General features: G+C 47.3%; 2 protein-coding genes across 4 annotated transcripts; one reads left to right on the top strand and one right to left on the bottom strand.

Annotated features, from left to right (window-relative positions):
* Positions 1-8,982: 8,982 nt before the first annotated feature.
* On the top strand, positions 8,983-33,811 carry BTF3 (basic transcription factor 3). The gene is made up of 6 exons (XM_063963876.1): positions 8,983-9,093; positions 12,234-12,302; positions 20,576-20,689; positions 21,047-21,248; positions 32,960-33,016; positions 33,540-33,811. The coding sequence occupies exons 2-6, from the start codon at positions 12,234-12,236 to the stop codon at positions 33,584-33,586; spliced, it is 489 nt and encodes a 162-aa protein (XP_063819946.1). The 5' UTR covers positions 8,983-9,093; the 3' UTR covers positions 33,587-33,811.
* A 19,686-nt stretch (positions 33,812-53,497) lies between these two features.
* On the bottom strand, positions 53,498-138,065 carry LOC135058947 (low-density lipoprotein receptor class A domain-containing protein 1-like). 3 transcript variants are annotated; one of them, XM_063963873.1, is made up of 8 exons: positions 137,966-138,065; positions 99,995-100,068; positions 98,247-98,316; positions 96,495-96,614; positions 69,662-69,723; positions 65,496-65,639; positions 62,659-62,781; positions 53,498-54,818 (listed from the first exon to the last, which is right to left on the bottom strand). In XM_063963873.1, the coding sequence occupies exons 2-8, from the start codon at positions 100,025-100,027 to the stop codon at positions 54,435-54,437; spliced, it is 936 nt and encodes a 311-aa protein (XP_063819943.1). In that variant the 5' UTR covers positions 100,028-100,068; positions 137,966-138,065; the 3' UTR covers positions 53,498-54,434. The 3 variants fall into 3 exon arrangements, with proteins under 3 accessions (XP_063819943.1, XP_063819944.1, XP_063819945.1); XM_063963874.1 differs by having other exon boundaries at positions 99,995-100,085; positions 137,966-138,033; XM_063963875.1 differs by lacking the exon at positions 69,662-69,723 and having other exon boundaries at positions 54,593-54,818; positions 137,966-138,064.
* Positions 138,066-144,179: the final 6,114 nt, after the last annotated feature.

The raw sequence follows: 144,179 nt of genomic DNA, 5'->3' as shown, positions 1-144,179 counted from the left end.
CAGACCTGATCGCTAGGCTGCGTTTTCGCACAGCGGGTGATAAGGTCCAAACTTCGCATGCGTATGCACTGCAATGCACAGGCATGTCGCACGGGTACAAAGCGGAACGCCGCTCAGCGATGGGTTTGTGCGACGCATCCATTCGCCTGGGTGATCGCAAGGAGATTGACAGGAAGAACGCATTTGTGGGTGTTAACTGACCGTTTTCAGGGAGTGTTTGGAAAAACACAGGCGTGTCCATGCGTTTGCAGGGAGGGTTCCTGACGTCAATTCCGGTCCCAGATAGGCTGACGTGATCGCAGCGGTTGAGTAAGTCCTGGGCTGTGCAGAGACTACACAAAATCTGTTTGTACAGCTCTGCTACACATGCGTTCGCTCACTTGCACAGCTAAAATACACTCCCCCTGTAGGCGGCGACTATCTGATCGCAGCTGTGCAAAAATCGCTTGCTAGCGGTCAGGTCTGAATTAGGCCTCTTCCTCTTGCCTCTTCTTATAATGTGAAAAGTCATCAAATACGAAGATGGTATATTTGTAGCTAGCTATGATCACCTGTCGGTGAAATTATGGGTTTATTCAACTGTCCATGTCCTGTTTAAACAACATAAGGGTTGCACCTCTTTTTTTTCTTTGCATTAAGTGCTCTTTGGGGCCTAGTTTTTAAAACTGCCATCCTATCTGCCACTGCAGTGCCACTCCTAGATGGGCCAGGTGTTTGTGCCGCCCACTTGTGTCGCTTAGCTTAGTCATCCAGCGACCTCGGTGCACCTCTTTTTTTTCTTTGCATTATGTGCTCTTTGGGGGCCTCGTTTTTAAAACTGCCATCCTGTCTGCCACTCCTAGATGGGTCAGATGTTTGTGTCGCCCACTTGTGTCGCTTAGCTTAGTCATCCAGCAACCTTGGTGCAACCTTTTGGCCTAAAAACAATATTGTGAGGTGTGAGGTGTTCAGAATAGACTGGAAATGAGTGGAAATGAATGTTATTGAGGTTAATAATACCGTAGGATCAAAAATACCCCCAAATTCTGTGATTTTAGCTGTTTTATGTTTTTTTCAAAATCATCCAGATCCAAAACTAAAACCAAAATGCGAAAGGGTGGTTTTGGCAAAACCAATCCAGATCCAAAACATGAGCGGGGATCCAGATCCAAAACCAAAACCCAAAAAGTATCCACCGCACATCTCTGTATTTAAGTGGTGTGTTTTTGAATCCCTGCTAGATTTGTATTCAGCAATTTATTATTTTCATTTCTTGTATTACAGTGATATTTGCAATCAGTCCGTTCTTCTAAAGGGGAATGGGATGGATGTGTGTATTGATTAGTTCAAATTTAAGTTTTCAAGGCAAATTTTATTATTTACTAAGAACATTTTCCAATAATTTATAATATTGTGTACGAATTTGTACTGAAACTTAGCAATTACTGCTACCACTGTGCAGGTGTGCCGACAGTACTGGTTGGCCCTGGTACAAGGAGAGGATGTGGCCAAATGGAGGAGGCGGTCTGCCTCCATTAAAAAGTAATAATCATGCGTTTGATGCGTCCGCGAGCGCCACACTTGGGGCTGCCAGTGTCCAGGGCAGGGTGCAGCGGTGTCCAGGGCGTCGGGGTGCGGGATGCGATAACTTGTTCCTACACCAACGCAGGGAGAGAGAGGACAGGCTGCTGCGGCTGCCTCTCTCCCAAGCCGCACACAGCACTGAGCAGCATGTGCTGGGCTGAGGATAGCACCAACAGTCAGTTTTCTCTCTCCTGTTTGGCTTCCTGCACTGTGAAAGGGGGAGGGGGGCAGCGGGACCTGGGCCCCTCCAACAGGCACTGGTAAAGAGAACCCCCTCTGCGCCACTGTGATGCTACATCTCCCAAAAAGAGCCAGATTAATGCAGAGAACAGGGGGCAAGAGTCATCAAGGGGGCCCACGGACATGGAGGTGTTAGGACATGGAGCATAGCTCCACCCCCTGACACCCACCAAGCCCCGCCCTTGTGTTCTGATTGGCCCACAGGCCAATGAGTGAAAGAACAGGGATGACTATTGATTGTGGAAACCATCAATGTTCATCCCCTGCAGCCATCGATGGTTACTTGTCATATCGCCATTGATGGCAACCATACCGATGGTCATCCTTACCTCTCTCACTGCTCAGTCACTGCCAAATATGATGCTCAGCTGCACTGCTCTAAAGGCGCAGCCAGCAGTAGTGGGTAGAGCAGTGGCGCATTAATAGATCTGGGTCACTGCCGGGCCTCTCCACTTGACTTGTGCCCAGGTAAGTAGTAACCGCTTCCCAACTCTCCTCTCGGCACCACTGTGTACTCCACACTCACCTGTTTAAACATATAGCAGGCCACAAGAGCTGCTTCATACAGAAGGGGGTAGGCATGTCAGAGAGACATAGCCATGCTCTCTTTAGAGATGCTACATAGACACTACGAAGTATGCAGTGGCCGTGCCCCCTAATTGTCAGGACTAGGTATTTTTTTGGAGACTTAGACTACACAAATATATTGAAGAAGCACTGTGCTGTGGTTATAAACTAGATGTTTGACAGTTACCTTGTGTGCAGGATTCAACATGGCCTCCACAAATGATGACATTATTGCATGATGACATTATACCAGTGGTTCTCAAACTGTGTGCATTTACAGGGGTGCCCTGGGTTGGTGGTCCAGGACCAATTCAAATTATCTATGGTCAATGTAATAGGCAAAACCAGTGCTGGTGGCTACCAATCATAAACTATGTGGACAAACAGAAGTGAATCCTGTCCCTCACCACATAACTGACCCTAAGGATGACATATAAACACAATTGACTTAATGTTTATTTCTAAATTTCTCAATAAGGAACTTTTGGCATAGGGGTGCCGTGAATGAAATTCTGATACTCTAGGGTGCTGTGATTCAAAAAAGTTTGAGAACCACTGATATAAACACAATTTACTTTATTTAATATTTTTTGCTGAATTTCTCATTATGGAACTTTTGCTCTAGGGGTGCCATGAAAAAAAAAATCTATTACTATAGGGCCTCGTGATTGAAAATTGTTTGGGAACCATAGTACTATGGGTCTAATTTGGAGATGGATGCAGCTGATGCGTTCACATGCGCAGGCAAGGGCTGACCTCTGTTTGATGCTTTTGATATTAAATGGCAATTAAATTGTGGGGGGGGGGGTGCACCATACATGCTAGCCAGCCTTGCCCTGTGCTGTGTGGCCCTTAGCATGCGTGTATATGGTCGCAGATTTTGCTGCGGAAGCAAAATCTGTGACCTACACTGAATAGCCCCCTATACTCTTTATTATAGAACATACGGACCCCTGTCTTAAATGACCCAAGTTCTTCATCCAGCTCTGCAACCTTAATAGTATGTCCCTGCTACCTTCAGTTTGCATTCAGCTTGGCAAGGGTGATGTATATACATATATATATATATATATATATATATATATATATTTATTTTATTTATTTTTATTTTTATTTTTTTCCTGCTTACTCGTACTCTTAGAGTGCCCAGTAATATATGCACCTGGTTTCTGAAGCTTATAAAAGATAGGTCTGAAAAGAGGCCTACTGTACTTTACGCTTCCAATTCTGTGTAACCTGCAGTTCCACTTCCATGCACTCACTGAACCTTGCCTACATGAGATCGCCCCGTTACAACCAGTGGAGCATGTAGAAAAAAATTCTCAGTGGTACTGTGTGCGCGAGCCAAAAAATGGGGGTGTTATACACATATGGGGAGGCCAGATACACATCAGACACACATATGATCCCTATAGTTCCAGATACTCATATGCCCCCAATAGTGGAGTGCCAAATACACCTATGCCTCCAAAAGTGCCAGACACACATATGCCCCCAGTAGTGCAGTGCCAGACACACATATGCCCCCACAGTGCCATATATACCCTCACAGTACCAGATACAAATATGCCCCCACGGTGCCAGATACACATATGCCCCCACAGTGCCAGATATGACCCCACAGTGCCAGATACACAAATGTCCCCCCAGTGCCAGATACACGTACGTCCCCACAGTGTCAGATACAAATATGTCCCCATAGTGCCAGATATACATTTGCCCCCACAGTGCCAGAAACACATATGCCCCCACAGTGCCAGATATGCTCCCACAGTGTCAGATGCAAATATGGTCCCACAGTGCCAGATACACATATGCTCCCAGTGTCAGATGCAAATATGCCCCCACAGTGCCAGATACACATATGCCCCCACAGTGCCAGATACAAATATGCCCCCACAGTGCCAGGTACACACCCCCCCCCCCCCCCCCAGTACTGCTCACCACTACTGCTGCTGCTGCTGCTGTGTGTCCAGTCTCCAGAGGTGGCCGCATGTATCTCAAATCAGGCCTCGGTTCATGAACCAATCAAAGCTCGCTGTCCGGCAGCCAATCAGGAGCCGCCACTGCTATTTCGTGAGCTCTGATTGGCTAACGAACCGGTGCCTCATTTGAGATAGACGACGCAGCCGGAGACTGGACTGAGCACTGAGTGGCAGGAGAGTTGTGCCCTGCGCTGTCCTCCCCTCACACAGCAGCAGCTGCAAGCAAGGTGGTCTGGCCGGCGGTACTACGTACCGGCTGTCGATTTATTACCGCCCTGTACCACCATACTTGCAGCACTGGTTACAACCCAGTTACGCCTCTTCGGCTGCAGATATACATGTGAATTAAATGTTTCCAACTGTACATCACCTGTACTTACGTGCATTCAGCTCCAGACCATTAGCAGTGCGAAAACATGCAAACAGGTGTCCATTCAACTCTGCATCAACCCCTTCAGACCATCTCCCCAAGACAAACACACCCATTTTTATATACAGCTTTTATGTACATTAATGTTTTCATAAGGCTACAACCTCCACTGTATATTTTGAAAAAAAATAATATAGAGAAGAATTATAACACCTTTTAATATTACTTTTTTACATATATTTTTATAGTTCATCGCACAGTCTCACCTTATAGGAAAATAGGAACAGTGGATTCTCAGAGCTCCAATAATATACACAAACCATACGTCCCAACATGAGCCACTCCAGGAGGGACACAAGGGGCGTCATTCTGAGTTGATCGCTAAATAAAAATGTTCGCAGCGCAGCGATTTAGTGAAAAAGCGGCACTTCTGCGCATGCGTATGCGGCGCAATGCGCACGCCCGACGTACTTTCACAACAGCCGATGTAGTTTTACACAAGATCTAGCGAGGCTTTTCATTCGCAATGTCTACCGCAGAGTGATTGACATGAAGTGGGCGTTTCTGGGTGTCAACAGGGAGTGTTCGGAAAAACACAGGCCTGGCTGGGAGAACGCAGGGCGTGTTTGTGACGTGAAATCCGGAACCGAACAGTCTGAAGTGATCGCAAGCGCTGAGTAGGTCTGGAGCTACTCTGAAACTGCACAATTTTTTTGTAGCCACTCTGCGTTCCTTTCGTTCGCACTTCTGCTAAGCTAAAATACAGATGCTGCCTAGCGTTTGCACAGCTGCTAAAAACTGCTAGCGAGCGATCAACTCGGAATGACCCCCATTGCTCTCTCTCTGGACTTCTCCCTTAACCACTCAACTAATGATTTTCCCCCCAAAAAAACGATCAGAAATTGTCGGGGGGGGGCGGGGTAGGTATGAATTTTTCTCAAATATCGGAACATCGGTCAAGAAGATTGGTAACATCAGAACATCGGTAATATTGCAACGTAGCTTTTTCAGCCCAGACAGCTGCCAGCTGCTGCTTCTGGTCCCTCTGAGAGCAGCAGCGGAGGTAAGTTTCCCTTCCCTGCCGCTGCTAACACTGTTTATCTGACTGGTCGCATCCTGTGCGACCAGGTCAGATAAAACACTTGCTGGTGTGGTCGCATCTGATGCGACCATTCCAGGCAAGTGGTTAATTTATGATTGCAATCACCTGAGTTGAAATACCTTTCTTATCAAGTTAATAGTTCAATACAGGTGACCCCAATCATATATTGAGAGGGAAGTCCAGGAAGAGAGCATTTTGTCCCTCCTGGAATGGGTTATTTTTGGGAGGCATGAATAATCTAATATACAACCCGACCCCTCTCCTCCACCGGGAGCCACCTGTCTTAAGTGCCTCGGGCACCCCTATGGCTTAGTCCAGCCCTGCATGTAGCAATCACAAGGTAATAATTGGATGGTTTAAGTAACTGTCCCTAATTATTTAATACACAGTGGAAGTCGAAAATTCATGCATGCGCCAAGGAGGTGTGCTGCGGTCTCCCCTTCTCAGTGTCCACAGCAGTAAGACCCAAGACAGCAGAGGAGCCTTCGGGGACAAGCACAGAGCAACTATGCAGTACTGACAGGGAATGGAAAAATTATTTCCAGTGAACTGGGAACATCTATGGGTCAGACTTGCCTACTCTCCCGGAATGGCCGGGAGGCTCCCGAAAATCGGGTGACCCTCCCGGCCCCCCGGAAGAGCAGGCAAGTCTCCCGATTACAGGGGTCCCCGCAAGCCCGGCCGCCCACTTAGCGAGGAAAGTGGGCGGTCCGGGCAGGCGATGATGCGATTCTTGTTGAATCACGTCATCATAGCCACGCCCCCTGCTGTATAATGCCATAATAGCGGCATTACACAGCGGGGGGCGGGGCTTACACGACGTGATTCCCCGTAGTCACGCCCCCGGCCCGCCTCCGCCACGCCCCCGGTCCGCCTACGGACCGCCCCCCTCTGCACACACATCGCAGCCCGCCCCCCTGCCGAACCGACCTGGCTGCTCTCTCCCGGAGAGAGCAGCAAAAAAGTCGGTAAGTATGCTATAGGTCCTATGTCCATCCCTAGTTCTAAACTGTTGGGAGTGTTTTCCTGTTTATATTACTCTTCACAGAACATAATTTGCCTTACTTTATCCAGTGTGCTTTTACAATATATAAATAAAAGGTGACATGATGATGATGGTGATGACGATGATGATAATAATAATAATTACAGGGGTAGCTACCTAGGAGCAGGAAGTGCAGCTGTTATGGGGCCCAGAGTTGAGAAGGACACATCTTTCTTAATATAAATATATGTATTATATACATTTTTCCACATTGGGAGATACATAGAGGCACTTAAAAACGTTTGCCTTGAGGCCTACAATAGAGAATATCTAGATATGCCCCATTGTAATGTGGTATAAAATGAACAGGAGGGCATAATAATGTTATACTTCTTTCAGACCGCCAGCAATAACCCAGTTTATTGCATGTGAATGCGCAGCAACACGGGTTGCAGCACAGTCTGAAAGGGGCCAATTGAAATAACCTGGGTTGAGCGACCCGGTATTTCAACCCATGTAGCGAGCAGGGTTGAAGCCGGCTCGCAGTGCAGTGTGAATGGGTAAGCCTGGTCGATGTGATCCAGCACCCGTGTACTGAATTGGAAGAGGCGGTGCTTGGAGATAATCTCATCTCCAAGCACCACCTCGGGACGCGTCGGCGGTAAGGTCACCGGCAGTCTAAAAGGGGTCTCAGGAGGGTCGCACCAGGGAAGGACCCGTTTATAAATCCCTAGTTCGACTCTGCTTTAGTGGTCTGTACATAATATGAACTGGGGCACTGTAATGTGGCACAATGTGAAGTGGAGGCACTATAGTGTGGCATAATATGAACTGGGGGCAGCACTGTAATGTGGCATAATATGAACAAGAGACACTGTGGGGCAGACGTATTAACCTGGAGAAGGGATAAAGCAGTGATAAGCACAAGGTGATAACGTACCAGCCAGTCACTACAGATTTGAAAAATGACAGTAAGGAGCTGACTGGCTGGTGCGTTATCACCTTGCACTCATTGGCGTTTCTATAATGGGTGCAGTGTGTGTGGTGCACAAGGGCCCCTGGGTCCAGGGGGGGTCCACACCGCACCCATATATTATACTTACCCCTCCGGAGTCCCGCAACGGCGAGCCTGCTATGCGGGCACAAATCACTTGGAAAATTGTCGCCGCTGCCATTTCCGAGTGATTTGCGCATGCGCACTGGAGGTGTCCCCGGTAACAAGGTGCCGGCGCCACGTTCCCGGAGACCTGTTCATGCACAGTAGACTCTGGCATTATGCCAGAGTCTACTGCTGCCGGAGAGGAGGGGGCATGCAATGGAGCCTGGACGCGGGTCTCCTCCTCTCTTAAAACGCCAATGCTTGCACTTATCACTGCTTTATCACTTCTCCAGGCTATTACACATACCCTCCAACTGTACCTTTTTGGCCGGTACAGTACCGTTTTTTTAAGGTCTGTACCGGCCAAAAAGGGCTTTGTACCGATTTTTGACTCACTGCATCTCCATTGAAAGTATAGGAAAGGGGGCGTGGCCACGCCCCCCTTTAACCGCGGCCACGCCCCCTTTCCTTTTTTGTACCGGTTTTTACGTGTACAATGTTGGAGGGTATGTATTACATGTACCTCCATCATATAATGTAATTTGGGGTATTGTGCTGCATAATGTGTACTGGCAGCCCTACTATGTGACATAATATGAATTAGGGCACTACTATGGGTCGTAAAATTAACAACCGCAATGGAGAGGTGACTCTCTAGACACACTGGGATAGGGGCCCCTTCAAAACGTTGCTATGGAGCCCACAAAGTATTGGCTATGCCCATGATGATGATGATGATGATGATAATAATAATTTCATTCATTTATATTGTTTTTACAGGCATATAATTTGAGAACTAGAACTACTTATTTATTTGACTAGCATAGTGTAACACACTGTACTTTATTTTCTTCAGTGGAACATGGGAACATGCTATAGACACTGTTGCTAAGTGATGTGTCTCCGTGTGCAGCTATTGTCTCGTTTTAGTTCCACAAGTTTTGTTTATTGAGGCCTCCAGAAAGGTCCCAAAAAGCTCAGTGCATCAACCGTTAATATGTCGGCCTGCCCCATCCCGGCGACACATCCACTGGCGGTGGAACGCCGGTCACATGGCCGCCTCGTTGCTTCCGGCCCTCCCTCTTGGCTCCCATCTTGCTCCCCGCGTGTGTGCGCGCCCGCTCCTAGGAGGCCTTTTAACCCGCAGTGTCCCCACACGCACCCCCATACAGGCTGCAGAAGGTGAGAGGATGGCGGTGTGAATGCTGGGGCCGCTCTGGAGGCGTCTCTGTCTGACCTGGGCGCCGGGGTGGCTGATGATAGGCTGGGCATGTCAGTGAGTCTCTGGTTCTCCCATTGCTGTGGGACAGCAAGTCCCAGCATATCCTGCGGCTCCTGCCAGCCTATAAATGAGTCCATATAGGAATGCAGGGGTTTCTGGTACCACAGAAGCTGAGGGGCGGTATGTTTCCCCTTGGTAGCCTGGGTGTGTAATCTCCTGGCACAGGCTAGGGTCACATGCCCTCCTGGCATGGGGTGAGAGGCACAGCATGGAGCCCTCCGGGCATGGGGTGAGAAAGATACAGCATGGAGCCCTCCTGGCACGGGGGGAGAGGCACAGCATGGAGCCCTCCTGGCACGGGGGGAGAGGCACAGCATGGAGCCCTCCTGGCACGGGGGGAGAGGCACAGCATGGAGCCCTCCTGGCACGGGGGGAGAGGCACAGCATGGAGCCCTCCTGGCACTGGGGAGAGGCACAGCATGGAGCCCTCCTGGCATGGGGAGAGAGGCGCAGCATGGAGCCCTCCTGGCATGGGGAGAGAGGCGCAGCATGGAGCCCTCCTGGCATGGGGGGAGAGGCGCAGCATGGAGCCCTCCTGGCATGGGGGGAGAGGCGCAGCATGGAGCCCTCCTGGCATGGGGGGAGAGGCGCAGCATGGAGCCCTCCTGGCATGGGGGGAGAGGCGCAGCATGGAGCCCTCCTGGCATGGGGGGAGAGGCGCAGCATGGAGCCCTCCTGGCATGGGGAGAGATCTCCTGGCATGGGGGGAGAGGCGCAGCATGGAGCCCTCCTGGCATGGGGGGAGAGGCGCAGCATGGAGCCCTCCTGGCATGGGGAGAGAGGCGCAGCATGGAGCCCTCCTGGCATGGGGGGAGAGGCGCAGCATGGAGGCCTCCTGGCATGGGGGGAGAGGCGCAGCATGGAGGCCTCCTGGCATGGGGGGAGAGGCGCAGCATGGAGGCCTCCTGGCATATGGGGAGAAGCGCAGCATGGAGGCCTCCTGGCATGGGGGGAGAAAGATACAGCATGGAGGCCTCCTGGCTCGGGGGGAGAAAGATACAGCATGGAGGCCTCCTGGCATGGGGGGAGAAAGATACAGCATGGAGGCCTCCTGGCACGGGGGGAGAAAGATACAGCATGGAGGCCTCCTGGCACGGGGGGAGAAAGATACAGCATGGAGGCCTCTTGGTATGGAGTGAGCCCTCCTGGCATGGGGTGAGGGAGTCGCAGCGTGGCGCCCTCCTGGCATGGGGTGCGGGAGGCACAGCGTGGTGCCCTCCTGGCATGGGGTGAGGGAGGCACAGCGAGGAGGTATCCGTTCAGGGGGTTGACCGTGTTAAGGTTGACACTTATTAGGTTGACCACTAATGGCTGACATGGACAAATGGTCGATACATGAAAAGGTTGACATGGCTTTTTGAAAAAAAAAAAAAATTAGATTTTTTACTTTTTCGTACTTTACCATCCACGTGGAATACGATTGGGAACTGTAGCGAAGCGAGCCATGCAAGGGGACGTGGTACACTAATTGGGGTTCCTGGTCATGTTACGGAAAAGATGACACCAAAAACAGTCCAAAAATCAGTGTCGACCATTTGTCCACGTTGACCATGTCAATGTCAACCTTTAGTGGTCGACCTAATGAGTGTCGACCTTAACATTGTCGACCATTCATACTGGAACATAGCATGGAGCCCTCCTGACTGTCAGTCATGTCCTATGCTTGGCCTACAGATAATGTGCTTCAGTGTATTAAACTTCAACAAATGGGATCACCTGTTGTAAGTTCCGCCGTTCTTTGCTTCTCAGTGTACGGTATATTCTCTCTAGTGGGTTGTGTGTGCACATACTGACCTGTTGTACTTGGGCTAACAGAAGTTTACACATTCTGTGTACTTTGTGAATTTGCTGATTTAGTCTGAACTTGACCCATTAATGTTTGGGGAGATGTTTATCTTGCAGCTTCTGCATAATTCATAACCTGGCTTCAATATATATCTATCTCTCTTTATTGCGGCTCCTCAATTTCAATTGAAGCTGGGTTATTTTAGTCACAAATGTATATGGGGAAAAACTGGGTGTGAAAAACGTATGTTGTCATAATTGATTTAATAACAGGGAAGCCTACATGTTCATACTACTTATCTAGTATTTTGGATCTGTCTATGCATGTATCCAAAACCTGTCAAACATTACTCTCACAGTACAAAAGTAGCCTGTCTGTGTATCAGCTGTTTTGTTTGAGTTAAACATAGCCATGTGCAGGACCCCAGCTGGAATTTTGAGAAAATGTCTTTGGATCCTTGGCTTGCCAAACTCGCAGCACATTTTACTGGGAGCCACGTCTTTTGGTCTCAGAAAAATAACACTGATGCCTGGCATATGATCTTTGCACAAAGGGGGTCATTCCGCGTTGATCGCTAGCTGCATTTGTTCGCAGCGCAGCGATCAGGCTAAAAAATGTCAGTTCTGTGCATGCGGCGCAATGCACACGCGTGACATACGGGCACAACGAACGATGTAGTTTTGCACATGGTCTAGCGATGCATTTCAGTTGCACTGCTTGCCGCACAGTGATTGGCATGAAGTGGGCGTTTCTGGGTGGCAACTGACCGTTTTCAGGGAGTGTGCGGAAAAACGCAGGTGTGCCAGGAAAAATGCAGGAGTGGCTGGGCGAACGCAGGGCGTGTTTGTGACGTCAAATCAAGAACTAAAGTGATCGCAAACGCTGAGGTTTTGAGCTACTCTGTAACTACACAAAAAATTTTTGCAGGCGCTCTGCGATACAACCGTTCGCACTTCTGCTAAGCTAAAATACACTCCCAGTGGGTGGCGGCATAGCGTTTGCACGGCTGATAAAACTAGCTAGCGAGCGATCAACTCTGAATGACCCCCAAAATCCATTACTTGAATAGGTCAATTCATGTATGTGGCACAGGTGGACTAACTCCTGCAGTTACTTACAGTGGAAAAACCACGAATTGACAGCGTGCTGTAGTCGGACGCATGCATTTCCCTGTAGGTTACCATTAGTGGCCACATCGCATTGTGTAAAGTCCTTGTGATAGAGCACAGATCTACCTGCTTTCTCCCGTTTCAGATGAAAGAAACCATTATGAATCAAGAAAAGTTAGCAAAACTGCAAGCACAAGTGCGCATTGGTGGAAAGGTAAGATCTGTCTTCTTTCTGTACTCTATTTTTTAACCTGTTATTTTAATGAATAAACTACATCAGGCATGGCTGCTTTATGTTAAAAGTGCCCTCTGCATTATTTTGCTTGTGGTCTATGAAAAGGTTTGTCAGACCAGTGACTGGTATTTCAGATAGCTGCTCCTGCAATACAGATTGCAACTGTTGCATGAACACCTGTCTTGCTCAGTATCCTAGTAGCTCAACTCTGGCTCTAAGTGGACCTGCAGCATCTTGTCTACTGGGTTTATTTCTCTGTCTATCTCCGCTTCTCTGCCTCACCAGTGTATGTGAAATCAGGTTGGTATATGGCCGAAACGGACACACTGAGCCGATCACTGTTTGAGAGCTTTGTGTCATAGGCTCAACAATCAGTTGACAGTGATGTAGTGATGTTACAGCTACTGTGGAAAGAGATAAGTCATTGAGACCCAGAGGAGTGGGAGATAAATGCGACTCTAGCTGCCCTCGCAGGTGGAGGGCCAGATTAAAAGGGCTGCTTATTTAGCGCTTCTAAAGAGTCAGAATGCAGCCACCACATGCTAAAAAACCCTGCAAATTCCAACATACTGGGAATCCTTGAGTCACAGATTCTGACCCTGAAATGATTGCACTTGGCAGGTCGGGATTTATAAGTTTGCATTTGGAGATTCTCCCAATAATGTATGTGCCCCTTTGGTCTGACACTTAGGGGGGCATCCTATTAGCCCCATTCATGTTTTGGCCCAAATTAGCGGACCGATATCGTGATTTTAGACCGATGGTGAGTATCGGGAGACCCTGTTAAAAGTTTTGTTGTTTTTTTTGCAGAAAAATGTTGTGCTATTGGCTGATAACACATTGGTTCCGAGAGAAGTTCGCGGTCCTATATGTTATTGCAGGTTTGAAGGGCTGCTTATCAGGGATTATGCGCAAAGCATAATGGGCCAGATGTATTAACCTGGAGAAGGCATAAGAAAGTGATAAACCAGTGATCTGTGCAAGGTGATAAAGGCACCAGCCAATCTGCTCCAATATGTAAATTCACAGTTAGGATCGGATTGGCTGGTGTGTTTATCAACTTGCACTTATCACTGGTTTATCACTTCCTTATGCCTTCTCCAGGTTAATACATCTGCCCTAATATTTGATAAGTGCTGGAATCAGGACGCTGGCGTTCGGGCTTATAGGATAGACCCCGGCCGCACCTATTAGCAGGGGTAAATTACTGCTGCTAACAGAATATCCCCCTAAAGATACAAAGTGGTTGGTTGTTTGTCTCCATACATATTTGTTTATTTTTATTTAGTGCATACACATTATGCAGTGCTTTGCGGTCAGTCACATCAGTCTTTGACCCAGTGGAGTTTACACTATTTATTCCGTACCACATGGACACTTTTTTTTTTTTGTATTATTTTCTCTTTCATCCACCTGGGGGACGCTGCGCTGTTACTTGTGGGTTAGAGTGTGTGGATGGGAGTTTGGCACAGAACCTATCAAAACTAACTCCTCCCCCCCTCTAACCCCTCCCATCTCCAGCCTACCACCAGCTCACCTCAGTTTTTTAGTTTTGTGCCTGAGGAGTACAGGCACAGATTCCTTAGCTATAGCTTTTAGTTAGGTTTTATTTCTTTTCTTTAGATTTCTTCAATAATACTTAGTCCCTGTCCACAGGTGACAAGTATAACAGGAGTGGGGTTAGTCAGTATGCTTTTACTCACTCCTTTTTGCGCCTCTGGGGAGTCGCCATACTGCGGTCACTGGGGCTTTCTCATTCCGGGCTCAGATCCGAGGAGGCATAAACAGAGCGGGGGACACTGGCTGTCACGGTAGGACAAGATCCTAATCCCCCCCCTTCCCCTGTTCCCCTATTATGGAGGAGACTGTATTCACAGTTCTAGCGGACGGGATCACTCAAATCACTGCCGCTAGTTTTCTTTTCACTGCAGCGCTAAGGTCCCTGCGGGCAGCACTAGCGCACGGGATCTCTCAGATCGCTGCCGCTAGTGTAACAGCGCAGAGAGCGGAAGGTCCCTTCAGGGAAGGGAACGTATGACGCTCCGGTCAATGAAGGGGAGCGGTAACCGCGGCGGGATGCTGGGGGAGATGACGTCTTCCCGCATTGCACTCCCGCCATGTAGCGTCCGTCGTCCTCACTCTGTGGGGGCGGGTCCCACCTTCAGGCGCCATCTTACTGCTTGCTGCCGGAGTGGAAGCGGGGGACACTGCGCTGACGCCACAACACACAGGGACAGCATCTCACCCTGTATATCTCACAGGCGGGGAGCAGCAAAATAGCAAGTATAAGATTGTAAGAAGTATCCTGCAAGGTTTCCCACAGGCTGTCTTGACTTTTCTTTATCAGTTGTTTAGTACTCACACTGAGATTTACAGGAGGGGTACACAATTTGTCAGCAACTGTATAGGTGGGAAGCCTTTTATATAGAAATTTCCTTTATTTAATAAGTCACTAAAAAAAAAAAAATATATATAATAATGACCAGTAAGCCAGACAAACCTACTAAGGGGAAGACAGGCTCAGCTGTATATTTTGCCTGTTCTCAGTGTGGTTCAAAGATGTCAAAGGGTAGCACGGATCCTGGTTCGCTCTGCAGGACATGCTCCGTGACACCTACAGTAGAGCAGCCTAGTGTATCAGCAGATCAGTCAGTCCCTCTGTGGGCCAGCAACATGGCCGACGCTATTGCTGATTTACGTCAATCACAGTCAGGGGTGGATTCCGGTCAGTCGGCTATGGAGCCACCTTGGGCAAGGAATATGGGAAAAAGTATTGCTGACTTGGCACAGTCTATTAACAAGATGGTGTCCGCGTCCAGTTCGGCGGCCGCTAAGCGACAGCATCCGGTGGCCGCTATCACCTTCCCAGGAGAGGACTTGGATCCGGTATCCGCTCCTCTGGAGGAGGGCGAACTGGAGTCTGAGTGGGAGGATACTTCCGCCTGGGAAGAGGAGGAATTATCTACAAGTTCAGGGTCAGATTATTGATTGAGGCCATCCGTCAGACTCTTAATATTCAGGATTCGGCGGAGGCGGAGACTTCAGGTTTCTTCAAGCGTCAGAAAAGACAAGTAGTAGTCTTTCCGTCTTATACTCATTTTGAAGACATTTTGAAGGAACCTTGGCTTAGGCCAGATTCACGATTTCAGGCTCCTAAGAAATTAAAATTTTTGTATCCCTTTGCAGATGACGACACAAAATTCTGGGAGACTGCTCCGAGAGTGGATGCTCCTATTTCTCATTTGGCGAAGGCTACGGTAATTCCTTCAGCACAATCAGTGACATTAAAGGATCCAACAGATCGGAAGCTTGAAGCTATTCTTAAGTCCATTTTTGCTTTATCAGGTATTTCTCTGTGCCCAATACTTGCTAGTGCCTGGGTCCTTAAAGCCGTTGATGAATGGTTGGGCCAGGTGGTATCTGGCATACAGTCAGATGACCCATCAGAGGCTATTCAGCTGGCTGAGCAGATCTCCGAGGCGGTCACCTTCGTTGGTGAGGCCTTACTAGACTCTGTCTCACTACAGTCGCGGGTATCTGCTCAGGCGGTTACAGCAAGGCGTGCACTATGGCTTCGTTTTTAGAAAATGAGGAAATAAGAACTGGCGCTACTGTGTTTCTCCAATAATAATGAACGACTGTGGATCAATTTGAATAAAAATAACATATAATTTATTCCCTATACATCACAAATAAAAACTAAAAAACATCCTGAACATATATAGCAAATATAAAATTGAGGCATATATGGAGCTATGATATATTTATAGGTGGCTGCTTGCAGTGTCCACAAATGGATCCCGGACTAAGTGCCTTGTGCAAAGTTCTCTGGTAAGAGGAAATAAGTACAGCTGGTATTACCCTTGTTGATGGAGACTTCCAAAGGTTTTATGGAGATTATTTCAGCAAGCAAGCTGTGGCAATGAAACAACCTGGATCTCTCCCAGCTTGCTTGCTGAAATAATCTCCATAAAACCTTTGGAAGTCTCCATCAACAAGGGTAATACCAGCTGTACTTATTTCCTCTTACCAGAGAACTTTGCACAAGGCACTTAGTCCGGGATCCATTTGTGGACACTGCAAGCAGCCACCTATAAATATATCATAGCTCCATATATGCCTCAATTTTATATTTGCTATATATGTTCAGGATGTTTTTTAGTTTTTATTTGTGATGTATAGGGAATAAATTATATGTTATTTTTATTCAAATTGATCCACAGTCGTTCATTATTATTGGAGAAACACAGTAGCGCCAGTTCTTATTTCCTCATTTTCTAAAAACATTTTCAGGGACTGACAATCCCTTCTGGCAGCTGTGACAGCGCGTCTGGGTTATCTTCTTTACTATGGCTTCGTGTTTGGAACGCTGACTCTGATTCAAAACAGACATTGACAGCGGTTCCTTTTGAAGGAGAGTTCCTCTTTGGTTCAGAGATTAAAAAGATTATCTCTGATACTACAGGTGGTAAGAGTCCATTTCTTCCAGTTGCCCCTCAGAAGTCAAGAGCGACTAGGTTTCGATCCTTCCGTACTCCGAGTAGGGGCGGGTTCCAGTCCTTTCGGGCCTTTTCAAGATTCCCACGTAGAGGCGTGTACCGTGGTAGGGGCGCACAAGCACCTCGCAGAGCGGCAGTCAAACCTGCCGACAAGCCTGCAGCATGACGCAAGGAATCCCCTGGAGGGATCCTTGGTAGTGGGAGCGCGGTTACTACAGTTCAAAGAGGTGTGGCTCCTGTCGCATCCGGATCAGTGGGTGTCTGGGGTCATAACCCGAGGTTACATTTTAGATCTCGAAGAACCTGTTCCAAACCGTTTCTTCATCACTCCTTCCGCGGGATCCCTCCAGACGACAAGCAATAACTCGGGCTACTTTCACGCTCTTGAAACAAGGAGTAATTTGTTCAGTTCCCAGAACTCAACGCGGTCAAGGGTTTTACTCAAGTCTTTTTCTAGTAAACAAACCGGACGGTTCCTTTCGGCCCATTTTAAATCTAAAGTGCCTGAATCCTTACCTTTCTGTCCAGAAGTTCAAAATGGAATCGATTCGTTCAATCATCGCAGCCATGGAACCAGAGGAATATTTGGCATCTATCGACATAAAGGACGCTTAGCTCCACGTTCCAATTTGGTCGGGTCACCAATGTCTGTTGAGGTTCGCACTAGGGCCCTGGCACTTCCAGTTTCAGGCTCTTCCCTTCGGTCTTTCCACGGCCCCTTGAGTATTTACAAAAATATTGGGTCACGTGGTAGCGGTCCTCAGAGGCCAGGAGATCAATATTACTCCTTATCTAGACGATCTACTTCTAAAAGCTTCCTCGCCGGAACTTCTTCAACTACACCTACAGCGCACCACGGCCACTCTGCAATCCTTCGGATGGATTGTGAATTTCCAAAAATCTTCCCTGACTCCCTCTCAGGAGATAGTGTTTCTAGGTCTCCTGTTCGACACAAGGAGGCAGAGGGTTTTTCTACCTCCGGACAAGATTCAGGATCTCAGGTCCAGGATTCGCTCTCTCTTACAATTGCCAAGGGTGTCGGTTCTCAGATGTATGCAGGTGTTGGGCAAGATGGTAGCAGCGTTCGAGGCGGTACCATATGCCAGATTTCATGCTCGTGCCCTTCAGTCTCAGATTCTGGGCTCTTGGAATCAGACGGATCCGCATCTGGACTTGCAATTATGCCGGCTGTCGGTTCAGACTCGACAGTCTCTACTTTGGTGGCTTCACAGTCCAAATCTGACCAAAGGAGCACCGTTCACGGTATGGGATTGGATGATGGTCACCACGGACGCCAGCCTCACCGGTTGGGGGGCGGTATTTCAGTCTCAGCATCTCCAGGGGCTCTGGAGCGTTCAGGAATCAAGGCTACCAATCAACATTTTAGAGTTAAGAGCAATTCGGTATTCTCTGGTTCAGATACAGGACAGTGTCAGGGGTCACCCAGTACGCATCCAATCAGACAACGCAACAGCAGTAGCTTACATAAACAAGCAGGGAGGAACTCGCAGTTGGAGAGCCATGAAGGAAGTCACACATATTCTACAGTGGGCGGAGAAGTGGATTCCGACCATATCCGCAATTCACATTCCAGGGGTAGAAAACTGGGAAGCAGATTTCTTAAGCCGCCACACGATACATCCGGGGGAATGGGAACTTCATCAAGAAGTCTTTCTGACCCTGGTGTCTCAGTGGGGCACACCCGACATAGATCTCATGGCATCCCGCCTAAACCGAAAGTTACCTCAGTACGGCTCTTGCACTCAAGACCCTCAAGCAACGCTAATCGATGCATTGACAGCCCCGTGGCAATTTCGTCTCGGATATGTGTTTCCTCCAATTCCCTTGATACCGCGTCTTCTTCAACGCATCCGCAGAGAGGGTCTACCAGTCATTCTTGTAGCACCAGACTGGCCTCGACGTCAGTGGTACACTCTTCTTCGGAGCATGGTGGTCGGAGAACCGTTCCGTCTTCCTCTACGACCCGATCTCCTCTTACAAGGTCCTTGTCACCATCAGGGTTTAGATCGTCTGGCTTTGACGGCTTGGTTCTTGAATCCAACATTTTAAGAGCTAAAGGATTATCTCGTCCAGTGGTAAAAACAATGCTTCAGGCTAGGAAGCCTGTCACTTCTCGTATTTATCACAGGGTATGGCGTATTTACATTGCTTGGTGTGAAAGGCGTGGGTTGTCCCTGCACCTCTTCCAATTACCTCGTCTGCTCTCTTTTCTCCAGGAGGGTCTGACTAAGGGACTTCGTTTGTCTTATCTTAAGGGACAGGTTTCAGCACTGTCGGTACTTTTTCAAAAAAAATTGGCTACCATTCCGGAAGTTCAGACCTTCTTTCAGGGTGTACTCAGGACTCAACCTCCCTTTATACCTCCGGTTCCACCGTGGGATTTAAATCTGGTTCTTCAGGCTCTCCAGAAGCCTCCGTTTGAACCATTAAATTCTGTTACGTTTTCTTACTCTTAAAGTGGTTTTTCTCTTGGCCATTGCCTCCGCTAGGCGTGTTTCTGAGTTGGCAGCCCTTTCTTGCAGGCCGCCTTTGTTGGTTTTTCACGACAATCGAGTGGTTTTGCGTACAAAGCCTTCTTTTCTGCCTAAAGTGGTATCGGCTTTCCATATGAATCAGGACATTGTTCTTCCGGCGTTTGTTCCAGAATCTGCTGGAGAGGATTGCCATTTGGCCTCCTTAGATGTTGTTAGAGCCTTACGCATATATTTGTCCCGTACAGAATCTATTCGACGTACGGATACCTTACTGATTTTGTTTGCTGCGCCCAAGCGTGGCTGGCCGGCCTCTAAAAATACAGTGGCGCGCTGGGTTACATCTGCTATTAGACAGGCTTATGTTTCTTCAGCGTTACCTGTTCCTGATTCGTTGAGGGCTCATTCGACCAGAGCTGTTGGATCCTCTTGGGCTGTGCGCGGTGGAGTGTCCGTCGAGCAGTTATGTCGAGCGGCAACCTGGTCTTCCGTGCATACCTTCACAAAGTTCTACCATTTTCATACTTTTGGTTTGGAGTCTGCCTCTGTTGGGTGTCAGATTTTACGGACGGCTATGCCGTCAACGTCTCCCTCCTCTAATTAGCTTGCTTTGGGAAATCCCACAAGTAACAGCGCAGCGTCCCCCAGATGGATGAAAGAGAAATAGGGATTTTTGCTACTTACCGTAAAATCTTTCTCTGATTCCATCTGGGGGACGCTGCGATCCCTCCCGTATTTGTCTGGTTTCCTTGGTCAGGTTCTATCTCATCTCCGGCTTTGCTAAACATTAACTGAGGTGATCTGGTGGTAGGCTGGAGATGGGAGGGGTTAGAGGGGGGGAGGAGTTAGTTTTGATAGGTTCTGTGCCAAACTCCCATCCACACACTCTAACCCACAAGTAACAGCGCAGCGTCCCCCAGATGGAATCAGAGAGAGAGATTTTACGGTAAGTAGCAAAAATCCCTATTTTATTAGAAGCTAATTACCCTATCAGTACCTTGTGGAAACACTGTCTAAAAAAGGCTTTGGTCATTAATTAAACTCCTGAGCTATGAGATGTAATACTGTCCATTACGACAACCATGCTGCTCAGTACTCTTCTATAGCTTTGTATGGTTTATGTTGATGGTAATGCGCTGCTTCACTGGAGTCGGTTTACTGTATTGCATGTTTGCCATGATTTACATACCTGTGATGGGTCTTTTAAATAAGAGCTGATCCTTTGTATTTTGTAATGGAAACATTAATTTGTGTTTATTAGGGAACAGCACGCAGAAAGAGGAAGGTCGTCCACAGAACAGCTACTGCTGATGACAAGAAACTGCAGTTCTCCCTGAAAAAGCTGGGCGTGAATAACATCTCTGGCATAGAAGAGGTAAGTGCGTCTCAGATGTTACAGTCCAGCTTGCTGCAGGCAAGGGACGTCATCTCAGTCTGGTGGCATTTAAAGGGGCTGTGTCCACTCCTCTTTGGGCTGTTTAAATAGGTTCTGATCTTTCTTACATCCTTCTGTTTCGGTTTCTGGTATGTAATAAGAGTATATACTTGTGCTTACCAGACTTAAACACAAGTTAGTGAAATTCCTTGAATGTTGGTTCTCTTGCGGAAGGCCAATTGTATATAATTCTGTTACTAAGATACTGTAGAATAGGTTGAATGGTCCCTAATGCACAGAACCTGTTCTCTATCTTTGGAATAATGTGACTTAAACTCTGCATATGTTTATTTCTAGGTAAACATGTTTACAAACCAAGGAACAGTTATTCACTTTAACAACCCCAAGGTCCAGGCTTCCTTGGCTGCCAATACCTTCACTATTACAGGACACGCTGAGACCAAACAGCTCACAGAAATGTTACCCAGCATCCTCAACCAGCTTGGAGCCGACAGCCTCACCAGCTTGCGGAGACTCGCAGAGGCCCTGCCAAAACAATGTGAGTAAAACAAAGTACATGGAACCCGTTCTGCCAGACCTGAATGTTTATTCTTAAGCTCTACCATGAATTTGAGATTTGCTAGTAATTTGTTATAATTATACCCTATTCTCTTACGTCCTAGAGGATACTGGGGTCCATTTAGTACCATGGGGTATAGACGCGTCCACTAGGAGCCATGGGCACTTTAAGAATTTGATAGTGTGGGCTGGCTCCTCCCTCTATGCCCCTCCTACCAGACTCCGTTAAGAAAATGTACTCGGAGGAGCCGGTCACGCTTATGGAAGCTCCTGAAGAGTTTTCTGCATTTATTTTCTATGTTTGTTATTTTCAGGCAGGGCTGGTTGGTACCAGCCTGCCTGCTTCGTGGGACTTGGGAGGGGGGGGCCGACCCGACCTGACCTGACCTCTTGAAAGATTAATGGTCCTGTTCTCCGCTGACGGGACACTGAGCTCCTGAGGTAACTATTCGCAAGCCCCACCACGGCGAGCGTACATTCCCGCAGCACGCCGCCACCCCTAACAGAGCCAGAGGAATGAAGAGTGGTGAGTACTGAGCCGGCGTCCCGTCTAGCGTGGCGCCGGCCATTATGGCGGCATGAGGGTACGGAGACGCACGGCTTCTACACGGGCGGAATGAGTCTCCGGACACAGTACACAACTGCGTCCCCGTACACTGTACCCATACTGGCACAACAGCCTTAAAACTGTTTCTTCATTTTAAGCACCGGATTCCTCAGCCAGTATAAAAAAAAGCGGGAAGACCGCGTGCCATTGAAGGGGCGGGGCTTCACTATGAGAGGCTCCAGCAGCTCACCAGCGCCATTTTCCCTCTGCAGTGGACACAGATGCTGACAGGACAGGGATGCGCAGCTCCTCCAGTGTGACTTTAGGTTACCTCAGTGGTACCAGGGGGCAGCGACTATTAGTGTACTAAGTCCCCTATAAGGGAACTTAGTCTGCGACCCGGCTAAGCTTGGCATTAGCGATAAGGGCGCGCTGGGGGCTCCAAACAACTGTGTGTCCCTTAAGGGCTCTTTGTGGGTTAATTGTGCTTAACCTATCCTGTGTGTGTGCTGTCACATTTACATTGTTAGGCAAAGAGTGTCTCTCTTGTACCGCATAGTGTTCTTCGCCAGGGGGCTCACTCCTGGGTACTCTGGGTTCACAGACTAGCGGGGCTGAACCGGAATGGGTTCATTCTCTTAAGGGAATGATCTGAACTCTTTCTACAAAATTGCCCCACAATGAGAAAGAGACGCAATACTTAAAACAGACTGTGGATGAGTTTACGAACAGAGCTTTTTCCCCCCCAAAACAGCGTCTTGCTCCCCTCCCATTTATCCGCAAAAGCGTTCTCTGGCCCATATCCTGCAGTCTGACTCTGACAGGTCAGACATGGAGGATTGTGAGGTGGACTCAGAGGGGGGCAATGCAGCTCTGTCACAGGAAACAGAGGCTCTTATAGAGGCTATCAGAGATGTTCTGCACATTCCTGTTAAGGTGTCAAGAGGAGTGTGAGGAATCATATTTTAATGTTAAAAAAAAAAAAGTCCACAGTTACTTTTGCTGTGTCAAAGGAATTGAATACCCTGTTTGAAGAACCATGGGTCATTCCTGATAAGTTTCAGATCCCAAAAAGGTTGCACTCATACTTTCCTTTTCCTCTAGAGGATAGGAAAAAATGGGAAAATCCACCGATAGTGGACGCATCAGTCTCTAGGCTGTCAAATAAAACTTTATTGCCTGTTCCTGGTGCAGCCTCCCTGAAAGACACTGCTGAGCGTAAAATTGAGACTACACTCAAATCATTGTACACCGCTGCTTGGGTGGCCCAAAGACCCACTATTGCGTGTGCGTGTATCACTAAAGCCATTGCTAAATGGTCAGGTAACCTAATTGAGGGGTTAGATTCCTTATCTAGGGGGGATGTTGTCTTACTCCTGCAGCATATACAGGACTCTGCGAACTTTATGGTGGAAGCCATGAAGGTAATAGGCGTGCTTAACGCACGCACCACTGTGTCTGCACGCAGGGGCTTGTGGCTACGCCAGTGGACTCCAGGAAAGGCGTGGAAGGCCTACCATTCACAGGAGAGGCCTTGTTTGGCGATTAATTGGGCAAATGGATGTCCACGGCTACTGCGGATAAGTCTATGTATCTTCCTTCCGCAGACCCCTCAACCAAGAAGACTTATGTAGCTTCTAAGTTTCAGTCCTTTCGGACGGCCAAGTTCAAGGGCAACTCCAGAGGTGCTTCTACGTCCTCCAGTGGCGAAAGAGGTAAACCACGCATACCAGCAACAGCAGGTGCTAAGGAACAAAGCTCAGGCTCTGCTTCCTCAAATTCTTCAGCATGTCGGTGGACCGCAATGCATGGAAGGCTGTCCAGTGGGAGCCATACTACAATTCTTCAGTCAGATCAGGCTTGCCAGTTTCACAAGAGGCAAGTATAACTTACTTTACAGCATGCCATCCAAAAACTGGTACAGACTGAGGTCATTGTTACAGTTCCACCTCCTCTACTAAACCAGGGATTTTATTCCAACTTCTGACCACTTCTGAACCTCAAGTCTTTGATCCCATACTTACGAGTGTTCAAATTCATAGTGGAGTCCCTGAGAGCGGTGATCTCCGGTCTGGAGGAGGGGGAATTCCTAGTGTCTCTGGATATCAAAGATGCGTACCTTCATTTCTCTATCGTCCTAAGTGGATGCTGGGGTTCCTGAAAGGACCATGGGGAATAGCGGCTCCGCAGGAGACAGGGCACAAAAGTAAAGCTTTTACAGGTCAGGTGGTGTGTACTGGCTCCTCCCCCTATGACCCTCCTCCAGACTCCAGTTAGATTTTTGTGCCCGGCCGAGAAGGGTGCAATTCTAGGTGGCTCTCATAAAGAGCTGCTTAGAGAGTTTAGCTTAGGTTTTTTATTTTACAGTGATTCCTGCTGGCAACAGGATCACTGCAACGAGGGACAGAGGGGAGAAGAAGTGAACTCACCTGCGTGCAGGATGGATTGGCTTCTTGGCTACTGGACATGAAGCTCCAGAGGGACGATCACAGGTACAGCCTGGATGGTCACCGGAGCCACGCCGCCGGCCCCCTCACAGATGCTGAAGCAAGAAGAGGTCCAGAATCGGCGGCTGAAGACTCCTGCAGTCTTCTTAAGGTAGCGCACAGCACTGCAGCTGTGCGCCATTTTCCTCTCAGCACACTTCACACGGCAGTCACTGAGGGTGCAGGGCGCTGGGGGGGGAGCGCCCTGGGAGGCAAATGAAAACCTTTAAAAAGGCTAAAAATACCTCACATATAGCCCCAGAGGCTATATGGAGATATTTACCCCTGCCTAAATGTACTAAATAGCGGGAGACGAGCCCGCCGGAAAAGGGGCGGGGCCTATCTCCTCGGCACACGGCGCCATTTTCTGTCACAGCTCCGCTGGTCAGGAAGGCTCCCAGGTCTCTCCCCTGCACTGCACTACAGAAACAGGGTATAACAGAGAGGGGGGGCAAAATAAATGGCTATATATATATTAATATAAAAGCAGCTATAAGGGAGCACTTAATCATAAGGCTATCCCTGTCATATATAGCGCTTTTTGGTGTGTGCTGGCAGACTCTCCCTCTGTCTCCCCAAAGGGCTAGTGGGTCCTGTCTTCGTATAGAGCATTCCCTGTGTGTCTGCTGTGTGTCGGTACGTGTGTGTCGACATGTATGAGGACGTTATTGGTGTGGAGGCGGAGCAATTGCCAAATATGAGGATGTCACCTCCTAGGGGGTCGACACCAGAATGGATGCCTTTATTTGTGGAATTACGGGATAGCGTCAACTCGCTTAAGCAGTCGTTTGCCGACATGAGGCGGCCGGACACTCTATTAGTGCCTGTCCAGGCGCCTCAAACACCGTCAGGGGCTGTAAAACGCCCCTTGCCTCAGTCGGTCGACACAGACCCAGACACAGGCACTGATTCCGGTGGTGAAGGTGACGAATCAACCGTATTTTCCAGTAGGGCCACACGTTATATGATTTTGGCAATAAAGGAGATGTTACATTTAGCTGATACTACAGGTACCACTAAACAGGGTATTATGTGGGGTGTGAAAAAACTACCAGTAGTTTTTACCGAATCAGAAGAATTAAATGACGTGTGTGATGAAGCGTGGGGTGCCCCGATAAAAAAACTGCTAATTTCAAAGAAGTTATTGGCTTTATACCCTTTCCCGCCAGAGGTTAGGGAGCGCTGGGAAACACCTCCTAGGGTGGACAAAGCGCTAACACGCTTATCAAAACAAGTGGCGTTACCCTCTCCTGAGACGGCCGCACTTAAAGATCCATCAGATAGGAGGATGGAAAATATCCAAAAAGGTATATACACACATGCAGGTGTTATACTACGACCAGCTATTGCGACTGCCTGGATGTGCAGTGCTGGGGTAGTTTGGTCAGAGTCCCTGATCGAAAATATTGATACCCTGGACAGGGACAATATTTTACTGTCGTTAGAACAAATAAAGGATGCATTTCTTTATATGCGTGATGCACAGAGAGATATCTGCACACTGGCATCACGGGTAAGTGCTATGTCCATTTCGGCCAGAAGAGCTTTATGGACACGACAGTGGACAGGCGATGCGTAGAGGAGTTATTTGGGGTCGGTCTATCGGATTTGGTGGCCACGGCTACGGCCGGGAAATCCACCTTTCTACCTCAAGTCACTCTCCAACAGAAAAAGGCACCGACCTTTCAACCGCAGCCCTTTCGTTCCTTTAAAAATAAGAGAGCAAAGGGCTATTCATATCTGCCACGAGGCAGAGGACGAGGGAAGAGACAGCAACAGGCAGCTCCTTCCCAAGAACAGAAGCCCTCCCCGGCTTCTACAAAAGCCTCAGCATGACGCTGGGGCTTCGCAAGCGGACTCGGGGGCGGTAGGCGGTCGTCTCAAAAATTACAGCGCGCAGTGGGCTCACTCGCAGGTAAATCCCTGGATCCTGCGGATAATATCTCAGGGGTACAGGTTGAAATTAGAGACAGAGCCACCTCGCCGTTTCCTGAAGTCTGCTTTACCAACGTCCCCCTCAGAAAGGGAGACTGTTTTGGAAGCCATTCACAAGCTGTATTCTCAGCAGGTGATAGTCAAGGTACCTCTTCTACAACAAGGGAAGGGGTATTATTCCACTCTTTTTGTGGTACCGAAGCCGGATGGCTCGGTAAGGCCTATTCTAAATCTGAAGTCCTTGAACCTGTACATAAAGAAGTTCAAGTTCAAGATGGAGTCACTCAGAGCAGTGATAGCGAACCTGGAATAAGGGGACTTTATGGTATCCTTGGACATCAAGGATGCGTATCTCCACGTTCCAATTACCCCTCACACCAGGGGTACCTCAGGTTCGTTGTACAAAACTGTCACTATCAGTTTCAGACGCTGCCGTTTGGTTTGTCCACGGCACCTCGGGTCTTTACAAAGGTAATGGCCGAGATAATATTTCTTCTTCGAAGAAAAGGCGTATTAATTATCCCATACTTGGACGATCTCCTAATAAGGGCAAGGTCCAGAGAACAGCTAGAGATGGGTTTAGCACTATCTCAAGAGGTGCTAAAGCAGCACGGATGGATTCTGAATATTCCAAAATCCCAATTAATGCCGACAACTCGTCTGCTGTTCCTGGGGATGATTCTGGACACAGTTCAGAAAAAGGTTTTTCTTCCCGAAGAAAAAGCCAAGGAGTTATCTGACCTGGTCAGGAACCTCCTAAAACCAGGAAAGGTGACTGTACATCAATGCACAAGAGTCCTGGGAAAAAATGGTAGCTTCTTACGAAGCAATCCCTTTCGGCAGATTCCATGCAAAGGGAGCTGCTGGACAAATGGTCAGGGTCGCATCTTCAGATGCACCTGCGGATAACCCTGTCGCCGAGGACAAGGGTATCCCTTCTGTGGTGGTTGCAGGAGGCTCATCTATTGGAGGGCCGCAGATTCGGCATGCAGGATTGGATCCTGGTGACCACGGATGCCAGCCTGAGAGGCTGGGGAGCAGTCACACAGGGAAAAAATTTCCAGGGAGTGTGGTCGAGCCTGAAAAAGTCTCTTCACATAAGCATTCTGGAACTAAGAGCAATCTACAATGCTCTAAGCCAGGCGGAACCTCTGCTTCAAGGAAGACCGGTGTTGATCCAGTCGGACAACATCACGGCAGTCGCCCATGTAAACAGACAGGGCGGCACAAGAAGCAGGAGGGCAATGGCAGAAGCTGCCAGGATCCTTCGCTGGGCGGAGAATCACGTGATAGCACTGTCAGCAGTATTCATCCCGGGCGTGGACAACTGGGAAGCAGACTTCCTCAGCAGACACGACCTTCACCCGGGAGAGTGGGGACTTCATCCAGAAGTTTTCCACATGCTATTAAACCGTTGGGTAAAACCAATGGTGGACATGATGGCGTCTCGCCTCAACAAAACACTGGACAGGTATTGCGCCAGGTCAAGAGATCCGCAGGCAATAGCTGTGGACGCGCTGGTAACACCTTGGGTGTACCAGTCGGTATATGTGTTTCCTCCTCTGCCTCTCATACCAAAGGTATTGAGGATTATACGGCAAAGAGGAGTAAGACTAGTGGCTCCGGATTGGCCAAGAAGGACTTGGTACCCGGAACTTCAAGAGATGGTCACGGACGATCCGTGGCCTCTACTTCTGAGAAGGGACCTGCTTCAGCAGGGTCCTTGTCTTTTTCAAGACTTACCGCGGCTGCGTTTGACGGCATGGCGTTTGAATGCCAGATCCTAAAAGGAAAAGGCATTCCAGAAGAAGTCATTCCTACCTTGATAAAGGCAAGGTAGGAAGTCACCGCGAAGCTTTATCGCCGTATTGGGCGAAAATATGTTGCGTGGTGCGAGCAGCGGAGTGCTCCGATGGAGGAATTTCAACTGGGTCGTTTTCCTACATTTCCTGCAATCAGGATTGTCTTTGGGTCTCAAATTGGGATCTATTAAGGTTCAAATTTCGGCCCTATCAATATTCTTCCAAAAAGAATTGGCCTCGGTCCCTGAGGTCCAGATTTTTATCAAAGGAGTACTGCATATACAGCCTCCTGTGGTGCCTAAGGTGGCACCGTGGGATCTAAATGTAGTTTTAGATTTCCTCAAATCCAATTGGTTTGAACCACTAAAGAATGTGGATTTGAAATATCTCACATGGAAAGTGACTATGTTACTGGCCCTGGCTTCGGCCGGGAGAGTATCTGAACTGGCGGCTTTGTTTTATAAAAGCACTTATTTAATTTTCCATTCGACATAGGGCAGAGCTGCGGACGCGTCCGCATTTTCTCCCTAAGGTGGTATCAGCGTTTCACCTGAACCAGCCTATTGTAGTGCCTGCGGCTACAGACGACTTGAAGGACTCCAAGTTGTTGGACGTTGTCAGAGCCTTAAAAATATACATTTAAAGGACGGCTGGAGTCAGAAAATCTGACTCGCTGTTTATACTGTATGCACCCAACAAGTTGGGTGCACCTGCTTCTAAGCAGTCGATTGCTCGTTGGATTTGTAACAAAATTCAACTTGTACATTCTGTGGCAGGCCTGCCACAGCCTAAATCTGTTAAGGCCCATTCCGCAAGGAAGGTGGGCTCATCTTGGGCGGCTGCCCGAGGGGTCTCGGCATTACAACTCTGCCGAGCAGCTACGTGGTCAGGGGAGAACACGTTTGTAAATTTTTGCAAATTTGATACCCTGGCAAAGGAGGACCTGGAGTTCTCTCATTCGGTGCTGCAGAGTCATCCGCACTCTCCCGCCCGTTTGGGAGCTTTGGTATAATCCCCATGGTCCTTTCAGGAACCCCAGCATCCACTTAGGACGATAGAGAAAATAAGAATTTACTTACCGATAATTCTATTTCTCGGAGTCCGTAGTGGATGCTGGGCGCCCATCCCAAGTGCGGATTATCTGCAATACTTGTACATAGTTATTGTTAACTAATTCGGGTTATTGTTTAGGAAGCCATCTTTCAGAGGCTCCTCTGTTATCATACTGTTAACTGGGTTTAGATCACAAGTTGTACGGTGTGATTGGTGTGGCTGGTATGAGTCTTACCCGGGATTCAAAATCCTCCCTTATTGTGTACGCTCGTCCGGGCACAGTACCTAACTGGAGTCTGGAGGAGGGTCATAGGGGGAGGAGCCAGTACACACCACCTGACCTGTAAAAGCTTTACTTTTGTGCCCTGTCTCCTGCGGAGCCGCTATTCCCCATGGTCCTTTCAGGAACCCCAGCATCCACTACGGACTCCGAGAAATAGAATTATCGGTAAGTAAATTCTTATTATTCCGATCTGCCGCCTCATCAGGCTTATCTCCGGTTTGCACTGCAGGACTGTCACTACCAGTTCCAGGCCCTGCTATTTGGTTTCTCCACGGCACCTAGGGTGTTCAACAAGGGGATGGCAAAGATGATGTTTCTACACCGCAAACGGGGAGTGAACATAATTCCATACCTGGACGATCTCCGGATAAAGGCACCATTCAGGGAAACGTTGCGGGACCGCATTGCTCTCTCAACCAAACTCCAGGATCACGGGTGGATTCTGAACCTTCCGAAATCTCACCTGGAGCCAACACGGAGGCTCCCATTCCTGGGAATGATACTAGACACTGAGTCACAAAAGGTGTTCCTTCCATGGGAAAAGGCATTGGCAATCCAGTCGATGGTTTGGGATGTCCTGAAGCCAATCCGGATGTCTGTGCATTCTGGGGGAAAAAGGTGGCCTCTTACGAGGTACTTCAATACAGAAGGTTTCACGCAAGACCCTTCCAGCTCAATCTGTTGGACAGATGGTCCAGTTCACATCTTCACATGTACCAGAGGATTCGTCTATAGCCAAAGGCCAGGATCTCCCTTCTGTGGTGGCTACAGTCTTCTTGCCTCGGTTTGGAATTCATAACTGGATTCTGTTAACCACAGAAGCAAGCCTCAGAGGTTGGGGAGCAGTCACTCAGGGGGTGCAGTGTCAGGGAAGATGGTCAGGAAGTCATCCTTCCACTCAACATTCTGGAGGTGGCGCTAGACGCCCTGACAACTCCATGGGTTTATCAGATAGTGTACGTGTTTTCCTCCACTTCCTCTGATCCCAAGAATTCTAAAACAAATAAAAAGGGAAAAGGTTCAAGCAATACTCATTGCTGTGGACTGGCCAAGAAGTGCCTGGTACGCGGACCTTCTGGAGATGCTCCTCGAAGATCCGTGGCCTCTGCCTCTTCGTGAGGATCTTCTGCAACAGGGCCCGTTCGTCTATCAGGACTTACCGCGGCTACCTTTGACGGCATGGAAGTTGAACGGCTGATTCTAGCCAGGAGAGGGATCCCTAACAAGGTTATCCCGACTATGATCCAAGCCAGGAAGGGGGTAACGTCTAAGCATTACAATCGTATTTGGAAGAAATTACGTCTCTTGGTGTGAGAGCAGGAATTATTCTGCAGTGGAATTTCATCTGCGACGTTTCCTGCTTTTTCTGCAGGCAGGCGTGGATGTGGGCCTTCGTCTGGGCTCCATAAAAGTCTAGATGTCGGCCTTGTCCAATTGGCTTCTCTCCCTGAGGTCCAGTTGTTCTTGAAAGGTGTTCTGCACATCCAACCTCCCTTTATGCCTCCCACGGCACCTGGGGATCTCAATGTGATGCTGCAGTTCCTCCAATCAGACTGGTTTGAGCCTTTACAGGAGGTGGATGTAAGATATCTTACGTGGTAGACTGTCACACTGTTGGCCTTGGCTTCAGCAAGACGTGTTGGAGCCCGAGGGCGTTGTCTCACAAAAATCCCTATTTCATTTTCCATGAGGACAGAGCTGAGCACATTTCTTCCTAAAGGGGTTTCCGCATTTCACATCAACCAACCTATTGTGGTTCTGGTTGTCACCGACACCTCTGCTGCTTCAAAGTCTTTTGGATGTTGTGAGGGCTTTGAGGATGTATTTGAACAGAACAGCTTGTCACAGAAAGACGGACTCGCTGTTTGTGCTTTATGATCCCAATAAGATTGGGTGTTCTGCTTCAAAGCAGACAATTGCACACTGGATCAGACTTACTATCCAGCATGCTTATTCCACGGCAAGTTTGCCGTGTCCAAAATCTGTACAGGCCCTCTCAACTAGATCGGTGGGTTCTTCCTGGGCGGCTGCCCGGGGTATCTCGGCTTTGCAGCTCTGCCGAGCAGCTACTTGGTCAGGTTAGAACACGTTTGCGAAGGTCTACAAGTTCGATACTTTGGCCGCTGAGGACCTTTAAGTTTGGTCCGTCAGTTCTGCAGGAACCTCGGCACTCTCCCACCTGTTCTGGGAGCTTTGGTACATCCCCATGGTACTGATTGGACCCCAGTATCCTCTAGGACGTAAGAGAAAATAGGATTTTAATTACCTACCGGTAAATCCTTTTCTCGTAGTCCGTAGAGGATGCTGGGCGCCCGCCAAGTGCTTGGTTCTTTCTGTACTGTTACTTGGTTAAGTAATTTTGGTTCAGCCATTGCTGTTCCTGTTTCAAGCTTGGTTAGCTTAGCTTTCCTCTTGGGGGGGGGGGGGGGGGTTGGCTTGGAATCTCACCACTATCCTTATCTCGAAGGATGTCATTCTCCAGGCACAGTCTCCTAGATGGAGTCTTGTAGGTGGGGCATAGAGGGAGGAGCCAGCCCACACTATTAAATTCTTAAAGTGCCCATGGCTCCTAGTGGACCAGTGTATACCCTATGGTACTAAATGGACCCCAGTATCCTCCACGGACTACGAGAAAAGGATTTACCGGTAGGTAATTAAAATCCTATTTATTAACCCCTTGGCATAGTTGCATGGGATCGGACTGCGCCAGCTGGGCTTTCATTGACAGTTGCTGATTTTCTTCTGCTTACCTGAACACCTGGCAGTGAAGTCGATGGTCTGTTACTGCCAAAATTGCACCCCAGAATAACATGCGAACAGCGTTCCTAGGGTGTATGCGCTAAAAACTAAACATGCAAGGAAGGGAACTTAGTTGCAGAAAGCCCACATATAGGGGGATATCCAATTACCCGCAGTACATTACCGTGGGTAATGATATCGCCCACGGCTATCGGATTAGCCCCGATAAGCCGACATGAGACCAGCACAAAACTAAGTAATACCGCATTCAGATCGCAAATGCCGGGTCGCACCTGGGAATTGGAAACAGGTCCTTCCCGGGTACGACCTGGCATTGGACCCTGAGAACTGGCTTTCACAACCCGTTGCGATGATCTCCGCGCTGCCTCTCCCTATGCTATGAACGGGTGCTGGGTCGCATCGACCTGGGTTCTCCGTTCACACTGCACCTGACCCGGGAATAACCCTTCTTTATTCCCGGGTTGAATTACTGGGTCAGGCTACCCCGGAATTTGGGAGTGACTCTCTCGCACTGCACAGCAACCTGCGTCGACTCGGCAATATACCGGGTTACTTGTGCGGTCTGAAAGGGGTATTTGTCTCTCTTAATGGGTTGAGTAGGGTTATGTAAATCTAAACCATGATGAACTTGAAACCTAAGTCTTTTAAAGGGATATTGCACGCTTTCCTCAATTGGATGGCTGTACAGAAACACTATCCTTGGGACATGATAGAGATACTTGGTTTTACAGTATGTCCTCCTAAACACACTGTACTAATCCAAATAGCAGAGTGTTCTCATTTTTAATTTTAAATATATAATGACCAGTGATCTATTTATTTTAGCTTTAGATGGTAAAGCACCACTGGCTACCGGGGATGAAGAGGATGACGAAGTTCCAGGTACAACGGTTTTCTCCAATTGCATAAAATAAAGTTGATAAGACTTGACATTTTAATAGTACTTTTTATAAAATAAAATAAAAACCACTTTGCACTCACAAAAAAAAAACAACTTCAGTTTTATACAGATTGTTGCTCATTTGTGTACTTTGTTAGTCTTTGTGGAACTTCTGTGGCATCATGCTGTTTGACCAGAAGGTGGCACGGTGTAACTAGCCTGTGGTAATGCATGTAGTACCTCAGCTTGGTAATCCATAAAGAAACTGCTGTCTTTAAGTTATTACTTGAAACAGGCAGTGGTGCTTTCAGTGACTGTTATGTTTCCATTCCGATGCAAGGGCATTGGCACGCCTGTGTATGAAAGTCTCCGTATGAGAGAGTGGTTGGAATGAGGAACACAGTTATAGCAAGTGGTGTTTTTTTTCCGTGGTGTCCATATATATTTAATGTAAGCAGGTTACAGTTTTTTCGGCACTCACCAGATTAGTATAAACTGTATCATCTATTTATTTTAATTTTGCAGACCTTGTTGAGAACTTTGATGAGGCGTCAAAGAACGAGTCGGTCTAAATGGCAACCACTGAGGAACTTGAACCGCTGAATGGAGCTGCTATTTTATATTGTGACTTACCTATTTGTGCTTTGTTTTGTTTTGACTTGATGAGATTAAACAATAATTAATTAAAAATGCTCAATATGTAGCAACTCTGCTTCAGTAACTACTTCTGTGCAGACCCTGTCTTGGAGCCTAGTCTGGTTGAACACTCCTGGAAATAAAAATTGAGATACAATAAACTTCCTGAGAAATGTCAGTGTTCTGTTTGTCGGATGAAATCGTTCAGATGGATAGCATGCTCCATGGTTTATTTACCCTATATAAACACTTTTAGTGTTTGACACAACATAAGGTAATATTTACAGTACAACTGTTTAAACAGTAATTCATGTGTATTGTATACTTTAATTGCACTTACCGAAAGATAATGGCTACGTTAATTTTTTTTTTTGGGTGCAGTCTGATTGGCTGTGCAGTTTAAGAGATGGCTCCTGAGTGTCTGCTGGGTTGCCCCTATAGGATTACACATCTTCCAGTTGGACTAATTAGGGTCAGGAAAGTAAAGTTAGAAGGGTGCTGATTTATTTTGTGGAGGCATTGACTATCTATGCCAGGAGAATCAACAAGTGATTCATGCCAAGTAGTTTAGGCTCCTTGCAATTTGTCCTCAACTGCTTTTCTCTTACGTCCTAGAGGATGCTGGGGACTCCGTAAGGACCATGGGGTATAGACGGGCTCCGCAGGAGATAGGGCACCTAAAAAGAACTTTGACTATGGGTGTGCACTGGCTCCTCCCTCTATGCTTCTCCTCCAGACCTCAGTTAGATCTTGTGCCCAGAGGAGAATGGGTGCACTGCAGAGAGCTCTCCAGAGTTTTCTGTGGAAAAAGAATTTTGTTAGGTTTTTTATTTTCAGGGAGTCCTGTTGGCAACAGGCTCCCTGCATCGTGGGACCGAGGAGAGAGAAGCAGAGCTGGCTTGTCAAGTTGGGCACTGCTTCTAAGGCTACTGGACACCATTAGCTCCAGAGGGAGTCGGAACACAGGTCTCACCTGGGGTTCGTCCCGGAGCTGCGCCGCCGTCCTCCTCACAGATGCCGAAGGTAGAAGCGGATAGAGAAGACAGAAGACATCTTAGGCGGCAGAAGACATCAGATCTTCATGAGGTAAGGCGCGCAGCGATAAGCTGCGCGCCATTGCTCCCAGTCACACACACAGAGCAGCACTGAAGGGTGCAGGGGGTATACACGGTATACTGCCCAGGCACGGTGGGGGGCCCGTCTCAATGAATTTCAGCGCGCAGTGGGCTCACTCGCAAGTAGACCCCTGGATCCTTCAGGTGATATCTCAGGGGTACAAATTAGAATTCGAGACGTCTCCCCCTCGCCGTTTCCTAAAGTCGGCTTTCCCGATGTCTCCTTCTGACAGGGAGACAGTTTTGGAAGCCATTTACAAGCTGTATTCCCAGCAGGTGATAATCAAGGTACCCCTCCTGCAACAGGGAACGGGGTATTATTCCACACTGTTGTGGTACCGAAGCCGGACGGCTCGGTGAGACCGATTCTAAATCTAAAATCTTTGAACACTTACATACAGAGGTTCAAATTCAAGATTGAGTCACTCAGAGCAGTGATTGCGAACCTGGAAGAAGGGGACTACATGATGTCTCGGGACATCAAGGATGCTTACCTTCATGTCAAAATTTACCCTTCTCACCAAGGGTACCTCAGGTTTATGGTACAGAACTGTCACTATCAGTTCAGACGCTGCCGTATGGATGGTCCACGGCACCCCGGGTCTTTTTAATAAAGTAATTTTTATTCATTAGTCTGGAGATTAAGGTACAGACATTGCAGATCATTATCATAGCACAAACAGTACATCCATTCATATTGAATCAAAGCCATGTTTTACACGTATCTTACATCAATGAGATATCAGTATATTTTCAATAAAGAGATATACAAGGATTTCCTATTGTTCAGACCTTCAGGGTCTGCAAAATCCGTAGCCAGCTATATTAGTCTTCATTACTTTTTATATTTAAACCCGTAACCTAAACTGTAGAAAAATAACAAACAAACAGAAAAAGGGCAGGGGAGGCAAATTAAGAAGGAGTAATCCGATTCAGGACTCCATTAGTCATACACATGTGTGAGTAGGTGGGCACGCAGGGCCCAACCGCCATCATCTCAGTACACATCAGTCATAGTAATTTATTGATATGCTTGCACTTCAGAGTCTACTATATTTGGGAAACAAGGTGCGAATGGGAGGAATCTAGCCATGGAGACCAAACCCTTTCAAACTTAGCTGATGCGTTTTGCTTCATATAAACATATCTTTCCTTAATTATAGTGTCGTTAATTAAGGCCTTAAGTGCAGATATTAACGGTCCTTTGGGGGCCATCCACATTCTTGCAATGCAAACCTTAGCCAAGGCACATACATTTAGAGCATAGAGACCCGTTGAAACAGACACAGGAGCAAAGCATCCCATTCCCAATATACAGAATTGTGGGGTAAGCAGTCCGCCAGGCACTCCCGTACTCTCCAGAATTGACCCGACCAGAACACCCTCAACCTCGGGCAGTCCCACATTGGATGCCAGAATGTTCCCACCGCCCCCCCACACTTAGGACAGAGATTAGATCTGCCCGTCCCGAACGTAGCCAGCCTAGCTGGAGTCATATATGTTCTGTGTAAAATGAAGAATTGAATCTGCTGATATCTAAGGGACTTGGTAACCTTAGCAGGGTATTCTAAAGCGAGGACCCAGTCCTCCTCAGTTATTAGACCCAAATCCTCCTCCCACTTTCCACGGAGACGCGTCAAAGGGTCCGTATGGAGCTTGGTAAGAAGATATCCATACGCAAGGGAGACCATCTTAGCCCGACCCAAAGTGGTCACAAATGTCTTGATGGGAAATGGGAGGATTCGTGGGGGTGATTCAGCAAATTGGGACTGGAGGGCGTGGCGAAGCTGGAGGTATCTGAAGAAGTAAGAATTGGGTAGGTCAAACTCATCTCTCAGTTGTTGAAAGGATTTAAATGCATTATCTAGATAAAGTTGAGAGACAGAAATCACCGATCTAGGGGCCCACACCTCCCGCCCCTCAAGTGCATGCAATTCAGGGAGCCAGTCAGAGTACCACAAGGGGGTATCCGGGTCCAGGCCGTCATACCTCAAGAGGTCTCTCAGGGCCCGCCAAATCTTTAGGGCCTGAAAAATGATAGGGGGAAGAAACCTAGCTATGCTCCCACTCAGTAACACCTGCATAGGAGAGAGGTAGGGAAAGTAACAACGGATAAACTCACAATGCACAGAGTCAGTCCCAGAGTTTTGTGCCCATATAGCGATATGAGTCAGCTGAGCAGCGAAGTAATATATCTGAAAGTTAGGTAGAGCCAGGCCGCCGTCAGATCGCTGTCTGGTAAGGGTATTTAGCTGTATCCTAGGTCTTTTATTAGCCCAGATCAGTGAGGACAGAACGCTATTCAATTTCCTAAAGAATAGTGGATAAATATATACCGGGGACTGGAGAATAATATATAGGAGTTTGGGCAGTATAATCATTTTAATGAGATTAACCCTGCCAGAGACCGTCAGTGGAAGCTTACACCAAGTCTTAGATTTGCCCGTGACCCACTGCATGGTCGGTTCCAGATTCAGGGGGACAAAATCAGAAGGGTCATTAGTTATTTGGATTCCAAGGTACTTAAATTGTACCGTCCAACTTAATGGCAGGGGGATTTTGGAAACAGTAGGAGGGGGGCCTATGACTGGCATAATGTATGACTTAGGCCAGTTAATTCTAAGGCCCGAATGATCTCCAAAGCTTTCTATCACACGCAGCAGGATGGGCATTGACTTGGTGTAATCCTGCAAGAACAACAACATGTCATCGGCATAAAGAGCTATTCTATCCTCACGTGAACCTGTACAAATTCCCACAATATCTGGGTGCGATCTTATCAAGCAGGCCAGGGGCTCTATGGCCAAGGCAAACAGCGTAGGGGACAGGGGGCAACCCTGTCTAGTACCTCGGGTCAATTGAAAAGATGGGGATACATAACCGTTCACCAAGATCCTGGCACTCGGATGTTGATACAGTAGTTTAATCCATTTTATAAAATTGGGTCCAAAGCCCATACGAGCCATCACCTCCCACAAATAAGCCCATTCAATGCTGTCAAAGGCCTTGGCCGCGTCCAGCGAGACCACAGCCGAGTCAGAAGGGGATTCGTGTGGGAGCTGTAAAATGGTATGCAGTCTACGCAAATTGATAGACGTGGACTTTCCTGGCATGAAGCCGGTCTGGTCCGGGTGGATGAGGGAGGTTATCACTGTGTTGAGCCGTATTGCCAATATCTTTGCCAGGATCTTGGCATCGGTGGGAATCAGGGAAATCGAACTATAGGAGTCCAGAAATCTAGGGTCTTTACCGGGTTTTGGGATCACTATTATAACTGCCTCTGACATGGAGGGGGGGAGGTCGTTATTGGCAAATATATCTAAGTACAGGGCATGAAGCCTGGGGCCAAAAAAATCAATATGATTCTTGTATACCTCGGAGGGAATTCCGTCACATCCCGGAGCCTTGCCATTAGGGGACATACCAATGGCCGCAGTCACCTCCTCAAGCGTCAAAGGTGCCTCCAGCAGCTCGCAGGCCTCAGAGGAGAGTGCGGGCAGTGGAACACCCCCCATGTAATATGAAAGATCTGAAGTAGAGCGCTGCAATTGTGAATTATAAACCTCAGAGAAGTAAGATCGGAATAACAGCGCAATGTCCGGTGTGGTGTCGACAAGAGAGCCATCCGCCCCGGACATTTGGGTGATCGTGGTCCCAGGACGATCGTAATGTATAAGACGGGCCAGGAGGCCCCCCGTCCTATCAGCCTGCGTATATATATTAGTAGCTTTGAAAAGGAGGGAGCGAGAGTTTCTATCAGACAGGTGGGCCAACCAAACTGACTGAGCCACCAGCCATCGTGTCTTTGTCGCGGGGGCGCTGTCAGACAAATATTGGGACTCTAGGTCCCTAGCATCTTTTTCAAGGGCCTGTTCTCTCTCCCTAGAGGCCATTTTATGAGCCGCTATTCGTCCAATATATGAGCCTCTCAAGAACGCCTTAAACGAGTCCCAAACTACTGTACCCGGGGCAGACCCTACATTGTCGTTAAAGTACCCCTCCCATTGAGTCTCCAAGTCACCGCAGTCCCCCAGCTGGGTCAGCCAAGAGGGGTGCAGTTTCCAATAGGAGTGCCCCCTCTGACTTTCCACAGCAAGAGTCATCATCAGAGGGGAGTGGTCAGAAACCCCTCGAGCCTCGTAGTGGACGTCAATTATCCTAGGGACGAGGGTGGGGGACACCAGCATCAGGTCAATTCTGGAGAAGGAGCCATGAGTGCTGGAGAAACAGGAGAACTGACGGACCGCAGGGTGACGAAGTCGCCACACATCTACCCACTGCAAACTATTCAAAAAATCCGCAAACTTGGTAGGACCACCTCCCACCAGCGCAGCCTGCGGGGAGTGCCATCGGTCCATAGACAGATCCAGGACGTTATTAAAATCTCCCAAGCAAATCACTGGGGTGTTAGGGGAAGGGGCTATGAAGGACGCAGCTTGTTGCAGCACAGTATATGAGAAAGGAGGGGGGACATACACCGCTAAGATGTAATAGGGCTGGGAGTTCAGCTTGCACTCTATAAATACATATCTTCCATACGGGTCAGTTTTAATCGATATCAACTCGAATTGCACTGTCTTTTTAATCAGAACGGAGACACCTCTAGAAAAGGAGGAGTGAGAGGCATGATAAGCCCAGCCCACCCAGGCCCGTCGTAAGGACAGTAACCTATGTCCCTCCAAGTGGGTCTCACTGAGGCATGCAATATCCGGGTCATATTTCTTAATCATATTTAGAATCAAAGAACGTTTGATTTTGTTATTCAGACCTCGAACATTCCATGCCAGAATTTTCAGATTAATCATGACCCCCTATAAGCTCTATACACCTCCCGGATGGACCTCTCCCAAAATACATTTTGAGTATAAGCATTATCAATACCAGCAAAACATGACGTATATGAGCACTGCGTTGTAAGCCATAGCATCTGAATATGAAACATCCTTGCCTCAGTAAATACTTGAATAAAAAAAATAACAAACTAAAGAAAAAAATAAAACCCCAAAAATAGCAAAAGGAGGCGCAACTAGCAGCTTCCCAATTAACCATTCCCTCCCCGTACACCACCCCGAACTCCGGCATACTTATATCCCGAACAATCAACCTAACTACCAAGCGCTAGGAAGGCTAGATTCTCAGCTGAACCTCCAACCCTCTCTAACCAACGCCACTTGGCCGTAAAAGTCTTGAGCCACAAATGCAAAGAGGGGGGGCTCCCCGAACTGTGATCAAGCCTCCGGTAGACCAGGCCCCGGGCTATTTCCATAGGAGATCAGTCTGGAGCCAGTTGCCGAGCACCCGGTGCAAATCTGTCCAGCCACTGGGCCGCCTCTCTAGGGGAGTTGAAAAACTTGGTCTCCCCATCCGCCACGACTCGGAGCCTTGAGGGAAACAGCATGGAGTATGAAATGTTGAGGTCTCGCAGCCGTCTTTTGATGGGCATAAACTGGGCTCGGTCCTTCTGGACGTCTGCGGCAAAGTCCGGGAAGGCCGATACCTTGACTCCATTGCGGACCAGCGGGCCCTTCGTGCGACCTAAGCGGAGAACCGAGTCACGGTCTTTATAGTGCAGGAATTTAGCGATGAAGGTGCGAGGAGGGGCACCAGGGGGTAGAGGCCGAGATGGTATCCTATGTGCTCGCTCCACCGTAAAATGGGCCGTAAAGGACTCAGCGCCATACATTTCCTTAAGCCAGGATTCGAGGAAGTCCTCCGGCTGCGAACCCTCTTCTCTTTCAGGCAGGCCTACGAATCTGACGTTGTTCCTACGCAGCCGTCCCTCCATGTCTAAGAGCTTGGTCTGAAGGGAGGAGACCTGCTGGGTCACCACGGATACGGACTGCTTAAGGGGGCCACATAAATCTTCCAGATTGGAGACCCGTGTCTCCGCCTCACCCACTCGCTCTCGGATACGTTGAACATCTTGGCGGAGCAAGGAGAGATCGCACTGCACCTTTTCCATCTTATCGGAGAGACGTTGTTCACTGCCGGCTATAGCCTCCAGCACTTGTTGAATAGACGGCGCCCCCACTGCCTCCGGGGAATTAACCGCTGACTCGGGAGGGGAGGTCGAGTGTGTTGGAGAGGCTTCATGAGAAGGAGCCGGTGCAGCCCTAGGATTGGGTTGTCTGGTAAATTTTTCAAGTTTGGCCGCGGCCGCACTCCGGCCGCCCCCAACCATGTTGAGCAGGAGCAGTCACACTCTCCCCACAGTAGGGCTATAGTATAGGGTTGTAGCTAGATGGCGGCTGCAGCAAGGCCGCGTATAATCAGTGGCGGGAATCAACCGTGTCCAGTCAATATGTCAGAGTAACAAAGTAGGATAATGGTACGCAGTACACTGTGGGAAATTGGTGCAGCACAGCAGTGTAGGCAGATCTAATCTATGTGCAGCTCCTGTGTGTTATATTGGAAGGGCCGTGCAATATAAATAGCTGACTTTGTCTCCAATCTCAGGTGGGTATTAGCATAGTTACTAGGAGAATAGTAATAGGAGAGATCAGTATGCAGTAAAGATCCTGTGTGCAGAGACAGTTCACAGGGCACAACAGATTAGTGCAGCCCTTCCAAGCATGGAGATCAGTTTCTGTATAGCTTCTCTCAAAATGGCCGCAGTGTCCCTTCCCCTTCTCCAGAAGTACCTTTTTTTCCCTATGTCCCTCCGGGTGTTAGGGCTCCGGGCCGCAGCCTGTCTGGGAGAGGAGAGGCAGCTTCCACCTCCCAGTCTTCCCAGGGTGCTTGTGGATATTGTCAGCCCGTCGCTCGAGCTCCGGGCGTTCCGCGGCCGAGGGCGCCGAAATTGAGGCCGGGGATCCGGAGGAGGCCTAGGCCGCAGGGCCGGAAGTCAGCCGGCGCCGTCACTCGAGTCCTGGAGACCGCGAAAAAAGGTGTCCTGCAGCGCCCAGCAGTACGAGGGAGGTATGCAGCCCGGGCAGGGACACCAGGGGGGTCAGGATGGGTGGAAGGATGTGTTTGTTCGGGGAGCTCCCGAGATCCGCTCCCTACTCCGTTGCTGCCGTGGCCACGCCCCCCCCGGCCCCCCGGGTCTTTACCAAGGTAATGGCCGAAATGATGATATTCCTTCGAAGGAAGGGAATTTTAGTTATCCCTTACTTGGACAATTCCCTGATAAGGGTAAGATCCAGGGAACAGTTGGAGGTCGGTGTAGCACTATCTCAGGTAGTGTTGCTGCAGCACGGTTGGATTCTCAATATTCCAAAATCGCAGCTGGTTCCGACGACTTGTCTTCTGTTCCTAGGGATGATCCTGGACACAGTCCAGAAAAAGGTGTTTCTCCCGGAGGAGAAAGCCAGGGAGTTATCCGAGCTAGTCAGGAACCTCCTAAAACCGAGCCAAGTCTCAGTGCATCAATGCACAAGGGTTCTGGGTAAAATGGTGGCTTCCTACGAAGCAATCCCATTCGGCAGATTCCACGCAAGAACTTTCCACTGGGACCTGCTGGACAAATGGTCCGGGTCGCATCTTCAGATGCATCAGCGGATAACCCTGTCACCAAGGACAAGGGTGTCCCTCCTGTGGTGGTTGCAGAGTGCTCATCTTCTAGAGGGCCGCAGATTCGGCATTCAGGACTGGGTCCTGGTAACCACGGATGCCAGCCTGCGAGGCTGGGGAGCAGTCACACAGGGAAGGAATATACAGGACTTATGGTCAAGCCTGGAGACATCACTTCACATAAATATCCTGAAACTAAGGGACATTTACAATGCTCTAAGCTTAGCAAGACCTCTGCTTCAAGGTCAGCCGGTGTGTTTATCCAGTCGGACAACATCACGGCAGTCACCCACGTAAACAGACAGGGTGGCGCAAGAAGCAGGAGGGCAATGGCAGAAGCTGCAAGGATTCTTCGCTGGGCGGAAAATCATGTGATAGCACTGTCAGCAGTATTCATTCCGGGAGTGGACAACTGGGAAGCAGACTTCCTCAGCACGACCTCCACCCGGGAGAGTGGGGACTTCACCCAGAAGTCTTCCACATGATTATAAACCGTTGGGAAAAACTCGACAGGTATTGCGCCAGGTCCAGGGACCCTCAGGCAATAGCTGTAGACGCTCTGGTAACACCGTGGGTGTACCAGTCAGGGTATGTGTTCCCTCCTCTGCCTCTCATACAAGGTACTGAGATTGATAAGATGGAGAGGAGTAAGCACTATATTCGTGGCTCCGGATTGGCCAAGAAGGACTTGGTAACCGGAACTTCAAGAGATGCTCACGGAGGATCCGTGGCCTCTACCTCTAAGAAGGGACCTGCTCCAGCAAGGACCCTGTCTGTTCCAAGACTTACCGCGGCTGCGTTTGACCGCATGGCGGTTGAACGCCGGATCCTGAAGGAAAAAAGGCATTCCGGATGAAGTCATCCCTATCCTGATCAAAGCCAGGAAGGATGTAACCGCAAAAACATTATCACCGCAATTGGCGAAAATATGTTGCGTGGTGCGAGGCCAGTAAGGCCCGACGGAGGAAATTCAACTGGGTCGATTCCTACATTTCCTGCAAACAGGAGTGTCTATGGGCCTGAAATTGGGGTCCATTAAGGTTCAAATTTCGGCCCTGTCAATTTTCTTCCAAAAAGAACTAGCTTCAGTCCCTGAAGTTCAGACGTTTGTAAAAGGGGTACTGCATATACAGCCTCCTTTTGTGCCTCCAGTGGCACTTTGGGATCTCAATGTAGTTTTGGGTTCCAAAAGTCACATTGGTTTGAACCACTTAAATCTGTGGAGTTAAAATATCTCACATGGAAAGTGGTCATGCTGTTGGCCCTGGCCTGGGCCAGGCGCGTGTCAGAATTGGCGGCTTTATCCTGAAAAAGCCCTTATCTGATGTTCCATTCGGACAGGGCGGAATTGAGGACTCGTCCTCAGTTTCTCCCTAAGGTGGTTTCAGCGTTTCACCTGAACCAACCTATTTGTGGTGCCTGCGGCTACTAGGGACTTGGAGGACTCCAAGTTGCTAGACGTTGTCAGGGCCCTGAAAATATGTTTCCAGGAGGGCTGGAGTCTGGAAATCTGACTCGCTGTTTATCCTGTATGCACCCAACAAGCTGGGTCCTGCTGCTTCTAAGCAGACTATTGCTCGTTGGATTTGTAGTACAATTCAGCTTGCACATTCTGTGGCAGGCCTGCCACAGCCAAAAATCTGTAAATGCCCACTCCACAAGGAAGGTGGGCTCATCTTGGGCGGCTGCCCGAGGGGTCTCGGCTTTACAACTTTGCCGAGCAGCTACTTGGTCAGGCGAAAATACGTTTGTAAAATTCTACAAAATTGATATCCTGGCTGAGGAGGACCTGGAGTTCTCTCATTTGGTGCTGCAGAGTCATACGCACTCTCCCGCCCGTTTGGGAGCTTTGGTATAATCCCCATGGTCCTTACGGAGTCCCCAGCATCCACTTAGGACGTTAGAGAAAATAAGAATTTACTTACCGATAATTCTATTTCTCGTAGTCCGTAGTGGATGCTGGGCGCCCATCCCAAGTGCGGATTGTCTGCAATACTGGTACATAGTTATTGTTACCAAAAAATCGGGTTATTGCTGTAGTGAGCCATCTTTTCTAGAGGCTCCTCTGTTATCATGCTGTTAACTGGGTTCAGATCACAAGTTGTACGGTGTGATTGGTGTGGCTGGTATGAGTCTTACTCGGGATTCAAAATCCTTCCTTATTGTGTACGCTCGTCCGGGCACAGTATCCTAACTGAGGCTTGGAGGAGGGTCATAGGGGGAGGAGCCAGTGCACACCAGATAGTCCTAAAGCTTTCTTTAGATGTGCCCAGTCTCCTGCGGAGCCGCTATTCCCCATGGTCCTTACGGAGTCCCCAGCATCCACTACGGACTACGAGAAATAGAATTATCGGTAAGTAAATTCTTATTTTCTCCACAGAAGCTGCATGAAAAAGAAAACGCTGGCTCCCTGGTCTCTCCCCTGCTGAACACAGGCTGGAAAAAAAGAGGAGGGGGGCACTTTGGTGACGCAGTGAGTGGGAATTGACATAATATATATAAAAAAGCGCTATCTGGATATATATTTTTTTTTTTCAGATTGGACCGACTCACAGGGCCCGTCGGGGTCTCAAAAGCGTCCCTTAACACAAGACACGACTACCGACACAGATTCTGATTCCAGTGTCGACTATGACAAAGTAAAATTGCACCCTAGGGTGACTAAAACCATTCAGTGTATGATTGTGGCAATAAGGGATGTGTTGCATATTGTGGATGAACCCTCGGTCCCCGACACAAGGGTACACATGTTTAAGGAAAAGAAACAGATTATTAATTTTCCCACATCTCATGAATTAAATGAGTTCTTTGGAAAAGCTTGGGAGACTCCGGATAAGAGACCGCAGATCCCCAAAAGAATTTTTATGGCATACCCTTTCCCTAAGCAGGACAGGGAGATTTGGGAATCACCCCCCACTGTGGACAAGGCCCTGACGCGCTTGTCCAAGAAAGTGGCGCTACCGTCTCCTGACACAGCGGCCCTTAAGGACCCTGCAGATCGCAGGCAAGAAACTACCTTAAAGGGTGTTTATTCTCATACGGGTGCTGGGTTAAGACCGACGATTGCGTCGGCATGGGTGTGTAGTGCAATTGCAGCTTGGACAGATGAGCTGACAGATCAATTTGATACTATGGATAAGGATACTATATTTCTAACTAGCTCATATAAAAGACGCAGTCTTATTTATGAGGGATGCTCAAAGGGACATTGGATTGCTAGTTTTTAGGGCCAATGCCATATCTTTCTCAGCGAGAAGATCCTTATGGACTCGCCAATGGACGGGTGATGCGGATTCCAAAAAACATATGGAAGTACTACCCTATAAGGGTGATGTATTGTTTGGGGATGGGCTGACGGACCTGGTTTCCACAGCTACAGCAGGTAAAGCAAATTTTTTACCATATATTCCCCAACAGCAAAAGAAGGCAACACCCTATCAAATGCAGTCCTTTCGGTCGCACAAGTCCAAAAGAGGTCGGGGATCCTCTTTCCTCGCCAGAGGTAAGGGCAGAGGCAAGAGAGCACCTGCTTTGGCAGGTGCCCAGGAACAAAAGTCCTCCCCGGCTGCTCCAAAAACCACAGCATGACGCTGGGACTCCCCTGAGGGAGTCCGCACCGGTGGGGGCACGTCATCGACTTTTCAGTCAGGCCTGGGTCAGTTCGGACCTGAATCCCTGGGTGTTGGAAATAGTTTCCCAGGGTTACAAATTGGAATTCGAGGAGGTGCCCCCGAGCTGATTTTTCAAATCGGCCCTACCAGCTTCCACATCGGAAAGGGATGTAGTGTTGGCTGCAATTTAAACGCTGTGTATACAGCAAGTGATAATCAAGGTTCCCCTGCACCAGCAGGGAAGAGATTACTATTCAACCCTATTTGTGGTCCTGAAACCGGACGGTTCGGTCAGACCGATTTTGAATCTGAAATCCCTAAACCTGTACATAAAAAGATTCAAATTCAAAATGGAATCTCTCAGAGCAATAATAGCCAACATGGAGGAGGGGGAGTTTATGGTGTCTCTGGACATAAAGAATGCGTACCTTCATGTCCCCATATATGCCCCCCATCAGGAATACCTGAGATTCGCTGTACAGGATTGTCATTACCAATTTCAGACGTTGCCGTTTGGACTTTCCACGGCCCCGAGGATTTTCACCAAGATAATGGCGGAAATGATGGTGGTCCTGCGCAAGCATGGAGTCACAATTATCCCATACTTGGACGATCTCCTGATAAAAGCGAGATCAAGGGAGAAATTGCTGAGCAGTGTGGCGCTCTCTCTGAGAGTGCTCCAGCAACACGTTTGGATTCTAAATCTACCGAAGTCACAGTTGATTCCGACAACTCGACTACCGTTCCTAGGTATGATACTGGATACGGAACAAATGAAGGTCTTCCTCCCAATAGAGAAAGCCCAAGACATCCAGAACATGGTCAGAGACCCGCTAAAACCGAAAAGGGTGTCAGTTCACCAATGCACTCGAGTTCTGGGGGAAAAGGTGGCGGCCTACGAGGCCATTCCCTTCGGAAGGTTCCATGCAAGGACTTTTCAATGGGACCTTCTGGACAAGTGGTCCGGGTCCCATCTGCACTTACATCGGAAAATAACTCTGTCCCCAGGAACCAGAGTGTCCCTCCTGTGGTGGTTGCAAAGTGGTCACCTGCTGGAGGGTCGCCGGTTCGGGATTCAGGACTGGATCCTGGTTACCACGGACGCGAGCCTCCGAGGATGGGGAGCGGTCACACAGGGAAAGACTTTTCAGGGTCTTTGGTCAGACCAGGAGTCCTGTCTACACATCAATGTGTTGGAACTCAGGGCCATTTACAACGGCCTTCGACAAGCGGAGAGTTTTCTTCGAAACCTTCCGGTTCTGATTCAATCAGACAATGTCACAGCAGTGGCTCATGTGAACCGCCAAGGCGGGACAAGAAGCAGAGTCGCGATGGCGGAAGCCACAAGGATCCTTCGCTGGGCGGAAAATCATGTAAGCGCTCTGTCAGCTGTCTTCATTCCGGGAGTGGACAACTGGGAAGCAGACTTCCTCAGCAGACACGATCTCCATCCAGGAGAGTGGGGACTTCATCAAGAAGTCTTTGCAGACGTAACACGTCTTTGGGGAACTCCTCAAATAGACATGATGGTGTCACGCCTCAACAAAAAACTTCGTAGGTATTGCGCCAGGTCTCGGGACCCTCAGGCAGTAGCAGTAGACGCACTGGTAACACCGTGGGTGTTCAAATCGGTCTACGTGTTTCCTCCTCTTCCTCTCATCACGAAAGTGTTGAGGATCATAAGACGAAGAAGAGTACAGACGATACTCGTTGTCCCAGACTGGCCTCGAAGGTCCTGGTACTCGGATCTACAAGAGATGCTCACAGGAGACCCCTGGCCTCTTCCTCTGAGGGAAGACCTGTTGCAGCAGGGGCCCTGTGTATTTCAAGACTTACCGCGTTTACGTTTGACGGCATGGCGGTTGAACGCCGAATCCTAGCAAAAAAGGGGATTTTCCGGAAGAGGTCAACCCTACTTTAATAAAGGCTAGGAAGGAGGTGACGATAATACATTATCACCGTATCTGGCGAAAGTATGTGTCTTGGTGTGAGACCAAGAATGCACCTACGGAAGATTTTCATCTGGGTCGTCTTCTCCACTTCCTACAGACAGGAGTGGATATGGGCCTGAAATTAGGCTCGGTTAAGGTACAGATTTCTGCCCTCTCGATTTTGTTTCAGAAGGAATTGGCTTCTCTTCCAGAAGTCCAGACGTTTGTAAAGGGAGTGCTGCACATCCAGCCCCCTTTTGTGCCTCCAGTGGCACCATGGGACCTGAACTTGGTGTTGCAGTTCCTAAAATCACACTGGTTTGAACCGCTTAACAAGGTTGAGTTGAAATTTCTTACCTGGAAGGTGGTCATGTTGTTGGCCTTAGCATCAGCAAGGCGAGTGTCAGAATTGGCGGCTCTATCACACAAGAGCCCCTACTTGATTTTTCATGTGGATCGAGCTGAATTGAGGACACGTCCGCAATTTTTGCCTAAAGTGGTTTTGTCGTTCCATATGAATCAACCTATTGTGGTGCCTGTGGCTACCGGTGACCTGGAGGTTTCCAGATCCCTGGACGTAGTCAGGGCCTTAAAAATTTATGTAGCCAGGACGGCTAGAATTAGGAAAACAGGGGCTCTGTTTGTCCTGTATGCGGCCAATAAGATTGGCGCTCCTGCTTCAAAGCAGACTATTGCTCGCTGGATCTGTAATACGATTCAGCAGGCTCACTCTACGGCTGGATTGCCGGTACCAAATTCGGTTAAGGCCCATTCCATTAGGAAGGTGGGCTCTTCTTGGGCGGCTGCCCGAGGCGTCTCGGCTTTACAACTTTGCCGAGCGGCGACTTGGTCGGGGTCAAACACTTTTGCTAAATTCTACAAGTTTGATACCCTGGCTGATGAGGACCTAGCGTTTGCTCAGTCGGTGCTGCAGAGTCGTCCGCACTCTTCCGCCCAATTGGATGCTTTGGTATAAACCCCATGGTCCTTACGGAGTCCCCAGCATCCTCTAGGACGTAAGAGAAAATAAGATTTTAAACCTACCGGTAAATCTATTTCTCCTAGTCCGTAGAGGATGCTGGGCGTCCGTCCCAGTGCGGAAACTCTGCAAGATTTGTATATAGTTGTTGCTTACATAAGGGTTATGTTACAGTTGACATCGGTCTTGGACCGTTACTGTTGTTTTTGTTCATACTGTTAACTGGTTATGTATGTTCCAGGTTACATGGTATGATTGGTGTGGGCTGGTATGAATCTTGCCCTTGGATTGCTAAATCCTGCCTTGTATTGTCCATCTCCTCTGGGCACAGTTCTCTAACTGAGGTCTGGAGGAGGGGCACAGAGGGAGGAGCCAGTGCACACCCATAGTCAAAGTTCTTTTTAGGTGCCCTATCTCCTGCGGAGCCCGTCTATACCCTATGGTCCTTACGGAGTCCCCAGCATCATCTACGGACTAGGAGAAATAGATTTACCGGTAGGTTTAAAATCTTATTTTCTCATACGTCCTTGGGGATGCTTCAAGAATCATGGGTTATAGACGGGATCCGCAGGAGACATGAGCACACTTTAAGACTTTGAATGGGTGTGAACTGGCTCCTCCCTCTATGCCCCTTCTCCAGACTCCAGTTTAGATTCTGGGCCCAGTGAGACTGGTCACACACAGGGGAGCTCTACTGAGTTTCTATGAAAAGACTTTGTTAAGTTTATTATTTTCAGGGAGACCTGCTGGCAACAGGCTCCCTGCATCGTGGAAATGAGGGGAGAGAAGCAGACCTACTTCTGTGAGTTTCAAGGCTCTGCTTCTTAGGCTACTGGACACCATTAGCTCCAGAGGGTCTGATCGTTAGGTACGCCTAGATGCTCGTTCCCGGAGCCACGCTGTCACCCCCCTTGCAGAGCTAGAAGTCAGTAGCCGGGTGAGTAGAAGATCAGAAGACTTCAGTGACGGCTTTGAGGTACCGCGCTGCGCGCCATGCTACCACATACAAAGCGGTACTGCGGGGCGCCCTGGGCAGCATAAAACCTCATAAGCAACTGGCATAAGAGTATACAGTGCCTGGGCACTAAATACAGACCCCTGCCAGTATAAAAATAAGCGGGACTGAAGCGTGCCATTAAGGGGGCATGGCTTAGCCCTCACAGCTCTAACCAGCGCCATTTTCTCCTCACAGAGACGCTGGTCCTTCCAAAACACTGCTGTACAGATCAGAGTGATAAACGAGGGGGGGGGACAGTTGTTTGGTGCAATAGAAGTTAAACATAAAAGCACACTATATAATGGGGGGGATAAGGGTACCGGCGACTATTGTTGGTTAAAAGAACATATACTAAAACTTATAATTTATGAGCCAAAAAATATAAAATTAAACAGACAGTTTTTAATAATAATAATGCATAAAAAATGGGATAAAACATAAAAGTTTGCCAAATATTGATAAAAACATAAAGGTCAGATAAGGAGTTATAACTTAACTTAAAATAGGCAAGGAGGTCACTGCAGGGAACCCAACGCGTTTCGTCACACCAGACTTCTTCAAGGGGTAGGGACAGAATGAGATTGCATGCCTATTTATACCCCTGGCAATACTAGCTCAGGGTTAGTGATGTCATAATTGGTCATGTGATCCAATAAAAACATTTACCTAAAAAACATTCAAGGACAATCAAACATAGCACAGCCCAAGGAACTAGGGGTTTAACACGTGTTAAACCCCTAGATTGGTGTTTAAGTTGGAAAATTCACCGCCAGGGGATTCCCATGTCACCCGTCTGGTGGTGTCATCTACTCTGCCTGTCACCTCACTAAAGGAACCGACAGATAATTGTGTGGAGGGATGCTGTATATAGACCCACTATAGCAGTCTCCTGGGCTGCAAAAGGAATTGAAGCATGGGTTCAGGCATTAGAGGACAAGTTGCCCCAGGATATATCTGACAATGCCAGACAATACCTGTCTCATAATACCACTGCCGCCTATTACATTCAGGAGGCATCCTCTGATGCGGGTGTGTTGGTGGCCAAGGCATCGACTACGTCTATACTGGCTTGCCGTATTCTGTGGTTGAGGTCATGGAAGGTGGACCTGGAATCCAAAAAGACCTTGGAGGTTCTTCCGTTTAAGGGAGACATCTTATTTGGGGAAGACCTCAATAAAATTGTGGCTGATTTGGAGGCTGCTAAGACTGCCTTTCTCCCTAATACTACTCCTTCTGTACAGAAGGCAAAAGGTACCACTTTTCGCTCCTTTCGACCTCAAGGGAAAGCAAAGGGTCAGACTTACCCAAGACAATCTTGTGCTTCCAAAACCACAAAGCCCAAGGCAAAACAATCCTGGGCAGCCCGTCAGCCTGCTTCTAAACACGAAAAGCCTGCTGCATGACGGGGTGGGACTCCCCCTGGGGGACCTCAGGGTGGGAGGCCAACTTCTGCGATTCACCCAGGTCTGGTCAGTCGCATGGGTGCGAGAAGTTGTCTCTCACGGGTACGCAGTCTCTTTCAACAGACGTCCCCCTCGCCAGTTTTGCACCACGAGAGGCAGAGGATACTACTCGACCCTGTTTCTAGTACCGAAACCCAATGGGTCCTTCTGGCCTATACTCAACCTCAAATCACTGAACAAGTTTGTGAGAGTGTCCAAGTTCCGTATGGAAACACTTCGCTCAATTGTACTGGCCATAGAACCCGGAGACTATATGGTATCCCTGGATATACAGGATGCTTACCTGCATATACCTATTGCCATATCGCATCAGCAATATCTGCGGTTTGCTATTGGCAACCTACACTATCATTTCCAGGCTCTACCATTTGGACTGGCCACGGCTCTTCGGATCTTCACCAAGATCACTCCTGCCCAGGGTACTGCGGAAGTTCAAACAAGAAGGAGGAATACTACTTCTAGTCACTCCAGCATGGCCCAGACGGCATTGGTTCTCAGACCTACAGGGTCTATCGCTAGAGCGTCCTCTTCTACTTCCTCAACACCCAGACCTCCTCGTTCAGGGCCCTTGTGTCTACCCGGACCTGGCCAGATTGGCTTTGACGGTGTGCCTCTTGAAGCTTCACTCCTGAGGGCCAAAGGATTCTCCGAGGTGGTTATTCAAACTATGCTGAAGGCCCGCAAACCGGCATCTGTGCGGATTTATTACAGGGTCTGGAATTCTTACTTCACCTGGTGTGCTGCTAAGAATTACGATGCTTACAAATTCAGTACTTACAGACTTCTGGCTTTTCTGCAACAAGACCTGGACAAAGGCCTTCGACTGGCCTCCCTCAAGGTTCATATTTCGGCCTTGTTGGTGTGGTTTCAGAGAAAAATTGCGTCTATTCCTGACGTTCATACTTTCACTCAGGGTGTTTTACGGATTCAGCCTCCCTATGTCCCTCCTGTGGCTCCATGGGATCTGTCTGTTGTCCTAAATGCCCTGCAAGAGTCTCCATTTGAACCTCTTGAGTCAGTGGACCTTGAATGGCTCACGGTCAAGGTCCTGTTACTACTGGCTATTGCTTCTGCTAGGAGGGTGTCAGACCTAGGCATTCTGTCCTGTCGTCCACCTTTTCTGATATTTCACCATGACAGGGCAGTTCTTAGAACTCGCCCTGGTTATTTGCCTAAGGTGGTGTCAGCTTTTCACCTTAACCAAGAGATTATGGTTCCGGCCTTTATCTCTTCTGATTTGTCTTCCAAAGAGCTGTCTTTGGATGTGGTAAGGGTTCTCCGTATTTATGTGGAGAGGACTGCCCTTTTTGTACTTTTTGTTTTTCACAAACGTGACTGGCCTGCGAATCAGCAAACATTGGCCAGATGGATTAGAATGGTGATTGCACAAGCATATGCGCAGGCTGGACTGCCAGCTTCTGATGCTATCAAAGCCCATTCTACTCAGTCTGTTGGACCCGCTCGGTGCCGCCCGCCAAGGCGCGTCTGCTGAACAATTGTGCAAGGCGGCTACGTGGTCCTCAGTGAACACGTTCAGTAGGTTCTATGCCTTCGATACTTCCGCCTCCCAGGATGCTTCCTTTGGACACCAGGTTCTTATACCCGCTACGGCGTGTCCCCTCCCATGAGGAACTGCTTTAGGACATCCCCAATGTTTCCCTGTGGAAACCAATATACCACGCTGCAGAAAAGGAGATTTATGGTAGACTTACTATGGTTAAATCTCTTTCTGCGAGGTACATTGGTTCCACAGGATGCCCACCCTGACGCATCTAGCTTCTATGGGTTTGTATGGCATTAGCCGCTAGAGAACGTGGTTCTATGTGACTAACCTCTACCTTCTCTTTTACATGCTCCTGCATTGGACTGGTTAACGAAACTGAGCTCACAGTGCATTGAGGCGGGGTTATAGAGGAGGCCCCAATGCATCCTGGGACAGTCTAAAGCTTTAGCCTGTTGGTGCCTGGATCAAGATCCATCTCTACACTCTGATGTTTCCCTGTGGAACCAATGTACCTCACAGAAAGAGTTTTAACCATGGTAAGTCTACCATAAATCTGCTATCTTGCTATGTACTACTAAGCCCTTTGCGTAATATTGTAGAAAGAGCACGACATTAATAAAACTATTTCATGCATGTACTTATGTTTCCTCCCCCCTCCCAGCTGTACACTCCCCAGTGTGTTTTTTTTTTATCATGAACTTTTGAAATATCAATAAAAACAAATGATGGCCAGAATTTCTATTGGTAACCTTTATTATTGTGGCAGCTGCAGCATTTTTAATGTATCTTTTTATAAGTGTAGAAAATATCCTCGCTATACAGCCCAAATATTCCTGGTAAACCTCATAACTGCAGCTGCCTTATAAATAATTATAAATATAGAGGATACAAATAAATAAAATGGATCTGATAATACCAACAAATAGAAATGGCAGAAGGTTAAAAAAAAAAAGTGAAAACTATGTATAAAGATATAACACAGTAACTGTGGGACAGGCCACTATACCACATACTGTAAATACATAAACTGTACAGGTTTGCGTTTAATGGTTTTCTTTCGATGTAAAGGAGATCTAATTGCCTCCTAGTTTGTGTAGTGTATTTCATCATACTTCTGTGAGGTTGATGGAAATAAACTGTACAGGTAATGCTTATCCAAATAAAGAGCTCTCAAGACCCACTTCTTCACCAAACCCAGCCAAATCTCATCCTAATCCTCTGTTCCACGCTCTCTATGTACCCCATCTGTGTCACCCCTGTCTGTCTACCCTTCCCCTTCAGAGTGTAAGCTCTCACGAGCAGGGCCCTCTTCCCTCATGTTCTTATCCTTTTTCTTACTTTAATAATCATCAACTGCACCAAATCCCACGGTCTTCTGCCACCCTGATACTTATATCAGTGTCTTCTGCTGATGTAGCTATGTTTATTTACCCTGTACTTGTCCTATATTGTCGTCAACTGTAAGTTGCAGTTTTCCTGATTTGATTATTTATGTACTCTGTAATTGGGCGCAGCGGAACCCTTGTGGCACCATATAAATAAAGGCTAATAATAATAATAGAGGAATTTTCCATAGCTACATGGAGACTGATACAGCAGCAGCACCACGTAACAGGTGCTAGCAACTACTTGAAATAGACAAGATCTTATAATGGTGTAAAATAGTCCATTACTAATATAATATAAATACAAAGATGGTCAACGTAAAAAAATATCTTGAGTGGAGACACTTCCATCTTATGGGCAAAAACAGAAGCCCCTTTCTTATGTTGTAATTAGTGCTTTGTTGTGTGAAAGTGGAGATCTCCTTTCCAATGGTGAACCCATATAAGAGATGTAGGAATTCCTGTTCTAGAAACGTTTCTGCATAGACTTCTTTTCTAATATAGCATTTCCATTTCATGCTGTGGTATGCTGTCTCACTCGCAGGATATCTCATCACTCCAGTCTGTGCAGTCCTGGATGTTATCATGGCAGCGGCTCTTTGAGATGCAGTCACAGTCTGCAAAGTGCACAGTGTTGCATCTCCATCCTGGACATAGAGGGCAGCGTGTGGCTGAGAATAAAAGTAAAACATGTTGTCACTTAAAAGAAATCTCTTGCTGTTTTGTCTTTATAGGAAAATAATTAATAGCAAGCAGATTCTAGCTCTCATTTATCTAGTACTTTCTATAAAATGAAAGCCAGAATCTGATACCACTCCTTGTTTTATTTATGTTTGATACATTTCCCCCAAAGTCTTCGGTTGAGTATACACTTTGGTTAAGTTATACACACTTGCCAATGTGCCACTCGATATATCAGGCTAGACATCACAACTGGACGGGCATTTAAATTTGCCCTGTGGTGATGTAATTGTCAGTGGTTCCCATTGCTGCATGACTAGGTTGGTCAGCTGGTCACCTGTCCACACGTGCACCGATATATTGGCATTGGCTGTGTAGCAGGGTCAGTGTGATATGTCTCTGTACACATCATTCACATACGTATCTTCTGTACACGGGCAGATGCACTATGCGGTATGTTGTTCGTCGACTGATCGAACAACATATAGTATAGTGCAGTGGTTCCAAAACTCCTCAATGCACCCTAGCAGTCCAGGTTTTAAAGATATACAAGGCTCAGCACATATGGAAATCAAATTTACTGAGGTACTAATTAAGTCACCTGTGGCCAAGCATGGATTGAGGACTGAGTTTGGAAACCTCTGGCATAGTGTACCTAGCATTCAGCTCCTGCTGGTCTGGATGTCCTCAGTTTTGAAGTGGGTGGAAATAGAACAACATATAGCTGATCAAATCATTAAAGTGTTCACAACTGCAGAGAGTTTTTAATCACTTTAGAGAAGTGGTTCCCAAACGTTGTCCTCAAGGCACCCCAGCAGTCCATGTTATAGGGATATCCCTGCTTATGCACATATGGCATAATCAAATTGATTGAGGTACTAGGGGTCTATGTAGTAAGACTTGGAGAGAGAGAGAGAGAGAAAGAAAGTGGACAGACATAAAGTACCAACAAACCAGCTCCTAAATGTCATTTTTCATACACAGCCTGTAACATGGCAGTCAGGAGCTGATTGGCTGGTACTTTATCTCTGTCCACTTTATACTGTATCTCCCCATGGCTTAGTACATAGACCCCAAGTCATTTGGGCCTAATTAAGCACATCCTGAAAACCTGGACTGTTGGGGTGCCCTTGAGGTCCCTCTGCCTCCCTGCACTCTCCCCTACTGATTGCCGTGCTGCCGATCACTGCTGATCAGTCAGCACGGCAGGAGCTCCCCACCCAGTGGCTGCAGACAATAGCAGCCACTGGGGAGTGTAATTTAACACCCCCAAGCCCCCCCTGTGTTCCTGGAGGCTATCCCGGCTTTCAAAATGAAAGCCGCAATGGGCGCGATATTCCCGATCGATGTTTGGGAAAAAATATATTTCTCTGACGTCCTAGTGGATGCTGGGTACTCCGTAAGGACCATGGGGAATAGACGGGCTCCGCAGGAGACTGGGCACTCTAAAAGAAAGATTAGGTACTATCTGGTGTGCACTGGCTCCTCCCTCTATGCCCCTCCTCCAGACCTCAGTTAGAATCTGTGCCCGGCTCGAGCTGGTTGCACACTAGGGGCTCTCCTGAGCTTCTAGTAAAGAAAGTATTTGTTAGGTTTTTTATTTTCAGCGAGATCTGCTGGCAACAGACTCACTGCTACGAGGGACTTAGGGGAGAGAAGCGAACCTACCTGCATGCAGCTAGCTTGGGCTTCTAGGCTACTGGACACCATTAGCTCCAGAGGGATCGAACACAGGCCCAGCCTCGGTCGTCCGGTCCCGGAGCCGCGCCGCCGTCCCCCTTGCAGAGCCAGAAGCAAGAAGAACGTCCTGGAAATCGGCGGCTGAAGACTCCGGTCTTCATTAAGGTAGCGCACAGCACTGCAGCTGTGCGCCATTGCTCCCTATGCACACCACATACTCCGGTCACTGATGGGTGCAGGGCGCTGGGGGGGGCGCCCTGGGCTGCAATTAGAGTACCTTAAATTGGCAAAACAACACATAATATAGTCTAATAAACTTTATATGTGTAAAAATCCCCTGCGATAATATTAATAAAAGAGCGGGAGAAGCCCGCCGAAAAAGGGCCGGGGCTATCTCCCTCAGCACACTGGCGCCATTTCCTCTTCACAGCTCAGCTGGAAGACAGCTCCCCAGGTTCTCCCCTGCAGTTTCCAGGCTCAAAGGGTAAAAAACAGAGGGCGGGCACTAAATTTAGGAGCAAAACTGTATTGTATAGCTGCTATGGGGAAAATCACTTTCTGTAATAGTGTAAATCCCTGTTTATATAGCGCTGTGGTGTGTGCTGGCATACTCTCTCTCTGTCTCCCCAAGGGACTTGGTGGGGTCCTGTCCTCAGTCAGAGCATTCCCTGTGTGTGTGCGGTGTGTCGGTACGGCTGTGTCGACATGTTTGATGAGGAGGCTTATGTGGAGGCGGAGCAGGTGCCGATAAATGTGATGTCACCCCCTGCGGGGTCGACACCAGAGTGGATGGATATGTGGAAGGTTTTACACGACAGTGTCAACTCCTTACATAAAAGGTTCGATGACATAACAGCTGTGGGACAGCCGGCTTCTCAGCCAGTGCCTGACCAGGCGTCTCAAAGGCCATCAGGGGCTCAAAAACGCCCACTACCTCAGATGGCAGACACAGATGTCGACACGGAGTCTGACTCCAGTGTCGACGATGACGAGACTAATGTACATTCCACTAGGGCCATCCGTTGCATGATTACGGCAATGAAAAATGTGTTGCACATTTCTGACATTAACCCAGGTAACACTAAAAAGGGTATTATGTTTGGGGAGAAAAAGCAACCAGTGGTTTTTCCCCCACCAGATGAGTTAAATGAAGTGTGTGAAGAAGCGTGGGCTTCCCCCGATAAGAAACTAGTGATTTCTAAAAAGTTACTAATGGCGTACCCTTTCCCGCCAGAGGACAGGTTACGTTGGGAGACATCCCCGAGGGTGGATAAAGCGCTCACACGCTTGTCAAAAAGGTGGCACTGCCGTCTCAGGATACGGCCGCCTTAAAGGAGCCTGCAGATAGAAACCAGGAGGCTATCCTGAAGTCTGTGTATACACACTCAGGTACTATACTGAGACCTGCTATTGCTTCAGCATGGATGTGCAGTGCTGCAGCAGCGTGGTCTGATTCCCTGTCTGATAACATGATTCCCTTGACAGGGACACTATATTGCTAACCATAGAGCATATTAAAGACGTAGTCTTATATATGAGAGATGCACAGAGGGATATTTGCCGGCTGGCATCTAGAATTAATGCAATGTCCATTTCTGCCAGGAGAGTATTATGGACTCGGCAGTGGACAGGTGATGCGGATTCTAAAAGGCACATGGAGGTTTTGCCTTACAAGGGTGAGGAATTGTTTGGGGATGGTCTCTCGGACCTCGTTTCCACAGCAACAGCTGGGAAGTCGACATTTTTACCTCAGGTTCCCTCACAGCCTAAGAAAGCACCGTACTATCAGGTACAGTCCTTTCGGCCCCAGAAAGGCAAGCGGGTGAAAGGCGCGTCCTTTCTGCCCAGAGGCAGGTGTAGAGGGAAAAAGCTGCACCATACAGCCAGTTCCCAAGAACAAAAATCCTCCCCTGCTTCCACTAAATCCACCGCATGACGCTGGGGCTCTACTGGTGGAGCCAGGTGCGGTGGGGGCCCGTCTCCGGAACTTCAGCGACCGGTGGGTTCGCTCACAGGTGGATCCCTGGTTCTTCAAGTGGTATCTCAGGGATACAAGCTGGAATTCGAGACGTCTTCCCCTCGCCGTTACCTCAAATCAGCCTTGCCCACTACTCCCCAGGACAGGGAGGTAGTGCTGGCGGCAATTCACAAGCTGTACCTCCAGCAGGTGATAATAAAAGTTCCCCTCCTTCAACAGGGACGGGGTTACTATTCCACAATGTTTGTGGTACCGAAACAAGACGGTTCGGTGAGACCCATTCTAAATTTGAAATCCTTGAACACTTATATAAGGAAGTTCAAGTTAAAAATGGAATCGCTCAGGGCGGTTATTGCAAGCCTGGAAGAGGGGGATTACATGGTATCACTGGACATCAAGGATGCTTACCTGCATGTCCCCATTTACCCACCTCACCAGGTGTACCTCCGTTTTGTGGTACAGGACTGCCATTACCAATTCCAGACATTGCCGTTTGGTCTGTCCACGGCACCGAGGGTATTTACCAAAGTAATGGCCGAAATGATGATACTCCTTCGAAAGAAGGGAGTTATAATTATCCCGTACTTGGACGATCTCCTTATAAAGGTGAGGTCCAGGGAGCAGTTGTTGGTCGGAGTAGCACTATCTCAGGAAGTGCTACAACAGCACGGCTGGATTCTGAATATTCCAAAGTCGCAGCTGGCTCCTACGACACGTCTGCTGTTCCTGGGTATGATTCTGGAAACAGAACAGAAGAAGGTGTTTCTCTCGGAGGAGAAGGCCAAGGAGTTGTCATCTCTGGTCAGAGACCTCCTGAAACCAAAACAGGTGTCGGTGCATCATTGCACGCGAGTCCTGGAAAAGATGGTAGCTTCTTACGAAGCAATTCCCTTCGGCAGGTTCCATGCAAGGAACTTTCAGTGGGACCTGTTAGACAAGTGAGGATCGCATCTTCAGATGCATCGGCTGATCACCCTGTCCCCGAGGGCCAGGGTGTCTCTGCTGTGGTGGCTGCAGAGTGCTCATCTTCTCGAGGGCCGCAGATTCGGCATTCAAGACTGGGTCCTGGTGACCACGGATGCAAGCCTCCGAGGTTGGGGAGCAGTCACTCAGGGAAGAAATTTCCGAGGACAATGGTCGAGTCAGGAGACTTCCCTACACATAAATATTCTGGACCTAAGGGCCATTTACAATGCCCTAAGGCAAGCAGAACCCCTGCTTCAAAACCAGCCGGTGCTGATTCAGTCAGACAACATCACGGCTGTCGCCCATGTAAACCGACAAGGCGGCACAAGAAGCAGGATGGCGTTGGAAGAAGCCACAAGGATTCTCCGATGGGCGGAGTATCACGTGCTAACACTGTCAGCAGTGTTCATTCCGGGTGTGGAAAACTAGGAAGCAGACTTCCTCAGCAGGCACGACCTCCACCCGGGAGAGTGGGGACTTCATCCAGAAGTCTTCACGCAGATTGTGAACCGTTGGGAACGGTCACAGGTGGACATGATGGCGTCCCGCCTCAACAAAAAGCTAAAAAAGTATTGCGCCAGGTCAAGAGACCCTCAGGCGATAGCTGTGGACGCACTAGTGACACCGTGGGTGTACCAGTCGGTTGATGTGTTCCCTCCTCTTCCTCTCATACCCAAGGTACTGAGGATAGTACGTAAAAGAGGAGTAAGAACTATACTCGTAGTTCCGGATTGGCCAAGAAGAACTTGGTACCCAGAACTACAAGAAATGATCTCGGAGGACCCATGGCCTCTGTCTCTCAGACAGGACCTGTTACTGCAGGGGCCCTGTCTGTTCCAAGACTTACCGCGGCTGCGTTTGAAGGCTTGGCGGTTGAACACCGGATTCGAACGGAAAAGGGCGTTCCAGATGAAGTGATTCCTATGCTGTTAAAGGCTAGGAAAGACGCTGCCTGAAGTTCAGACATTGTTAAGGGAGTGCTGCATATTCAGCCCCCTTATGTGCCTCCAGTGGCACCTTGGGATCTCAACGTAGTGTTGGATTTCCTAAAATCACATTGTTTTGTGCCACTTCAGAACGTGGAGTTGAAGTATCTCACGTGGAAAGTGGTCATATATATATTTGGCCTTGGCTTCGGCTAGGCGTGTGTCAGAATTGGCGGCTTTGTCATGTGAAAGCCCTTATCTGATCTTCCATAGGGACAGGGCAGAATTGAGGATTCGTCCCCAATTTCTCCCTACGGTGGTATCAGCGTTTCATTTGAACCAACCTATTGTGGTGTCTGCGGCTACTCGGGACTTGGAGGCCTCCAAGTTGCTGGACGTAGTCCGGGCCCTGAAAATCTATGTTTCCAGGACGGCTAGAGTCAGAAATACTGACTCGCTGTTATCCTGCATGCACCCAACAAGCTGGGTGCTCCTGCTTCTAAGCAGACTATTGCTCGCTGGATCTGTAGCACGATTCAACTTGCACATTCTGCGGCTGGACTGCCGCATCCTAAATCAGTAAAAGCCCATTCCACGAGGAAGGGGGCTCTTCTTGGGCGGCTGCCCAAGGGGTCTCGGCATTACAACTTTGCCGAGCTGCTACCTGGTCGGGGTCAAACACGTTTGCAAAATTCTACAAGTTTGATACCCTGGCTGAGGAGGACCTTGAGTTTGCTCATGCGGTGCTGCAGAGTCATCCGCACTCTCCCGCCCGTTTGGGAGCTTTGGTATAATCCCCATGGTCCTTACGGAGTACCCAGCATCCACTAGGACGTCAGAGAAAATAAGAATTTACTCACCGGTAATTCTATTTCTCGTAGTCCGTAGTGGATGCTGGGAGCCCGTCCCAAGTGCGGACTCTCTGCAATACGTGTATATAGTTATTGCTTAACTAAAGGGTTTTGTTATGAGCCATCTGTTAATGAGGCTCATTTGTTGTTCATACTGTTAACTGGGTATAGTTATCACAAGTTGTACGGTGTGATTGGTGTGGCTGGTATGAGTCTTACCCTGGATTCCAAATCCTTTCCTTGTAGTGTCAGCTCTTCCGGGCACAGTTTCCCTAACTGAGGTCTGGAGGAGGGGCATAGAGGGAGGAGCCAGTGCACACCAGATAGTACCTAATCTTTCTTTTAGAGTGCCCAGTCTCCTGCGGAGCCCGTCTATTCCCCATGGTCCTTACGGAGTACCCAGCATCCACTACGGACTACGAGAAATAGAATTACCGGTGAGTACATTCTTATTTTTTTTAAATCAATAAAATATTTTTTTTTAACTAAAATAATTTTGGATAGGGTTAAATTCATGTTCTTCTCCTAATACACCCATAAAAAAAAAAAACGACAATTTCAGAGCGTTTTTTTTTTTTTTGGGGGGGGGGGAATCGTCGGTATAAGTGGTTAAGAGCGTGGATTTGGAGGACAAGATGTTGACTTTGTTAGTACGGAAGAATGCAAATTAAAGTATTGGGCATTTTGTCATGGTTCTTGCCAAGTGCCAGGTAGCTCACGAGTGCACCTACTATTGATCTGAACAGATTTCATTTTGTGGAGGGGATGATGTAAATAAAGGGGTGGAGAAGGCTTATTTACAGGGTGAGCAGCGTTATTATGTCCACTCACAGATATCCGAGACTCGGTCTTGTCTCTCTCATTATTATAACATTAGGATGAACTTTGCACTTTCATTTGTACTTCAATGGGAAATCATGCTTAAACCCATGTAATAAAAAAATGAAAACAAAAAAATAAACATAATTTAGTACAGCCCAAATTTCCATTGACAATTATGATTTCTCCAAGTAATTATTGAAGCCAAGCAGTATTGTAGGAGAAACAGAAAAGTCTATGAAATGGGTTATCATAATGTGGTAGCAGAATGAACTTATTACGTGATGTTCCTTTACTGTTCCTTTATTATCAGGTTTATCAACCAATCCGTAAAACTAGGAGCAAAAACATTTTAAAGGGATCTTCTAGAGGCCATTGAGTGTGTGCACATCATGACTGGTGGACAGGTGCACTGTGAACGTCAAAAAATCAAGAACAAGCAAGCCTTTGCCCTGCCCCATGGGAGTTGTCTGTCCTCCCTTAGGACACCTGCGTTATTGTTTGACAGATGTATTGCCCCAGTCCAACTGCCCACCTGCCACTGTCCACGGAGGTTGATGAAATATGACTCTTATCGTGTTCGATGTATCATTTTGTACATGGACTATACCTGATTCATCTGAACAGTCCCCACAGTCATTCCTGTTGTCACAAAGTTTGTCCATGTATGTCCACGATCGACTGTTTGCACACTTGTATACCAAGCCTTCTGGAAGGCTATTGGGTAAGTTGCCTGTTTTGATTTAAAAATGAATTATTAGTTACACTTCTAAATAACAAATCAGATAATTCAGTTTAATATGAACATCTATGTAATAATGCTTTTTTTTTTTTTTTTTACTATTTCCCTTCAGAGCTGCCTGGACTAGTCAGAACATAGGCCCTCATTCCGAGTTATTCGCTCGTTATTTTCCTTCGCATCGGTGCGATTTTCCGCTAACTGCGCATGCGCAATGTTCGCACTGCGGCTGCGTCAAGTAAATTTGCTAAGAAGTTTGGTATTTTACTCACGGCATTACGAGGTTTTTTCTTCGTTCAGGTGATCAGAGTGTGATTGACAGGAAGTGGGTGTTTCTGGGCGGAAACTGGCCGTTTTATGGGTGTGAGAAAAAACGCTGCTGTTTCTGGGAAAAACGCGGGAGTGGCTGGAGAAACGGGGGAGTGTCTGGGCGAACGCTGGGTGTGTTTGTGACGTCGAACCAGGAACGAAACTGACTGAACTGATCGCAATGGCTGAGTAAGTCTCGAGCTATTCAGAAACTGCTAAGAAATGTCTATTCGCAATTTTGCGAATCTTTCGTTCGCAATTCTGCTAAGCTAAGATTCACTCCCAGAGGGCGGCGGCTTAGCGTGTGCACTGCTGCGAAAAGCGGCTAGAGAGCGAACAACTCGAAATGAGGGCCATGGACTCAAGAAGGAGATAAAAGTACAACAGGGGGGTACTAGCCCACATTAACCACAAAGAACCCGAGTTACAAGTGAGATTGATCTATAACCAAAGTACCTAATCGCAGGCCACTGACAGATGCTGGATTCAAATAAAATATGTAGGCTTTGACAGCTACTGGATTAAACTAAATTCACTGTCTTGTGCTTGGAACCAGTCCAGGACTTTTACTAGCCTTATGGCATAGAATAGATCATTATCTAGCTGAATGATCCATCTGCAGTTAAGGGATACAACAGTGATTTTTAGATATGCTATGTCATTCTATTATTGCTCTGCTGATTTGACGAGATCCAGTGTGTTTCACGAACATACGCCATTAGGCGATCACCCCCATTCTGCATTGTTAACAACCAGCAAGAGACATCCTTGGCTGTACTAAGGCTTCTACAGATAATTTTGACCCACCATCAATGTGCAACAGCAGGAACCATCTCCTAACCTTGCAGTGTTTGTGTTCATTTGTGCTCTGAAACCACAACTTGGTTGGGTTATTGACTGCCAATCTCCATCTGTGATAAGATATGACATTTGTATATTCTCATACTCTTGCTCCAGCATTGTGTTGTGCTCTGCTGCTAGTTGCTCTGAACAAGTTGTGCTGGCCTTGATTATCAGTGGTTTGCTGTAGATAACAGAACCTCTGTTGGTTGGATGTTGGATGCCATTTGGGTGATGGCCTAATACACCAGCTATTCTACTGCTGTGTTTAACAATCCTGAGAATGTGCCTGTATCTCTCGATACTACTTCACCATGTTCCAACTCACCTAAGAAGCCTTTCATATAGCCTGTCCATCTCAATTCTATTTGCTATCTTTTTATAAAATAGGCTTATCCCCATAGGTAACAAGATGAACATCATCTCCTTACATCTTCATTTCCACTTACATATTTAAGAATGACCTCAGAGTCACTTACAGTCTGGTGCTGCCACCTAGTCATTGGCCGACTTCAAGAATATGTTATAGACATACAGCAGAATTGAATGCTTTATACACCCTGCATTTCTACTACCTCTAAAAAAGTGATGGCATTAGGGTCCTCATATTCCAAAGACAGTTCTGGCTTATCTTACTGTTATGTGCATTTCCCTTTATTCTAAAAATGATTATACAATAAGTGACGCTTTCATGTAAATGGCTTTTGAAAAACCATGTTGTAAAAACATGGCAGCTGGTCCCTAAAGCAAGGTTATCACCATGCACTTATGTTGTAAGGGAGGAGTACTGTATTCTGTGGCTCTTATCAGACTGGCCATACCATCCATCTATCAGTTGAGCTATGTGCCACGTGTGACACACTTTTAGTGCACCACATACTGGTTCAGTTCACTATGGGCCTGATTCAGCTATGGTTGGAGTAGCTTACATGGAAGCAGCAGCAATAGCTGTAATATGGTAATGAAGCACTGGGCATCACACCTCATGCAGCATTACTGATCCAAGCTGCATCCTAGAACACAGTGTCGGATCATCTCCGACACCATTGGCAGGCTGTGTGACCCATGGGGTCGCGCGAACCAGCGGCCGCAATGCCTACCATGAGGCTAGGAAATCTGCAACCTTTGATGGAGATCCTGGCCTTTTCCCTCCCCGGCAATGGCAGCGGTACGCCTCCATTTGTAGAAACGGAGACCATCACTGCTCCCAAATGGCATCAGACTGTCAATCACTGACCATCTAATGATGTAGTGTGACTGACACATGCGCAGTACTGAACATCGGCACTGCGACATACGCCACAACTGCAACCTAACCTGCATGAGGCCCTATATGTAGCCAAAAGGTCCATTTTAGCATAGGAAACTTCTCTATAAACGTCCCTGTATTTATAGACTATTGTGTATTGAAAGTATTATACGTATGTTAAACAGTAAATATTAATTTAGATCTAACAGTGGTCTTTATAATAAGACTTACTTGTAGGTCTTATGTGTCTACTATGTTATCTAATATTCAGCTAAAAATATTACAATATTTATAAATATTTAATACTCACCACAGTATCTTCTAGATTCATCCTCTCCATTGCCACAATCCACCTTCCCGTCACACAATGCTGATGCCCCAATGCATGTGGCTCGATCATCACAGAGGAAGCCGGATTTGCCGGATGACGTTTTGCACTCACGTGTGTACAAGTCTGGGGAGGGAGTAAAAAAAACAACAGAGAATATTTATGTTGATAAATTGAATGAGGAAGCATTATACAGCTGTATTGGTTTATGCTATGTAGTAGTAAAAAAATGCCAGTTATTAAGGTATTTTGCGTTAGAATCCATCCCCACATCATGTACCCAACCTACAGCCCACTATGGGGCCTATTTATCATTAAATATTTGCGGCTTATTCCCTCCTGAACCCTCACCGGCCATAGCCACCACGCATGCATGGTCAGCGGGACCGCTACCACTCTGAGCACACTGTAGGCATGGATTACTTTCGGAGCCCCCGTTCCTGCGAGTGTTCAGTGATACATCCTGGTGGAACAATCGCGTACCGCAATGCAATTCTGGGCACTATATTGTCCCCAGATCGCATTGACTATGCAATTATTGATAAATGGGCACCTATAAGTTATTAAGCCTAAAATGATGGGTTATTACTACCACCAATGCAGCTCTTGTAGCATTATGGCTCTGGATCTAGAAAGGCAGTGTGGCCACGCATTTTTTTTTAGCTGGCCTAAACCCCAAGAACCTTCAGCACTGTGCTAACTAGCCTAGAGCTGTTTGGCACTATACCAGGGGGACTCCACACTGCCAGTTTCCTTACTACACTGCCAGCAGCTCTCACTGGCATAGTCTATTGCTGGTATCAACAATTTGGGATGCCCTCACGTATTTTGACTCCCGATTTTTACCTGTTATTGATGGGGCAGTTATTGTTTTTCTTTTGTCTATGGTAGACACCCCGCCCCAAGCCCAGAGAAGCCAAAGAGCTGGGCACACTTTTCTTAAGCTGCCTGGAGCGGCCTCAGGTTTTATTGAAAACGTATTATTTAATTTCTACTTTATACAACACAGGGCTGTCAGCGGGACCAGTGTTATACACATTGCCGCTAACCGCTACATTACCGAGCGGCCTGCACAATGGCGATAGGATCGATGTCACTGGCCACCTCCGGCACAACACACAGGGCCAGATGTACTAAGGCTTGAAAAGTGATAAATTTCACGGTGATAAATTACCAGCCAACCAGCTCCTGTCATTTTTCAAACCTAGCCTGTAACATGGCAGTTAGGAGCTGATTGGCTGGTACTTGAATTTCACCATGAAATGTATCACTTTTCAAGGCTTAGTACATCTCCCCCACAGGGAGACAGCCTCGGCCGGATCACAGGGGCCGGTAAGTAGCTCCCTGCGGTGAGAGAGCAGTAGCGGCTATTATCGCCAGAGGGAGAGGTGCATTACCCTGTTATCTCCGCCCCCACCCTTTAGTGCGTATCTTGTCCATGGCTGCCTGCCAAAGGCTCCTCTCTCCTCCCACTCCTAGACACAATGCACTGCCTGCCTGCAGGGAGAGATGATCCTAACTCTTACTGCCTCTCCTACAGTGCATCCGGAAAGTATTCACAGCGCTTCAATTTTTTCACATTTTGTTATGTTACAGCCTTATTCCAATATGGAATAAATTCATTTTTGTCCTCAAAATTCTACACACAATACCCCATAATGACAACGTAAAAAAAGTTTTTTTGAGATCTTTGCAAATTTATTAAAAATAAAAAAATAAAAAATATCACATGCGCATAAGTATTCACAGCCTTGAAGCTCAAAATTGAGCTCAGGTGCATCCTGTTTTCACTGATCATCTTTGAGATGTTCCTACAGCTTAATTGGAGTCCACCTGTGGTAAGTTCAGTTGATTGGACATGTGGGGTGATTCCAAGTTGTTCGCTCGTTGCCGATTTTCGCTATACTGCGATTAGTCGCTTACTGCGCATGCGCAAGGTTCGCAGTGCGCATGCGCTTGGTTATTTTACACAAAAGTTAGGTATTTTACTCACGGCATAACAAAGCTTTTTCATCGCTGTGCTGATCGTAGTGTGATTGACAGGAAGTGGGTGTTTCTGGGCGGAAACTGGCCGTTTTATGGGAGTGTGCGGAAAAACGCAGGCGTTCGAGTTGCAAAACACAGGAGTGGCTGGAGAAACGGGGGAGTGGTTGGGCAAACGCTGGGTGTGTTTGTGACGTCAAACCAGGAACGAAAAGGACTGAGCTGGTCGCAATGGCTGAGTAAGTCTGGAGCTACTCAGAAACTGCTAAGAAATTTCTATTCGCAATTCTGCTAATCTTTCATTTGCAATTCTGCTAAGCTAAGATACACTCCCAGAGGGCGGAGGCTTAGCGCGTGCAATGCTGCTAAAAGCAGCTAGCGAGCGAACAACTCGGAATCACCCCCATGATTTGGAAAGGCACACACCTGTCTATATTAGGTCCCACACTTGACAGTGCATGTCTGAGCACAAACCAAGCATGAAGTCAAAGGAATTGTCTGTAGACGTCCGAGACTGGATTGTCTCGAGGCACAAATCTGGGGAAGGGTACAGAAAGATATCTGCTGCTTTGAAGGTCCCAGTGGCATCCATCATTCGTAAATAAAAGAAGTTTGGAACCACCAGGACTCTTCCTAGAGCTGGCCGGCCAGCTAAATTGAGCAATCAGGGGAGAAGGGCCCTAGTCAGGGAGGTGACCAAGTACCCGATGGTCCCTCGGTCAGAGCTACAGCAATCCTCTGTCGAGAGAGGAGAACCTTCCAGAAGGACAACCATCTCTGCAGCAATCCACCAATCAGGCCTGAATGGTAGAGTGGCCAGACAGAAGCCACACCTTCGTAAAAAGCACATTGCAGCCCACCTGGAGTTTGCCAAAATCACCTGAAGGACTCTCAGACCATGAGAAACAAAATTCTCTGGTCTGATGAGACAAAGATTGAACTCTTTGGCGTGAATGCCAAGCGTCATGTTTGGAGGAAACCAGGCACTGCTCATCACCAGGCCAATACCATCACTACAGTGAAGCATGGTGGTGGCAGCATCATGCTGTGGGGATGTTTTTCAGCCACATGAACTGGGAGACTAGTCAGGATAGAGGGAAATATGAATGCAGCAATGTACAGAGACAGCCTGGATGCAAACCTGCTCCAGAGTGCTCTTGACCTCAGACTGGGGTGATGGTTCATCTTTCAGCAGGACACCGACCATAAGCACACAGCCAAGATATCAAAGAGTGGCTTCAGGACAACTCTGTGAATGTCCTTGAGTGGCCCAGCCAGAGCCCAGACTTGAATCCGATTGAACATCTCTGGAGAGATCTGAAAATGGATGTGCAGCGACGCTTCCCATCCAACCTGATGGAGCTTGAGAGGTGCTGCAAAGAGGAATGGGCGAAACTGCCCAAAGATAGGTGTGCCAAGCTTGTTGCATCTTATTCAAAAAGACTTGAGGCTTTAATTGCTGCCACAGGTGCATCAACAAAGTATGGAGCAAAGGCTGTGAATACTACTTATGTACATGTGATTTCTTAGTTGTTTAATTTTAATAAATTTGCAAAAATCTCGGAATTTTTTTTTTTTTTCACGTTGGCATTATGGACTATTGTGTGTAGAATTTTGAGGGAAAAAAATGAATTTATTCCATTTTGGAATAAGGCTGTAACATAACAAAATGTGGAACAAGTGAAGCGCTGTGAATACTTTCCGGATGCACTGTATACCTCACTCTTTTGGTGCCAGTATAATGTCCCCTTCCTCACCTATTTGGTGCTGGTTATTGGAAACTACAGTCTTTATTTTTCTCTGCACTTTCTGTATGAGCACTTGCAGGGCTTAAAGTGGTCCTGGAGAGGTGGGGGAACTCATCTCCACTATCACCTGCGCGCCGTAGGCGCGCGCCGCAGAAAGGGGTGTGGCCTCACTAAGAAGGGGCGTGGTCACACAATAGTACCCCCAATTAAAAATCAGCTCCATTACACCTAATTACATCACTGTTACTTTAACATTAATGAAAAAACTGAGCCAGCCTAAAACTACACCTGCAACCTGGGAAGCATATAAGTTAACCCAATGCACAGCCAAGATGGGGGTAGGGGACCCCAGCTGGATACATACAGAGCAGTATCACTATATAAACACAGCGAGGGGGTCTCAGCCCCGGTACTCACAGAAAGATCCCGAACAGCAGTGCAACAACTCCGAGCTCCTGTAGCTGCACCCTCATCGTCCACTGCAGGGGCAAACACAGGATTTGGAAGGGTGGGGGGCGTGTGTGTGTGTCATATATAAATAAAATGCCCCCGCACACACACTGGGACTGCAGACTGTACATACACACACACACTGGGACTGCAGTCTGCCCCACCACACCATGACTGCAAATTACAAACACACACTGGGACCGCAGACTGTCCCCCCCACACACTCACAGACACTTAAACTGCAGAATACATTACACACATGCTCATTCCCCCCCCCCCTCACACACACACACACACACACACACACACACACACACACACAATAGGACTGCAAATTACACACACACACATATGCTGGGACTGCAGATAGTACACACACACTCCCCCTTCTCCCTCCTTCCCCAGTGACAGCAGCAGCTCACATCTGACCTGTGTAAGTGTAATTATGGGAGGCACTGGCAGCTGTGGACTGGAGCCGAGGAAGACGGGAGTTCCTGCCGATGAGTAGTGCAGTGAGTGTCCCCTGCACTGCTTGGGAAATGAAAGGGCTGCACGGAGCTGTGCCGCGGCAGCACAGATCACAGTTCAAGCTTGAGGCTTCTCTCACAAAAAAATAAACAATAATCGGTGCACTGCGATGGGTCTGCCTGGCAGTCCTCCTGCATCGCAGTGCAATGATTATTGTTTATTTATTTGTGAGAGAAGCCTCAAGCTTGAACTGTGAAATGTGCTGTCCACCGGCATCATAGAGATGGGGACAGCCGGTGGCACTGCACTGGAGGGAGGCAGCTATCCGGGGACTGCTAGACGCGGGAGAGAGGAGGGAGTACACCTCTGTCAGTGGGACGGAGGAGTAGCAGAGTGCGTCAGTGGGTCCCAGCTGTAGTGAGGTTTGACGTTGTCTGCAGCCGTCAGCCATTCCTGCGGACTGGCTGCTGATCAAAAGAAGAGGCCGCTCTTTGAATCTGATTATGGCGCCGATTGTGCACCAATCACGGCTAGCGGACCGCCAGCCAATGAGAAGGTGCCACTAAGCAGCTTCTCATTGGCTGGCGGTGCGCGAGCCATGATTGGCTCACATGCTCACCCACTTTTTTTAAAAAAAAAGCCTTGCTTTCTTTTTATTGGCAGCCGGTCCGCCCATGAGCCAGGATTAGCTGGCGGCTGCTGCAAGTTTCCAAGTACACTGAGCAGACGCTAGTGGCCGGACGGAGGCGGAACTGGTTCCGCCTTCAATTTGAAGTGACGGAACGCAGTTCCGCCCCGTTCCGGCCCACTTTAAGCACTGAGCACTTGAATATTGCTGTGTGCCTGTTTGGTTTAAAGTTTCCTTTTATTATTAACTCCACTGTGCCTAGGACAATTATTGCAGCTCAGTAACTACTTACAACCTACTCTCTTATCTAGAATTGTATTTGCTCACATGCTGCCTACTGGGTATAGAATTATTGCAGCTCAGTTGCTACTACAGGTTGAGTATCCCATATCCAAATATAGCGAAATACGGAATTATTTGAGTGAGAGTGAAATAGTGAAACCTTTGTTTTCTGATGGCTCAATGTACACAAACTTTGTTTAATAAATAGTTATTAAAAATATAGTATTTACTGACCTACAGGCTGTGTGTATAAGGTGTATATGAAACATAAATGAATTGTGTGAATGTACACACACTTTGTTTAATGCACAAAGTTATTAAAAATATTGGCTAAAATCACCTTCAGGCTGTGTGTATAAGGTGTATATGAAACATAAATGCATTCTGTGCTTAGACTTAGGTCCCATCGCCATGATATCTCATTGTGGTATGCAATTATTCTAAAAACACTGAAAAATCCAATATCCAAAAACTTCTGGTCCCAAGCATTTTGGATAAGGGATACTCAACCTGTATTTACAGCCTGTTCTGTTTTATAGGTTTATACTTGCTCTCATTACTGACTGCTAATTAGATAATTACTCTGTGCAGCACAGTTGTTTATTGTCTTACTTGTGTGCCTACTTATTTGTTTATTGGTGGTCACTGCATTGTAACTGGGTTTTTGCAGTAACAATTCAGTAGACTTACTGGACCACTTATTTTACTCTTACTGTATTATTTTATTTGGGGTCTCATATCATTCAGTGCTCTCACACAGCCACCTTAGGGGGTCATTCCGAGTTGATCGCTCGCTAGCATCTTTTTGCAGCGCTGTGATCAGATAGTCGCCGCCTATGGGGGAGTGTATTTTCGCTTTGCAAGTGTGCGAACACTTTTGCAGCCGACGGCACAAAAAAGTTATTTGCAGTTTCTGAGTAGCTCTGGACTTACTCAGCTGCTGCGATCACTTCAGCCTTTTTGGTCCCGGAATTGACGTCAGACACCTGCCCTGCAAACGCTTGGACATGCCTGCGTTTTTGCAAACACTCCCATAAAGTGGTCAGTTGACACCCACAACGCCCTCTTTCTGTCAATCACCTTGCGATCGGCTGTACGAATGGATTCTTCGTTAAATCCATCGCCCAGCACTGATCCTCTTTGTACCCGTACAACGCGCCTCTGGGGTTGGTCCATCATGGGCATCTGCCTTGTCACATGCAGTGCTTGAACTAGCTACTCAACCGGGCAGCCTCCTGGCCTGCTCCTCCATTGTGGGGGGGGGGGGGGGGGGGGGTTGTCATCCGGTCACTGCTCACCTAACTCCTGTGAAATTGCAACCTTCTTTCTCAGAAGTAGTATAGGTTCCCGGCTTGTCCCAACCCATCCAAGGTCTGCATTAGGTATAGAATTCTGTGCAGCAGATGCTAGAGCCTTTGACAGAAACCCTCTAGGTGAGATAGTTTCATGCTTCTCCACTGTGGCTATTAATCCGATTCTGACAACTCTTCTGGCCTAGACAATGAGTTGTCTGAGACGGACAATCACTTGCAGATGTAGATGCATTGGTAAAGGCAGCATGGACTATATTGCTTATAAAGGATTCTAATGTCTCTCCAGCCACAGAGGCATCCCTCGCTTTAAATGGAAAACGGTGGCAGCAATTTTGCTTTCCTCTGTTCTGCTAGTGGATCTACTGGCGGAAGCTTGGCCGAACTCATGCCGGGTGCCAAACTGCCAAAGAGGAGGTTATACGCCTTATTTATTCCAGAAACTAAGACCATGGACGAATTCATCCAAGAAAATCTTAGCAAGGGCTTCATTAGACCTTCAAAGTCGCTAATACCAGCTGGGTTCTTCTTTGCAGTTAACAAAGATGGAAGACCCCGGCCTTGATTTCAGGGGTTTAAACTAAATTATGGTCAAAAATACTTACCCCTTGCTATTGATTTCCTGGTTATTTGACCATCTGAGAGTGGCTGCCATTTTTTTTCTAAAATTGATCTACAGGGCGCATATAATCTTATACATATCAAGGACAGACACAAATGAAAAACAGCGTTTATCTCTCTGGGCATTATGAATACCTGGTCATGCCCTTTCTGTCCCCGCTATCTTCCCAGATTTAATTGATGACGCCCTCCGTGAATTCTTGGGAAGATTTGTTGTGGTCTACTTAGACAACATTCTGATTTATTCCCAGAACTTGGAGCAGAACTGAAACCACGTCAAGCAAGTTCATCTGAAACTCAGAGTGCACCAATATATGCAAATATTGAAAAGTGCAAGTTCAAGGTTAAGGAAGTCTCATTTTTGGGTTACATTATAACCCCTAAGGGATTCTCCATGAATCTCCAGTAAACTACAGGCCGTCATCAACTGACTCAGACCCACGAACCTGAAACCATCCAAAGATTCCTGTCTTTACAAATTATTATAGAAGGTTTATCTGGTCATTTTCTGTGTTCGCTGCTCCAATCATTGTCTTAACTAAAAAAGGAGCTGATACCTCTACCTGGTCCTCACATTTGAAGCCTTTGAAGCGTTAAAACAAGCTTTTGTTTCAGCCCCAATCCTTCATCAACCAAATCCAGATTTACTTTTTTTCATTGAAGTGGATGTCCCAGAGGTTGGTATTGAAGAAATTCTCTCAGAAGTATCCTGTTGATAACAAATTGCATCCCTGTGCCTTCTTGTCCCAGAAATTATCTGCTGCTGAAGCCAAATATGATGTAGGAAACCGTGAACTGATTGCTATTAAATGGGCCTTTGAAGTTTGGAGGTACTGGCTGGAGAGGGCATAACACTATCACAGTCATCAAACAGGTGAATTCAGCTGCTTTCACCTTAAGTTGCTAAAGTCGTTGCGAATTTCTAACACCTTCCACTGCTCTCTGTTAAAACTTGTGTTCTCTTTAAAGAAATTTATGTTTTCTCATCCTAAGAAGCCATCTCCAGTTCTGGTCCCGGGTCACCAGGAATATGTGGTGAAAAAGATCCTGAATTCCAAATATCTGCAGAGGCCAGTCCATTTCTTGTTTTATTGGAAGAACTATGGGTATGGCAAGAGATCATCGGTACCCCAAAGATATTTATATGTGGATAATCTTAAGGGAAAACTTTCTTCAGAGTTTTCAAATAAGCCAGGTCCTAGGGTTTAATTAACCCCTCATCAAGAGGTGGGGGTACTGTTACGAGTCACCGCAGCAACTCATCTCTACTGCGGGTCCCGGCCATGCTAAGCGACCGGGATGGTGCATCACTCTCCTGCAATGCCCGATGGTCCTGCTGATTGTTAGGTAACTGGAATACCAGACGGCCATAGGGAATCCTGAGGCTGCTGTAGCCTAGCAGCTGGGCCTTGTGAGGTACATGCAGTGCTACAGCTGTATTTAGTTATTCATTAAGGGGGCCTTCTCTCTCTGGCTGTGCTGATCGGTGCTTGTGCCTGTTAAAAGGCAGTCAGCCTTGCACTACACTGCCGGTCATAGCTTATACTCCTGTGTAAGTTGCGGGTCTGTATCCTGAACTTTGGAAACTTTACTGCTTTTGCCCTGCTGTGCCAGTGTATTCTGAGATCCAGTCTTGATTGGAACCTTGTCCCTGCTTTGGTCACTTGTGATTAGTGTCAGTTTATTCCTCTGCCTGTTTCTTTGTGTGCCATCTCTCCTGCATTCCATCTGTAAGCTACTACAGGTTGAGTATCCCATATCCAAATATTCCGAAATACGGAATATTCTGAAATACGGACTTTTTTGAGTGAGAGTGAGATAGTCAAACCTTTGTTTTTTGATGGCTCAATGTACACAAACTTTGTTTAATACACAAAGTTATTACAAATATTGTATTAAATGACCTTCAGGCTGTGTGTATAAGGTGTATATGAAACATAAATGAATTGTGTGAATGTAGACACACTTTGTTTAATGCACAAAGTTATAAAAAATATTGGGTAAAATGACCTTCAGGCTGTGTGTATAAGGTGTATATGAAACATAAATGCATTCTGTGCTTAGATTTAGGTCCCATCGCCATGATATCTCATTATGGTATGCAATTATTCCAAAATACGGAAAAATCCGATATCCAAAATTCCTCTGGTCCCAAGCATTTTGGATAAGGGAGACTCAACCTGTATATCACTTCTCACTGTGATTATCTACCCTAACTTTCACAGTGTCACTCCACTTCTGCTATTGTGGACACCAATTGCTTGCTTGTTACAGGCAGAAGACCCTCCCCTGTGGCTCTAGGGGTAATTATGTAATTGTGCTGGAGTTACATAACACTCGGGTTCAGGGTGGAATCACTATGCCCCATCATGCAACCCTAGAGGCCGGTGATTTCATGGAATCCTTAGACATCCATAATGCCTACTTACATATTTCCATATGGAGGATCACCAACAGTTCCTTCAGTTTGCAGTACAAAAGGATTACTTCCAGTTTCAGGCTTTGCTTTAGGGTCTTTGTACAGCTGCTTGGATATTCACAAAAGTCATAGCCAAGATGGAGGCTGACCAATGGTGCAGGGGGATTTGGATTCTGTCATATGGGGATGACCTTCTCCTTCTGGCCCAGTCTCCAGACACTCTTTGGGAGCATCTGCACCTCACCCTGACCTTGTTCCAGACCCTGGTTGGCTCATCAAATGGCGCACATTCAGCCTTTCCCCATTTCAAGAAATGCTGTATCTGGGAGTCCTTCTGGATTTAAACCTCGATGGGTATTCCTTCCCAGGGACAAGTTGGTCTTCCTTCATTCCCTAATCAGGTCTTTTCTACGACACCACAGAATCTCAGTCCACTTGTGTTTGTGGATTCTTGGCAAACTCATCTCCACCTTCTATATGGGGGAATATGCTCAATTCCATTCCAGACCCCTAAAATTGGAACTCCTGGGGAGGTGGAACCACTCCCACTATTGTTCTGTCCCAGTAAGTGCTTCATTCTCTTCTATGGTGGCTCCAGTCCTCCCACCTGGACAAAGGTCATTCCTTCCTGGTTCTGGATTAGGTTCTTCTCACCACAGACTCTGCGGTTGGGGTGGCATGACTGGATAACAACCTTCAAAAGATGTTGGTCAGCTCGGGAAGCGGGTCTACCAATCAACATCCTGGAACTTCGGGTAGTATACAGTGCACTTTGCCAAGCATAACCTTTTCTTCAGCACAAGGCAGTGGATGCTCCCGTTGTAATTCACACTCATTTACGTCTTTTCCCCCCTGTTCTCTATCCTACCGTTGGTCCTCCATATTATCTGAAGCTTGAGGGCAGCACCGCCATTCTGGTAACACCAGACTGGCCACGGCAGGCTTGGTATGCAGACCCACAGTTTGTCCATTGAACCCCCATGGTGGCTGCCTCTCAGGCCGGATCTTATCTCACAGGTCCCGTGCCATCACGCCAACCTGGCATGTCTGCCTTTGGCTATTGAGTCCTTAGTCCTGATGGCTTCAGATTTCTCGGATTCGATTATCCGGACCATGCTCTGTGCCAGGAAGCCCTCTTCCGTGAAGCTCTACAATCGCATGTGACAGGCCTATTTTAATTGGTGTTCCATCCGTAACTGGGATCCATTTAAATTTCAGAGTCTTGTCTTTCTTGCAAACTGGCTTGGATCTCGGTAATCATCTCTTGCTGCTTTCACATCGCAAACCCTGCTTTTGAAACGGTTCTTTAAACGGATCTGAGCAGTTAAACCCCCTTCACATCGCATGTCGTAACTGGTATATTACCGTTTCATTACCGTTTTGGTACCTTTCACACTGAACCCGTTTCTCCCATAGAAAACAGTGGTTGTCATTTTAAATGGACTTTTCTGGTCCACACATTATTAATAATTATTAATTAATTATTAATAATTTGGCTAGTCGTACGATGGAACCCAGCAGCTTCAAGCATCTTTACCATGTTTTTGTAGATTACTGCAACCTTCACTGTCCCAGTGATTTGTCTAGCAATTTCTTCATCCCCTCTCATCCTAAGCAGCTCCCTAACCTCCTCATCACTCCAATTTGCCATTTTAAACTGTATTCTGTATTAAAAAAAAATGCTTCGAGAGTTCGAGGGGCGTGGCTTTGGAGGACATGGAGTAGCACACAGGCTGTGTGTCTCTCCAGCTACAACATCCTGGAATCCCATCCTGTGTCCCCCCCCCCTGGGCCTGCAAACCGCCCCAATACCTACAGGGAAGGGTGGAGGTGCCCCTGTGCTGCTCTGGGACCCGTCTGTGCCCCATCCGCAGTGGCAGAGCAGCTCCAGTGTGCGGAGGTCCGGGGCCTGCTGGACCACGTGAGGCGCTGCCATCCCCGCGCTGAGCGCCTGCACCCGGCTCCCGTCTGAGCGCTGCCTGCGCCGGAGTCCGCAGCTTCCCCTCTGCCGTTGCCGGGGAGATCGTAACAGCCGCTTCTCCTCCCTTGCTCTGCCTGTGCTGGGAGCGTCTTCGAGCGGTCCCCGGCCGCGGCGCTGTCACGTGACCCGCTGCCGTTCTCCCCGCTTGCTCGGGCGGCCCCAGTCAGCCTGTAATCTCCCGCTCTGACCTCCTGAACTCTGCTGCTGGGGGAAGAGGTACACGACACAGCTGTGTGATATAAGTGCCTGTGCCCTCCCCACAATATAGTTGCTGTCCTGCCCTGTTCTGTTTCCCATAGGGACAGGGAACAATACAAGTGCTGCCTTGCTGTGCTCTGCTCCGCACAGGGACCGGGAGAAGTGATGTATTAACCCCTGGAGGGCCTACTTGTTGCTCTGTTTCAGTATCCCACAAGGCATATCTGGCCAAGATCCACGCTGCATGTGTCCCTCATGCTGAGGAATATCCTGTCGTGATTTATCATTCTGGGCTAGCAGAGGCTGATTATTCTGATACGCTATATGCTCACTGGACAGTTTTGATATACTACACTTACCCGCGGGCAGCGACTGGGCAATTCTGATATACTGCACTGCATTATTCTTTGGCCGCCCCTGGACAGTTTGTGCTATACTTTTTACTGTGATTTCTTGCCATCTGCCGTCCGCTCGGCTATAATGGTCAAACCGCATCAATCTGCTCAATATATTGAGAACTGTTTTCCACCGGTTCTCAATATTTTCCGGTAATTTTACAGCCTATCCACATTGTCTCCTAATACTCAGGATATCTCTGTTCTGAAGTTTTTTGCTATTTGCACAAATTATTTATATGTCTTTTTGTTTGTTGTGTGATTAAAAGTACTGTACCACACATGCTGTATCATCTGTTTTCTCCCCATATGCTGAACACACGGGAGTAGAGGAAAACACTGGAAAGAAATACCCTTCGCATACAAAAGGGATGTGTACTTATCCATTATATACCACGACCTCCAGCGGGTGCGGGAGAGGGTCGGTGAAGTGGAGACGCGCATCTCCACGCTGGAAGATACGGTTACGCCTCTCGATAGACGCACTTCTGCTCTGGAGTCTCAGATGACGGAGGTACATAAAAAGATGATGGATATGGAGGGGAGATTGCGACGAAATAATGTCCGTTTCGTCGGACTTCCGGAGAAAGAGGAGGGTGCTTCCCCTGAAAAATTTCTTGAACGTTGGCTGTTGGATGCATTCGGAGCAGAGGAATTCACCTCACACTTTGCAGTGGAGCGCGCCCATAGGGTCCCGATGCGTCCACTACCTCCAGGGGCACCTCCCCGTACGTTTATTGCCAAACTCCTTCATTATCGGGATAGAGATGTGATTCTGAGACTGGCCCGCACTAAGGGTCCTCTTAAGTGGAACGGTTCCCCAGTTTCAGTTTTTCCGGACTTTGCCGTCGACGTCCAAAAGGAGAGAGCTCAGTTTGTCCCTGTGAAACGCAGGCTGCGTGAACTGAATATCCCCTATGCCATACTCTTTCCGTCTAAACTGCGGGTAGTTTCAGGTGGAGAAACGAAATTCTTTATGACCCCTCGTGAAGCATCAGTGTGGTTGGACAGACGCTTTCCGGCACGGCGGGCGTTAGCCGCTGATTGAATTTATACATTTGATTTCTATACTTGCAAGTATACGGTTTCTTTTATGTCTGTTATGTTATTGTTGTACTGGCTCGGAAGGGTTGTATAGTTATTTGCTATGTGCTCACGTAGGGGCTCTCTGTGGCTCTTATAGGCCTTCACTGGGAATGGGTAGCTCTGTGGAGACGGGAGACTGTTAGACGCTAATTATACACTGTTCTTAGGCCTTATACTCTCGGTGTTTGTTTTGCCATAAAGTCTTTAAGGGGTAAACGGTTATTTAATTGGGGTGGGTGTAGTGGGTTGGGGGGGGATTTGATTTGAGTTTAGCTGGGAGATTCTCCTGTCTCAAGGTCATTATATTCTTGGCCCCCCTATTGGTTATAGGAATTTGGCCTTATTTGGTACTGGCGAGGTATGTTGAGGTGTTCTCTGCCTTAGCTGTTACGGTTAGAATTTAGGGTATTTTGTTGTTAGGGAACCGGGTATGCTGCTAGTTTTAGGTGGTATACGGGGTGGGGGTGGGGGTTGTTTTAGACTGTTACTATTGCTGTGTTTTTACTTTTCGCTGTGCAATGTGCTTATTTCCGCTATGTCTATGTCGCAACTAACTGCAGGCGTATCTTCTTTGGTATTCACTGGAGGTGGCTGACCGCGGGTACTCTGCAATATTACAATAATGCTTTGCCATGGCTTTGGTTAAGTTTCTGTCATGGAATGTGCGAGGGATCAATGACAAAATTAAGCGCTCCCTGGTGCTTCGACAGATCAAGCTTTATGCCTCGGATATAATTTGCCTGATGGAAACCCACTTACTGGGTACTAAGATTATGTCCCTCAAAAAAACATGGGTGGGCTGGGCTTACCATTCCATGCATACTGCAGCGTCCCGGGGAGTGTCGATCCTCATTAGGAAGTCTGTTCCTTTTGCGCTTGATTCTGTGCTAACGGATAAATGGGGTAGATATGTATTTCTCAAGTGCAAAATTAACTCCGTCCCCCTACTATTGCTGGCTATGTATGTTCCTCCTCCATACTCGCATGAAGTCCTTAAAAAGGCATCTGCCTTTATGGCTGTATCCCCTGGGGTAGCTGTTATCTGTATGGGGGACTTCAACAACGTTTTGAACCACGAGTTGGATAGGTTGTCCACGGCATCCTCCAACCCACAGCCCAAGCGTTCCCCATTTGCAGACACTGTTTCGGAGCTGGGTCTGGTTGACCCGTGGAGATTGAAGTATCCAGATTTGAGGCAGTACTCCTGTTTTTCAAGCTCTCACTCTTCCTTCTCTAGGATAGATTTGGCTCTTTTGTCCCGGGAGCTTTTGCCCAAGGTTCAAAATGTCAGATATGAGACTAGAGGTATTTCGGATCACTCCCCTATATCGTTACATATTGATTTGAACTGTCAGCGAGGCCAAGCAGTGTGGAAATAAATTTAATCCCTTTTGGCTGACGCATATGGGTGAGGGATCCGACTTGGAGGCAAACTGGTTAGAATTCTTTGTTATGCATAACGAAACCTCGGATGTGTCTCTGCTGTGGGACACTTTCAAGGCTTTTCTGAGAGGAACATTGATTAAGCGGGTAGGGAGTCTTAAATCCTCCTTTAGAAAACGTGAATCTGAATTGGAGGCCCGGGTGGCTGCTTCAGAGACGACGTATGTTCGCGATGGCCTGGACGCCTCTAGGTTGGTGTGGCTCCATGCGCAGGGTGAATGGAGGGAATACCTGTGGGGGAAAACCCAGCACAGACTTCTCTTCTCCTCGCATGTCCAATATGCTACTGGGGATAGACCAGGTTCTTATTTGGCCAATCTTGCAAGGGGTGACCGCTCCTCTCATACTGTGGTGGAGATTTTGGACTCGGCTGGGTCTGTATTGGACCGTACCCCTCAGATCGTAGCGGAATTTGTCTCATTCTATCAGGCACTCTATAGTTCCAAATTGACCTGTTCCTCACTAGAACTGTGTGACTACTTGGATGGAGTCGATTTGCCCCGTATCTCCAGTGATTCCAGGGCTCTCCTTGATGCTCCTTTGTCGTTGGAGGAGATTGAGACTGCGATCTCTGCCTCCCCCGATGGTAAGGCCCCTGGCCTTGATGGCATCCCACCGGAACTGTATAAGAAGCACACAACATTTTTTGCCCCTCAATTGCTTAAGTTATTCAATGAAATTTTTGCCCAGGGCGTGCTTCCACCGTCTATGTCTGAGGCTTTGATTATAGTGATTCCCAAACCAGATAAGGACCCCAGGAGGGTTGAATCCTACCGTCCTATTTCCCTGTTGCCCACGGATATTAAAATTTTAGCCAAGGTCCTGTCTTCCAGACTTAACCGGGTTATCTCCCAAATTATTCACCCTGACCAAACGGGCTTCATGCCTGGCAAATCCACCGCTGTGAATTTGAGGCGCCTGTTTACTCATTTCCAGGTTTCTCGGGGGGAGGACTGCTCTGCCGTTATAGCCTCCTTAGATGCCGCAAAGGCCTTTGATTCAGTGGAGTGGGCCTTCCTCTGGGAGGCTATGAATAGGTTTGGCGTGGGCCCCAACTTTATCAGTTATGTTAAATTATTGTATTTTCTGCCCATGGCCAGAGTCTCAGTGAATGGGTTTGTTTCTGACTCCTTCTCCCTATCCAGGGGAACGAGGCAGGGCTGCCCTCTGTCCCCGACTTTGTTTGCCATTGCTATTGAGCCACTGGCATGTTTGATTAGAGCAACTCAAGATATTGTGGGTATTAGGGTGGGCGCAAGAGAGGACAGGATAGCGCTATACGCTGATGACCTATTGCTTTTCGTGGATGATTACGTTTCCTCCCTACCTAAACTCCTTGACTTAATAACCAACTACGGTCGCTTCTCCGGGCTCAAAATTAACTGGGATAAATCCACCATTACTCCCCTTAGAGGCCCGGTCTCGGTGGTCCCAGTGATTCATACCCCCCTTAAATGGGTAGATTCTTTTAAGTACCTGGGTATATGGGTATCAAATGACCCTTGTTCCTATGTTTCCCTTAATGTCTTGCCGCAGATGGTGTATCTTCGTTCGAAGGTCAAGATTTGGGGGACTCTGCCCCTGACTGTTACTGGTAGGGTCAATTTGGTCAAAGTGATATACTTACCTAAACTCCTGTATGTCCTCCAGCAATCCCCTATATCACAGGTTCTCAAACTCGGTCCTCAGGACCCCACACAGTGCATGTTTTGCAGGTCTCCTCACAGAATCACAAGTGAAATAATTTGCTCCACCTGTGGACCTTTTAAAATGTGTCAGTGAATAATGAATACACCTGTGCACATGCTGGGTTACCTGCAAAACATGCACTGTGTGGGGTCCTGAGGACCGAGTTTGAGAACCACTGCCCTATATATATTAACTTGAAGACATTTAGACAGATTGACGGTTTGCTCTCTTCTTTAATATGGGCCAGCAGGAGAGCGCGGTTGAGACTTGACGTTCTGTCCAGGCCGAAAGTGCTGGGAGGCTTAGCTCTCCCTATATTTCGATTTTACTATTATGCCGCTCAGTTGGCACATATATGGGAGTGGGTAAATGCCCCAGATGGTCTCACTATACGCTCCCAAATGCTTTTACAGGTCTACCCTGACGGCACTCCATTACAGTTGCTTCTCTGTGGGAACCCTAACTTGTCCAAGATCCCTATAATAAAACAGGCTGTCCTTGTATGGAAACAGGTACATGTTATCCTATTAGGCCAAGGTATTGACCCGGATACTCCTCTGGACAATGCCTTTGGCTTCCTAGAATTGGCTTTGCTGCAGGTTGGGGCGGTGTGGGGGAGGTGGGGGGTGACATCCCTGGGCCACCTGTATAACGATGGTATACTGAAATCCTTCTTTCTGCTTCAACAGGACTATAGTGTACCTTCTTCTCATTTTTACCGATACCTGCAGCTGAGACATGCACTTAACGCACAATTTCCCGAAACTCCTCCAATGATTGCTGACTCCCCGGTCATGTCTCTCCTGCAGTCCCTCGGAAGTGGACATCTGGTGTCCAACATTTATACAGGCATGCTTCGATCTCACTATACTGACCCGTTGTCCCTTCTCAGGAACAAGTGGGAGTCTGACTTGGGTGCCATCTCTGATGAGATCTGGGAGGGTGCTTTATGTTCTCCCCGATTATCCACTACCACCACTAGATATCAACAAATCCAACTGTTTATCATACACAGAGTTTACATGACACCGGTGCGCTTGCGACATGTGGGGGGTACCCACTCCTCCAGATGTCCTAAGTGTGATAGCCTGGATGCAGACTTTTGGCACATTATCTGGCTATGCCCCAAGATAGCCGTATTCTGGTCAGGTGTTATTAACGCCCTGGTGTCAACGGGTATTCGTTGATATGCTCCCCGACGATATGTGTGTTATCTGCTGTGGAGGAGGATGCCCTGGACCCCCCTGCCAAAAGATATGTAATCAATCTGTGCGGCCTGGCCAAGGTGTGTATTGCCAGGCTTTGGCTGGCCAAAGATGCGCCCACAATGCGATCCTGGGTCTCACTTGTAAATGAAACGGCCTCTCATGAGAAATATGTATACTTAGCTAGAAAGGCGGGGGGGAAATATCAGGACCTGTGGGGTAGATGGCTTGAGTCTCCGCGCTCTGGAATCCACAATGTCTGAGCACCCGCTACTGAGGGCTCCGTGTCTGGCTGAGTGGAAAATGAGACATGCAACGGAGGATTAGACCGGGTGTGTGATTCTAGATTTACATCGGGTGAGCTGCCTCTCTTTGTCTAAGTAGTCCCCTGGCGCCCGCGGTCGGCCATTCCTTTGCCAGTGCTGCTGCTGTGTCATCTGATTAATAACTATGTTGTGTTGCCATAGACGACTATGTACAATATACATTGCTCTGTAAGATCCATGCTAACATGCGATATTAATTCTAATTTATAATCTATGTCTTGGAATTTAAGCCTGCACTTGTTTTACTGTGTTAGCTGAACCCTAATTGAACTGGGAATCTGCGTATTCCCTGAGTCGGGGTTGTGTTTTGGTTTGTTTTGTTTGTGTGTGCTTTTTTTTTTTTTTTTGTACTTATGTCTTTGTGAAAATTTGAAAAATCAATAAAAAAAGTATTGAATTAAAAAAAAAATGCTTCTTCACTCTCATGTGTTTCCTCCAGTTTATTTCCTGCTTCTGCCTGGTGACATCACGCATGGAGACAGCCTATCACCTTCTGTGGTTTGGAAATACCGTTTCAGAGCCTTTCACATTGCACAATGAAACGGGTCTCAACCGTGTAGGACCCTGCTTTTTAACCGTTTTAAAATACCAGTAATGTGTAACCAGTAAATTCAAAGTGTCCCTTTCACATCGCAGCTAGAACCGTTTTGGAAGGCTTAAAAAACGGCAATTTACTGGGTTATAGCTGCGGTGTGAAAGGGGTATCTCTGTTGAAAGTGCAGGTGTCAGTCCTCTTGGTCCTTTTCCAACCCAAAGTGGCTGGTGTGCCTGGTTTGTGTGTGGCAGTCTTTCTCCTCTACTCCATTTCCCGCTCCTAGGGTTTGTTAGGGCTGGGGGTGGGGTATAAGGGAGGAGGAGTCTGCCCAGCTATGCTATACCCTAGGTCTCCAGTGTACTCCACGGACTCAGAAAAAAAGGATTTTACAGGTAAGAACAAAAATATCGTTTTATTTATTTTAATTTTTTATCAGTGTTATTTGGGGTTTTTTTCACTACAGACAAGCATACACTATGATACAGTGTCACTCACTGGGGATTGGAAGACTTTATTTGCAGGATAAATTGGTAGAGACCTACAAACAATCACAGTTACAGTAGATATGGAATACAAAATAAGTAGATAGAGAACCCTGTAATTCATGAATGTCCCAGTTTAAAGGAATAGTATGGCAAGCCTAGGTATACAGATGTTTGTAATAAAAACTGTGCAGGTAACAAGGTTGAGGAAACTGATCCTCCTGCCAATAAATGTAAATAGGCTGTGCAAATGTGAAGGGGATTGCCCCCTTCTCCCCAACGTCGCGGCGGGCGGCGGAGCGACGGGCAGGTCCCAGTCTGGAGGGGCTTGCGTCCGAAAGGATTCAAGCCCCTCCAATCACAGCGGCGCATTTCAAACGGCGCACCAAGCGCGAGCCAATCAGGGCTCGCGCCTTGGCCACCAATCAGAGCTTGCCACGGCGAGCCAATCGGGGCTCGCCGCGTCACAGCTCCGCCCGCTCCCAGCGCCATATAAGAGGCGCTGCGGAGCGGGAGCAGTCAGTCGGACGGCGGACGCGACGGAAGAAGAGCTCCAGTGGAAGACAGCGGGTCCGGCGGCGGCAGAGCAGCGGAAGAAGACGTCGGCGGAGCGGAAGAAGACCGGCGGAGCGAGAGAAGACGTCGGCGGAGCCGAACAGGAAGACAGAAGACGGCGACCAGCGGCGGGAGTCCGGCGGAGAGTGCTGCAGCGTGTGGAGAGCAAAAGAGCTAACGAAGCTCCCCGCTGCAGCCTCTCCCTCCGTGACAGGTAGGCGGCCCTGGGCCACCACCACATATATTTAGCTCCACACTAGACCACCAGGGACAGGCGCTAGGCCTGCAGGTGTAACCAGGCCCCTCGGCCTGTGCCCACGGTAGGCAGGCCTTTGGCCTGAGCCCTTCTCCAGGCCTCCGGCCTGCGCTCTCCCTCCAGGCCTCCTGCCTGCGCTCTCCCTCCAGGCCTCCTTCCTGCGCTCTCCCTCCAGGCCTCCTGCCTGCGCTCTCCCTCCAGGCCTCCTGCCTGCGCTCTCCGGCCTGCGCCCCTCCTCCAGGCCTCCGGCCTGCGCCCCTCCTCCGGGCCTCCGGCCTGCGCTCCTCCTCCGGGCCTCCAGCCTGCGCCCCTCCTCCGGGCCTCCGGCCTGCGCCCCTCCTCCGGGCCTCCTGCCTGCGCCCCTCCGGCTGGAAGTGTGCTGTGCGGCAGTTCTCTAGGGATCCGTGGCCGGTGTTAGGAGCCGACTGGCTCCACGCGGTGTATGGTCCAGGGGATTGGAAGTGTGGAGTAACGTTCCCGTCCCACACGTCGCCATCCCCCGGCCGTCGGGAGTGGACCACCGTCTGCTCCAGACCCCGTCCCTCATTGCGAGCCAAAGGCAGCGGCCAGTGCCCAACATCTGGAAGGTAGGACTGGTTAGTCGGGGTATACTGTTGGGCCGGGGAATTGTTCCACTGACTTGCCGGGTAGTGAACGTGATTAATTAGTCCGATCTCTGTTTGATTGGGATAGAACCAGTAGTCTCCGTTGTTTAAAGTAGTTTGTTTAGGCAGGCGTAGTTGGCTGTATCGTTGTTAGCCGTAGTGTAGCCTGCAGGTAGGGAGGCTGTTCTTCTTGCCCCAACAGGAGCGGAGAGGTGCGACAATCAAGGTGACCCGCAAGTTGGAAGTGAGTATCACCCTGTGCCTGTCTGTCTGTCATCATCCCTGTATACCGGTCGGGGGGGTTTGCTCGCGGACGTGAGGACCCCCTCTCACCACACAACGTGCGAGAGTGCGAGTGTGTGAGAACTGGGTAGCTGAGGCCTATTGGCCAGTGATGACCTTCCGCCCAGCCGGTGAAGGTCGCGGCTACCCCTGACGTGCCCCGTACTCTAGAAGGAGGTCGGGGTGCACGTCTCAACCGGTATATCCCCTTCTTTTCAGATCCCCCGTCGTCCGCGGTGAGGTGGTGTTCGCGCTGGTGAGTGGTCCGGAGAGCGGAGTCCCTGCCGCGTCGGGGTACCGTCTGTGGCGAACATTGCACAGGTGGGTGGAGTGACGACACCTGCACAGCAGCAGGCATTACATCCTCGTTTAGGCCTGTCACATTTGGCGTAGTCGGCAGGATGGACGAAGATCGGTCACTACCCGCAGCCGAGAAGCCATGGACAGATGCGCCGAAACAACTCACTCGGAGAGGCTCGACTGCCAGCTCCACTGATGTGGTACAGAGGGGAACGGACGACGAGCGACGAAGGTCATCGCGTCGACTCAACGTCGGACCAGCCCTCGCCCACCTACCCCGTTACGCCGGTCGTAATATGACCTTAGAGGACTGGAAGGCCCGACTAGAGGCGACGTTCCTCATCTATCGGGTGCCCGACGACCTGCAGGTGCCCCTCGCCCTGAATTCTCTGGAAGGCGAGGCTCGTCGGACGATTCTTTTACGACCCGACGATGAACGCGAGGAACTGGAGGAGATCTATAGTATCCTGGGGGATATCTATGGGGACACCTCCTCGGCGGGGACCCTCCGGCAGCGTCTGTTTGGCCGGTTCCAGAGGGAGGACGAGTCCATTCCCCAGTATGCCAACGCACTCCAGGAGATGATGGGAGAAGTACGTCGGAAAGACCCCGATGGGTTTGGGGCACTCACCAACACTAGTCAGATATTGCGAGATCAGTTCGCCATGGGACTCAGGAACGTGCCCCTGAGGCAGGTGATGCTGGATAAGATATCCCAGGATGACACCCTGACCTTCCATCAGGTGGAAATCGACGCCGTGGCCAGGGACCGCAATGCCAATTACGGACCACATGCTGTATTTCCCCAATGGGTGCAACCGATCTCCGCGCCAGTGGCTAGCAGGGAGACCAACCCATTAGAGACCTGTGTGCAAGACCTGAAAGAGGTCTTTCTCCGGGTGACCAAGGAGATGAGGGAAGAGGTCTCCCAGCTGAGGGAGGAGGTGTACCGGCGTGACCAGCGGGGCACGGAGTCCCATGAGCGGGACACCAGGCGGCCCCGTGGACGAAGCACGGGGCCCGACAGCCGTCCGGGAGAGGGCCGGGGCCCTCGTTGCTACCGCTGCCATCGGTACGGGCATATTGCACGAACCTGTACCGAAGCAATCCCGGAGGCGCAGTTAAACTGACCTCCCTCGTGGTAACGGGACCACCCGTGGGGGAGAGCGATGAGGGGAAGTCAGCCATTAACGAACAGGCTGAATTGGTAGGAGAGTGTCCCGTAGTAGTCAGCCGCCTCGGTGGGAAAGACCAGTCCTGCCTGTTGGATACCGGCTCTCAAGTATCCACCATTTCCGAGGCCTGTTTCCTTGAGCACTACGCCCATCTCAAAAGTGAGGTGTCCGAGAGCTTCATTACCCTCACGGCAGCTAATAACCTACCCATCCCCGTGGTGGGGGTGGTGTGGATGGAAATGGTAGTTTGTGGCCGAGAGCTGGGTAGGAAGGGGCTGCTGGTAGTCAGCAGCCCGGGGCTGAGCCATGGCCCGGTGATCCTCGGGATGAACATACTCCGACATCTCGACCAGCTCTTGTTCCAGGAAAATGGGCCACAATATTGGAAGAATCTGGGAGTCCGGCGCCCTGTCCAGCAGGCTCTCCAACAAGTGGGGCGACGGGGGACCAGGGCCCTAGGGGCTATCGATAAGCACCTGGGTCTTTTGAAGGTCGGTCACCACCAGCGCCTGGAGTTGCCACCTCGCCAAGAGGTCCTGATCCCTCTGGAAGTACGGACTCATCAGAGCCTAAATGGCATGGAGGTGATGGTAGAGCCCACTGATGTGCTGAGGGTAGGGTCTGGAGTGATGGTGGCACGTACCGTGTCGGTGGTGACCGGGGGGAAGGTCTCCGTCCACCTTTGTAATCTCACCGATCAGCTTTGCCGAGTCCCGGCTGGGACAGTCATTGCTCAGGTGGTGGCGATTCACGGGGATAGCATTCAGGGTATGCGAAAACTCTCCCTACAGCCGGAGGCTTCCGAGGCATGGGCATTGTCTGTTCAAGTGGAGGAGCAGGAGGGGGCCTGCCCTGAGTGGAACGGTACAATTATCCGTACGCAGATGGACGTGTCGCTGGAAGAGTGCGCGGCCGGGGACGTAGCCAAGCTGGACCAGATGCTCTGGAATCGTCAGAAGGTGTTCTCCCGGCATGAGGAGGATTTCGGGTATACGGAGGACCTGCAGCATGAGATCCGCACTGGAGACGCCCCCCCGGTTCGGGAGCGGTATCGGCCGATACCGCCCCGGTTGTACCAAGAAGTAAAGAGCATGTTGCGTCAGATGCTGGACAACCACGTGATCCAGGAGAGCAAAAGTCCATGGGCTGCACCCATTGTCTTAGTCCGGAAGAAGGACGGGACTATCCGGTTCTGTGTGGATTACCGGAAGTTGAATAGTTGCACCGTCCGGGACGCTTACCCTCTCCCTAGGATCGAGGAGTCCCTAGCTGCACTGGGCAATGCAAAATTCTTTTCGACCCTGGACCTGGCCAGTGAGTACTGGCAAGTGCCGGTAGCCCCCCAGGATAGGGAGAAGACCGCATTCGTTACTCCCATGGGGTTGTTCGAATTTTGCCGCATGCCGTTTGGGTTGAACAATGCGCCCGCCACATTCCAGCGGATGATGGAGAGGTGCTTGGGAGACTTAAATTTTGAGGCTTTGCTGATTTACTTGGACGACATCATCGTGTTCGCCGCGACCTTGGAGGAACACTTTGCTCGACTCGACATGGTTCTTCAGCGGTTGGAGGAGTACGGCCTGAAGCTCAAGCCCCGGAAGTGCCACCTTTTGAAACCAAGTTTGGAGTACCTCGGGCACGTGGTGTCACGCGATGGGGTGTACCCAACCCCCAGCAAGGTGGCGGCCATCCAGGAATGGAAGGTGCCCACCACTGTCACGGAATTGCGGGCATTCCTGGGTTTGGTGGGGTACTACCGACGCTTCATCAAGGATTTCGCCCGGATTGCGGAACCCCTTCATGCCTTGCTTCGAGGGATTGCGACCACGAAGAAAGCTGCCCTGGAGACTTGGGGAGAAGCGCAGAACCTGGCCTTTGACCGACTGAAGGAAAGTCTCACGGAAGCTCCGGTGTTGGGGTACGCAGATTTTGAGAAGCCCTTCGTTCTATACACGGATGGGAGTCTGCAGGGGTTGGGCGCGGTCTTGGCTCAGGTTCAGGATGGGCAGGAGCGGGTGATTGCTTACGGCAGTCGTAGCCTGCGAGAGACCGAAAGGAACCCAGACAACTACAGTTCCTTCAAGTTGGAATTGCTGGCAGTGGTGTGGGCCGTGACCGAGAAATTTGCGGAGTACTTGACCGCCGCTCACGTGGATATTTTTACGGATAACAACCCCTTGGCGTACCTGGAGACCGCCAAGTTAGGTGCCTTGGAGCAACGGTGGGTGGCCAGGTTGGCCAAGTTCTCCTACAAGATTCGCTATCGATCGGGGAAGAGTAATACCAACGCGGATGCCCTGTCTCGCTTTCCAGTGGAAACCCCCGGACCTGGTGGGGAAGAAGATGACTGCGGAGAAGAAATGCCGGATCTCACTCGTGTGCGACAGCCCGTGGGCGGAGAGTTGTGTCGACAGAACGCCCAGACTGCCTTACTTAGGTACACGGAGACGGACTGGGCACAGGAACAGCAGGCCGACGAAGGTTTGGACCTCATTCGACAGTGGACCCATATGCCATCTCGCCGGGAGCAGGATGGGCTGACCGGGTTCTGTAGGAAGGTGGTGCGTCGTTGGGACCAATTGCGGGTCTGCGCTGGTACCCTGCGGAGACAATGCTACTTGGAACAGGAAATGCGTACTGTTGAGCAGGTGGTCGTGCCAGAAGCCCGGGTGCGGTCAGTGGTGGAAGAAGCGCACGAGCAGGGGGCCCATTTGGGACCCTATAAAACATACCATTGGTTGAGATGCCAATATTTCGCCCCCCGGCTGCAAGCGGTCGTGGACCAGGTATGTCGCGAGTGCAGGAGGTGTGCGGTAGTTAAGCCGCAGGAACAGCATGTGCCCATCCAGACGATCCGGACCAGTCGGCCGCTGGAAATGCTGATGATCGACTACGTGTTGATCGGGGAGTCAGTAAGTGGACACCAGTATGCCCTGGTAATGACTGACCACTTCACTAAATTCACGGTAGTGGTCCCCACCCGAAACCAGACTGCGGAGTCAGCAACACGAGCTATCGTCGAACATTTCATTCGGCAGTACGGTTGTCCCGAGCGGATCCATTCGGATCAAGGGGCCTGTTTCCAGGGGCAGCTGATGGAACGCCTCTGCCAGCTTTATGGCGTTCAAAAGTCCCGCACAACACCTTACCACCCACAGGGGAATGGCGCCTGCGAGAGATTTAACCGGACTCTGCTGCAGATGCTCCGCGTGTTGGAGCGAGCTGAGAAGCAGCGATGGCCCGAACATGTTCAGGAACTGGTCTGGACTTATAACAACAGAGTTCATCACACCACAGGATTTTCCCCTTTTTTTTTGTTGTTCGGTCGACCAGGACGGGAGGCACACGACTTACAACTGTCCGGGACTGAGGAGGGAACGCCCCTCGCCCCTGCCGAATGGGTCGAGGACCATCGCCTACGGCTGAAGGCGGCACACGAGTTGGCTGGGAGGCTGATCGCAGACCACCAGCATCCACCTGTGAGGTCCCACGAGCCTGGGTCGCTGGCCGTGGGCCAGCGAGTGTTGGTGCGAGAGGTTCGCCCAGGGGGGAAACTGTCAGAACGGTGGGAAGTTACCCCATACCTTGTTCGCCGTCGCTTGGCCCCAGGTGGGCCAGTGTATCAAGTGGAGTCCACTGATGGGACGGGACGCCTGCGCACGTTACATCGGAGTAAACTGCGACCTTGTCCGTTCCTGGATCCGGTGAGCGGGGCTGAGTCCCCTGTAGCGGAGGATGGGGCTGAGTCCCCTGTAGCGGAGGACGGGGTGGGGGCCCCTGCCTGGGAAGCTCCGGCCCCTCTGTCGGACGAGGAATGGTGGTCGCCGGTCGAGGAGAATCAGCCGGAGGAGGCATCGGAGCCTCAACCCCCAGCCGATGTAGTTGCCTCCCCCATACCAAGACGCTCTCTGCGTTCAAATAGGGGCGTCCCGGGCCCTCGCTACGCGGATCCGAACTTTGTATGGTCGGATTCTTGCTTTGTGGGGACCACAAAGGACAAAGGGGGGGGAAATGTGAAGGGGATTGCCCCCTTCTCCCCACCGCCGCGGCGGGCGGCGGAGCGACGGGCAGGTCCCAGTCTGGAGGGGCTTGCATCCGAAAGGATTCAAGCCCCTCCAATCACAGCGGCGCATTTCAAACGGCGCGCCAAGCGCGAGCCAATCAGGGCTCGCGCCTTGGCCACCAATCAGAGCTTGCCGCGGCGAGCCAATCGGGGCTCGCCGCGTCATAGCTCCGCCCGCTCCCAGCGCCATATAAGAGGCGCTGCGGAGCGGGAGCAGTCAGTCGGGCGGCGGACGGCGACGGAAGAAGAGCTCCAGTGGAAGACAGCGGGTCCGGCGGCGGCAGAGCAGCGGAAGAAGACGTCGGCGGAGCGGAAGAAGACATCGGCGGAGCGAGAGAAGACGTCGGCGGAGCCGAACAGGAAGACAGAAGACGGCGACCAGCGGCGGGAGTCCGGCGGAGAGTGCTGCAGCGTGTGGAGAGCAAAAGAGCTAACGAAGCTCCCCGCTGCAGCCTCTCCCTCCGTGACAGGTAGGCGGCCCTGGGCCACCACCACATATATTTAGCTCCACACTAGACCACCAGGGACAGGCGCTAGGCCTGCAGGTGTATCCAGGCCCCTCGGCCTGTGCCCATGGTAGGCAGGCCTTTGGCCTGAGCCCTCCTCCAGGCCTCCGGCCTGCGCTCTCCCTCCAGGCCTCCTGCCTGCGCTCTCCCTCCAGGCCTCCTTCCTGCGCTCTCCCTCCAGGCCTCCTGCCTGCGCTCTCCCTCCAGGCCTCCTGCCTGCGCTCTCCGGCCTGCGCCCCTCCTTCGGGCCTCCGGCCTGCGCCCCTCCTCCGGGCCTCCGGCCTGCGCCCCTCCTCCAGGCCTCCTGCCTGCGCCCCTCCGGCTGGAAGTGTGCTGTGCGGCAGTTCTCTAGGGATCCGTGGCCGGTGTTAGGAGCCGACTGGCTCCACGCGGTGTATGGTCCAGGGGATTGGAAGTGTGGAGTAACGTTCCCGTCCCACACGTCACCATCCCCCGGCCGTCGGGAGTGGACCACCGTCTGCTCCAGACCCCGTCCCTCATTGCGAGCCAAAGGCAGCGGCCAGTGCCCAACATCTGGAAGGTAGGACTGGTTAGTCGGGGTATACTGTTGGGCCGGGGAATTGTTCCACTGACTTGCCGGGTAGTGAACGTGATTAATTAGTCCGATCTCTGTTTGATTGGGATAGAACCAGTAGTCTCCGTTGTTTAAAGTAGTTTGTTTAGGCAGGCGTAGTTGGCTGTATCGTTGTTAGCCGTAGTGTAGCCTGCAGGTAGGGAGGCTGTTCTTCTTGCCCCAACAGGAGCGGAGAGGTGCGACAATCAAGGTGACCCGCAAGTTGGAAGTGAGTATCACCCTGTGCCTGTCTGTCTGTCATCATCCCTGTATACCGGTCGGGGGGGTTTGCTCGCGGACGTGAGGACCCCCTCTCACCACACAACGTGCGAGAGTGCGAGTGTGTGAGAACTGGGTAGCTGAGGCCTATTGGCCAGTGATGACCTTCCGCCCAGCCGGTGAAGGTCGCGGCTACCCCTGACGTGCCCCGTACTCTAGAAGGAGGTCGGGGTGCACGTCTCAACCGGTATATCCCCTTCTTTTCAGATCCCCCGTCGTCCGCGGTGAGGTGGTGTTCGCGCTGGTGAGTGGTCCGGAGAGCGGAGTCCCTGCCGCGTCGGGGTACCGTCTGTGGCGAACGTTGCACAGGTGGGTGGAGTGACGACACCTGCACAGCAGCAGGCATTACATCCTCGTTTAGGCCTGTCACACAGGTAACAGGACTGGAATAGCAGAATGGGCTATACAGGTAATGGGGCTGAAATAGCTGCATAAATTAGCAATGCATGTAAACAAAGAATAGATAGTGTCAGTGATTCAAAAAGTAGAATGATTATCAGTAAATGGGCAGTTGTCGGTACTTAGGCAGAAGCCAGCTGAATCCAGCAAGTCAAAGAGGGCAGTGTCCAGTAACAAACACTAAAGCTAGATCATACTTGCCTACCTGACCCTCTCCATGAGGGAGAAATTGCTCTGTTCCTGGACTTTCCTGGTAATGTATGATTGCCATCACCTGTGGTGAAACACCTTTCTTATCAATTAACTAGCTCACCACAGGTGATGGCAATCATACATTACCAGGAAAGTCCAGGAACAGAGCATTTTCTCCCTCATGGAGAGGGTCAGGTAGGCAAGTATGAGCTAGGTACACACTATACCACAGGTTCTCAAACTCGGTCCTCAGGACCCCACACAGTGCATGATTTGCAGGTAACCCAGCAGGTGCACAGGTGTATTAATTACTCACTGACACATTGTAAAAGGTCCACAGGTGGAGCTAATTATTTCACTGGTGATTCTGTGAGGAGACCTACAAAACATGCACTGTGTGGGGTCCTGAGGGCCGAGTTTGAGAACCACTGCACTATACAATTATCTGGCATATAATCTACCAAATCTAGCTGGTTGGAATTAAAATCTGGTAATGGATGAGAGCAAATGAGAATCGACCATTTGCTCCCAAACACAGGAAAACTAACAAAACCTGTCGTTCATACAAATTGGTTAAACACAAATTTAACCAACTTGGATGAAAGACTGTTTTTGTCCATTTTGCAGTTTTTGGGAGCAAATGGTCGATTGCCATTTGCGCTAATCCATTACCGGATTTTCATTCCACCCAGCTAAATCTGGCAGATTATCTGCCATATAATTGTATAGTGCAGGCCTAGCCAACCTGTGGCTCTCCAGCTGTTGTAAAACTACAAGTCCCATCATGCTTTGCCACAGTTTTGCTATTAGGGAAGGCTAAAACTGTGGAAGGGCATACTGGGATGTGTAGTTTCACAACATCTGGAGAGCCACAGGTTGGCCAGGCCTGGTATAGTGTGTACCACTGCTAAATTCAGGTATCCAAGAAATCAGTAAGAAAACTCAGCAGCAGGTTAAAAGGATTGTAGTGCTAGCAACTAACTATAACTTTGCAAGGGTGTGGATCCTTGGATTGACAGTAACTAGGTCGACCACTATTGGTCGACAGTGACTAGGTCGACACCTGAAATAAGTCAACACGGTCATTAGTTCGACATGGAAAAGGTCAACATGATATATTTTTTTTAAAAATTGGTGTCGTTTTCTTTGTAAAGTTAATGGGAACCCCAATTAGTGCACCATGTCCCCTTGCACGGCGAGTGAGCTTCGGGCAAGGTGCCTCACTCTGCTACCACTGCGCTCGGCACACGTTACTATTCCCAATCGTAGTCCACGTGGATCATAAAGTATGAAAAAGTTCAAAAAATGAAAATGTGAAAAGGGTGTGTCGACCTTTGCCATGTCGACCGAAAGACTGGATACCACATTTTCAAAGCAGTGATATCGATCAAGCATGATCAGGGGCAGATGGTGAATGATAAGCACAGACTGAGCATGATTTACAAAATCAGACAACAGAACAGAAAGACAGAAAGATATAACTGAAGATAGTTTCTCTGGTTTTACAAGCATACCTCCCAACATGACCCTCTCCAGGAGGGACAGAATGCGCTGCTTCTGGACTTTTCTCTTAATTTATGATTGCCATCACCTGTGCTAAAACACTTTCCTTATCCATGAACCTGTTCAAAACAGGTGCCGGCAATCATAAATTAAGAGGTAAGTCCAGACGCAAAGCATTGTGTCCCTCCTGGAGAGTGTCATGTTGGGAGATATGCTTACAAGGATGGGATCGTGAAACACTATATGTCAGGTCATCTTTCTGGTAGGTCATGCTGGATCTTGTTGTTCTAAAATAACTGAAGAGGTTTAGGTAGGCTTCCCAAACTATAGCTTTAAAGCGGGACACTCAGGAATTACACAAGTTCTGTGACTGGCTGACTTCAAGCCTACGTTTCACCTGGTTTTAATCAGCCACGGAACTGATGTAATTCATGAGTATAAAGGGATAGTATTGTAAGCCTAGGTTTAGGTAACATATCATCAGTTTATGGCAAATAATGACACTGTTGATCTTCGATTAAAAAGGAATAACAATTTACATAATAACACTTGACTGCCTTTCTCAGGTAAATATAAACCATATACAGGTTGAGTCTCCCTTATCCAAAATGCTTGGGACCAGAGGTATTTTGGATATCGGATTTTTCCGTATTTTGGAATAATTGCATACCATAATGAGATATCATGGTGATGGGACCTAAATCTAAGCACAGAATTCATTTATGTTACATATACACCTTATACACACAGCCTGAAGGTAATTTTAGCCAATATTTTTTATAACTTTGTGCATTAAACAAAGTGTGTCTACATTCACACAATTCATTTATGTTCCATATACACCTTATACACACAGCCTGAAGGTCATTTAATACAATATTTTTAATAACTTTGTGTATTAAACAAAGTTTGTGTACATTGAGCCATCAAAAAACAAAGGTTTCACTATCTCACTCCCATTTAAAAAAGTCCGTATTTCGGAATATTCCGTATTTCGGAATATTTGGATATGGGATACTCAACCTGTATTAAAGGAATCTTACCTTTATTTTCTGGAATTCCATAGATGACTCCTAAAGAGATAAAGGCTGAGATGGCTCCCAGGGTGAGAAGGACTATGCCAGTGATGCAGAAACATCTCCTTTGGAAGCAGCAATTGCAATCTGGAAAAATAAACAGATAAACCCATCCTTTTACTAGGTAAACATTTGCATTTTGCCACAATGTAGATAATTGCTAGGCCCTTCCTATAACATGGTGATCAATTTTGGAGGTCGTATCGCCAGAAGGATATAATAAATAAGAGATGTGCAAAAATGGGCTCCTAAAACGGTGTGTGTTCTACATCACATAACCTACTGCCACAAAAGACTAAAGAACTTGATTATGTACAGCTTGGAACAAAGGAGGGAAGGGTCCAAACAAGTATACAGAGGATCAGAAGTATTAGAATATGAGAATATTAGAATATGAAGACAGGCACTAAAAATAAAGGGTTGCAGATTTGGGTTATTTCACCTTTTTACTTCTCATTCTGCACATTTTTCCCCTAAGAGAAGCAGTAAAAGGATACCTCCCAACATGACCCTCTCTACAAGGGACACAATGCTCTGCTTCTGGACTTTTCTCTAAATTTATGATTGCCGGCACATGTTTTGAATAGGTTAAGAAAGGTGTTTCAGCACAGGTGATGGCAGTCGCAAATTAAGAGGGAAGTCCAGGAGCAGAGCATTCTGTCCCTACTGGAGAGGGTCATGTTGGGAAGTTTGGTAAAAGCCAACATGCTAGAGGAATTTGGACATGCCTCCGTAAAACATAATACTATCCTAATGTAAAATATTGTTAAGGATCAAAAAAGGAGTCTCAAAAAAATGAGTTTTTAGGGAAGAAACTCCATGTGTCTATATTACTAGATAACACCACAACATGACTATGAAATAGGGATCGGGTAAAAACGGATCAGCTTCCTACAGCAATCTCTGCCATTCTGGAGTTTGTAGTGGGTGTCCCTGTCCAGGGGGTCCAGTTGGGTGTCTGTGACAGCTGTCACCATGAAGATGGGGTGGGAGATATTACAGCCTCCCCGTATGGTCCGGGCCATTCGAGTTTTTACCCCATCTCCCTCTCTGGTTCCCCCAATGGCAGCGGTCACAGAAAACCACCCACCAAAAAGGGGATGGATGAGGATGCGCACTACAAGCTCCAGAGTGGCAGAGGTCGCTGCAGAAAGCTGGTTCGGCATTCTGGGATCCAGACCATTTCCGTTTTTTACCCAATCCCTATTAAATACTAGTAAAATGACCCAGCATATGCCTTGGTCTGCCCACTGCACCTCCCCTTCTTGCCCTTTTACGCTGTCGTGTCCTGCCTACCTCTGTCCACTGCTCCGCTCTATCCCATCCCCAGCTCATCCCGCTCTTTGTTCACTGCTCAATCCCACTCCACCACCCACACTGTCCACACTGTCCTGCTCCGCCCCCAGCTCTGTCATGCCTAAGGTCTGTCAGGTTGCTCTGGCAGTGTGAGATGTCTGAGGGGCGGTGGCTCTTGATCTGTCTTCCACTGTTTCATGGATGTAGGAGATGGGAGTCACGGGACAGAACTTAGAGGATTATGCTATAGATCAGAAGTCCCTCTATACTGCCCACACACTGATGATTAGATCTGTATACATTCAGTATCCTCACACATGGTAGGATTATTTTCACACATTTAATTTTGCAGTGAGACAGAAAGATCAGATCATGAGATACACCAGCAGTGAATATATGACATACATGGCTCTAATGTTTCACCTTTTTCATTCTGAAATGCCACAGATCTTCTAGAGTCCCAATCTGTTGAATCTGAGAAAGTATCGTAATCCTGTTGAACATGTAGAGAAAATCACATTTACAGAGGTAAAGTACAACGCGTCACGTTGCTATTTAATTGTCAAAGTCTATCATTTATATTCTTCAGTGGTCCAAAATTGTCCATTATTTTCTCTAAATCACAGGTTCACAAACTCAGTCCTCAGTACCCCACACAGCTCATGTTTCCCAGGTCACCTGCAGATTTTTTAAATGTGACAGTTGGTGATACACAGTGCCAGGTGACATAATTGGAAGGTGATAAGGCACCAACCAATCATTACGGGTTTGAAAAATGACAGGAGCTGATTGGTTGGTGCGTTATCACCTTCTGCTTATCACTTCTTTATCACTTCTCCAGGCTTAATGGTATCCGGACTCTGGGTCGACACCACTTAGGTCGACACCCATTGGTCGACAGTGAATAGGTTGACACTAGAAATAGGTCGACATGAACAAGGTCGACATGCAAAAGGGTCAACAAGAGTTTTTCCCATTTGTTTTTTACTTATATATAATTTTTTTTACTTTTTCATACTTTACAATCCACGTGGATACGATTGGGAATAGTAACCTGTGCTGAGCACAGCGGTAGCAAAGCGAGGCACCTTTGCGAGCCATGCGAGGGGACACAGCGCACTAATTGGGGTTCCTGGTCACTTTACAAAGAAAACAACACCAAAAAATATGAAAAACTCATGTCGACCTTTTTTCATGTTGACCTAATGGCGGTGTCGACCAATAGGTGTCACCCTAATGGGTGTCGACCTAGACACTGTCGACCCTGAGTCCCATACCCGGCTTAATACATCTGTCCCAATGGTTGCTGAATTTGGCTAATTTAACCAAATTGATCAATCAACATCAGCAGTCTGTACTGTACACCATGAAACAAAACATTATTACTTTCATCATTAGATTTATTTATTATTATTATTATTATACATGTTTTTTTGATAGAAAACTCCAAATTAAGGGTCATAATTTATAAACGAGTGATATTCCTGTTATCACTCGTTATGAATGATAAATGGTGCTGCAGCCAATCAGCTCCTGTCATTTTTCAAATACATAACAGAACCTGATTGGCTGGAGCACCATTTATCATTTGTAAGGAGTGATAGTAGGAATATCACTCGTTGATAAATCTGCCCATAAGAATGTAACTACAAGAAAATAGGTATTATGTAATTGATTCTCTACATTTTCTGTATTCAAAAGCCTCTTCTATTCTTCTATTTACCAGACCAGGAATGATGTCCTCACTTCCAGTAACCAACCCACTTTCACATGTATTATTTCTATGCATCATCTGTAGGGATCAAAATCCCAGCAGTTGGGATACCAACCGTCAGAAGACCGACAGCGGGATCCTGATAGTCAGAATTCTGACGGATCCCGGAGGTAAGTACGGGGGGGTTAGGGTTAGGCGCTAGGGGAATGGTTAGGGTTAGGCTGCGGCGGTGTGGAAGGTCAGGGCTAGGCTATGGGAGGGGACGGTTAGGGTTAGCCTGCAGGAGGAGGAATATAGGGCTGCGGGAGGGGTGGGTTAGGCTTCCGATAAAAATGCTTACCGGGATCCGTCAAGATTATGCTGTCACTCTTCTGACTGTCAGGAGCCTGACTGCCGGTATTTCATACCCAAGCCATCTGTACAAGTCAGGGGATCTGATAGTAAGTGTGTGTCTCACCTGGTATGCTGGGTACACCCTATTTGATGCCATCACATTGCTGGTCCCAAGCTGACAGTCCGGTAGAGCAGTTGCTGAAAATAAATGAATACTGGTATCTCTGATTATGTATTTTCATTAGGTCACCAATTTTTTTTTATTTTTTTTTATAAGACTTATCCAGGCCACAATGGAAAAATAAACAGTACATTGTATCCCTACAAATAACATATCTGACTGGAGATATTATATTCATTGTGAAAGCTGTTGAGAAATAGTTGTGGTCAGGTAAGCTTGTATCAAATTCACAAGAAGTGTTTTATAGTGGCACCAATTAATCATGATTAGCTTTTCTGATCGCTGACATCTACATGGAAATATACACTCTCCCACAAGTATGGGCATATGCAGGGCAAATTACCGTAATGGTATGTCACAAATATGGGCATATGCAAGGTAAATTACCGTAATGGTATGTCACAAGTATGGGCATATGCAGGGCAAATTACTGTAATGGTATGGGCATATGCAGGGCAAATTACCGTAATGGTATGTCACAAGTATGGGCATATGCAGGGTAAATTACTGTAATGGTATGTCACAAATATGGGCATATGCAGGGTAAATTACCGTAATGGTATGTCACAAGTATGGGCATATGCAGGGCAAATTACCGTAATGGTATGTCACAAGTATGGGCACATGCAGGGTAAATTACCGTAATGGTATGTCACAAGTGTGGGCATATGCAGGGTAAATTACCGTAATGGTATGTCACAAATATGGGCATATGCAGGGTAAATTACCGTAATGGTATGTCACAAGTATGGGCATATGCAGGGTAAATTACCGTAATGGTATGTCACAAGTATGGGCATATGCAGGGTAAATTACCGTAATGGTATGTCACAAGTATGGGCATATGCAGGGTAAATTACTGTAATGGTATGTCACAAAATCACAGTCAGTCCTGTTTATTCAACTAATGTCAGTGAAGTGTAAAAGTAATAAAACCTTTTCTTGGGAAGCAGTTAAAATGCCGCTGAGCGGGATCCCGGCGGACAAAATACCGATGCCTCAATCCCGCGCGGCGGCCAGAATCTCGACGTTCATATGCCGACATAGGTGGGATTCTCTGCGTCAAAATACCGAAGCAGAGAATCCCGATTGTCCCCTAAGCAGAAAGCGCGAGCATCCTGCCACGGGGTGGGGAGTGCTAGGTTTAGGTACTATTAGGGGGGTTAGGGTGTAGGGACAAAAAGGTTAGAGTTAGTTACTGGGGAGCTGGGGTTAGGGTTAGGCACCTAGAAGGGGAGGTTAGGGTTAGGCACCAATCGGGGAGGGTTAGGTTTATGGAGCGGGGAAGGGAGAGTTAGGGTTAGGCACCAATTGGGGAGGGTTAGGTTAAGGCAGTGGGGAAGGGACGGTTAGGCACCAAGTGGGGAGGGTTAGGGTTAGGCAGCGTGGAAGGGAGAGTTAGGGTTAGGCACCAAGCGGGGAGGGTTAGGGTAGGGGACAGGGGAAGTTAAGTGTGCAAACTATTGGCCTGTTGGGATTATAAAGGACGAGATGCCAATGTCGGTGTCCTGACCATCGGCACCCCATCCATCGGCTTTACATACTGAACCCCTTTTCTTAACCCGATAGGGGGATGCTGCACTTTTCTGACCATGGTATTGCTAGACACTTTTAATTGCTGAATAAATGTTTATTTATGCACTGGGCACTTTCAAGGGCTGCGGTATAAATGTCCATACTGACAATATCGTCATTTATCATTTTAACACCAAATGTCGCTATGTTCAGAATGTCCACATACACTGAAAAGGGCCATTTGAAGGTATAGGAACATTGGGCACCTCTAAAACTTCTTACAGAGTGAGCTGCCGCACACTACATGTACCTGCTAGGCAGCATTCTCTACTTGCCTCCAAGCCTATAGTCAAACAGTGAATGGCTGTCAGCATACTGACTGGTGGATGGCATGAGCTATGCACCAATCAGAGTACTGACAGCCATTCACTGTATAGAAGCATGCGGAGAGATGATGCAGGACCGCAGGAAGGGCTAGTTATGATTTTTTTTCTTAAAATATTTTCCATGAATGGGTGGGTACATTGCTTTGCCCAGAGCCTACAATGCTGTTAAGACGATCCTGCTGTATAACATGTCAACATGTTTATTACGTCGACATTACTTTTTTTTTAGCCTAAACCTAACTTCAGTTGCCATCTAACCCTAATCCTAACCTTAATTGCATCCTAACTCTGTCCCTAACCCTAACTGCAGTCTAACCCTAATTATAATTTCAGGTGTCAACATTCTGATCATGTTGATTTATTAAATGTCGATATTCTGAACATGTTAACATTCAGATCATATCAATATTATGATGTCAACATTCTAAATGTTGACATCATGACTACATCCCTTTTCTGCTCTGGAACCAGGTCTATGGACGTAGCAGAGTCATACGCATCTCGTGTGGAACTGGGTTGTAATGATGCGTTCTTATGTAGGCTGTCCAGTAAGGATGTGTCACTGCAGCTAAGGGCTATGCAGAGTTGTGCGCATGCCTCAATATGCCTGTTTTCAAACATATCTATGCAGTAAGGATAGGGCTGGTGCTAGTGTGCACTCCTATTGATGACAGCTATGTAATCAAGCATCTGGATAGGAGCAGTCCAGACAAATAAATGCGTACAATATATGTATATACTGTAGGCTAAAATATGCCTCCATGGGTTTCTGTGTGCAATATTGGATTTGTACTTCTACACACATTCCTGATTTATAATCCGATTTCAATTTTCTATTTGTATATTGTATTGTATTTATATAATTTCTTGTATTTAGCCCACCTCGCTTTAAAAGCAACTTAGTTTGCATTTTCCTCCACTGCACCACATTAATAAGTTTCAATTTAAAAAAGCCATATGCATATTACAAGGAATATATTTTATAATTACTCTTATCTTGTTACTAGAGATGTGCGGCGGACACTTTTCAGATTTTGGTTTTGGATCTGGATCTCCGTTCGTGTTTTGGATCTGGATTGGTTTTGCTCTAGATCTTTTTTTTTTCTAAAATCACAGAATGTAGGGGTATTTTTGATCCTACAGTATATTTAAACTCCATAACATTAATTTCCACTCATTTCAAGTCTATTCTGAGCACCGAGCACCTCACAATATTGTTTTAGACCAAAGGGTTGCACAGAGGTAGCTGCATGACTAAACTAAGCGACACAAGTGGGCGGCACAAACACCTGGCCCATCTAGGAGTGGCAGATAGGATGGCAGTTTTAAAAACTAGGCCCCAAAGAGCACATAATGCAAATAAAAAAATATGTTGTTTAAATAGGGCATGCACAGTTTAATAAACACCATCATTTCAGCGACAGGTGGTCCCCCTGGAAAAAGCTCGCCAAGTTCTCCGAATCATAGCTAGCTACAAACATACCATCTCCATATTTGATGACTTTTCACATTATGAGAAGAGGCAAGAGGCAGAGGACAGTGTTAAGAAGGTGATTAATATTAGAGAGGCACACGCAATCAGGAACAACACACAGGCGTTCACCTCCACTCCTATATTGGTGTGGAACAGAAAGGACTTTAACCAAGCAAATATATAATTTCCACATTACTGGACAAACTGAAAAAATAAGGGGCCAAAGCCTCCAAATTTGTACCCCCTTCTCCATTTCGGGGATTAAGATAATCTCGGATTTAATGCTGGGATGCAAATAAACTGGTGCATACCACAGGATCAAGATTGGATATTTTCACAGCTCCCAGTTACACGCATGTGAGCATACCTGTGTGTCCCAGTAACACGCATGTGAGCATACCTGTGTGTCTTGTTTATTTTATTTGTATTTTATTTTCAAATAAAGCAGCCCCTTATATGTTTTTAGCAGCCCCTCGTGAGCCCCCATAGCAGCCCCGGATCAGGCAGGACTGTGCAGTGATTTTTTTGTTATTGAGCCCCTGCCCTAGTGGAGCTTACCACTCTACAGTCAAAACTCATTTCATACTATAAGTAGGACTGTGGAAAGAAGCATTGCTAACCTGTGCCAACAGCATGCCTCAGCCTGACAAGCCAGACATCTTCCTGGCTGTAAGCCACCATGAGACTCCATACTGGGCCTTATTCAGTAACTGTGCCTCACAGGAGCTCCTGGCCCATCTAGTGCTGCAGTGCAATGGAAAGTTGATGCAATGCAAGATCACTGAAACTCTGTTCTTCCAACACCGCAAGGTCTTGCCCTTACATTGTACAATTATTAAAGGAGAAAACATTTCTAAAATAAAGGAAAGAACCCTGTACAACAAATGCACATCTTGTAAATAATCCCAAAATGTGGAACATTAATAATAAATCAAAATTAAGGTTGACTAATTGGAGCCATTCATTTGAGTTCCTAACATGAAATAATTGAGAAGAACCTCTCTCTAATACTGGGTACATAGTGCACACTAGAAGATGTAAATGAGCAGGTTCAGACAGGACACCCCCTGGAATTATATGGCAGACATATAGACATAGGTGTGTTTGGAAAATTTAGTTTTCTCCGGCAGTTGCGCTGGATTATGATTTTGTCTCTTCTGAGTCTGACTGACTTTGGCCACAAATGTGGTCTCATTGGAAAACACTTCGTCAAAATTGCAAGTTCCATTTCCACCTTTGTGGCTATATGTTTAACAAATCTGGTTGTGATGTTGAAGCTTGTTTCATATTCTGCCCTAGGCTTTAATTTAAACCTAGGATCAGGTACAGCAGCACCCCTGTAATTATACGGAAGCGCCTCTGAACTTATACAGCAGATAGGCAGCATCCCTGGAGAAGTACACAGCACAGCAGACAGGCAACAGCATCCCTGGACTTAAACAGCAGTGGGGCAGCACCCCATGACTGATAGGGCAGAGGAGCAGCACCCCATATAGGGCAGCACCCCTGGAATGATGTGGCAGACAAAGAAAAGATGTGCAAAATGGAATTGTCCTTGGGCCCTCCCACCCACACTTATGTTTTATAAACAGGACATGCACACTTTAACAAACCAGTTATTTCAGCGACTGGGTCTGCCACACGACTGTGGCTGAAATTATTGGTTTGTTTACATAACTGTAATGTCAGCGTCGGCAGCTGTCTGTGTTCAAACTAAGCAACCATTGAAATGCTCCGTTGGGTGCCATCTAGGGGGTGCCGGCAAGCAAAACACTTGAATTCCCCCCATAATGGTGAAGAACAGTGTTTGCCTTTTATTATATTATAGGATAGTTGTGTGAGATGCCATATGCTCCACCGAGCCGAACAATAGGGAAAACAGAAAATACCTAAAACAGGAACAATACAAAATAAAGGCAGATATAGAAGCAAAGGGTAGGGAGCTTATGAGAAAGCTGATGTTATAATTGTAAGAGGGATGAAAATGTTTACTAGCCATATGTAAAGGCTATCTGTTCATGCACAGCAAATATATAGGACAAATTATAGTAACTTTCTCCACCTGCACAGTCCTAGTGTGTGATGATTTCTCCATAGTGGGGTAGTACTGTACCTAATATATGTGAATTAATGCCAGGACAGAGTAGTAACCAGCAGTAATCACTCCCGTTGGAAACCTCCACCACCATCACAGTTAGTATGGTATAAAAAAAAATTAGGATTTTAATTTCCTACCGGTAAATCCTTTTCTCGTAGTCCATAGAGGATACTGCGGATTCATTTAGTACCATGGGGTATAGACTGGTCCACTAGGAGCCATGGGCACTTTAAGAATTTGATAGTGTGGGCTGGCTCCTGCCTCTATGCCCCTCCTACCAGACTCAGTCTAGGAAACTGTGCCTGAGGAGACGGACATACTTTGCGAAAAGGATATAAAAGGATAGTGGTGAGATTCCGAACCAGCACACACAAACAAGAGGAAAGCCATGCTAACCAAACTTGGAACAGCAACTGCTGAACCAAACAATAATACTTAACCAAGTAACAGTGCAGGATGAATGAAGCACTGGGCGGGCGCCCAGTATCCTCTACAGACTACGGGAAAAGGATTTACTGGTAGGTAATTAAAATCCTATTTTCTCTTACATCCTAGAGGATACTGGGGATCCATTTAGTACCATGGGGAAGTACCAAAGCTCCCAAACCGTGTGGGAGAGTGCTGAGGGTCCTGTAGAACTGATTGACCAAACTGAAGGTCCTCAGAGGCCAAGGTATCGAACTTGCAAAACTTTGCAAACGTGTTCGAACCTGACCAAGTAGCTGCTCGGCAGAGCTGTAAAGCCGAGATACCCCGGGCAGCCACCCAAGAAGAACCCACCGACCTAGTAGAGTGGGCCTGTACAGATTTTGGAACCACCAATCCTGCAGAGGAATAAGCATGCTGGATAGTGAGCCTGATCCAGCGTGCAATAGACTGCTTTGAAGCAGGACACCGAATCTTATTAGGATTGTAACGAACAAACAGCGAGTCCGATTTCCTGTGACAAGCCATTCTCTTCACATACATCTTCAAAGCCCTCACAGCATCCAAAGACTTTGAAGCGTCAGTTGCAACCGGAACCACAATTGGTTGGCTGATGTGAAACTCCGACACCACCTTAAGTAGAAATTGCTGACGAGTCCTGAGTTCAGCTGTCTTCATGGAAGATGTGAATGCCAAATTGTTTCCTTGAAAATATTTAAAATGCCCGCTCTAATATATATTATAAACGCCTGCACCTCTTATTACCATGTGCCATAAATGTGCGCTATACATAGCAAAACACTGCATCCCATAAGAGAAAACAATACACCCAGACTTTATCTGAGTTCCAAAGCTCATTGATGTATATATTTGTTATTAAAAGGATATGGATTCAATATATTACAATGTACAGTATACACATAATTACATGATTACAATTTATACAGTAAACAGTTAATACATACAGTTACAGGCCAGCATACAATACCATTATCTTTCTCATATAAATTTGTCTCTCCATACCTCTCTCTCTCTCTCTGTAAAATCATGCAGGCACTCCATCATCGCCTGGGACAAAAACAGCAACTGCCTCCTGTGTGATCAGCAATGTGTTATCTAGTTTTTGGGGGAGGGGACTTTCTCATTCATGATGAGTCACTAGTCTATTTGTATATGCTCCACAGGTTCAGCCTTGAAGACATCCAAAGGGGCTGGCCTGAGTTTCCTGTCCATTGTACTAATAAGAGTGATTTTTAGCTTTCACACATTTAATCATAACTATTTGTTGCAATGTCCTACAACTTAATAACAAGTATCAAATGCATCTACACATTAATCTGGTTGCTTTAATAGTAAATATGACAGGTGTATCTTGCTTCGTTCAAATAATACACATACATGACATTATTTCATTATATAATTTTAAATCATCATGATGTCTGGCGCTTGATGATATTATAATTATGTACTGTATGAAATAAGTGTCGAATCCATCTCTGTGGCATGTCCGTGTAAATGCATGTGTTACCATATATTGCTGTGCTCGCTGCGCGTATTTGCAAGTATAGCGACTTATATGTGTGTAGAGTTTGTATGTTTTTTCTATGTAATATTTTTTTGACTTCGACAGTCCACCCTTTGGCAGTAAACAATAACTGCCATCAATTATTAACATAAGAAAAAAATATTTCATACAATAATCGGTGACCTAGACACAAGTATGTATTCATTTCGCAAATCAGACACTTGACTATATTTGGGGAAGACAGGGAGGAGGACGAGACATCCTCTATATGCACTCGGCGGTCACGGGACCACTGATTGGGTGTGGGACAACATTCAACCTATAGAGTATGCTGGGACAGTGCTTTGGCCTATAATGTCTGATTTGCGACGAACATTTCACACATACATGTACCTACGTCTTTGTACACTGATGTTTGGATTCGATTGAGGTTCTGCTGGGTAGATGAAGAAGACACAAACAAATCGTGAAAGTGACATATAAAATTTTCATGATCTACATATTCCTATCGTTTTCTGAACATTGTTTCCATTTCTGGAACGTATGCTAGGTCTGTTTAATAATTGAACATGGGTTATAAGTAGTGTCCTTCCTAAATAACATAAACCTTCGGAGTTCGGGGAGAGACACTCATAAACCTTTCTTCCACATATATTAATGAGCTCTTTATCTGCAATGTGTGAATAGCCATTGTCTGATTGTTCCTGATTACCTCCGTACTCCATAACTACTAGACTTTTGATTTTTCTCTGATTTTAACAAACTGATTGGCTAATCCTGGGATCCTATAAGGAAATCACTCCTTCCTCCAGAACCAGTTCCAGTCCCACACTCGACTCCTCATAAAAAAACCTCGCAAAAATAGATTATCCTGCTAAAAAAATGTTTGTCAGCGGGAAAGAGAGAAAAGAGAAATAGAACAAAACAACTCTTGTTCATAACAAATCAATTACAATGACTGGTCTTTCTGCAATCCTTTAGTACACTCAGGTAGTGTTCAACAGTGCCGCCTCTCAGTCTTCACGGAACAGAGTCTCTGGTCAGACTTTTGCGATCTCACTCCATTTACGAGTTCCTTCCAGACTACCGACTTTCCTGCAATGGGAATCGTGGACCCAAGTCTCTCTCTCGGCTACTTTCACTGGGATAGTGCTGTCAACAAAACTTGGTATGGTCCTTCCCACCTGTCTATTAGGCAACCTGAGCGTAAGAACAATCACACAGTCTCTTGGTTCACAATCAAGACAGTTAGTATTTGGCATACCAGCAATCAACAGTTTCAAGTTCTTTTTCAAGTTCTCAAATGCTGGCTCATCTCAATAAGGTACTGTACTGTCACCTCATTGGTGTATTTCTGATCATTGTGCCGATCAATCATGACATGAGGTTGTCTTCCAAAAACAACCCAAATAAAAGACAAAAACAAATTTCGAAGAGGGTGATTCGTTGAGTGAAGATCTGGGAGTGGTTCCGATGGTACATAATACTAGTGGCAGTATCTATGATCACAATAGTACAATTTCAAGCTTTGCTCCTACTTCTAGGGGTACCATTATCTACACACAAATTTCTGCGCAATTTTTCTTTGTGGTAAACACAGCAGTATCCGTGGCGGCAGGAAATGCCTCTACCCAGTTTGAGAAAACATCAGTGCACACCAATACATAACAATAATTCCTAAAGGGTGTTAACTGTACGAAGTCGATTTGTATTTCCTGAAAAGATCCGTCTGCAGGAGGGATATGGGATGGCTCTGTTGGTATTGCTTTACCAATATTCTTCCTCAAGCAAGCAAGACAGGTCATTGCTCTCTTACCTGCATGAGAATAGAATCCTGGCGCACACCAGTAGGCTCTCATCAGCCTGCACATACCCTCTTTGCCTAGATGAGTCAGACCGTGTGCCACCTCAGCTAGACTTGGAAGGTATGCTCTGGGGGCTACTGGCTTACTGTGTCCACCTGTCCACAGTCCTGAGGACTCCTGGCCATACCCCTTTGTCCTCCAGACTGCCTTTTCCTGTAGGGAACACAATTTTTTCATTTTAATTTACTATCGTGTGTTTGCAATGTAGAGTACCATGAGCATAACGCAAAAAAGAAAAGAAAAAAGAAACATCTCTAGAGGAGAGAAGGAAGAAGAAAATGAAAAAGAAAATGTCAGGTTTGCCATTCACCAACAGGCATATCAGTGTCTATACAAAATTTCCCTTCACCAGTATTCCCATTTTCCACCCTTTGCGCATGACAAGGCACACTGCAGTAATACTGGTGTTATCGTGCTGTTGAGATATACTGGGTTTGGGCAGAACTCTGAAGGACCTAGGCATGTGGAGTTTGAACTGTAATTGGGTCCATGTATTGTACCACCCTGTGTGAATGCAAAAGATGAAGAGGAAACTGTAGAGAAACAGAATAGAGGTTGGTGACAGATGAGTTTGTAGAGGTTGGGCACTACGGGGAAGTGATTCTCTACTTGGTCTACTCCCCTTAAAAAAAAATTATGTGTTTATCGTATCGCTATTGGGACTATCCCAGCCATCAATCCAGTGTCCTGTCCATTCTAAGTTCATAGGGAACCCGGTATCTGTGAGATAATTTCCTCTACCTGGAATGGACATGCATCTAGAACAGTAGAATGCGACATTAGTCTTCGTGGGTGTCTAACATACTTTGTACTTCCTGAGCGGGAGCATAGTATATGTATATCATATCTAACAAAATTAAGTTAATCAGGGGCCATTTCTGCTAGGAAAAAGAAGCAAAAGTTTAGAGGCCCCATCTTAACCCCAGCAAGTTTTGTCAAAGGGTAATGTTGCATTTATTTTGTTCTTCCCATTAGCCGAATCTGTGTTTTCTATATGGCTTATGATTCCTTACTATATGTCCCTTGGTCCCGTCTATGTGTTTAATAATGTGGCTTGTGTTTTCTGTCTAGGGGATCTATATTGAATATGTGTCCTACTACTCCTACAATCTCTGGCAAAATGCCCTTCCCTCCTACAAGTGTAACATATTATTGACCATTAGGGATCTGGGGTTTGGACTGATGGGTCTTTCCTGTATGTGCCAGTATACTTACCGTCCTGTTGTTCTCTGCGCCTAGCACTATTCTTGTGATGTTCAATAGCACACTATCTAAGATTAGCTACTGTGACCCCTTTCCAATTTTGCAAAGAAGTCTGCACCCTGACACTCAATGCCTTATTGAGCCCGTCCATTTGCACAGAGACAGCCACCTCCCATTTGCCGAATTAGTGTTTACCAATGATCTTATCCAGATGGAGAGTTTTCTATTACTGCAAAAGACAAAAAAATAAAAGTTTAACAAGCTTCTAGGTCATGTGAAGTATTCATTCAATCCTTCTCATCCCGTATTAAGGGTCTGTACATGGTCCAACAAACATTTCCGATCTCATCTTGACTAGGGGCATTACTAGGAATGAATACTTCTTATATGGTAACTGAAAGAAATACCCAGGTGTTACCTTGTCTCTGTCCGCTTTCCTACTGGCAAATACTAATGTGCGGACAGGTTTTTCTCCATTTCTGACGTAACTTTCTTTATTTCTTTATTTATTTTTTTGTTTTACTATATATGTACACGAATGATACCATACTTACCTGTTCCACTGGTCTCAGCCACTTCCCCCACAGGCTACTGTTCTTCTTTTACCGGTTGGATACTGCTCTGGGTGCATGAGAAATGGCTGAAAACAATCAGGTCACCTTCTCCTCCTAAATAAAACTTCAACATTCATTAGTACATATGTAGGTTGCAGTCATATTTTTCATATTTTTATTATTTTCTATAGTTTGTATGCTGGCCGTAACTGCTTCCACATCTACATATGGCAGTGTACTTGCATTCTTTCTTTTTTTCTTCCTACTTGTTTATTGTTGCTACAAGTTCAAACAGTTCTTATATTTCCAGTCTTATATGACTTTGGTTAGACATACCACCTGCAATACCTTAGGATCAAACTCACCAACCCCTCTTGCTGCCACAGGTGTAAACACTTTGTATGTCTGACCCTTTGTTTTCTGGATTTTATCAGACATATTTTACTGCTTACATTCTGCAGTACCTCTGGTTCAAAGCTGCCCACCTTAGGGAATGGTACCCTATCTTTTTCAGTCATACGTACCCATTTGTCACAATCCTAAACTAACGTGAGTCAGCCGCCTCACGCCACCAAGCCTCCACTCACTTGGTGTACCGAACGACGGGATCCTGAATTCCGGGGTTTGAATCCACTCACTCCTACGTTCGCTCACTCAAATACACTTTGTTTTTCTGTACAGAAAATTTTAATTAATTCATATTGGCAGCTTTACCCCCAGAGGCAATACAGTTTAAACAAAAGTTTTATACTAATCTGCTTTAGAATCCGGGTAGTTTTGTGCTATTGTAGCCTGGCTACTGTCCCACCTTTGAACTAAACGACACTATTGTGTAATTTGTACTTAGCGCCCGCACTCTTACGCACTTTGCGTAAACCCCCGACCGTGCGTGTCTCTTACGTTGCGTGCGCAGTCCTGTACTTTGTCCGAGACACGTGTACAAAACCCTGCGTCCGCAATAAAACAAATCACACAGCTCTATAAATGTGAACAATACTAATTACTATTGCCCACTAGACACAACTTGTTCTGTATAAACTTTTATGCAGACCTGCGTTTGTGTCTTTACACTTACTTCCTTAAAATACTGTTATTTCAAATTTACCTATATAGCAACAAATGTATCCGATTTCACAGAGGTCTATAATGACTGCAATAATCTATAATTTAAATGATATGATTCAGATTGGATAGCTATCTTGCAGAACATACACTGATATAAATATACACATAATTATAATAATATTATATATATGTATCATTCACTAGCCTTCTATGTGACTCATTTACCCATTCAGTGCTTCTAATTTGAATATATAAGCTATTTGCTTTTCACTGCTAAGAAAAAGCAGTTACACAGGTTAATTTGCATTTCAATGGCTATCCTATAGCAAACAGAGAGTTAACTAAATCCTGGGAAAGAAGAAGAAAAAAAAAAGTATTTTTTTTTCTTTTCTTTTTTGTGTGCAATTTCTTACACCAAGCCAAGCATTTATCTCACCATTTACTCTCACTAGGCCTAATTGAAACTAATTGTAATTGACTATGGCATGGGTTAAATAAATGCATTGGTAACTCATAAATGGTGCTTGATGTGACCAAGGAAACTGATTGTTCTGAGCAGACTGAAAATTAGCTATTTAGAAAATGACCTTCCTAAAATGACCACTGCACCTCCCCCTTCCACAACCATGAGGTTTACACAAAATGGTGGACAGGCCATGTGGTTAGTCCAAAATGGAGGACAGACCATGCGGCTTCCTTTGTCACAAAGAAATCACACATTATACAAGCACCAGAAGTTATTTTAGGCCTGAGTTAAAAAAAACTATATCAAGGCTATGCAGCAACTTTTAAATGTACTTTTAACCAACTTAACAGATAAACAATCCAATCTGAATCAAACACAATATGACTTATTTGAACTTTGTTTTGCAACAATAAAAATACATTTTAGCATTTTAAATATTATGAGAAACGCATTGTCCCTTGAAATTTCATATCATTGGCTTACTGATATCACAACAATACACACGGATATGATTTTCTCAGTTTTACGATGCGTCCACCACAAGCTGATTGACCACAGCGTCACGTTTATAATGTACAGTGCATCATTAAGACCATGATATCGCGGACCAGCCCCCATCTGTGAATGCCAAATTGTTTCCTTAAAAATATTTAAAATGCCCGCTCTAATATATATTGTAAACGCCTGCACCTCTTAGAAACATAGAAACATAGAATTTGACGGCAGATAAGAACCACTTGGCCCATCTAGTCTGCCCCTTTTTTATTTTATCCTTTAGGCAATCTCAACCCTTTTTTAACCTTGATTCTTTGTAAGGATATTCATATGCCTGTCCCAAGCATGTTTAAATTGCCCTACAGTCTTAGCCTCTACCACCTCTGATGGGAGGCTATTCCACTTATCCACTACCCTTTCTGTGAAGTAATTTTTCCTTAAATTTCCCCTGAACCTCCCCCCCTCCAGTCTCAATGTATGCCCTCGAGTTCTAATACTTCTTTTCCTTTGAAGAATGTTTCCCTCCTGAACTTTGTTAAGACCCTTTATATATTTGAAAGTTTCTATCATGTCTCCCCTTTCCCTTCTCTCCTCCAAACAATATTACCTTATTACCATGTGCCATGAATGTGCGCTATACATAGCAAAACACTGCATTCCATAAGAGAAAATAATACACCCACACATTATCTGAGTTCCAAAGCTCATTGATGTATATATTTGTTATTAAAAGGATATGGATTCAATATATTACAATGTACAGTATACACATAATTACATGATTAAAATTTATACAGTAAGCAGTTAATACATACAGTTACAGTTACAGGCCAGCATACAATACCATTATCTTTCTCCTATAAATTCGTCTCTCCATATCACTCTCTCTCTCTGTAAAATCATGCAGGCACTCCATCATCATCTGGGACAAAAACAGCAACTGCCTCCTATGTGAGCAGCAATGTGTTATCTAGTTTTTGGGGGAGGGGACTTTCTCATTCATGATGAGTCACTAGTCTATTTGTATATGCTCCACAGGTTCAGCCTTGAAGACATCCAAAGGGGCTGGCCTGAGCTTCCTGTCCATTGTACTAATAAGAGTGATTTTTAGCTTTCATACATTTAATCATAACTATTTGTTGCAATGTCCTACAACTTAATAACAAGTATGAAATTAATCTACACATTAATCTGGTTGCTTTAATAGTAAATATGACAGGTGTATCTTGCTTCATTCAAATAATACACATACATGACATTACTTCATTATATAATTTTAAATCATCATGATGTCTGGCGCTTGATATTATTATAATTATGTACTGTATGAAATAAGTGTCGAATCCATCTCTGTGGCATGTCCGTGTAAATGCATGTGTTACCATATATTGCTGTGCTCGCTGCGCATATTTGCAAGTATAGTGACTTATATGTGTGTAGAGTTTGTATGTTTTTTTTCTATGTAATATTTTTTTGACTTCGACAAAGATTAAATAGGGACTCTTGTGAGACGACCCCAGTTACTACACACGTCTTGCAGAAGCCAAGGCCAACAGTGTGACTGTTTTCCACGTAAGATATTTTACGTCTACCTCCTGTAAAGGTCAAACCAGTCCGATTGGAGGAACTGCAGCACCAAATTGAGATCCCAAGGTGCCGTGGGAGGCACAAAGGTAGGCTGGATATGCAGAACCCCTTTCAAGAACGTCTGGACCTCAGGAAGAGATGCCAATTGTTTCTGAAAGAAAGTGGACAAGGCCGAAATCTGGTCTTTTATGGAGCCCAGACGTAGGCCCACATCCACACCCTACTGCAGAAAAAGCCGGAAACATCCCAGATGAAATTCCACCACAGAATATTTTCTGCTCTCACACCAAGAAACATATTATATTTACTTCCATATACGGTGGTAATGTTTAGACGTTAACCCCTTCCTGGCTTGGATCATAGGGGGTCATACCGAGTTGTTCGCTAGCTGCCGTTTTGTTCGCAGCGATCAGTGTAAAAAATGGCTAATCTGTGCGTGCGTATGCACCGCAATGCGCACGCGCGACATACGGGTACAAAGAGCATCGTGGTTTTGCACAGGTTCTAGCGGAGCTTTCAGTCGCATGACCGAACGCAGGAAGATTGACATGAAGTGGACGTTTATGGGTGTCAACCGACCATTTTCAGGGAGTGCTTAGAAAAAGGCAGTCGTGTCGGAGAAAACGCAGGCGTGGCTGGGCGACTGCTGGGCGGGTGTGTGATATCAAAAGCCGTCCCTCCATCGTTAGAATCAACACACACGAAGAGTAACTGCAGGGCTGGTCTTGTTTTGTACAAAATGATTTTGCAGGCGTTCTGCTGCACAAGCGTTTGCACTTCTGCAAAGCGAAAATACACTCCCCGGTGGGCGGCGACAATGCATTTGCACGGCTGCTAAAAGTAGCTAACAAGCGATCAACTCGGAATGACCCCCACAGTCGGGATGACCTTGTCATGAATCCCTCTCCTGGCTAGAATCAGCCGTTCAACCTCCATGCCGTCAAACGAAACCGTGTCAAGTCTTGATAGACGAATGGCCCCTGTTGCAGGAGATCCCCTGTTGCAGGATCGTCCAGGAGCATCTCCAGAAGGTCAGTGTACCAGGCCCTTCTTGGCCAATCCGGAGCAATGAGAATTGCTTGAACTTTTTCCCTTTTTATTCTTTTCAGAATTCTAGGGATCAGCGGAAGTGGAGGGAACATGTACACCATCTGATAAACCCATGGAGTTGTCAGACTGTCCACCGCCACTGCCTGTGGGTCTCTCGACCTGGAACAATACCGCTTGAGTTTCTTCTTGAGACAAGAGGCCATCATGTTGATTTGTGGACATCCCCATCGACGTGTCAAGCACCTGAACACCTCTGGGTGAAGGCCCCACTCCCCCTGGTGCAGGTTGTGTCTGCTGATGAAGTCTGCTTCCTAGTTGTCTACTCCCGGAATGAAGACCACCGACAACACCACAGCGTGTTTTTCTGCCCAGGGGAGAATTCTTGACACCTCTGACATTGCTGCTCTGCTCTTCGTTCCTCCCTGATGGTTTATGTACGTTACTGCCGTCGCATTGTCCGATTGAACCTAAATGGCCTCATCTGGAAGAAGGTATGAGGCCTGCAGAAGGGCGTTGTATACAGCCCTGAGTTCCAGAATGTTGATTGGAAGGACGACTTCCTGACTTGACCATCTTCCTTGAAACTGCACCCCCTGGGTGACCGCTCCCCAACCTCTGAGGCTTGCATCTGTGGTTAGCAGAATCCAATTTTGAATCCCGAACCTTCGGCCCTCGATTAGGTAAGAAGTCTGTAACTACCACAGAAGGGAGATCCTGGCCTTTGGCGACAGACGGATCCTCTGGTGCATGTGAAGATGCGATCCGGACCATTTGTCCAACAGATCCAGCTGAAAGGGCCTCGCATGAAACCTTCCGTACAGAAGTGCCTCGTAAGAGGCCACCATTTTCCCCGGAAGGCGAATGCATAGATGCACCGATATCCGGGTTGGCTTCAGGACATCCCGAACCATCGACTGGATTACCAATGCCTTTTCCAACGGAAGAAAAACTTTCTGCGACTCTGTGTCCAGTATCATTCCCAGAAATGGGAGCCTCCGAGTTGGCTCTAAAAGAGATTTTGGAAGATTTAGAATCCATCCGTGATCCAGGAGTAGTCTAGTTGTGAGACCAATGCTGTCCAGTAACCTTTCCCTGGACGGTGCCTTTATCAGAAGATCGTCCAGCTATGGAATAATGTTCACTCCCTGCTTGTGAAGGAGAAACATCTCTGCCATCACCTTGGTGAACACCCTTGGTGCTGTGGAGAGACCAAATGCCAGGGCCTGGAACTGGTAGTGACAGTCCTGTAGTGCAAAGCAAAAGTGATAAGCTTGGTGAGGCGGCCAGATTGGAATGTGAAGGTACGCATCCTTGATATCCAGAGACACTCAGAATTCCCCCTCATCCAGACCTGAGATCACCGCTCTCAGAGACTCCATCTTGAATTTGAACACTCGTAAGTACGGGTTCAACGATTTTAGATTCAAAATCGGTCTCACCGAACCGTCTGGTTTTGGTACCACAAACAAGTTGGAATAATACCCCTTGTTGCGCAGATGAGGTGGAATTGGAACAATGACCTGAGTCTGTACCTGGTTTTGAATGGCATCCTGTAAGGTTATACTTGTTTCTTGTAAAGCTGGTAAGCTTGATTTGAAGAATCTGTGAGGTGGGAGCTCCTGAAACTCTAGTCTGTATCCCTGGGAAATAAGATCGATAACCCAGGGATCCTGCCATGATGTTGTCCAGATGTGACTGAAATTCTTTAGTCGGGCTCCCACCTGCCAGTCTTCCAGGCCATGTGGTCCACTGTCATGCAGAAGGCTTTGAGGAAGCAGAACTGGAGCTCTGTTCCTGAGAACCGGCAGCTGCTGGTTTGCGTGGCTTACCTCTAGCACCTCTGGTGGCAGTAGAAGATCCTCTGACTTTGCCCTTAAATTTGGCAGTCCGAAAGGACTGTAGAGTAGGTCCTGAGTAGGTTTTCCTAGTTGGGGGAGCTGCAGAAGGAAGATATGTGGACTTACCTGCAGTAACTTTGGAGATCCATTTTTCAAATTCATCTCTGAATAAGGCCTCTCCTGTGAAGGGTAGGCCTTCGACGCCTTTCCTGGAGTCCGTGTCCGCAGTCCACTGGCGTAACCACAAGCCCCTGCGTGCTGACACTGCCATAGCAGTGGTGCATGCATTAAGCAAACCCACTTCTTTTATGGCTTCCACCATAAAGTTTGCAGAATCCTGTATATGTTGCAGGAGAAACACAATCTCCCCCCTAGATAAGGAATCCAACCCTTCAATAAGATTACCCGACCATTTAACATTGGCTTTAGTAATTCACGCACATGCTATAGTGGGTCTCTGACCCACCCCAGCCGCTGTGTACAAGGATTTGAGTGTAGTCTCAATCTTACGATCAGCAGTGTCCTTCAGGGAGGCTGTACCAGGGACGGGTAACACAATCTATCGTGACAACCTGGACACAGATGCATCCACTATTGGTGGACTTTCCCATTTTTTCCTATCCTCTGGAGGAAAAGATAAGAGTAACCTTTTAGGGATTTTAAATTTCTTATCAGGATTTACCCAAGGTTCTTCAAACAGGGTATTCAATTCCTTTGACACAGGAAAAGTGACTGAGGACTTAATTTTTACATTAAAATAAGATTCCTCACACTCCTCTATCACCTTATCAGGAATTTGTAGCACATCTCTGATAGCCTCTATTCCCTGTGACAGAGCAGCGTCCCCCCCTTCTGAATCCACCTCCCCCTCCTCCATGTCTGACCCCTCAGCATCAGAGTCAGATTGCAGGATATGGGCCAGAGTTCGTATTTGTGGACAAATGGCAGGGACTGAGATGCTTGTTTGGGGACTGGGTCTCTGTTCATAATCTCATCCACAGACTGTCTTAAGTATTGCGTCGCTTTCTCATTGCGGGTCAGTTTATTAGAGATATTTGAAATCATTCCCTTGAGGGAATCCAGCCACACTGGTTTAGCCCTGCTAACCTGAGAAGGTGCACTACACTGAGTACATAGTAGTGAGCTCCCTGGGAAAGAGGAACATTCTGCCGTACATGAAACACACTCTTTGCCTGACATAATGTAAATGTGACAGCACACACACACAGGAAAGGTTAAAAGCACAATTAACCCACAAAGAGCCCTTCCAGGGAGGCACAGAGTATTTTGGAGCCAGCCCACAGTGCCCTTATCGCTAATGCCAAGCTTAGCCGGGTCGCAGACTAAGTACCCAGATTGGGGACTTAGTACACTAATATCGCTCCCCTCCCCCCCCCCTTCCCCGCTATGACCCCTTGGTACAGCTGAGGAAATCTAGAGTCACACCGGAGGAGCTACGCGTCCCTGTCAGTCAGCGTCTGTGTCCACTACAGAGAAAAAATGGTGCTGGTGAGCTGCTGGATCCTCTCATAGTGAAACCCCACCCCTTCAATGGCGCGTGGTCTTCCCGCTTTTTTTATAGTTGCTGAGGAAATATTTTTTTACTTAAAATGGAGCAGAACCGTTTTTAGACTGTGTTTGTCAGTTTTGGTACTGTGTACAGTGTACTGAGACGCAGTTGTGTACTGTGTCTGGAGATGCAATGCGCCCCGGTTAGAAGCTGTGCGTCTCTGTACCCTCGTGCCAACATAATGGCCGGCGACCCGCTAGCCGGGGCGCCGGCTTAGTAGTCACCACTCTTCTTTCTTCTGGTTCTGTTGGTGGTGGCGGCGTGCTGCGGGAATGTACGCTCCCCGTGCTGGGGCTTGCGAATAGTTCCCTCAAGAGCTAGTGTCCTGCCAGCGGGGAACGGAACCGTTAACCCTTTGGGAGGTTGGTCCACCCCCCACCCCATAAGTCCCACGAAGCAGACAGGCTGATGCCAACCAGTCCTGCCTGAAAATAACAAACAGAAAAATAAATGCAGAAAACTCTTCAGGAGCTTCCATAAGCATGACCGGCTCCTCCGGGCACATTTTCTAAACTGAGTCTGGTAGGAGGGGCATAGAGGGAGGAGCCAGCCCACACTATCAAATTCTTAAAGTGCCAATGGCTCCTAGTGGACCCGTCTATACCCCATGGTACTAAAAGGATCCCCAGTATCCTCTAGGACGTAAGAGAAAATAAGGTCATTTCCAAGGGCACATTTTAAAAACTTGGTACTTTCCGTGGAAAATGGGACAGTTTTCAGCTGTGCCATAGAAAGGTGCAGTAAAGGACTGAACTCCACTATACCTACTGCCGGGTAAACCAACACATTTAGTCATTGTTATTATAGTATCAAGATGCTAACCTGTCAGGCAAGGTATTAAGTCTTCAGATTCGATTACTGAGTAATACTGCTCTAATGCCTCCATACAACCCATGAATAGAATGTGCTTTAACTTGCATTATTCATTTAATTGCAGTGCAAGCATAGTCCTTTTGACAATATGTCTTTGTTAAGCATAGAAGCAGTACAAGGTGGCATGATGTAAATAAGATGGAATGTAATTATTTACCAAGGTATATCACATGAAAATAATAAAGTAAAAGGAAAGCTTTCGCAGGAATAAAAAAATAAAAAAATCACATTATTTAATAATCTAAAATATCTGTATTGTTTTGATTTGATAAGTAAACACTAATTTGAAGAAATTTGATTTCAATCCATTGTCAACCTTTTGACTACATCCCACTTATACAGCTCTCACTGTAAGCGTAGTGTGGTATAAATGTCATGCCTCTTTACGGCCTGGATATTTCAAAGCTTGGAGAGAGATAAAGTATCAGTCAATCAGCTTCTGTTATTTTTCGGACACAGCCTGTAACATGGCAGTTAGGAGCTCATTGGTTAGTACTTTATCTCTCTCCAATGTATCTCTCTTCAATCTGTGCCTATAGGGTCTATTTACTAAGCCTTGGATGGAAATAAAGTGTACGGAGATAAAGTACCAGCCAATCAGCTCCTAACTGACATTTTTCAAACCCAGCCTGTAACATGACAATTAGGAGCTGATTGGCTGGTACTTTATCTCCGTCCACTTTATCTCCTATGTGCTTTATATTACTTTCTTATATAATCAGATTATTTGCTAATTTACTGTTACTGAGGCTATTCATATCAATGCTGGGAATAAGTTAATTTGGATAATATAAGAAATGTTAAATGATAAAATAATAAGTATAAGATTAATTATGTGGGATAATTGGGATAACATGTTTTTCCATAATTTGACACAACATGTCTGACATATAAGTCCTCATTCAGGTTGGATCGAACTGCAAAAATTGCAATAATGATGCGGGCGCATGCACAGGGCCCACCCTGCGCATGCACCCGCATTTACTGCAGGTGACTGGCAGTAAATGCAAATGCCACTGTCTGTTAATCAGGCAGAGGCTTTCGCGGGGCGGGAGGGGGACGGCAACGCTCCGTTTCCTAGGCAGAGATGAAGCGTTGCGGGGGCGGTGTTGGGGAAAAGGGAGCACGGTGGCATGAATGGGGGATGGGATGTGGGCGTGATCCGATCAAAAAGATGGTGGTGGCCCTCCTGCTGTCGCAGCCAGGCTGCGCCGGCAGGAGGCATCCACAGTTTCTGCGAACACGCTGAAATTGTGGTGCGACTGCAATTTCAGCGTGGTGGTAGAGGGGTGGGGGGCGGCGGTTAGCATGCTGGGCGGCCTTACCCTGCGATGGGCAGCATGCGAGCAAAAGGATAGCAAATTCTGATAAAAAGCAGAATTTGCAATCCTTACTGAATAGGGTCCATAATCTGCATTATAAATAATTCTTCTTGTTTTTCCATGCACTGTCCTTGGCATTCCCTTTTTAATTCAGCTGTTTAGCAGCTGGGGCAAACACAGAATTCTAGAGGGTGTGGGCTTTAAATGATAGTTTAGACTAGAGGCATATTTATCAATCTTTTATTTATTAAAATAATGTGAAAATAAGTATTTTCACACCGTTTTCCCATTATTTTAGTATCACTTAAATGTATCAAAGGGCTTTTGGAGGAGTAGTCATAAAAAAACTCATCAAAGCAGGGGGTAAATATAGGAGACAATGGAAGGTGGTAGCCTCACTTCCATTTCCCATTTCCCATTGGCCCTGAGGGACTGCCCGGGCGACGTATGTTCGGAGGGAATATCTCTGATTAATTCTCAGAGGATCCCTTTAAATTTTAGGGACATGACCTGCCTCTCCTTTCAAGGGTAGCTCTATGTTAAAGGGAACCTGAAGTTTAGAAGTCCAGATGACCGTGCTTGTCCACGGGAAGAATGTAAATTGGAGGAGGAGACCATGGACCACTTCTTTCTTCAGTGCCCCTTTAATATAAAGGTTTACAAAGCAGTGTTAAGAGCCTTGGGCATCCCTTGTCTTCCAGGACTGAGTTACCCAGAGCGGGCTTACTGAGCATTCAAACAGTATGGGAATTTTGAGTTGAGCACAATTTTCTTATCTTAGTGGTTAGATATCACATTTGCAATGCATGGGTGCCAAGTATCTTTGATAGGTAAAGTCCTTCCCTGCAAGGAGGTGGTGGGTTTAATTCTACATGAGGTGAGACTGATGAAGGAATTGGAGAAGGGGAGGTTAAATGCCGTCAGCTGGTCCCAATTGTGGCGCCAGCTGAAATCACCTTAGTGGGTGGTGGGTAATTTTCCTCCTCTCCAAGCTTAAAGGCCAGCTGACTTTTTCACATTTTCTTCTGATTATTAGGTTTTTTTATTTTTGTTGGTTTTTTGTTAAAAGTAGCTTTGCATGCATTTTAAGAGCTATAAGTGTCTTCTAATATCTTTTTCTTTATTGTTGATATTTTGTCCTAGTATAAAAGGAGGGTGTATGTAGGTGAATGGGTGAGAGAATGGTAGTGAATGGGGGAATGCATGATGGTTGAAAGAGGTAAATTTGGGAGAGAAGAGAAGCAGACAGGAATGGCGGAAAGAATTCAAGACAAAGAAAAGTTATAGATTAGTATTCGTGGGGCTAGGTTTATTTTGTTTACAGTTCTAAGATTATTTTGAGTGAATTAAACTCTATAGAGAATTTTGTTTCCATGTGTTATGTATATAAACTAGAGATGTGCACCGGAAATTTTTCGGGTTTTGTGTTTTGGTTTTGGATTCGGTTCCACAGCCGTGTTTTGGATTTGGACGCGTTTTGGCAAAACCTCCCTAAAAATTTTTTGTAAATTCGGGTGTGTTTTGGATTCGGGTGGGGTTTTTTCAAAAACCCCTCAAAAACAGCTTAAATCATAGAATTTGGGGGTAATTTTGATCCTATAGTATTATTAACCTCAATAACCATAATTTCCACTCATTTCCAGTCTATTCTGAACACCTCACAATATTATTTTTAGTCCTAAAATTTGCACCAAGGTCGCTGGATGACTAAGCTAAGTGACCCAAGAGGGCGGCACAAACACCTGGCCCATCTAGGAGTGGCAGACAGGATGGCACTTAAAAAAATTGGCCCCAAATAGCACATGATGCAAAGAAAAGAGAAAAAGAGGTGCACTGTGGTCGCTGGACGGCTAAGCTAAGCGACACAAACACCTCACTATCACAGGAATTATTTGTTCTAATCAATGGTATTATTGGTCCAAATCACTGGAAGAAAATGACAAAATCACAGGAATTATTCATTCTAATCAATGGTATTATTGGTCCAAATCACTGGAAGAAAATGACAAAATCACTGGAATTAAATGGCATTAATGTTGGGAATTATACCAAATGGCAGTACCACTGGACATATACGGAAGTGTCAGACAGGATGGCACTTAAAAAAAATAGTCCCCAAACAGCACATGATGCAAAGAAAAGAGAAAAAGAGGTGCACTGTGGTCGCTGGATGACTAAGCTAAGTGACACAAACACCCCAATATCACAGGAATTATTTGTTCTAATCAATGGTATTATTGGTCCAAATCACTGGAAGAAAATGACAAAATCACAGGAATTATTTATTGGTATTATTGGTCCAAATCACTGGAAGAAAATTACAAAATCACTGGAATTAAATGGCATTAATGTTGGGAATTATACCAAATGGCAGTACCACTGGACATATACGGAAGTGTCAGACAGGATGGCACTTAAAAAAATAGTCTCCAATAAGCACATGATGCAAAGAAAAGAGAAAAAGAGGTGCACTGTGGTCGCTGGATGACTAAGCTAAGTGACACAAACACCCCAATATCACAGGAATTATTTGTTCTAATCAATGGTATTATTGGTCCAAATCACTGGAAGAAAATGACAAAATCACTGGAATCATTTGGCAAGATCACTGTAATTAATAATTAATTATAAATCACTGATATTAATTGGTAAAATCTCGCTATCGCCTGCCTAGTGAAGTGGAATCTAGATGGGATTTTGTACCGGGGACACAATAACTTCATCAATTGTCTAAATCCCAATGTACTAATGGCGGAAAACGGGCGCATGTCTAACAGCGCACTGATTATACTGATTACTGATCACTGATTATACTGAGCACTGATTTATACTGATCACAGATTTTACTGAGCACTGATGATACTACAGAGAACTAACACTGAGCAGCGAGAACAGCACTGGACTATTGTACTGTAGTATACTGGTCACCACAATGCAGCACTGACACTGAGAACAGATATTAAGCACTGATCAGGATACTAGAAGTGACACAGAGCAGCAAGATACAGCAATGGCCTACTGTACTGTACTACTATATATACTGGTGGTCACCAAAATGCTGCACTATACTACTATATAGTATACTGGTCACACAACAATGCAGCAGATATTGAGCACTGATCATCAGGATACTGTCTAGAACGGAGTCTGACATGGAGCTGCAATATACAGCAATGGCCTACTGTACTGTACTACTATATATATATATATACTGGTGGTCACCAAAATGCTGCACTGTACTACTATATACTGCTCACAACAATGCAGCACAGATATGGATACTTGAAGTGACACAGAGCTGCAAGATACAGCAATGGCCTACTGTACAACTATATACTGTTGTAGGGCGTTGTGGATTCGCCAATGGAATGCAGACGCGGATTCCAAAAGGAATATGGAGGCTCTCCCGAACAAGGGCGAGGCTTTGTTTGGAGATGGGCTGGATGCCTTAGTTTCTGCCGCTACCGCAGGTAAGTCGGCTTTTCTCCCTAATGCTCTAGCGCCGACAAAGAAGACGCATCATTCTCGGATGCAGTCCTTTCGGACCAATAAATACAAAAAGGGCAAAGGTTCCCCTTTCTTTGCAGGTAAAGGAAGGGGAAAGGGAAAAAAGTCAACAGCGTCTCCAGGTTCACAGGAGCAGAAGTGCACCCCTGCTTCTGCAAAATCTTCAGTATGACGCTGGGGCTCCCTCACGGGAGTCCACTCAGGTGGGGGCACGTCTGAAACTCTTCAGTCAGATTTGGGTTCAATCTGGCCTGGACCCATGGATCGTAAAAATAGTGTCCATGGGGTACAGGTTGGAGTTTCAAGACGTTCCCCCATGCCGATTTTTCAAATCGGCCTTACCAGCTTCTGTTCCAGACAGGGAAGTGGTATCAACAGCAATACGAAGATTATGTCAGGATCAAGTGATTGTCCTGGTTCCCTTGTCACAACAAGGAGAAGGGTTTTATTCTAGCCTTTTCGTAGTACCGAAGCCGGACGGCTCGGTCAGACCGATTCTAAACCTGAAAACACTGAATCTCTACCTACAGAGGTTCAAATTCAAGATGGAATCTCTAAGGGCTGTGATTTCCAGTCTGGAGGAAAAAGACTTCATGGTGTCAGTTGACATAAAAGATGCCTACTTACATGTTCCTATCTACCCTCCGCATCAAGCTTATCTGCAGTTCACAGTGCAGGATTGTCATTACCAATTTCAAACTTTACCGTTTGGGCTGTCCACGGCACCGAGGGTATTTACCAAGGTGATGGCGGAGATGATGGCCCTCCTTCGAAAGCAAGGAGTCAACATAATTCCTTACCTGGATGATCTCCTGATAAAGGCGAGGTCCAAGAAAAAGTTGGTGCAGAGCATTGCACTCTCCCTGACAGTACTTCAACAGCACGGTTGGAACATAAATTTTCCAGAGTCACAGTTGGAACCGACGACAAGATTATCGTTTCTGGGGATAATACTGGACACAGAAGTACAGAGGGTATTTCTTCCAGTGGAAAAGGCTCTGGAAATCCAGAGAATGGTCAAACAAATTCTAAAACCAAAAAGGGTGTCGATTCATCAATGCATGCGTTGTTGGGAAAGATGGTAGCGGCCTACGAGGCCCTACAGTTCGGCCGATTCCATGCCAGAGTATTCCAGTGGGACCTATTGGACAAGTGGTCCGGATCCCATTTACACATGCATCAGAGGATAATCCTGTCATCCAAAGCCAGAATTTCTCTCCTGTGGTGGCTTCACAGTTCTCACCTCCTGGAAGGGTGCAGGTTCGGGATTCAGGATTGGGTCCTAGTGACCACGGATGCAAGTCTCCGAGGCTGGGGAGCAGTCACAAAAGGGGAAAGCTTCCAAGGAAGATGGTGAAGTCAAGAAACCTGTCTTCACATAAATGTTCTGGAGTTGAGAGCCATTTACAACGGCCTTCTACAAGCGGTGCATCTTCTTAAAGATCAACCCATACAGGTCCAGTCAGACAATGTAACAGCAGTCGCGTACATAAACCGTCAGGGCGGAATGAAAAGCAGAGCGGCAATTGCAAAGGTGACAAAGATACTCCTCTGGGCAGAAAGACATGCAAGAGCTCTGTCGGCAATTTTCATTCCGGGAGTGGACAACTGGGAAGCGGACTTCCTCATCAGACACGATCTCCACCCAGGAGAATGGGGCTTCCACCAAGAAGTCTTCGCAGAGGTGACAGGTCATTGGGGAGTTCCTCAAGTAGACATGATGGCATCTTGTCTCAACAAGAAGCTTCAGAGATATTGTTCCAGGTCGAGAGACCCACAAGCAATAGCAGTGGATGCACTAGTGACCCAGTGGGTGTTTCGGTCGGTGTATGTGTTCCCTCCACTTCCGCTAATACCAAAGATTCTCAAGATCATAAGAAGAACGGGGGTTCGAGCGATCCTCATTGTCCAAGACTGCCCAAGGAGAGCTTGGTATCCAGATCTTCAGGAGTTACTCATAGAAGACCCTCTGCCTCTTCCTCTTCGTGAGGACCTGCTGCGGCAGGGGCCGTGCGTGTATCAAAACTTACTGCGGCTACGTTTGATGGCATGGCTGTTGAACGCCGGATCCTAGCCCGAAAGGGTATTCCCAAATAAGTCATTCCCACGCTTATTCAGGCCAGGAAAGGAGTAACGTCTAGACATTGCCACCGTATTTGGAGAAAATATGTGTCTTGGTGTGAAACCAAGAAGGCTCCAACGGAAGAATTTCAGTTAGGACGTTTTCTCCATTTTCTTCAGGCGGGTGTGGATGCAGGCTTAAGACTGGTTTCAATCAAGGTCCAAATTTCGGTTTTGTCCGTTTTCTTTCAGTAACAATTGGCCTCCCTTCCGGAAGTTCAGGCGTTCGTGAAGGGGGTTCTGCACATCCAACCTCCTTTTGTGCCTCCTACAGCACCGTGGGGTCTTAATGTGATGTTGCAGTTCCTTAAATCGGACTGGTTTGAACCTCTCCAAGAGGTCGAGTTAAAGTTTCTTACTTGGAAAGTGGTCATGCTGTTGGCCTTGGCATCCACAAGGCGGGTGTCTGAGTTAGGGGCCTTGTCTCCCAAGAGCCCTTATTTGATCTTCCATGAAGATAGGGCTGAACTAAGAACTCGTCAGCAGTTTCTTCCAAAGGTGGTTTCTTCTTCCCATGTGAACCAACCTATTGTGGTGCCAGTAGCTACTGACACTTCCGCTGTTTCGAAGTCTCTGGATGTAGTCAGAGCTTTGAGAATTTATGTCAAGAGAACAGCTCGGATAAGGAAAACAGAGGCTCTGTTTGTCCTGTATATTCCCAACAAGGTTGGGTGCCCTGCTTCTAAGCAGACGATTGCGCGCTGGATCAGATGTACGATTCAGCATGCTCATTCCACGGCAAGATTGCCGGTACCGAATTCGGTGAATGGCCATTCTACTAGAAGGGTGGACGCCTCTTGGGCAGCTGCCTGGGGCGTCTTGGCATTGCAGCTCTACCGAGCTGCTACTTGGTCAGGGGCAAACACATTTGCAAAGTTTTACAAGTTTGACACCTTGGCCGCTGATGACCTAAAGTTTGCTCAATCGGTTCTGCAGGAACATTCGCACTCTCCCGCACGTACTGCAGCTTTGGTATAACCCCATGGTAGTGAAGTGGACCCCAGCATCCTCTACGGACTAGGAGAAAAGGATTTACCGGTAGGTATTAAAATCCTGATTTTGCAGACTTCCTGGCAGAAAGGGGATGCGGTCAAGATGCCGCTGGCCGGAATCCCGGCGGTCGAAATACCGACGCCGGAATCCCGACCGCAACAATCCCGACCGCCACAATCCCGACATATTCTCCCTCCGTGGGTGTCCACGACACCCATAGAGGGAGAATATAATAGTGTGCCGAGCGTAGCGAGCGAAGCGAGCCCGCAAGTGGCTGCGTTCCGCTCGCCACCCCTGTCGGGATTGTGTGGTCGGGATTCCGGCGTCGGTATTTCGACCGCCGGGATTCCGGCCGGCGGCATTTAGTACTGATCCCGCAGAAAGGGAGTGAAATTGAGTCCTGGCTGCGGCTCCCTTATATGGAATCCAAAAACCTGCAAGATCCGACGCTGGATGAAAACAATATTGTGAGGTGATCAAAACTGACTGGAATTTGTAGAAATGAATGTTATTGAGGTTCATAATACTGTAGGAACAGAAACAGGCCAAATTCTGTGATTTTTGCTGTTTTAAGGATTTTTTATTTTACTTTTAAATAGAGATGTGCACCGGAAATTTTTCGCGTTTTGTGTTTTGGTTTTGGGTTCGGTTCCGCGGCCGTGTTTTGGGTTCGAACGCGTTTTGGCAAAACCTCACCGAATTTTTTTTGTCGGATTCGGGTGTGTTTTGGATTCGGGTGTTTTTTTCAAAAAACCCTAAAAAACAGCTTAAATCATAGAATTTGGGGGTCATTTTGATCCCAAAGTATTATTAACCTCAATAACCACAATTTCCACTCATTTTCAGTCTATTCTGAACACCTCACACCTCACAATATTATTTTTAGTCCTAAAATTTGCACCGAGGTCGCTGGATGACTAAGCTCAGCGACCCAAGTGGCCGACACAAACACCTGGCCCATCTAGGAGTGTCACTGCAGTGTCACGCAGGATGGCCCTTCCAAAAAGCACTCCCCAAACAGCACATGACGCAAAGAAAAAAAGAGGCGCAATGAGGTAGCTGTGTGACTAAGCTCAGCGACCCAAGTGGCCGACACAAACACCTGGCCCATCTAGGAGTGGCACTGCAGTGTCAGGCAGGATGGCCCTTCCAAAAAATACTCCCCAAACAGCACATGACGCAAAGAAGAAAAAAAAGAGGCGCAATGAGGTAGCTGTGTGACTAAGCTCAGCGACCCTAGTGGTCGACACAAACACCTGGCCCATCTAGGAGTGGTACTGCAGTGTCAGGCAGGATGGCCCTTCCAAAAAACACTCCCCAAACAGCACATGACGCAAAGAAAAAAAAAAAGAGGCGCAATGAGGTAGCTGTGTGACTAAGCTCAGCGACCCTAGTGGCCGACACAAACACCTGGCCCATCTAGGAGTGGCACTGCAGTGTCACGCAGGATGGCCCTTCCAAAAAACACTCCCCAAACAGCACATGACGCAAAGAAAAAAAGAGGCGCAATGAGGTAGCTGTGTGACTAAGCTCAGCGACCCTAGTGGCCGACACAAACACCTGGCCCATCTAGGAGTGGCACTGCAGTGTCAGGCAGGATGGCCCTTCCAAAAAACACTCCCCAAACAGCACATGATGCAAAGAAGAAAAAAAAGAGGCGCAATGAGGTAGCTGTGTGACTAAGCTCAGCGACCCTAGTGGCCGACACAAACACCTGGCCCATCTAGGAGTGGCACTGCAGTGTCACGCAGGATGGCCCTTCCAAAAACCACTCCCCAAACAGCACATGACGCAAAGAAAAATGAAAGAAAAAAGAGGTGCAAGATGGAATTGTCCTTGGGCCCTCCCACCCACCCTTATGTTGTATAAACAGGACATGCACACTTTAACCAACCCATCATTTCAGTGACAGGGTCTGCCACACAACTGTGACTGAAATGACGGGTTGGTTTGGATCCCCACCAAAAAAGAAGCAATTAATCTCTCCTTGCACAAACTGGCTCTACAGAGGCAAGATGTCCACCTCATCATCATCCTCCGATTCATCACCGTGTACATCCCCCTCCTCACAGATTATCAATTCGTCCCCACTGGAATCCACCATCACAGCTCCCTGTGTACTTTGTGGAGGCAATTGCTGCTGGTGAATGTCTCCACGGAGGAATTGATTATAATTCATTTTAATGAACATCATCTTCTCCACATTTTCTGGAAGTAACCTCGTACGCCGATTGCTGACAAGGTGAGCGGCGGCACTAAACACTCTTTCGGAGTACACACTTGTGGGAGGGCAACTTAGGTAGAATAAAGCCAGTTTGTGCAAGGGCCTCCAAATTGCCTCTTTTTCCTGCCAGTATACGTACGGACTGTCTGACGTGCCTACTTGGATGCGGTCACTCGTATAATCCTCCACCATTCTTTCAATGGGGAGAGAATCATATGCAGTGACAGTAGACGACATGTCCGTAATCGTTGGCAGGTCCTTCAGTCCGGACCAGATGTCAGCATCAGCAGTCGCTCCAGACTGCCCTGCATCACCGCCAGCGGGTGGGCTCGGAATTCTGAGCCTTTTCCTCGCACCCCCAGTTGCGGGAGAATGTGAAGGAGGAGATGTTGACAGGTCGCGTTCCGCTTGACTTGACAATTTTCTTACCAGCAGTTCTTTGAACCCCTGCAGACTTGTGTCTGCCGGAAAGAGAGATCCAAGGTAGGTTTTAAATCTAGGATCGAGCACGGTGGCCAAAATGTAGTGCTCTGATTTCAACAGATTGACCACCCGTGAATCCTTGTTAAGCGAATTAAGGGCTCCATCCACAAGTCCCACATGCCTAGCGGAATCGCTCTGTGTTAGCTCCTCCTTCAATGTCTCCAGCTTCTTCTGCAAAAGCCTGATGAGGGGAATGACCTGACTCAGGCTGGCAGTGTCTGAACTGACTTCACGTGTGGCAAGTTCAAAAGGTTGCAGAACCTTGCACAACGTTGAAATCATTTTCCACTGCGCTTGAGACAGGTGCATTTTACCTCCTATATCGTGCTCAGTTGTATAGGCTTGAATGGCCTTTTGCTGCTCCTCCAACCTCTGAAGCATATAGAGGGTTGAATTCCACCTCGTTGCCACTTCTTGCTTCAGATGATGGCAGGGCAGGTTCAGGCGTTTTTGGTGTTGCTCCAGTCTTCTGTACGTGGTGCCTGTACGCCGAAAGTGTCCCGCAATTCTTCTGGCCACCGACAGCATCTCTTGCACGCCCCTCTCGTTTTTTAAATAATTCTGCACCACCAAATTCAAGGTATGTGCAAAACATGGGACGTGCTGGAATTTGCCCATATTTAATGCACACACAATATTGCTGGCGTTGTCCGATGCCACAAATCCACAGGAGAGTCTAATTGGGGTAAGCCATTCTGCGATGATCTTCCTCAGTTGCCGTAAGAGGTTTTTAGCTGTGTGCGTATTCTGGAAAGCGGTGATACAAAGCGTAGCCTGCCTAGGAAAGAGTTGGCGTTTGCGAGATGCTGCTACTGGTGCCGCCGCTGCTGTTCTTGCGGCGGGAGTCCATACATCTACCCAGTGGGCTGTCACAGTCATATAGTCCTGAGTCTGCCCTGCTCCACTTGTCCACATGTCCGTGGTTAAGTGGACATTGGGTACAACTGCATTTTTTAGGACACTGGTGAGTCTTTTTCTGAGGTCTGTGTACATTTTCGGTATCGCCTGCCTAGAGAAATGGAACCTAGATGGTATTTGGTACCGGGGACACAGTACCTCCAACAAGTCTCTAGTTGCCTCTGCAGTAATGATGGATACCGGAACCACGTTTCTCACCGCCCAGGATGCCAAGGCCTCAGTTATCCGCTTTGCAGCAGGATGACTGCTGTGATATTTCATCTTCCTCGCAAAGGACTGTTGGACAGTCAATTGCTTGGTGGAAGTAGTAAAAGTGGTCTTACGACTTCCCCTCTGGGATGACCATCGACTCCCAGCAGCAACAACAGCAGCGCCAGCAGCAGTAGGCGTTACACGCAAGGATGCATCGGAGGAATCCCAGGCAGGAGAGGACTCGTCAGAATTGCCAGTGACATGGCCTGCAGGACTATTGGCATTCCTGGGGAAGGAGGAAATTGACACTGAGGGAGTTGGTGGGGTGGTTTGCGTGAGCTTGGTTACAAGAGGAAGGGATTTACTGGTCAGTGGACTGCTTCCGCTGTCGCCCAAAGTTTTTGAACTTGTCACTGACTTATGATGAATGCGCTGCAGGTGACGTATAAGGGAGGATGTTCCGAGGTGGTTAACGTCCTTACCCCTACTTATTACAGCTTGACAAAGGCAACACACGGCTTGACAAATGTTGTCCGCATTTCTGTTGAAATACTTCCACACTGAAGAGCTGATTTTTTTGGTATTTTCACCAGGCATGTCAATGGCCATATTCCTCCCACGGACAACAGGTGTCTCCCCGGGTGCCTGACTTAAACAAACCACCTCACCATCAGAATCCTCCTGGTCAATTTCCTCCCCAGCGCCAGCAACACCCATATCCTCCTCATCCTGGTGTACTTCAACACTGACATCTTCAATCTGACTATCAGGAACTGGACTGCGGGTGCTCCTTCCAGCACTTGCAGGGGGCGTGCAAATGGTGGAAGGCGCATGCTCTTCACGTCCAGTGTTGGGAAGGTCAGGCATCGCAACCGACACAATTGGACTCTCCTTGTGTATTTGTGATTTCGAAGAACGCACAGTTCTTTGCTGTGCTTTTGCCAGCTTAAGTCTTTTCATTTTTCTAGCGAGAGGCTGAGTGCTTCCATCCTCATGTGAAGCTGAACCACTAGCCATGAACATAGGCCAGGGCCTCAGCCGTTCCTTGCCACTCCGTGTGGTAAATGGCATATTGGCAAGTTTACACTTCTCCTCCGACGATTTTATTTTAGATTTTTGAGTTCTTTTTTTACTGATATTTGGTGTTTTGGATTTTACATGCTCTGTACTATGACATTGGGCATCGGCCTTGGCAGACGACGTTGATGGCATTTCATCGTCTCGGCCATGACTAGTGGCAGCAGCTTCAGCACAAGGTGGAAGTGGATCTTGATCTTTCCCTATTTTTGGAACCTCAACATTTTTGTTCTCCATATTTTAATAGGCACAACTAAAAGGCACCTCAGGTAAACAATGGAGATGGATGGATACTAGTATACTTATGGATGACGAGCGACTGCCGACACAGAGGTAGCTACAGCCGTGGACTACCGTACTGCGTCTGCTAGTATAGACTGGATGATAATGATATAAAAAATATATATATATATCACTACTGCAGGACAGGTATATATTGTATAATGACGGACCTGCTGGACACTGTCAGCACTGCAGACTCCTAAACTACTAGTATGAAGAAGATAGAAAAAAAAAACCACCACAGGTAGGTATACAATTATGGACGAGCGACTGCCGACAGCCGTGGACTACCGTACTGCGTCTGCTAGTATAGACTGGATGATAATGATATAAAAAATATATATATATCACTACTGCAGGACAGGTATATATTGTATAATGACGGACCTGCTGGACACTGTCAGCACTGCAGACTCCTAAACTACTAGTATGAAGAAGATAGAAAAAAAAAACCCACCACAGGTAGGTATACAATTATGGACGAGCGACTGCCGACACAGAGGTAGCTACAGCCGTGGACTACCGTACTGCGTCTGCTAGTATAGACTGGATGATAATGATATAAAAAATATATATATATCACTACTGCAGGACAGGTATATATTGTATAATGACGGACCTGCTGGACACTGTCAGCACTGCAGACTCCTAAACTACTAGTATGAAGAAGATAGAAATATAATGAATGATGGACCTGCTGGACACTGTCAGCAGAATGCGTTTATAAAATAAAATAAAAAAACACTACACGAGTGTTTAACTTTTTCAGGCAGACAATATACTGGTGGTCACTGCTGGTCAGTCACACTGGCACTCTTGCAGCAAAAGTGTGCACTGTTAAATATGTACTCCTGCTATAACTGCTCCCCAGTCTCCCCCACAATTAAGCTGTGTGAGCAGTGAGCACTACTCAGCACAGTCAGATATACATAGATGATATTATCATGCAGCACACTGAGGCTGAGCACAGATATGGTATGTGACTGTGTATCGGTTTTTTTCAGGCAGAGAACGGATTATATTAAATGATAAATAAAACTGGTGGTCACTAGTATAACTATCAGCAAAACTCTGCACTCTCTGAGTACTCCTAATGCTCCAGTAAATCAAGTGTCTCTGTCTCACTCTCTATCTAAACGGAGAGGACGCCAGCCACGTCCTCTCCCTATCAATCTCAATGCACGTGTGAAAATGGCGGCGACGCGCGGCTCCTTATATAGAATCCGAGTCTCGCGATAGAATACGAGCCTCGCGAGAATCCGTCAGCGGGATGATGACGTTCGGGCGCGCTCGGGTTAGCCGAGCAAGGCGGGAAGATCCGAGTCTGCCTCGGACCCGTGTAAAAAGCGTGAAGTTCGGGGGGGTTCGGTTTCCGAGGAACCGAACCCGCTCATCTCTACTTTTAAATACAGATCTAGACCAAAACCAAAACCCGCAAGGGTGGTTTTGGCAAAACCAATACAGATCCAAAACCCAAGATTTGGGCCGACGCACATCTTATTATTATTATTATTATTAACAGTTGCTTACATACAGCAGCAAATTCCGTTGCTGTTTACAATTGGAAACAACAACGATAAAACAAAACTGGGTAATAATAGACAGTCATAGATGTAGGAAGGCCCTGCTCGCAAGCTTACATTTTGTCTCTCATCCTTGTGGGCCTACATATGCAAATGAGAAAAAAAACAACTAAAGATCGCTTAGTGTGCATTGTTGATATTTGGAGCTTTCATTGGCAGTAAAAACCATTACTATTTATCGGATCAGAAGGAAAATTGCCGTGGTGTGCAGCCAGCTTTACTGATACAAGTTTTACCCTTTTCCTAAAAAAGGGGGAAGGGGGGAGGGGGTGGGAGGACAAGAGACGTGTGTATTGCACACTTAGGGAATCGCTATATTATAATTTAAGAACACGTGCAGGAATGGGGTTAGGGGTGCGTGGTTGTGCTGTATTGGGATCACAGCAAGCCCAGGAAGAGTGCTGGAGTTCCACTAATGAACTCCCAAGTTAACGTAGTGACAGTAAGGGTATGACTCTCCACTGATGGCGTTGATCCTTAGGACCACCAAGCAAGGTTTAATATAGCGGTGGATATAGATGGTAATATATGTAACAACACAATGGTTGTAAAAGCAGTAGAACAAAGATTTATTATACAATATAAAACTTGTATACTTAAAATAAAACAATAATGCAAAGTACAAGCCATAGCAACCAGTCAGATTCTAGGTATTATCTTCTAGAAGGTGCTAGATAAATGAGAAGTAGAATCTGATTGGTTGCTATGGGCAACATCCCATCTTAAATAGAACTCCCATCTTAGTAAATTTACCCCTCAAAGCCCAAATCTTTATAAAAGACATCCAGCTGTCATCCTAACTCACTGCTCGCTTACTGTCTCTCCCATCTGTGTCACTCCTGTTTGTCTGCCATCCTGCTCCAGATTGTGAGCTCTCCAGAACAGGCCCCTTTTCCCTCCCTCACCTATACCATCATCTCCTCTGCACTGCCCACAATATCTCTGAGCCTTTGTGTTTATCCGGTGCTGCTTGTTGGTATTGTGAATGCATGTGCTGCAATGTACAGTAGCATGATGTATGTATCCCATACTATGCAATGTTTCGAACTCTATATGTTTTTTGCATGTTCTTTCTTGTTTTGGTTGCTTCTGTTTATGTATTGTGTAAGGTGCTGCAGACCCTCATGCCTCAGTATAATATCAGCAATAAAATCTATATATACAGTGGGGTGTATTATGCTTTATCACACACTACTTTTCTTAACAAATACTCAAGTGATAAGATTAGAGTTCACAGATTGATAAATCTGTAAGATTTTGACTAGGGAGGCCAATCCCGGGTCGTTTTTTCAATCCCGGGATTCGGGATTGAAAAACGGTCATTCCCGGGATCCCGTGATTGCAGTGAAGGTTGTAGGGAGCAGCGCTGGAGGGAGAGGGTGTAGGTAGCGGTGCGGTAGGGAGGGTGTAGGTACCGGTGCAGGAGGTAGGGAGGGGGTAGGTAGCGGTGTGGGAGGGTGGGTGTAGGTAGTGGTGCGGGAGGGAGGGTTGGTAGCAGCGCGGGAGGGAGGGTGGGTGTAAGTAATAACACAGTGGTTCTCAAACTCGGTCCTCAGGACCCCACACAGTGCATGTTTTGCAGGTAACCCAGCAGGTGCACAGGTGTATTAATTACTCACTGACACATTTTAAAAGGTCTACAGGTAGAGCTAATTATTTCACCTGTGATTCTGTGAGGAGACCTGCAAAACATGCACTGTGTGGGGTCCTGAGGACCGAGTTTGAGAACCTGTGTAATAACACTTACTATTAGGTGGGCGGCAGCCATGGACTCACTGAACGTGGCAGTATTTCAAATGAAGCGCCGGCCGCCAGCCAACCAGAGCTGGCGGACCGGCAGCTAATAAGGCAAGCTGCCGCAGCAGTGGCTCCTGCTGCGGCAGCTTCCCTGATTGGCTGCTGAGCCACCAGCTCTGATTGGCTGGCGGCCGGCGCTGCATTTGAAGTGCCGCCGCGTTCAGCTTGTCCATGGCTGCCACGGCCACCCGCCTAATAGTAAGTGTTATTACTTACACCCACCCTCCCACACATGCGCACTGTAATCCCTTGAATCCCGGGATTGGAAGCTCCAATCCCGGGATTCAAATCCCGGCATTTTTGGGCCCAAATCCCGGGATGCCGCCGATCCCGGGATTGGCCTCCCTAATTTTGACTATATAGTAAAAATCTTATGAAAGTTAGTGCATATCTCAAGGTATTAGGCAGCTTACGATACAGATTCGATCCCGATGCGCGCTCCCCGTAAGGCTGGATAGACTGTGCAGGCAAGTGTACTATCTAGTACAAGGTATAGTCAAAATTTGGCACTTATGGTGTGTACACACGGTGAGATTTTTTCTTACGATTTTGACTATATAGTCAAAATCGTAAGAAAAGTTAGTGCAGATCGCAAGGTGTTATGCCACTTGCGATCCCGATGCGTGGCCCCGCCAGGTCTTTATCGCAAGAAAAGATAGACTGTGCAGGCAAGTCAATCCTTACTAGATCGGTGTACTATCTAGTTCATCTCACATGTCAATTAAATCTCACATAAGCCAAAATCGTAAGCACACATAGTCCATATCTCAAGAAAAGTTAGTCAAAATTGGTGGTGCTGGGTTCTGGGGAGTTCAAGGGAAATCGCAAAGTGAAAATCGGGCATAGCAAGGATCTCACCGTGTGTACACATCTTTAGCATTGATATGACATCAGACCTCACCATTAACCAGATGTTACTTACAGAAGGTTATACAGTACATATATGAGTAATATACATAACAGTATGTCACTCGAGTCTAGGTATACAGTTGTCTGGACATGCTAAGATAAAGCAATGCTGACGGCAGATTTATCAGGGAAAAGAGAAAAACTGTGGGTGTATTTTAAACAGACGTATAATGCATATATATATATATATATATATATATATATATAGTAGAATATTGATTGATTTATTTCACATATGAAGAATCAAGCGATTTAGTCTCACAACTGCAGAAACGAAATGCTTGCCATGCGCTACATTTAATATTACACCCACAGATATAAAACAGTAGGAAAAGAGCTACAAAAATGTTTAGAATTCAACTATATGCATGTGCCACATTAATACAGTAACATGCTATAACAAGGGGTAACAAAATGGCAACTAAAATCAAATTAGCATTTTTAAATAGCTATTACACAGCCATCCAAATTTATGGTGACTTTAGAAAAGTGTATTAAAAATGTTGCCGTACTTACAGACAAAACCCTTCTGGCTGAATTTCCTGCAGCGTATGCCGAAAGCTGGCAGGTTACAGTGATATTACAGGTATCTGAACCATAACGTTTTATCAACACTCTGTTGCGCAATGCTGCCAGTCTGGCTCCTCCTGTTGGACTCACTCACTGCATCTGTGCTGGAGAAAGTATTACATTCAGAATTATGTTTAAGTGGCTGCCACAGCAACTATGCTGTGTGGTTCCACTTCCAGTAAATCCTGACATGTGTAAAGTCATGCAGTCCTCAAATCGTAATTCATTGTAACTCCAGTCACCTTTTCTTATACAGTAATATTTCTGACCGTACAGGGACCCAGTTTGCAGATCTGGTGCGTTTCTGGTGAGAGTCTAGCCACTGTATGTAATCGAGTGGGAGTAGAGGCATACGCATAGAAGTGCGCCAGAAATACAAATTTTTCGTGTGCAATTGTTTCGTTAACCAGGGATATCCATGCCCTAGGCGTCGGGGCCTCACCAGCCAGCCATAGCCGGGCAATACAAACCCTAGCTAGTGCGCATAAATTAAGAACATATCGCCTACCAAGCGGATCTAAGGCTTCCTCGTCTATAACCAGCAGTGCACTGAGCGCAGGAGTACATATGAAGGATGGAATACCTGTATCACACATAATACGCAAAACAGCCGTCCAAAACAAAGACACGCCAGGACATAGCCACAGTAGGTGCCAAAAATCTGCGTCCGTGGCTCCACACCTAGGGCATTGCGAGCTGTGGGAACCCCCAATGTGTGCTAACCTCACCGGGGTCATATACACTCTATGCAGGATATATAGTTGTATTTGCTGGTATCTAACAGAGGAAGTTGAGATCCGATGGGCTCCCATAGCATTGTTCCAGGCCTCGTCCGATAGCATACCCACATCTGTCTCCCATCTGCCCCTAAGAACTGTAAGAGGGTCGCTGTAGTGCAGTTGCAGGATACGACCATATATCCTTGAGACTAAATGCCCCGAATCTAGCATCTGCAACATTGATTTAACCGGGGAGTCAGCCAGGACTGGAGGGCCATTTGGGAACTGGGCTGCCAGCGCGTGTCTCAGCTGTAAGAAGTGAAAGAAGAACCTTGAGGGTATGTCGTGTGCATGCTGAAGTTGTTGGAATGAGTTAAGGATCCCATCACTATATAAGTGGCCTAAGGATGATACTCCCCATTTCCCCCAAACTTCTCGGACCTGAAGATGGCACAGTTCTGACAGCCCATATATGTTATCCAGTGGGGTATCAGGATCAACACCATGGCCCCGCATCACAGAGTGCACCATTTTCCATATAAGTATGGATTGCTTAATAATTGGTAATGTGGACATTTTGACGCTACCGCAAAGAAGTAGTTGCAGTGGGGAGCCCCCCCGGGTAGTCATGGTGCAGCATCAGTGAGTGCAGAGCCAGAGCATCGAGGTTATTGACCCATTCCCAGATATGCGTCAGTTGTGCCGCGTAATAGTAGAAACGGAAGTTGGGGAGGGCCAGACCCCCCCATTTCTCGTGATCTGGTCATGGTATCTAGTCTTAAACGTGCTCGTTTACTGGCCCATACCAGGGAGGAAAGCAACCCATCTATTTGTTTAAAAACCTTCTGTGGAATATAAACAGGAGATTGCTGCAATATATAGAGAAGTTTGGGCTGGAAGACCATTTTAACCATATTGACCCTTCCCGTGACCGTTAAAGGCAGCTTACCCCACGTTTGCACTCGGCCGCGGAGATACATTATTTGAGGGGTTATATTAAGAGAAGAAAATTTTTGAGGGTCATTAGACACCCATATACCCAAATATTTAAAGGATTCCACCCACCTTAATGGGAGAGCCACCAACGGGGAGGCAGGGACTTCGCCTCTAAGTGGGATAATAAAGGATTTCTCCCAGTTAATCAGGAGACCAGAATATCGCCCGAACCCAACAATAATTTCCAAGATTCTAGGCATAGACTCAGCATAACGATCCACAAACATCAGAACGTCATCAGCATATAGGGCCACCCTGTCCTCCCGATCGCCCACCTTAAGTCCATATATCCCCGCATCTGCCCTCAGAAGGCACGCAAGAGGCTCGATGGCCATAGCAAACAGGGTAGGGGACAAGGGACACCCCTGTCGCGTGCCTCTAGATAAGGGAAAGGAGTGAGATACGAAACCATTAACCGCCACCCTTGCCGAGGGAGAGGAATACATCAGTCGAACATACTTAATAAAGTTCGGGCCAATGCCAAATCTACGCATGACTTCCCATAAATATTCCCATTCCACAGAGTCGAAAGCCTTTGCGGCATCCAACGAAACGACTATGGAGGAGGAAGGGTCCGCACGGGGTATTTGTATGTGGGTAAACAGACGTCTGAGGTTTATGGAGGTCGATTTATTGGGCATAAATCCCGTCTGATCCGGGTGTATAATGTGAGAAATAACTGTATTTAATCTGCCAGCCAACACCTTAGCCAAAATTTTAATGTCAGTGGGTAGGAGAGATATAGGGCGGTAGGACTCCACTCTCCTAAGATCCTTGTCAGGCTTAGGGAGAACCACAATCACTGCCTCCGCCATAGAAGGGGGGAGAGACTCCTGTGTAAATATCTGGCCGTATAACTCAAGTAGACGCGGGACAAAAAAGTCCAAATTATGGTTATAGACCTCGGAGGGTATTCCATCCAAGCCCGGGGCCTTGCCGCTAGGGGAGGCCTCAATCGCTGCCCTAACTTCATCGGAGGAAATAGGTGCCTCCAGAAGGTCGCGAGCCTCACTAGATAAGGTGGGGAAGCAGACCCCGTCTAAATAATCGTTCAATTGCGATGAGGTGCAGTCCATTTTAGATTCGTACAAGTGGCTGTAGAAGGATACGAATTCAGCCGTCATTTGTGGAGTCTGGGTTAGGGAAACGCCCTCAGCGCTCACAATCTCTACCACTACACTAGTAGGTCTGTCACCCCGAGCCAGAGAGGCCAGGTATGTCCCCGGTCTGTCCCCAGTAGCGTAAAAGGTGTGAGATGAAAAGAGGAGTCTATGCTGAGTCTTTTCCATTAGGTACCCTCTCCATTCCCTTTGAGCTGACAGCCAGGCCACCCTGGAACTGTCCAAAGAATCTTGCAGGTATTGCAACTCTGCTGCGACACTACAAACCTCTAACTCAGCCTCCCTTCGCTTATAGAAGGATTTCAAAGCAGACACCCGTTTAATCAAGCTCCCCCTTAAAAAGGCCTTAAATGTGTCCCATAAATTAGAGATAGCTTGGCCGGCACTATTCAGCTCAAAAAATTCCCGCCATGCGGCCACCAGGTCAGAGCCGTCCCCCATGTGAACCAGCCAAAATGGATTAAACTTCCACACAGCCTGGCCCCTGTCGCAATTAAAGTCTAAATTAAAGGTTAAAGGGGAGTGATCTGATATACCCCTAGTCTCATATCTAATATTGCAGATGCGGGGGACCATGTCGCTCGAGGGGAGGGCCAGGTCAATCCTAGAGAACGAGGAATGAGAGTGTGAGAAACACGAGTATTGTTTAAGAGAAGGGTGTCTCAGTCTCCACGGGTCGACCAGGCCCAGCCCCGAGACCACATTTGCAAAACCGGATCTCCCAGGACATGCAGCAGACGGGGACATAGAGAGCCTATCTTTTGCCACATCTAGCACATTATTGAAGTCCCCGAGACAGATGACAGACACCCCAGGGGACGAGGCCATGAACCCAGCAACCTTCTTAAGAACATCGGGAGAGTATGGAGGGGGCACATAAACAGCTAGTAGGAGGACAGGGACATAAAATAATCTACATTTCAAAAACACATATCTCCCCCAGGGGTCCGTCTGTATGGATTCCATTACAAAGGGGACGGTCCGCCTAATAAGGACCGAAACCCCCCTTGAGGCAGACGTGTGCATAGAGTGGTATGCCCATCCCACCCAGGGTCTCTTCAATGAGAGAATCTTACCCCCCACCAAGTGTGTTTCCATAAGGCAGACAATATCAGCGGCATATTGTTTGATCTGTCGGAGTACAAGAGACCTCTTAATTTTATCATTGAGCCCTCTCACATTCCACGATAACACCTTAAGCCCCGCCATAGTACAGCAAGAGTATAGTAGGCGCATCACCCCGCGGCCAGCCAATCCCGCCACGCACAGATTTAGTAACCAGACACCGTTGCTTATGCTGCACATAAACATACCATACACATTCATAACATACATTTCCCTTCAAAAACCAAATATAGCCTAACAACCTCCCCCACCCCCCTCCCCGTATACCACCCCCAACATGTAGCATACTTGGATCCCAGAACTGAGTGTACATACCTAAAAAAATAAGTAAACTAAACTTTGTCGCACCATCGACCTGTGCAACCACTCCTTGATAGGGGCCAAGAATATAATGACTCTTGGAAATGGAGAATAACTAGAGAAAAGGAAAAAAAAAAAAGAAAAATTAGGAGGCAGCTCCCAGCCACCTACTATTCCCCCTCGAAAACAAAGTGAGGGGAAATCATAAAGGCCCATCCTCTAGGTCCGTCTATTACCCAGATACGCCATGCTCGGGTATCATGAACCACCCACGTCGGGCCAATTAAATAATAAACCTCCCCCCCGCCTCCCACACATAGGAAGAAAGGAGAGCAAAAACCCCCAAGGTATAGTCATTAACAAAAGCATACCAAGTATATCATGACTGACTTACAAACTATACATATATCCTGTCTGAACTGCATGAACGTTGTAGCGGGGGCTAAAGGAAGCATTGACAACACTCAAACAGGCCCGCATCCTATCGCCTCGCAATATCTAGCACATGTATCTTAAAACCGACAAAATAAGTAGCCATAAAAGAAGAACAGGAGAAAGTCAGCTTCCAGGGTCCGCCGGATATTCACTAATCCGCAAGAGCACGTCTCGCTGGGAATCGTCTGTCCAGCCACACCATGGCCTCACGAGGAGTCGTGAAAAACTTTGTTTCCCCATCCGCCACTACTCGCAGTCTGGATGGGAATAGCATGGCATACGGCAGGTCAAGTTCACGGAGTCTCCTCTTGACAGGTATAAACTGAGCCCTATCTTTTTGTACATCCACCGCAAAGTCCGGAAATACCGATATTGGCGATCCGTTCCATTTCAGAGGGCCCTTAGTACGAGCCAGCCTCAGAATTGTATCCCGATCACGGTAATGAAGGAACTTAGCAATAAAGGTACGGGGTGGAGCCCCCGGCGGCAGCGGGCGCATCGGAACTCTATGGGCCCGTTCAACAGTGAAATAAGGTGAGAATTCCTCAGATCCGAAAGAATCACGGAGCCATTTTACGAGAAACTCTTCTGGAGCGGAGCCTTCTTCTTTCTCAGGCAGGCCGATGAGGCGGACGTTATTGCGCCGCAGACGCCCCTCTACGTCCGTGAGCTTTTTGCGCACATCATTCATCTGAGACTCCAAAGCATCAGTGCGACGACCCAGCGGGCCAACGGAGTCTTCAATATTGGAAATTCGGGTCTCCGCTTCTCCCACTCTCTCTCTCACCCGCTGGAGGTCCTGATGAATAATGGAGAGGTCGGATTGCACCTGCCCAATTTTATCAGCCAGGCGCACTTCGCTGGCAGTTACCGCGTCCAGTACTCTCTGCAGTGCAGCATCTGGAGGGTCAGAGGAGACGGAACTATAAGCAGGAGATGGGGGCGATGCCTCGGATCTAGTAGTCTCCCCTCTCCGCTGTTGGGGGCCCTGGTCACGAACAAACTTATCCATCGCTCCTGCCGCCGCACCGGTCTGGCGACCCTTCACCATTTTGGACAGCACGGTGTTGGTTCTCCCGGTCCGCAGGACGTATCAAAGCAAATACAGGCAGAGAAAAAAGGAAGAAAAAAAAGGGGGGGGGTGCGGGGGTGCCCACCCCGGCCGGCAAATGGGCGTCAGGTAAACTATAGATATGTATAAATAGCCAGCTGGGCCACAACCTCTGGATGTAGTGCACCGTGACCAGCCACTTCAGCAGGGGTGTAGGGATTATCACTCCCAACCAGAGCTGCAGGGCATATATTACTGGTTCCCGACACTTCCCTGTCAGCAAGCTTGAAAGTTATAGTAGAAGGAGGGAGAGGGTCATATGCCTCCCAGTGTCCAGCAACTTCCCCAGTGCCTTAGTCCCAGTATAATAGAGGGAATCCAGAAAATGGCCGCCAAGGTATTTTCCCCATAGA

This window comes from Pseudophryne corroboree, chromosome 1, assembly GCF_028390025.1.
Source record: "Pseudophryne corroboree isolate aPseCor3 chromosome 1, aPseCor3.hap2, whole genome shotgun sequence".
NCBI classification, from domain to species: domain Eukaryota; kingdom Metazoa; phylum Chordata; class Amphibia; order Anura; family Myobatrachidae; genus Pseudophryne; species Pseudophryne corroboree.
This window is presented reverse-complemented; position numbering and strand designations above follow the sequence as displayed.

What these genes read in the sequence shown, in the direction of transcription:
- LOC135058947 (XM_063963873.1), bottom strand. Translation starts at nt 100,027, where the DNA reads ATGGCATCAAATAGGGTGTACCCAGCATACCAG. An exon ending in TGGAATTCCAGAAAATAAAG is followed by an intron (nt 69,724 to 96,494) that starts GTAAGATTCCTT and finishes TTGCCCCTGCAG; the next exon opens with TGGACGATGAGGGTGCAGCT. An exon ending in TGAATCTAGAAGATACTGTG is followed by an intron (nt 62,782 to 65,495) that starts GTGAGTATTAAA and finishes AAATCAAAACAG; the next exon opens with GCAACTTACCCAATAGCCTT.
- BTF3 (XM_063963876.1), top strand. Translation starts at nt 12,234, where the DNA reads ATGAAAGAAACCATTATGAATCAAGAAAAGTTAGCAAAACTGCAAGCA. An exon ending in ACATCTCTGGCATAGAAGAG is followed by an intron (nt 20,690 to 21,046) that starts GTAAGTGCGTCT and finishes GTTTATTTCTAG; the next exon opens with GTAAACATGTTTACAAACCA. An exon ending in AGAGGCCCTGCCAAAACAAT is followed by an intron (nt 21,249 to 32,959) that starts GTGAGTAAAACA and finishes TATTTATTTTAG; the next exon opens with CTTTAGATGGTAAAGCACCA.